A 128,537-nucleotide genomic window follows, 5' to 3' on the forward strand; every position below is an offset into this window, starting at 1 on the left:
TGAGGAGCTGGAGTGGAAGCAGAAGCAGCAGGAGTAAAAACTACGGGTGCAAGTGCTTGGCATCTAAGAGCTTCAGCCTCAGCTTCAAGTCGTTCTGTCTCTAATCTGGCTTGTTCAGCTTGAGCTGCTGCTTGACGTGCAGCTTGTTCTGCTTGTTCTTTCTTTCTTTTGGCTTCTTCAATAGCTTCAAGTAGCTTATGTCTCTGTTCTTGTTCATGAAGAGCCACCCTTCTAGCAAACCTTTGCTTTGCAGCCTCGATCCTCTGACTTCCCTCTGCATGCAGGAGCTGCATCATAACTGGAACTTGAGCCACTAGCCAAGTGCTCAGATTGTTCCACTCTTCAGCCACATGTTCAGCATTCTCGCTTAGGTCAGTCTGACCTTGCACATTGCGTAGCATCAATGAGGCTTCATGATAGAAAATATTGATGCACTCAGAGAGAGATGTGGGTCGGAGGTGAGTGTAAGGAATTATAGAGAGGTTGGTTTCAGGAGAGGCTGGGTGATTGCTGCTGTGAGCTTCAGAGGCACCTTGTGGAGAGCCAACGTTAAACATTTGAGCATTTGGTTCAGAGGTTCCAAGGTGAGGTTCTGAAGTTTCAACCAGAGGATGGGGTGATCTAACTGAGGATTGGTTAGACACAGATTGTTCTGGTTCAGGTTCTGGTTGAACAGGCTCTTGTTGGTCAGGGGCAGGGTGAGCTTGTTGAGCCAAAGGGTCTGCCTCATGTAAAGGATTGGCCAAGATAGGTTCATCTGGGTCAACTAGACGTTCAAGTCTAGGGCCAGGATATCTCCTAGGGCTTGGACAAGTGAGATAATATTCTTCTAAGGTAGACACCTTTTCTTTTCTAACTTCCATGAATTTTCGAAGGGATTCAGAGTTGTTGGAAGGAGAAGAATCAGCAACATTTGTTGGGAAGGATACAGGTGTAAGGGCTGTGGAAGAGTCTGTATCCGTGGTTCTGGGAGCCAGACGTTCTGATGCTCTTGGGACAGAGTGATCAGAGGTTCTGGGTCCAGGTTCTGTTTGGTTAGGCTCTGGTTGCTCATGGATGATGGGTTCAGAAGTTAATGGGTTGTACGGGATGGTAATGGGAGAGGTTGGTTCATCTGGCCTAGAGGGTTGGTTCTGGAGCAAATTCCAGAGAGGTGCTTCAGTAGGAGAAGGTTGAAAAAATGAAGACCTTGGGGAATGTGGTGGAGAGGTGGTTTGTGCAGCTGTTTGGGACTCAGGAATCGGAGTGAGTGGATTTGAAGATTGTTTGAGCATGGCTGATATGGGGAGTGCATCAAATAAATTCAAATCATCATCAGAAGCAACTGCAGACTTACTTGATTGTGCTGATGATCTTGTCACTCTGGCAGGAGTTTCAATCCTTCTGATCACTTCAGCAGCTGGTTCCACCCGAGTAGGCTTCACCACAATTCTGACCTGCTTCTTCTTCTTCTTCTTAGGAGAAGGAGGACCATCCTCATTATCACCATCATCACCATCATCGGGCTTGCTGGTTTCATCATGTTTTCTCTTGGATTGACCAGTTTTCTTCCCTTTGGTCAGAGGGACATCTGATTCCTCAGAAGATTCTTCTAGGATCATCTTCCTCTGAACTTTCTTCTTGATAGGAGAAGGAAACTCTGGAGCTGGCGGTAGTCTGCTGAAGAATTCATCGAGATCAATTTCATAGCCTTGAGCCCTTAGGTCTTCAACATAGCACCTAATGGCTTCAGGATTGTCTGCCTGTGTCCACAGAGGGTAGTCATTCAGAGGCACCCTTCTACTTCTGATTTCAGAAGATGTGTCTTCATGGGCAGAAGCAATCTTCTTCTTGACTAGGCCCATTTTCTTTAGAGAATTCGCAGTGAAGACATCACTGACAATGGTGGTCAGATCCTCTGTGCATCCAGCATTTACCAGATCTTGAATGAGGCCACTCTCAATGAAGAGATCAGACAACAGTCTCCCAAAGGGAATATACTTGATTGCTGACTTGATGGAGGCAGTGGTACGAGACTTCCGGATACACTCCTTCAAGTAGGAGAACAGAAAGTAGGGAAGGCAGATCTTCTTCTTGTCTTGGATGAAGAACAACATCGCCTTCTGGTTGAAGTTGATGTAGTCTGGGGAACTGCCCTTTGGTCTCTGGTTTATGCAGTGGAGCAAAATCTTGTGCCAGATCCTGAGCTTGGGATGAAGGTCCATCACTTTGTAATTAGTCTTGCCCGGTTTGTAATTAGTGTACAGGGCCTTTGTAAGATCAAGTTTTGATCTAGTAGTACAACTCTATGTTTTGATGATTACAAGTTAACCTTTTGATATGAACAATTGTGGTACTCTAACGTGTTTTTCTGAGTGTGCTATTTACAGGCTCTGACCTCAACTCAATCTCACACAAATCAGAAGCACTGTGTATAAAGAGCAACCCAAGCAACGCTTTCGCATTCACCATGTTCAGTATGAACAGTGGAAAAGCTTCAGCAGTTCTGAAGTTATACAAACTCTGATGTGGACTCAGTCACTAGAAGCTCTGAAGATCCAGAAAGTCTGATAACCAAGAAACACTGAAGGCTCAGATATTCTGATGGTGTAGAAGACTCTGAAGATCCAGAAGCTGATTAGTGAAATTCTGTTGTCCAGAAGCAAGATACTCTGAAGACCATGTTCTTCCCTCTGAGTTCAGAATCAGAAGAAACAATGGTCAGAGGATCTGGGCTTTCCCTCTGACTCTGATCAACCGGCTTCACAAGTTCCAATATGAAGCATTCCCCTGATCAGAAGTCTCCTAGGTTTAAAGGTCAAGTCGCTATCCAAGTACAAAAGCAACTGTACCTTCCTGAAGACCTACCTAACAGTGTCAGACATAGCAGAAGCTGGATTTTCCAGAATTGCCCTCCAACGGTAGCATTTTCCATGCAACGCTCAACCCTAATCCTTGGAGTATATAAAGAGGCTGAAGACTGAAAGAAGCGGCTAGAAGCATTCACATACGCGCAAGACATATTCAAATTCTTCTAAGCTTTCTTTCATCTGAAATTCATTGAGTTTACTATTAGCTTTTTAGAAGCAAATCTCTTGTAAACAATTCTTTGATAAACAGTTTGTTTAGTTCCTTTAGGAGATCAAGGCTGATCGGATCCTAGAGAAGACTAAGAGAGTGAATCTTCGTGTGAGCTAAGTCAGTGTAATTGTTAGTCACTTGTAGGTTTCAAGTGCAGTTGTAACTCTTACCTGATTAGTGGATTGCCTTCATTCTAAGAAGGAAGAAATCACCTTAACGGGTGGACTGGAGTAGCTTGAGTGATTTATCAAGTGAACCAGGATAAAATCCTTGTGTGCTTTTCTATCTCTTATCTTTAGCACTTAAGTTCTCGAAAGATTTGTCAAAATCTTTAAGGTGGAAGTTTTATACTGAAAACGTTATTCAAACCCCCCCTTTCTACCGTTTTTCATACCTTCAATTGGTATCAGAGCGCAAGTTCTGATTACCACACCTAACAGTGTTCAGTGATCCGGGCCGGTGTGAAAAACAATGGCTGCCACCACCAGTGAAACTCAAAGAGATGGTTACAATGCAAAGCCTCCTATGTTCGACGGTCAAAGGTTCGAATATTGGAAAGATAGACTGGAAAGTTTCTTTCTGGGTTTCGATGCAGATCTCTGGGATATTATTGTGGATGGCTACGAGCGTCCAGTTGATGCAGATGGCAAGAAGATCCCAAGGTCAGAGATGACTGCAGATCAAAAGAAGCTGTACTCACAACATCACAAAGCAAGAGCAATTCTTCTAAGTGCTATTTCCTATGAAGAGTACCAGAAGATTACAGATCGTGAGTTTGCAAAAGGCATTTTCGAATCTCTGAAGATGTCTCATGAAGGAAACAAGAAAGTCAAAGAATCAAAGGCATTGTCTTTGATCCAAAAGTATGAATCCTTCATCATGGAGCCAAATGAGTCCATTGAAGAAATGTTCTCCAGATTTCAGTTGCTTGTAGCTGGCATACGACCTCTCAACAAGAGCTACACAACAAAAGATCATGTCATAAGGGTCATGAGGTGTCTTCCTGAAAGTTGGATGCCTTTGGTGACTTCAATAGAGCTCACGAGAGACGTTGAGAATATGAGTTTAGAAGAACTCATCAGCATTTTGAAATGCCATGAGCTGAAGCGCTCGGAGATGCAAGATCTGAGGAAAAAATCCATAGCCTTGAAATCTAAATCTGAAAAGGCTAAGGTTGAGAAGTCAAAAGCTCTTCAAGATGAAGAAGAGGAATCTGAAGAAGCATCAGAAGATTCTGATGAAGATGAGCTGACTCTGATCTCCAAGAGACTCAATCGCATCTGGAAGCACAGGCAGAGCAAATACAAATGCTCTGGAAAGGCAAAAGGAAAGTCTGAATCCTCAGGTCAGAAGAAGTCCTCACTTAAGGAAGTCACATGCTTTGAGTGCAAAGAATCAGGGCACTACAAAAGTGACTGTCCAAAGTTGAAGAAGGACAAGAAGCCAAAGAAACACTTCAAGACAAAGAAGAGTCTGATGGTGACATTTGATGAATCAGAGTCAGAGGATGTTGATTCTGATGGTGAAGTCCAAGGACTCATGGCTATTGTCAAAGACAAGGAAGCAGAGTCAAAGGGAGCTGTTGACTCTGACTCAGAATCAGAAGGAAATCCTAACTCAGACGATGAAAATGAGGTATTTGCTTCTTTCTCTACCTCTGAACTGAAACATGCATTGTCTGATATTATGGATAAGTATAACTCCTTATTGTCTAAGCATAAGAAGCTGAAAAAGAACTTATCTGCTGTTTCCAAGACTCCTTCTGAACATGAGAAAATTATTTCTGATTTGAAAAATGATAATCATGCCTTGATCAATTCTAACTCTGTGCTTAAGAACCAGATTGCTAAGTTAGAAGAAATTGTTGCCTGTGATGCCTCTGATTGTAGAAATGAATCTAAGTATGAAAAGTCTTTTCAAAGATTCCTAGCTAAAAGCGTGGATAGAAGCTTAATGGCTTCAATGATCTATGGCGTAAGCAGAAATGGAATGCATGGCATTGGCTATTCTAAACCAATTAGAAATGAGCCCTCTTTGTTCCCTCTGGTACCATATTGCCTGATCCTGTACCTGCTAAAGTTGCTAAAAACCTTCTTAAAAAGGGATCCTTCTCTATGACTAAATATCATGCAAATATTCCTTTAAAATATCATGTTGAGACACCCAAGGTGATCAGAACCTCTAGGGTAACTAACAAGAGAGGACCCAGAAAGTGGGTACCTAAGGACAAGATTATCTATGTTGCAGATATCCTTGATAGCTCCACTGAAACACCAATCATGGTATCTGGACAGTGGATGCTCGCGTCACATGACGGGAGAAAGGCGTATATTCCGAGAGCTGAAACTTAAGCCTGGAGGCGAAGTTGGCTTTGGAGGAAATGAAAAGGGTAAAATTGTTGGTACTGGTACTATTTGTGTAGATAGTAGTCCATGCATTGATAATGTGTTATTGGTAGACGGCTTAACACATAACTTATTGTCTATAAGTCAATTAGCTGACAAGGGTTATGATGTTATATTCAATCAAAAGTCCTGCCGGGCTGTAAGTCGAATCGATGGCTCTGTTCTGTTTAACAGCAAGAGGAAGAACAACATTTATAAGATCAGATTATCTGAGTTGGAGGCTCAGAATGTGAAGTGCCTTCTGTCTGTTAATGAAGAGCAGTGGGTATGGCATAGACGGTTAGGGCATGCCAGTATGAGAAAGATTTCTCAGCTGAGCAAGCTAAACCTTGTCAGGGGCTTACCCAATCTGAAGTTCGCTTCAGACGCTCTTTGTGAAGCATGTCAGAAAGGCAAATTCACAAAAGTCCCTTTCAAGGCAAAGAATGTTGTCTCAACCTCAAGGCCGTTGGAACTCTTGCATATCGACCTTTTTGGACCAGTGAAAACTTAGTCTATAGGTGGCAAGAGATATGGGATGGTTATCGTTGATGACTATAGCCGCTGGACATGGGTAAAGTTTCTAACCCGCAAGGATGAGTCTCATGTTGTGTTCTCTACCTTCATTGCTCAAGTGCAAAACGAGAAGGCTTGTAGGATTGTGCGTGTCAGAAGTGACCACGGTGGAGAGTTTGAGAATGACAAATTTGAGAGTCTGTTTGATACCTATGGAATTGCACATGATTTCTCTTGTCCCAGAACTCCTCAACAAAATGGTGTTGTTGAGAGGAAGAACAGAACTCTTCAGGAGATGGCTAGAACCATGCTCCAAGAAACTGGCATGGCTAAGCACTTTTGGGCAGAGGCAGTAAATACAGCATGTTACATTCAGAACAGAATCTCTGTGAGACCAATTCTGAATAAGACTCCTTATGAATTGTGGAAGAACATAAAACCCAACATTTCTTATTTTCATCCTTTTGGCTGTGTTTGTTATGTTCTCAATACTAAGGATAGATTGCATAAATTTGATGCTAAGTCTTCTAAGTGTCTATTACTCGGTTACTCTGAGAGATCTAAAGGTTTTAGATTTTATAATACTGATGCTAAGACTATTGAAGAATCTATTCATGTTAGATTTGACGATAAGCTTGACTCTGACCAGTCAAAGCTAGTTGAAAAGTTTGCAGATTTAAGCATTAATGTTTCTGACAAAGGCAAAGCTCCAGAGGAAGTTGAGCCGGAGGAAGATGAACCAGAGGAAGAAGCTGGTCCCTCTAACTCACAAACTCTGAAGAAGAGCAGAATCACTGCAGCTCACCCTAAGGAATTGATTTTGGGCAACAAAGACGAACCAGTCAGAACCAGATCTGCCTTCAGACCCTCTGAAGAGACCTTGCTCAGTCTGAAAGGATTGGTGTCCTTAATTGAACCCAAGTCCATAGATGAAGCTCTTCAGGACAAGGATTGGATTCTGGCTATGGAAGAAGAATTGAATCAATTCTCCAAGAACGATGTTTGGAGCTTAGTGAAGAAGCCTGAGAGTGTCCATGTAATTGGAACAAAATGGGTATTCAGAAACAAGCTGAATGAGAAAGGAGATGTAGTCAGAAACAAGGCAAGGCTAGTTGCTCAAGGCTACAGCCAGCAGGAAGGAATAGACTACACTGAAACATTTGCTCCAGTAGCAAGACTGGAGGCAATCAGACTGTTGATCTCCTTCTCAGTAAATCACAACATAGTTCTACATCAGATGGACGTGAAGAGTGCCTTCCTAAATGGTTATATCTCAGAGGAAGTCTATGTTCATCAACCCCCAGGTTTTGAAGATGAGAAGAAACCAGACCATGTGTTCAAATTGAAGAAATCACTCTACGGTCTGAAGCAAGCTCCCAGAGCATGGTATGAGAGACTCAGCTCATTCCTTCTGGAGAATGAGTTTGTAAGGGGTAAAGTAGATACAACTCTTTTTTGCAAGACTTATAAAGATGATATCTTAATTGTGCAAATTTATGTTGATGATATTATATTTGGTTCTGCTAATCAATCTCTATGCAAAGAATTTTCTGAGATGATGCAGGCTGAATTTGAGATGAGTATGATGGGAGAATTAAAGTACTTTCTGGGAATACAAGTTGATCAGACACCAGAAGGAACATATATCCATCAGAGCAAGTACACTAAAGAACTTCTGAAGAAGTTCAATATGCTGGAATCTACAGTGGCCAAGACTCCAATGCATCCTACATGCATTCTGGAGAAAGAAGATAAAAGTGGCAAAGTATGTCAGAAGCTCTATCGTGGCATGATAGGTTCACTTCTATACTTAACTGCATCTAGGCCAGACATACTATTTAGTGTTCATTTATGTGCTCGTTTCCAATCAGATCCAAGGGAAACCCACTTAACTGCTGTTAAGAGGATCCTAAGGTATCTGAAAGGCACCACTAACCTTGGCTTGATGTATAAGAAAACATCAGAGTATAAGCTTTCAGGTTATTGTGATGCTGATTATGCTGGAGATAGAACAGAGAGAAAAAGTACTTCTGGAAATTGTCAATTTCTGGGAAGCAATCTAGTCTCATGGGCAAGCAAGAGGCAATCAACCATTGCACTATCAACTGCAGAGGCAGAATATATCTCAGCAGCAATATGCAGCACTCAGATGCTCTGGATGAAGCATCAGCTGGAGGATTATCAGATCCTTGAGAGCAATATCCCAATCTATTGTGATAACACTGCTTCAATCTCATTGAGTAAGAATCCTATCTTGCATTCAAGGGCAAAGCACATTGAGGTAAAGTATCACTTTATTAGAGATTATGTACAGAAGGGCGTACTTCTTCTGAAGTTTGTTGATACTGACCATCAATGGGCAGATATCTTTACAAAGCCCTTAGCAGAGGATAGATTTAATTTTATTCTGAAAAATCTGAACATGGACTTTTGTCCAGAGTGAAGATGGATCAGAACCTCTGACTATGATACTTCTTGATCAGAAGATGTCTAGTCCAGAAGGTAACTCAATCAGAGTGTGTGTACCCACTGGTACTGACTCTGAAGCTGAGACAGCAACACGTGTGTCAGTATTTCTGATGCATAGTTCCTTGTGCCCGTGTGACAGTCTGTTATGATTGCGTGTAGATGTGCTTCTCTCCTGTGTGTGACTTGTGTATTTACTGTTACTGTCTATCTTTAATTTTCAACCGTTGATCTTAAATTGCTTTTTGAATCAACAACGGTTATTTGTCAAAACCCACTATACACACACGATCTCTTTCACTTCCGGTTTTTACTCTCTCTCTCTGCTATTTCAAAACCGCTTATCCTCGTTTTCTCTCTCGATCTCTCTTCATCTTTCAACCTTCATCTTCTACCTCAAACCTTCAACCGCTTCAAAAAATGGTGAGTCAAACCAGAAGAGCTACTGCAGATGCAACCCAGTTCCCTCACATGGTAGTTGGTCTAGCAACGGGTCAAAGGGGCCCTGAGAATCCGACACAAGATCAAGGTCAAGCTCAAGAGCAGATTATTCCAATTGCAGAACGGGGCTGTGCCGTTCATTGCGTTTATGCTCCTGAGGAACTTCAAGTCCTGGCAGAATGGAGATTCGACCTCGACAACCTGGCTACAAATGGGTATGATCTTCGTCCTGAAGTCCAAGTTCAAGGTTGGGGAAATTACTTCAATAGACTTCGAGGACCGGTGTATGGTAAACTGATCAAGGAATTCTGGAAGCACGCCGACTGCGATGATACTCAGGTGGTATCTCACATTCTTGGAAGAAAGATCACCATCACAGAGAAGTCTTTCGTGAATTTGCTGGGTGCAGACACTGCTTTTGGGTATCGTTTCCAATTCACGGAATCGAAGCTGAAACCCAAGACGAAGGATGAGATCAACAAGGCCCTGTACACCAATTACAAACCGGGCAAGACGAATTACAAGGTGATGGACCTTCATCCCAAGCTCAGGATCTGGCACAAAATTTTGCTCCACTGCAGTTCCCCAGACTACATCAACTTCAACCAGAAGGTGATGTTGTTCTTCATCCAAGACCAGAAGAAGATCTGCCTTCCCTACTTCCTGTTCTCCTACTTGAAGGAATGTATCCGGAAGTCTCGTACCACTGCCTCCATCAAGTCAGCGATCAAGTATATTCCCTTCGGGAGACTTTTGTCTGATCTCTTCATTGAGAGTGGCCTCATTCAAGATCTGATAAATGCTGGATGCACAGAGGATCTGACCACCATTGTCAGTGATGTCTTCACTGCAAATTCTCTAAAGAAGATGGGCCTAATCAAGAAGAAGATTGCTCCTTCCCATGAAGACACATCTTCTGAGATCAGAAGTAGAAGGATGCCTCTGACTGACTACCCTCTGTAGACACAGGCTGACAATCCTGACGCCATTAGGTGCTATGTTGAAGACCTAAGGGCTCAAGGATTCGAAATTGATCTCGATGATTTCTTCAGCAGACTGCCGCCAGCTCCAGAGTTTCCTTCTCCTCCCAAGAAGAAAGTTCAGAGGAAGATGATCCTAGAAGAATCTTCTGAGGAATCAGATGTCCCTCTGATCAAAAAGAAGAAGGCTGGTCAATCCAAGAGAAAGCACGATGAAACCAGCAAGCCCGATGTTGGTGATGATGATGATGATGGTGATAATGAGGATGGTCCTCCTAAGAAGAAGAAGAAGCAGGTCAGAATCGTGGTGAAGCCCACTCGGGTGGAACCAGCTGCTGAAGTGGTCAGAAGGATTGAAACTCCTGCCAGAGTGACAAGATCATCAGCACATTCAAGTAAGTCTGCCATTGCTTCTGATGATGATTTGAATTTATTTGATGCACTCCCCATATCTGCCATGCTCAAACACTCTTCAAATCCCCTCACTCCTATTCCTGAGTCCCAACCAGCTGCACAAACCACCTCTCCACCACATTCCCCAAGGTCTTCGTTCTTTCAACCTTCCCCTACTGAAGCACCTCTCTGGAATTTGCTCCAGAACCAACCCTCTAGGTCAGAAGAACCAACCTCTCCCATTACCATTCCGTACAACCCATTAACATCTGAACCCATCATTCATGAACAACCAGAGCCTACCCACACAGAACCTGGACCCAGAACCTCTGATCACTCTGTCCCAAGAGCATCAGAACGTCTGGCTCTCAGACCCACGGATACAGACTCTTCCACAGCCCTTACACCTGTATCCTTCCCTATCATTGTTGCTGACTCTTCTCCCTCCAATAACTCTGAATCCATTAGAAAATTCATGGAGGTCAGAAAAGAAAAAGTGTCTGCCTTAGAAGAGTATTATCTCACTTGTCCAAGCCCTAGGAGATATCCTGGCCCTAGACCTGAACGTCTAGTTGACCCAGATGAACCTATCTTGGCCAATCCTTTACATGAGGCAGACCCTTTGGCTCAACAAGCTCACCCTGCCCCAGACCAACAAGAGCCTATTCAATCAGAACCTGAACCATAACAATCTGTGTCTAACCAATCCTCGGTTAGATCACCCCATCCTCTGGTTGAAACTTCAGAACCTCACCTTGGAACCTCTGAACCCAATGCTCAAATGTTTAACATTGGCTCTCCACAAGGTGCCTCTGAAGCTCACAGCAGCAATCACCCAGCCTCTCCTGAAACCAACCTCTCCATAATTCCTTACACTCACCTCCGACCCACATCTCTCTCTGAGTGCATCAATATTTTCTATCATGAAGCCTCTTTGATGCTACGCAATGTGCACGGTCAGACTGACCTAAGTGAGAATGCTGAACATGTGGCTGATGAGTGGAACAATCTGGGCACTTGGCTAGTGGCTCAAGTTCCAATTATGATGCAGCTCCTGCATGCAGAAGGAAGTCAGAGGATCGAGGCTGCAAAGCAAAGGTTTGCTCGAAGGGTGGCTCTTCATGAACAAGAACAGAGACATAAGCTTCTTGAAGCTATTGAAGAAACTAAGAGAAAGAAAGCTCAAGCAGAAGAAGCTGCACGTCAAGCAGCAGCTCAAGCTGAACAAGCCCGATTAGAGGCAGAACGAATTGAAGCTGAGGCTGAAGCTCTTAGATGCCAAGCACTTGCACCAGTAGTGTTTACTTCTGCTGCTTCTGCTTCCATTCCAGCTCCTCAATCTGCTCAGAATGTTCCTTCCAGTTCTACTCAGTCAAGCTCGTCCAGACTCGACATCATGGAACAGCGTCTTGACACTCATGAATCCATGCTAATTGAAATGAAGCACATGATGATGGAACTTCTGCGTCGAACTGATAAACCCTAGTTTTAGGATCTCTTCGCTTTTCTTTTTCTTTAACGTTGTTTTATTTTGTTAACTTCTGTTTCTTTTTATTTAATTATTCTACTTTGTTTGTTTGTGCTTATCTATGCATATCTATATATATTTTTGTCACATGTGTTTGCAAAAATCTTTTTATTCATAATCTCTTTATGTTTACATCATACATTCTTTCCCTAAAGTCTAGAATGGAGGATCCCTCCTCATTCTTCTGCACTCCTGGCGCTGCTCTGACCTATCCTTCTCCAGACGCTCCAGTACATGCTGGATGTTGTTGAGCCTGTCTTTTAGCTCATCCCTCTCCAGAATCTCTTCTGCAGTCTTGAGCTTCTCTTCCAAGATCTCTTTTTCTTCCAGCAGCTTGAGTTCAAGCCGGCTAAGTTCTTGCACCTCCTCCACGAAGGCAAGAAATTCCCTCAGGTCTCTCTTCAATTCTGGACGCAGGTCCTCCTCCAGCAGTGTCCGTGTCAGCTCCGAGATGGTCGTTGTACCCTCTGGATGCCTGATGTTCAGGAACAAGTCCTCCTCGAAGGCCTTCTTCCTCAGCTCTTCTAGTGCTAAGATGTATGATGCCATTTTTTCCTTACTGAAAATTGTTCGAGTTGTGAAGCTTACCTCTCTCTCCCACTCTTTATATAGGCTTCACTTTCTCTCTGAAAGTTAATGCTCCTACAGTTTCTCGAGATTAAATTCTTGGTAACTGACCCTTCTCTTTACTCCCTTGACCGGTGGTAAACGTTCTTCTCTTGCATTAACTCTTCTATTCATTTCACCTAACTCTGATTCTTGCATCGTTTTCATTTTCTTTAAACTTAGACCTTCTCTAAGGGGGAGTACCTTGTACTTCAAGCTAAGTTTTTCACACCCCAAGCTTTTTGCTTATGACAAAAAGGGGGAGTAAACCCAGTTTTTGATGTGTAAGATGTGTTAGTGTGATTTATTTTTCTTTTGGAGAATTTAAGAGTTCCACCTTCATGACCATAGATGTGTCACTGGGCAAATACAAGGAATACATTTCACTTCTTCTGAAGTGATTCCAAGTTGACTCTGATACCCAAGACTCTGATACCTTGTCCATGACTCTGATTACTTATGCGCTCTGATTACTCGATTTTCATCTATGTCATAAATTTTTCACTCTGAACTCTTATATCATTTAGCTCAGAATCTAGACTTTACTAACGTTTTCATCAAGTATTAGATTCAGGGGGAGCTAAGCTCAGAATCAAGCAGTGACTTGAATTCAGAATGAGCAAGATAAACTATTCACATCAGGATAAGTCTTATTCTATATCTCTAAACTCTGAGTGAATTCAGTTTAATGTTTAAGAATTGTTCATCAAAAATCTTAGTTTTGTCATCATCAAAAAGGGGGAGATTGTAAGATCAAGTTTTGATCTAGTAGTACAACTCTATGTTTTGATGATTACAAGTTAACCTTTTGATATGAACAATTGTGGTACTCTAACGTGTTTTTCTGAGTGTGCTATTTACAGGCTCTGACCTCAACTCAATCTCACACAAATCAGAAGCACTGTGTATAAAGAGCAACCCAAGCAACGCTTTCGCATTCACCATGTTCAGTATGAACAGTGGAAAAGCTTCAGCAGTTCTGAAGTTATACAAACTTTGATGTGGACTCAGTCACTAGAAGCTCTGAAGATCCAGAAAGTCTGATAACCAAGAAACACTGAAGGCTCAGATATTCTGATTGTGTAGAAGACTCTGAAGATCCAGAAGCTGATTAGTGAAATTCTGTTGTCCAGAAGCAAGATACTCTGAAGACCATGTTCTTCCCTCTGAGTTCAGAATCAGAAGAAACATGTAACACCCCGATTTCGGTGGCGTCACTTTAGTAACCAAAATAAACTTAATGCGGAAAAACGTGAATATTTTTTTTTTATAATAATAACTAAGACAAGACTGAATTAAATAAAACCCAAAAGCGAAAAGCAATAGAGCTAATATACAATATATAAACAGCCTCCGCTGTAAGTAACCTCGTCACGAGTAAACCTCCAGTGACGGAAAGAAAAGTGTAACGCCCGAAGGCAAAATGTACAAACCAAATCTAAAGGTAAGTGTCCGCAACCCTATCCCTCAAAACTGAGAATAAGCTGGCCCATCGGCCTGAAGCAAGACCTCCTAAGTCCAACCAACTCTCTGTGATTCTCGTAAAGAACCACACAAAAAGCTATAGGTGGGAAACTACCCTGTCCCCAAAGAAAACAAATGATGTTCAGAGCTAAGACTCTACTCCTACACTAATCCCATCTCGAGGAGCTCACACCAGCACTAAAACCTACATGCTAGCATGATCGTCGCCCGAATCTGAATCCAGAACGACCTAGTCTATGTACACCATCCGTCCTCCTCTCGCTACCGCGATACGCTCCAGTTCCCGCATCTCAACCCTAGTTCCTCCCGAAGGATGATTTATCATGAATCAGCCCGCCAAAGACATCTGACAAAGGGCGTTTGTTCGCCAAAGCACACACAGAAGACGCGAGGGTCAACTCCAAAGAATTATGTAAATAATAGCACCAATAAATATAAATAAGATAATAGCCACTTAGGCTTATAACTAGGGATAACGTCCTAGGGTTGCATATTTCCACAAAGAATATAACGACTGTAAATCACAGTTAACATGCATCAAGTAGAACTAACAAGTATCAAACACACTCATCAACTATGTCAGTATGCATGTTGCATGAAATGATATGCAGGTTAACCCAGTCAACCAATATGCAATCCGGAACGGATGGACATCATCGGATCAGCCCTTCACCAGCCACGGTGGTGCCATTTCGGCCCGTGATGCCTCTTACTCCAACATCATCATGTAGTCAGATCAGCATAAAACCCGAAGGCCTGCCATTTCGGTCTGCTACTAAGAGTCGCCTAATAGCGCTCTTACGCGGAAATCCGGGTCTTATGACCATTTTGGAATCCACCGAGGTCCGGTATCACGCCGTGTATTAACCTCCAATCCACCGAGGTCCGGTATCACGCCGTGTATTAACCTCCAATTTCCCGAGGTCCGGTATCACGCCGTGTATTAACCTCCTATGTATGCATGAGTGCAATGTGATTTGCCAAACAACGTCTCCGACCTCACTCGACACGTCGCCACGTGTTCTAGGTAAATTAAAGTTTCTAAAAGCTTACCCTAAGGTAAAAGTCGATTCTGCGACAAAGTACATTAATCATAAAATGAGTGCAACCACTCACGATAACTCTTCGAGTCATCAATGCTCACACGAAGTCTCACGCTTCAGTGGAGTCTCACACATTCACAAAGTCTCACGCTTCAGTGAAGTTTTATGCTTTCACAAGGTCTCACGCCTCAGTGAATTTACACACTTGCACGAAGTCTCACGCTTCAGTGAAGTTTCATGCTCTCACAAGGTCTCACGCCTCAGTGGAGTTCCATGCTTTCCACAAGGTCTCACGCCTTAGTGGAGTATCATGCATTCACAAGGTCTCACGCCTCAGTGAAGCTTCTCGGCTCATCCCTTGGATGGCTAACAAACTGCTCAACGAGCGAAGGAGTACCAACATACTCAGAACTCACCAAACTCCTCAACACTTGGGACGACACTCCTCGCTTTTCCAAAACTATGATTTGACTTCCAATGCCTTCCTTCGAGGTTGTTATCATTACTTAAAGATTTTGAGGTTATTTAAGGTCTTATGAATTTTCTTTATAAAATAGATTCCCTTTTGTCTTATCGCAAGTCTTATACATTTGCAGGATCTCCCAATCCCAAGCCGCTTCCAGAGGATGTCTCGATCCACTAAACAGATTAAGGCCCGAACCTCGTTCGTCCTATCAAACTTTCTAAAAACTCTCAAAATAAAATCGGCATGACCTGCCCGCTATTCTCACCATTCAGAATCTCAGATTTCCAGTGTAAAGCATATTTAAATCATCACAATCAACAACATGTCATATATCAAGAAATCTCAACATAAACACTTAGCACTTAGCATATAAAGCATGCACCACACATCCTAGATTACCCACATAGCACATAGCATGTAAGTCAATCTTCAAAAACATTCAGTAGATGAATCATCTACATTGTCAGCCGAAGCCTCAGAAAACATTTTCAATCACACACAATCTCAGTGCATAAACAGTAAACAATGTCGAAACATCGACCCTAAGCATTAACTAGAGATTCAGTGAGAAGCCCTCACCTGAAGGTTCTCCAGTATGATCGTCAAGCGCTTCCTCGCACTCAAAGTGTTGTTCCTCAGAGAAATCCTCAAAAGCACCTTTACAATGAAACCACAGAATACTATCAGAATCTATCGGAAACTAAGCTATCGATACTTACTAAGGTTACTTGAAGTAATCTATACTCTAAGGTACGATAATCTAGCGCGAAAATACAAGTTTTCGGAAAAGGAAATTTCCTTCTCCCCCCTCTAATAGGCTCGGCCACTTTTCACAATTAAGGGGCTCGATTTTTCTTCGATCAAACTTGGTTCCTATGCTTTCATAAGCCGTAACTAAGGGTATTCTGAACTCGGAAAAATTATCGGATCAAAAACTGTCGCAGGGGTATTTTGGTCATGATTTTTAACTTAGGATTTTCAAAACTGAAATCCCAAAAATAAAATTTTGCAGGGACGTCACCAACGACGTTTATGACAACTAATCCTACTAGCACTAAGCTAAGGCGATAGTTTTCAGCCTAAAGGTTGGAACTTTACTCAAAAACTACATAAATGGGTATTTTAGGCTAGAATTGATTCCGGCGGAATTCCGGCGACATAACGGAAAATATAATCCGGCAGAAGTGATCTTGGGCACATATAGAAGAGGTTTAGAATCAGAAATGAAAGATTCAGGATAGTTTTGCAAAAACCCATAAACTATCCGCTCAGAAAACTCTACAGAAAAGCTATGGAAAAAGCGATCAGAGGTAAGGATTAGCGACTATACCTCGAAACCTTGAAGCAGCAACTAATTAATCAACGATCAAGCAAGGATTGAACAAAATCTCTTCTCCTCCTCTCCTTAGCAAACTCGCGGCCTTTGGGTGGGTTTTGGGTAGTTTGTTTTGATTTTTCTTCCTTTCTTTGCTATATATAAAGGTTGGAAATTCGCGGGAAAATGAAAGTTTCGCGAATCTGATTTTTCCGGCATCATTCTCCATGAATTCTAAGATAGGTTTTGGCAAAGGAATTCCTAAGCTAAGAAGATGTCTCCTTGTATTTTTGGCAACTAATGCAAAGTCGGTGCAAAGTCGGTGTAAAACTATTTTACCCGATAAGTTGCTTTTTGCATCGAATGTCGGAATGGAAAACTTCCTTCTGAAGAAAGATTGAAATCATCAAGAGAAATGGGTGTACGCGTGTAGAATATCCATTTGAAGCTCTGAATAGATAAAGTCTTCATTGTCGAGAAGTTCTAGGGTTTTGAAATACCAGGGATTCGGTTTCGGCAAACTTCCGATGATTGGAATCGGACGTTCGTAGATCCTAGAGTTTCGCCTCGAAACGATTTTGATATATGGAAAAAGAGAAGTTCTAACATTTCTCTGAAGATTTTTGGAATTAACTTCCGTCGTGCCTAAAAGTGAAAATTAGCTATATACTAGGGTTTCTGACCTAGGTTTAAGCGTAAAACGTTCGTGCTATAACTTTTATCGATCATAATGCAATCCTTGAACTTTTCCTGTACTTTCCCCTTCATAAATATATTTCATTTAATAAATTTTCGTTCAGGTTTCCCTTCACATTACATCAACCCTAATCGTAAATGGAAATCTCTTCCACTTATTCTAAGCTTAAAATCTTGGGTCTTACAAAACAATGGTCAGAGGATCTGGGCTTTCCCTCTGACTCTGATCAACCGGCTTCACAAGTTCCAATATGAAGCATTCCCCTGATCAGAAGTCTCCTAGGTTTAAAGGTCAAGTCGCTATCCAAGTACAAAAGCAACTGTACCTTCCTGAAGACCTACCTAACAGTCTCAGACATAGCAGAAGCTGGATTTTCCAGAATTGCCCTCCAACGGTAGCATTTTCCATGCAACGCTCAACCCTAATCCTTGGAGTATATAAAGAGGCTGAAGACTGAAAGAAGCGGCTAGAAGCATTCACATACGCGCAAGACATATTCAAATTCTTCTAAGCTTTCTTTCATCTGAAATTCATTGAGTTTACTATTAGCTTTTTAGAAGCAAATCTCTTGTAAACAATTCTTTGATAAACAGTTTGTTTAGTTCCTTTAGGAGATCAAGGCTGATCGGATCCTAGAGAAGACTAAGAGAGTGAATCTTAGTGTGAGCTAAGTCAGTGTAATTGTTAGTCACTTGTAGGTTTCAAGTGCAGTTGTAACTCTTACCTGATTAGTGGATTGCCTTCATTCTAAGAAGGAAGAAATCACCTTAACGGGTGGACTGGAGTAGCTTGAGTGATTTATCAAGTGAACCAGGATAAAATCCTTGTGTGCTTTTCTATTTCTTATCTTTAGCACTTAAGTTCTCGAAAGATTTGTCAAAATCTTTAAGGTGGAAGTTTTATACTGAAAACGTTATTCAAACCCCCCCTTTCTACCGTTTTTCATACCTTCAGCCTTGTTGGTCTCATCCTTCGTCTTGGGTTTCAACTTCGATTCAGTGAATTGGAAACGATACCCAAGAGCAGTTTCTGCACCCAGCAGATTCACGAAAGACTTCTCTGAAATGATGATCTTCCTTCCAAGAATGTGAGATACCACCTGAGTATCATCGCAGTCGGCGTGCTTCCAGAATTCCTTGATCAGTTTGTCATACACCGGTCCTCGAAGCCTGTTGAAGTAATTTCCCCAACCTTGAACTTGGACTTCAGGACGAAGATCATACCCATTTGTAGCAAGGTTGTCGAGGTCGAATCTCCATTCTGCCAGTACTTGAAGTTCCTCAGGAGCATATACGCAGTGAACGGCACAGCCCCGTTCTGCAATCGGAATAATCTGCTCTTGAGCTTGACCTTGATCTTGATTCGGATTCTCAGGACCCCTTTGACCTGTTGCTAGACCAACTACCATATGAGGGAACTGGGTTGCATCTGCAGTAGCTCTTCTGGTTTGACTCACCATTTTTGAAGCGGTTGAAGGTTTAGGTAGAAGATGAAGGTTGAAAGATGAAGAGAGATCGAGAGAGAAATCGAGGATAAGCGGTTTTGAAATAGCAAGAGAGAGAGAGAGTAAAAACCGAAAGTGAAGGAGATCGTGTGTGTATAGTGGGTTTTGACAAATAACCGTTGTTGATTCAAAAAGCAATTTAAAATCAACGGTTGAAAATTAAAGATAGATAGTAACAGTAAATACACATATCACACACAGGAGAGAAGCACATCTACACGCAACATGATAGACTGTCACACGGGCACAAGGAACTATGCATCAGAAATACTGACACACGTGTTGCTGTCTCAGCTTCAGAGTCAGTACCAATGGGTACACACACTCTGATTGAGTTACCTTCTGGACTAGACATCTTCTGATCAAGAAGTATCATAGTCAGAGGTTCTGATCCATCTTCACTCTGGACAAAAGTCCATGTTTAGATTTTTCAGAATAAAATTAAATCTATCCTCTGCTAAGGGCTTTGTAAAGATATCTGCCCATTGATGGTCAGTATCAACAAACTTCAGAAGAAGTACGCCCTTCTGTACATAATCTCTAATAAAGTGATACTTTACCTCAATGTGCTTTGCCCTTGAATGCAAGATAGGATTCTTACTCAATGAGATTGCAGCAGTGTTATCACAATAGATTGGGATATTGCTCTCAAGGATCTGATAATCCTCCAGCTGATGTTTCATCCAGAGCATCTGAGTGCTGCATATTGCTGCTGAGATATATTCTGCCTCTGCAGTTGATAGTGCAATGGTTGATTGCCTCTTGCTTGCCCATGAGACTAGATTGCTTCCCAGAAATTGACAATTTCCAGAAGTACTTTTTCTCTCTGTTCTATCTCCAGCATAATCAGCATCACAATAACCTGAAATCTTATACTCTGATGTTTTCTTATACATCAAGCCAAGGTTAGTGGTGCCTTTCAGATACCTTAGGATCCTCTTAACAGCAGTTAAGTGGGTTTCCCTTGGATCTGATTGGAAACGAGCACATAAATGAACACTAAATAGTATGTCTGGCCTAGATGCAGTTAAGTATAGAAGTGAACCTATCATGCCACAATAGAGCTTCTGACATACTTTACCACTTTTATCTTCTTTCTCCAGAATGCATGTAGGATGCATTGGAGTCTTGGCCACTGTAGATTCCAGCATATTGAACTTCTTCAGAAGTTCTTTAGTGTACTTGCTCTGATGGATATATGTTCCTTCTGGTGTTTGATTAACTTGTATTCCCAGAAAGTACTTTAATTCTCCCATCATACTCATCTCAAATTCAGCCTGCATCATCTCAGAAAATTCTTTGCATAGAGATTGATTAGCAGAACCAAATATAATATCATCAACATAAATTTGCACAATTAAGATATCATCTTTATAAGTCTTGCAAAAAAGAGTTGTATCTACTTTACCCCTTACAAACTCATTTTCCAGAAGGAATGAGCCGAGTCTCTCATACTATGCTCTGGGAGCTTGCTTCAGACCATAGAGTGACTTCTTCAATTTGAACACATGGTCTGGCTTCTTCTCATCTTCAAAACCTGGGGGTTGATGAACATAGACTTCCTCTGAAATATAACCATTTAGGAAGGCACTCTTCACGTCCATCTGATGTAGAACTATGTTGTGATTCACTGAGAAAGAGATCAACAGTCTGATTGCCTCCAGTCTTGCTACTGGAGCAAATGTTTCAGTGTAGTCTATTCCTTCCTGCTGGCTGTAGCCTTGAGCAACTAGCCTTGCCTTGTTTCTGACTACATCTCCTTTCTCATTCAGCTTGTTTCTGAATACCCATTTTGTTCCAATTACATGGACACTCTCAGGCTTCTTCACTAAGCTCCAAACATCGTTCTTGGAGAATTGATTCAATTCTTCTTCCATAGCCAGAATCCAATCCTTGTCCTGAAGAGCTTCATCTATGGACTTGGGTTCAATTAAGGACACCAATCCTTTCAGACTGAGCAAGGTCTCTTCAGAGGGTCTGAAGGCAGATCTGGTTCTGACTGGTTCGTCTTTGATGCCCAAAATCAATTCCTTAGGGTGAGCTGCAGTGATTCTGCTCTTCTTCAGAGTTTGTGAGTTAGAGGGACCAGCTTCTTCCTCTGGTTCATCTTCCTCTGGCTCAACTTCCTCTGGAGCTTTGCCTTTGTCAGAAACATTTATGCTTAAATCTGCAAACTTCTCAACTAGCTTTGACTGGTCAGAGTCAAGCTTATCGTCAAATCTAACATGAATAGATTCTTCAATAGTCTTAGCATCAATATTATAAAATCTAAAACCTTTAGATCTCTCAGAATAACCAAGTAATAGACACTTAGAAGACTTAGCATCAAATTTATGCAATCTATCCTTAGTATTGAGAACATAACAAACATAGCCAAAAGGATGAAAATAAGAAATGTTGGGTTTTATGTTCTTCCACAATTCATAGGGAGTCTTATTCAGAATTGGTCTCACAGAGATTCTGTTCTGAATGTAACATGCTGTATTTACTGCCTCTGCCCAAAAGTGCTTAGCCATGCCAGTTTCTTGGAGCATGGTTCTAGCCATCTCCTGAAGAGTTCTGTTCTTCCTCTCAACAACACCATTTTGTTGAGGAGTTCTGGGACAAGAGAAATCATGTGCAATTCCATAGGAATCAAACAGACTCTCAAACTTGTCATTCTCAAACTCTCCACCATGGTAACTTCTGACACGCACAATCCTACAAGCCTTCTCGTTTTGCACTTGGGCAATGAAGGTAGAGAACACAGCATGAGACTCATCCTTGCGGGTTAGAAACTTTACCCATGTCCAGCGGCTATAGTCATCAACGATAACCATCCCATATCTCTTGCCACCTATAGACTCAGTTTTCACTGGTCCAAAAAGGTCGATATGCAGAAGTTCCAACGGCCTTGAGGTTGAGACAACATTCTTTGCCTTGAAAGGGACTTTTGTGAATTTGCCTTTCTGACATGCTTCACAAAGAGCGTCTGAAGCGAACTTCAGATTGGGTAAGCCCCTGACAAGGTTTAGCTTGCTCAGCTGAGAAATCTTTCTCATACTGGCATGCCCTAACCGTCTATGCCATACCCACTGCTCTTCGTTAACAGATAGAAGGCACTTCACATTCTGAGCCTCCAACTCAGATAATCTGATCTTATAAATGTTGTTCTTCCTCTTGCTGTTAAACAGAACAGAGCCATCGATTTGACTTACAGCCCGGCAGGACTTTTGATTGAATATAACATCATAACCCTTGTCAGCTAATTGACTTATAGACAATAAGTTATGTGTTAAGCCGTCTACCAATAACACATTATCAATGCATGGACTACTATCTACACAAATAGTACCAGTACCAACAATTTTACCCTTTTCATTTCCTCCAAAGCCAACTTCGCCTCCAGGCTTAAGTTTTAGCTCTCGGAACATACGCCTTTCTCCCGTCATGTGACGCGAGCATCCACTGTCCAGATACCATGATTGGTGTTTCAGTGGAGCTATCAAGGATATCTGCAACATAGATAATCTTGTCCTTAGGTACCCACTTTCTGGGTCCTTTCTTGTTAGTTACCCCAGAGGTTCTGATCACCTTGGGTGTCTCAACATGATATTTTAAAGGAATATTTGCATGATATTTAGACATAGAGAAGGATCCCTTTTTAAGAGGATTTTTAGCAACTTTAGCAGGTAAAGGATCAGGCAATATGGTACCAGAGGGAACAAAGCATTCATACAAGGATTTAGCTTTAGACACAGAGGGCTCATTTCTAATTGGTTTAGAATAGCCAATGCCATGCATTCCATTTCTGCTTACGCCATAGATCATTGAAGCCATTAAGCTTCTATCCACGCTTTTAGCTAGGAATCTTTGAAAAGACTTTTCATACTTAGACTCATTTCTACAATCAGAGGCATCACAAGCAACAATTTCTTCTAACTTAGCAATCTGGTTCTTAAGCACAGAGTTAGAATTGATCAAAGCATGATTATCATTTTTCAAATCAGAAATAATTTTCTCATGTTCAGAAGGAGTCTTGGAAACAGCAGATAAGTCCTTTTTCAGCTTCTTATGCTTAGACAATAAGGAGTTATACTTATCCATGATATCAGACAATGCATGTTTCAGTTCAGAGGTAGAGAAAGAAGCGAATACCTCATTTTCATCGTCTGAGTTAGGATCTCCTTCTGATTCTGAGTCAGAGTCAACAGCTCCCTTTGACTCTGCTTCTTTGTCTTTGACAATAGCCATGAGTCCTTGGACTTCACCATCAGAGTCAACATCCTCTGACTCTGATTCATCAAATGTTACCATCAGACTCTTCTTTGTCTTGAAGTGCTTCTTTGGCTTCTTGTCCTTCTTCAACTTTGGACAGTCACTTTTGTAGTGCCCTGATTCTTTGCACTCAAAGCATGTGACTTCCTTAAGTGAGGACTTCTTCTGACCTGAGGATTCAGACTTTCCTTTTGCCTTTCCAGAGCCTTTGTATTTGCTCTGCCTGTGCTTCCAGATGCGGTTGAGTCTCTTGGAGATCAGAGTCAGCTCATCTTCATCAGAATCTTCTGATGCTTCTTCAGATTCCTCTTCTTCAGCTTGAAGAGCTTTTGACTTCTCAGCCTTAGCCTTTTCAGATTTAGATTTCAAGGCTATGGACTTTTTCCTCAGATCTTGCATCTCTGAGCGCTTCAGCTCATGGCATTTCAAAATGCTGATGAGTTCTTCTAAACTCATATTCTCAACATCTCTCGTGAGCTCTATTGAAGTCACTAAAGGCATCCAACTTTCAGGAAGACACCTGATGACCCTTATGACATGATCTTTTGTTGTGTAGCTCTTGTTGAGAGGTCGTATGCCAGCTACAAGCAACTGAAATCTGGAGAACATTTCTTCAATGGACTCATTTGGCTCCATGATGAAGGATTCATACTTTTGGATCTAAGACAATGCCTTTGATTCTTTGACTTTCTTGTTTCCTTCATGAGACATCTTCAGAGATTCGAAAATGCCTTTCGCAAACTCACGATCTGTAATCTTCTGGTACTCTTCATAGGAAATAGCACTTAGAAGAATTGCTCTTGCTTTGTGATGTTGTGAGTACAGCTTCTTTTGATCTGCAGTCATCTCTGACCTTGGGATCTTCTTGCCATCTGCATCAACTGGACGCTTGTAGCCATCCACAATAATATCCCAGAGATCTGCATCGAAACCCAGAAAGAAACTTTCCAGTCTATCTTTCCAATATTCGAACCTTTGACCGTCGAACATAGGAGGCTTTGCATTGTAACCATCTCTTTGAGTTTCACTGGTGGTGGCAGCCATTGTTTTTCACACCGGCCCGGATCACTGAACACTGTTAGGTGTGGTAATCAGAACTTGCGCTCTGATACCAATTGAAGGTATGAAAAATGGTAGAAAGGGGGGGGGGGTTTGAATAACGTTTTCAAGATAAAGCTTCCACCTTAAAGATTTTGACAAATCTTTCGAGAACTTAAGTGCTAAAGATAAGAGATAGAAAAGCACACAAGGATTTTATCCTGGTTCACTTGATAAATCACTCAAGCTACTCCAGTCCACCCGTTAAGGTGATTTCTTCCTTCTTAGAATGAAGGCAATCCACTAATCACGTAAGAGTTACAACTGCACTTGAAACCTACAAGTGACTAACAATTACACTGGCTTAGCTCACACTAAGATTCACTCTCTTAGTCTTCTCTAGGATCCGATCAACCTTGATCTCCTAAAGGAACTAAACAAACTGTTTATCAAAGAATTGTTTACAAGAGATTTGCTTCTAAAAAGCTAATAGTAAACTCAATGAATTTCAGATGAAAGAAAGCTCAGAAGAATTTGAATTTGTCTTGCGCGTATGTGAATGCTTCTAGCCGCTTCTTTCAGTCTTCAGCCTCTTTATATACTCCAAGGATTAGGGTTGAGCGTTGCATGGGAAATGCTACCGTTGGAGGGCAGTTCTGGAAAATCCAGCTTCTGCTGTGTCTGAGACTGTTAGGTAGGTCGTCAGGAAGGTACAATTGCTTTTGTACTTGGATAGTGACTTGACCTTTAAACCTAGGAGACTTCTGATCAGGGGAATGCTTCATATTGGAACTTGTGAAGCCGGTTGATCAGAGTCAGAGGGAAAGCCCAGATCCTCTGACCATTGTTTCTTCTGATTCTGAACTCAGAGGGAAGTACATGGTCTTCAGAGTATCTTGCTTCTGGACATCAGAATTTCACTAATTAGCTTCTGGATCTTCAGAGTCTTCTACACCATCAGAATATCTGAGCCTTCAGTGTTTCTTGGTTATCAGACTTTCTGGATCTTCAGAACTTCTAGTGACTGAGTCCACATCAGAGTTTGTATAACTTCAGAACTTCTGAAGCTTTTCCACTGTTCATACAGAACATGGTGAATGCGAAAGCGTTGCTTGGGTCGCTCTTTATACACAGTGCTTCTGATTTGTGTGAGATTGAGTTGAGGTCAGAGCCTGTAAATAGCACACTCAGAAAAACACGTTAGAGTACCACAATTGTTCATATCAAAAGGTTAACTTGTAATCATCAAAACATAGAGTTGTACTACTAGATCAAAACTTGATCTTACATACGTCTCGAGAACAAGGTTCTTCATGTTGTCCAGGATGGCCACTTCCCTCACCGCCGCTGAGAACGGCTCGAACTCCGCAACAGCCTCTGCTTCCCGCTCTCCTTCGTCTTATTGATCGAGGCGATAGTACTCTAACTGTTCCTGCAAGTAATCGTTCTGCTGCCGTATGTCATCAACATTGCGGATCAGGCGTCTCCAAATATCGGTCAGTGATCAGAGCTTGAGGTAGCGGTGTTCCATCTCCAGAGGCCTCCGGGGATTCCTGTCGCTCAGGTGAGGACGGTGGAGAAGGTAGCGGAGGCGTCGGAGAAGGAGGAAGAGGCGGCGGAGGTGGAGGAGGAGTCGGTTGCTCAGGCTGCTCGCGACGGACCTCTTCCCTGCGCGGCCTTCCTCTTACACGACATGGTGGTGAACCGCGCCTCTGCTCCAGCTCTCCGTCGCGTCGACGACGACGAGTTTCCATCGGATTTCGATCGCAAACCAGAATTTCAAACCGAAACTCCAAAATTAGAGAAAATAGCACAAGATTTCAAACTTCTCTCAACCAAAATCACAATCCACGTAGTCTGGGAATCGAAATCTACCGATCCCCACAAATAGCGCCAAATGTTCTATCCAAGAACATAGAGGTGAGGTATGGTACCAAGAGTGGAGGGATTGCAATGTGAAAATTCAGAGAGAAAGAGCGTGTAACCGCTTAGAGAGAGAATGTAACTGAATTTCAAGTTTGTTATTTCTCAAATGAGCTAAGAGTCCCCTACAATTAGTAACCGCCCCTATTTATAGGCTTGGGCCTAGCGCTCCTAATCGTCCTTAATGGGCTAGTTGGGCCCCTCGGGGGAGGCCCAAACTTCCTGGTTCACCCACCGTCCTGAGGCAAGCGCCCCTGGGCGAGGGCCCCCGGGGTCTCGCCCAGTCCAGGGATCGATCCGGTAAGGGACGAATCGTTCGCGACCGGGGCGGGGCGTCAGCAAAACCCAGCCATAGGGGCGCAGGGATTGGGGATCCACTTCAAAGAAAAAGAAGAAGAGGGCGGTTGAAGGAACTATATCAACACTATCGTAGAGGACTTCAAAACACCTTAAGTAAGCCCAGGCATGGGGATGCAAATTGGCAAGGGGAAACGTTGATGTCGCACAACACCTGGCTAAGGAACGGGGAGAAGGGGAGTTTGATTCCAAGGTCAAGGAACAGGTACTCATATATAAAAAAAGAAATGGGAAGGATCTCTTGGTCAGGAGCGTCCAGTGTTGGGGAAGGAAGGGTGGCAATCGAAAGACTTGGGTCTTGTGTCGCATATTCTAAAGCTTAATGTGCTTGTTCTGTCTCTGCCAAAAGCATTTGGTTTTGCCTTAACTACTACTAGTTCAAACAAGCTAGCAGACTCAAAATCCAAGACACTTCACTCACTTTAATGTTTCTTGATTCTAACTTTAGTTGAGCTTGTCTTTGTTTTAACATATACTGACTGAGGTTGAGCAGACGGAACATCTTGATCAGAGGGAGGAACTTGAGCAGATGTGGAGGCAACATCAGTAAATGGAATGATTCCAAGTGCCTGATTTCTAAGTGCCTCAGCTTCAACTTGTAATTTAGCTGCTTGTTCCTGAGCTTGCAACCTTGCAGCTTCACGTTGTTCTGCTTCAAGCCTTGCAGCTTCTTCTTCTTGTTCTTTCTTCTTTCTAGCTTCTTCAATAGCAGCATGAAGTTCATTTCTCAACCTTTGTTCATTCATTGCTTCTCTTCTTCTGAAACGCTGACTAACAACTTCAATTCTTTGATCCCTTTCAGCAGTAAGGAAACCTATCATCACTGCCGCTTGGTCAAGCATCCAAGTGCAAAGACGATCCCAGTCTTCAGCAACCAAGTCTGGTTTCTCACTGAGGTCAGTGCGTCCTTGCCCATTGCGAACCCTTTAAGATGTTTCATGATTAAATAAGTTGATGCAATCAAGCAGGGTAAAATAGCACAAGATTTCAAACTTCTCTCAACAAAAATCATAATCCACGTAGTCCGGGAATCGAAATCTACCGATCCCCACAAACGACGCCAAATGTTCTATCCAAGAATATAGAGGTGAGGTATGGTACCAAGAGTGGAGGGATTGCAATGTGAGAATTCAGAGAGAGAGAGCGTGTAACCGCTTAGAGAGAGAATGTAACTGAATTTCAAGTTTGTTATTTCTCAAATGAGCTAAGAGTCCCCTACAATTAGTAACCGCCCCTATTTATAGGCTTGGGCCTAGCGCTCCTAATCGTCCTTAATGGGCTAGTTGGGCCACTCGGGGGAGGCCCAAACTTCCTGGTTCACCCACCGCCCTGAGGCAAGCGCCCCTGGGCGAGGGCCCCCGGGGTCTCGCCCAGTCCAGGGATCGATCCGGTAAGGGACGAATCGTTCGCGACCGGGGCGGGGCGTCAGCAAAACCCAGCCATGGGGGCGCAGGGATTGGGGATCCACTTCAAAGAAAAAGAAGAAGAGGGCGGTTGAAGGAACTATATCAACACTGTCGTAGAGGACTTCAAAACACCTTAAGTAAGCCCAGGCATGGGGATGCAAATTGGCAAGGGGAAACGTTGATGTCGCACAACACGTGGCTAAGGAACGGGGAGAAGGGGAGTTTGATTCCGAGGTCAAGGAACAGGTACTCATATATAAAAAAAGAAATGGGAAGGATCTCTTGGTCAGGAGCGTCTAGTGTTGGGGAAGGAAGGGTGGCAAAGGTTTTAAGGCGGTGAGCCTTTATTTCCTCCACAGAAGAAAGGGCTCCCGTTGAAGAGATTATGGGGCAACACTTTGAAGGCATCATGAGAGAAGAGGGGACGGGAAAACACAAAAGAAAGGAAAGAAGAAGAAAGAGGAGAGAACAAGGAAGGGATGAGGAAACTAACCGGGGAGAAGTTGTGCAGGGAAGATTAGGAAGGTCAGAGATTTCAGGGCAGTCGTGAGAAGCCGACACTGAAGTAGGAGGGTGTAAAAGCCAGGGAAGAATGTGAAGGTAGTTGGTAGTAGAGGATGGGTTAATGAGGCAGGGAGAGAAGGGACATGTGTAAAGTTAAGTGGGGGATCGTGCCCTGTAATAACAAGGTGAAATGATTACTTTTGGAAAGCGACGCGGATTTTGGGGAGTGGAAACGACACATTAAATGAGAAGTCGCAAGGGCTGATACTGATTGGTCTGAATTCAAATTGGCAGGCTTTATCATGATTTGAGGGGACATTTCGAGGGCAGCGGTTGAGATTCTGCAGATTCGCTGACCTTTGCATTTCCTCAGCATATTACATGTGTCCTACAAGCGTCAAGCCTCCATGATTCACGGCGATCACAGCTGTAGCTGGGCAAGCGAGCCAAACGCTGTCGCCACAAGCCTACTTGTGGACTCGTGAGCTCAAAGGGGCCCGTTAAGTAAATCAAAGTTTAGCTTTACCTACTATGCCATGTAGGCAATTATTCTTGATCACTAGGCCTTGACATTAGTTAGTTTTTCTCATGCTTGTCGCCCCTGTTATTAAAGACACTCTTAGCTGTCATGCTTCGAGCTCGGTGTCTTGTGGACTAGGCGAGCCCCCTGGGGCCCTCGCCAAGGGATGCTTGTCTCAAGGCGACGCGCGAGCCAGGGAATTGAGCCTCTTCCGAGAGGCCCAACCGGCCCACTAAGGATAGTTAGGGACGCCAGGCCCAACCCCTAGCAATAAATAGGGGGCGGTTACCAATTGTAAGGGACTCTTAGCCCATTTGATAAATAACAAACTTGGAATTCAGTTACACTCTCTCTCTGAGCGGTTACACGCTCTCTCTCTCTAGATTCTCTCATTGCAATCCTTTCACTCTAGGTACTATACCTTCTTTCTATGTTCTTTGTGAGACCCAAGTTTTTAAGCTTAGAATAAATCGAATAAAATTCCTATTCACGATTAGTTTGATGTAACGTGAAGGAAAACCTGAACAAGTTTATCGAATGGATTTAATTTATGAAGGAGAAAGTTCAGGAAAAGGCTAAGGATAGTATTAAAGTCGATATAAGCTATAGCGCAAGTAGTAGTCACTTATACCTAGGACGAGAGCGATAGTAAACGATTAATTTACACTTAAAGACACGATGGAAACTAATTCCAAAAATCTTCAGAGAAATGTTAGAACTTCTCTTAAACTTCTATAAACAAGCGTTTCAATACGAAACCCTGAAACGTACGAACATCCGATTCTAATTCTCGGAGGTTTGCCGAAACTAAATCCCTGATAGTTCAAGAACCCTAAAATCAACGAACGATGAAGACTTTTTCTATTCGGAGCTTCAAACGAAGATTCCACACGCTTACCCCTATTTCTCTCGATGTTTCTAATCTTTCTTCAGAACGAAGTTTTCTCATCCGACATCAACTGCAAAAAGTAGTTTTTCGGGTAAAATCGATTTACACCGACTTTGGATCGTTTGCCTTAATTTCAAGAAACCTGTTTTGAGTTCTGGAATTCTGTCGCCAGAACCTATCTTAGAATTCACAGAGGAATGCGCAGGAAAAATCGGAATCGCGAAATTTTCATTTTTCCGCATTTTCCAAAACCTATAAATAGCAAGAAAATGAAAAATTTTCAAAAACCTTCCCCATTTCAAACCCAAACCCGCGAGCACCAAGGAGGAGGAGGAAGAAAAGGATTTTCGCCGTTTCTTGCCCGATCGCTGCACCGTTCGTTGCTACTCGAAGACATCGAGGTATAGATGCTATCTCTCACTTCTGATCGTCAATTCTGTCGTTTTTCTCTATGTCTTTCTGTGCTCAAAGTTTTGAGCTTTTTGTAAAACTGTCCAAATAACTCGATTTCTCTGTCTAAACTTATTCTCTGCATGCCCAAGAGCATGTTTAGCGGATTACATTTTGCCGAATGTCGCCGAAATGCCGCCGAATTCCAATTCTGCTTGAAAAACCCATTTTGAGCCAAAGTTTCATCCTTTAGGCTGAAAACTCCCAACTTAGCTTAGCGCTAGTAGGATTAGTTGTCGTAAACGTTGTTGGTAACGTCCCCATCCAATTTGTTTTTCGAAATTCCAATTTTGAAATTCTGAGCTAAAAATATTGACCAAAATACTCTTGCGACAGTTTTCGATCCGATAATTTTTCCGAGCTTTAATTCGCCTTAGTTACCACTAATGATAGCCTAGGAACCAAGTTTGATCGAAGAAAAATCGGCGCACAGAATTAGTGTGTGTGGCTGAGAGCACCTCCATAGGGGGAGGAAAATTTTGTTTTTCGAAAACTTGTCTTAACGCGTTAGATTATCGTACTTCGGAGTTTATAATGCTTCTTGTAACCTTAGTACTTATTGTTTGCTGAGTTTCTGACTCATTGTGATTGAATTCTGTGATTTTGCTCTAAGGTTCGTTTGAGGAATTCTGTGGAGCCGAGGAGGAAGGTTGTGAAGGAAAGTTTAAGGAACACGCTGGAGGAGTTACAGGTGAGGGCTACTCACTGAATACTAGCTAATGCTTTAGGTGTCGACGAATTCGACTTGATTTACTGTTTATGCACTTGATTGTGTTTGACTGGGAAAAATGTTTTCTGAGGCTACGGCTGACAATTGATAATCATTTATCGCTTGAATTGTTTTTGATATTGATTCACATGCTATGTGCTAAATGGTTAATCTAGGATGTGTTGATATATGTACCATGACTGTTGGATTGTGTTACTTTGATTATGCAAATACACATATATCTGTTATACGTCAGAGTGAGGATAACGGGTAGTTATGCCACACTCATCATGAGATTTTGGGAAAGTTTGACGGGACGAACGGGGGTTCGGGCCTTGTTATTGTTTTAATGGATCGAGACCTTCTCTGGGAATTACTTGGGATTATGGGATCTTTTAAAACTCATAAGATTAGAGACAAAACTAAATGGAAACTATTTTACAAGGAAAATTCATAAGACACTAAACAACCTCTGAACCTTTAAATAATGATCACAATCTCAAATAAGAGCTTAGGACTTGAATATTAGTTTTGGAAAATGAGAAGTGTCGCCGAGTCCAATTTTTGGGGAACTAATAAGTTTCCGAGTATGTTGATACTCTTTTGCTCGATGAGCAGTTTTGTTGTTTGGTTGTCTAAGGGATAAGCCGGGAAATGGATAGTTTCCAAGTACATTGGTACTCTTTGCTCGCTGAGCAGTTTTTGACCATCGGATGGAGATGAGTCGGATAACTCGAGAAGTTATCACGAGTGATTGCACTTTTTTCATAATTAATTGTCTTTTGTCGCAGAATCGACATTTACCTTAGGGTATTCTTTTTAGAGACAATAAGTTAGCTAGAACACGTGACGACGTGACGAGTGAGGTCGGAGACGTTGTTTGGCTAATCACTTTGCATTCATGCACACATTTTGAGGTTAATACACGGTGGGATGCCGGACCTCGGTGGATTCCAAAAATGGTCATAAGACCCGGATTTCCACATAAGAACACTGCGGTGATTCTTAGTAGCAGACGGAAATGGCAGGCCCTCGGGGTTTACTGCTGATCTGACTACATTTTGTTTGGTATAAGAGACGCCCGAGCAGAAATGGTCCCACCGTGGCTGGTGTTAGGGCTGACTCGATGGTGCCCATCCTTCCGGATTGCATCTTGTTCCTCGTCATTGCATTCATGCACCATTCATACTGATTTAGTTGCCGAGTGTGTTTGATACTTGTTAATCTTGTTTGAGATATGTTAATTGCCAGTAAACGTTATTTATTTTCATTTGGTAAGATATACAATTCATAGTGCTATCATCTATATCTAAGCCTATGTAATTACTTCTTAAACTTTACATATTGGATGTACTATTATGTAATTCTTTGAGTTGACCCTCGCGCGTGCTACCTGTGTTTGGGGGGCTATGTATGCCCTTATTGTCAGATGTCGATGGCAGATTGGTTCGAGATGGTCGTCCCTTCGGGGGGGGACTAGGTTCGAGATGTTGGATCAGGACACCCCGGGCTCATGGGTGGTCGACCCCGCCGGTCACCGAGCCATCTATTCGGGGCGAATAATGGAGGATCGCGTCGACAGGATGGGAAACTTGACGCACGGAGTTTTGAGACGCTACACCGTCAGCTTCAACCTACCACCAGGTGTGCACTATGGACCTGGAGTTGTAGTACCACCACCACCGTCGCCTTCGGACGACGAGGACCCCTCGGAGGAGGTGCCTGTGGGAGGGACTTCATCAGACTCTAGCTCACCCTCTGTAGCGGCTGCTGTTGATTTGGGATCGGGTTCAGTACCCGCAGGACCAGCTGTGGAGGCAGATGCAGTCATAGACCTAGTCGTCTTGGATTCAGATTCAGACGACGACCTTGATGATGCGTAGTTGGGAGTGCTGTGGTGTGCTCCTCTAGTCAGGATTAGGGTAGGAGTAGCGTTGTGGCTCTGGTCTTCAGTTTCTCATTTTGGGGCAGGGTAGGTCCCCGACCTTTAGCTTTTTGTGTGGTTCTCTTTACGGGAATCACAGAGAGTTGGTCGGACTAGGAGGTCTTCGGGCTGTTTTTGGGCTGACCTACTTTCGTTGGAGGACTGTATTCAGAATACTTGACCTTTTATTTTGGTTTGTACATATTTTGCCCACGGGCACTACTTTTCCGTCACTGGAGGTTACTCGTGACGTGACATGCTACTTAAAGCGGGTGCTGTACATATACCTGTACATTAGTCGTTTTTATTTTTCGTCGATAAGTTTTATTTTGTCAGGTCTTTATTTACTTAGAACAAATATCGAAAAAAAAATATTCACGTTTTTCCGCTTTGTTTTCTTTTTGGTTACTAAAGTGACGCCACCGAAATCGGGGTGTTACATTGTGGTATCAGAGCTTGTCGAGTCTTTCGGGAGTCTTTGGGGAATAGGTCTTCTGTGCTAGGTTGTGTGACTCTGCAAAGAGTGAAAATTGATTGTCTGCCAAGCGATTTTTCGCTTAGAATTGATTGAAGTTATTGCTTAATCATATTGTATAGTTATGTTAGATGCTATCTTATGATGAGTACTAACTGTTTGTTTGACTTAACAGAACATGGTGAACACTAATCAACTAGCTGAGATGATGGCCACTATGGCCCAAGTTGTAACTGCACAGGGAAATGATAATGTTATGAGGCGTGCTACTGAGGAAGCACGTGATCAACATCAGCGTCAGAGAGAAGTGACTCTGGATCAGAATAAGGGATTGAATGACTTTAGGAGACAAGATCCTCCTAAGTTCACTGGTGGAACCGACCCTGACAAAGCAGACCTTTGGATCCAAGAGATTGAGAAGATTTTTGGTGTACTGCAGACTGCTGAAGGTGCCAAGGTTGGCATGGCTACTTATTTGCTACTTGGTGATGCTGAGTACTGGTGGAGAGGCACTAGGGGAATCATGGAAGCCAATAATGAGGAGATCAACTGGAATTCTTTCCGAACTGCATTTCTGGAAAAGTACTTTCCAACTAGTGCTCGGGATGAGCGAGAGGCACAGTTTCTGACACTCCGTCAAGGGGGCATGTCTGTACCTGAATTCGCTTCTAAGTTGGAGTCTTTGGCCAAGCATTTTCAATTCTTCAATGATCATGTGGATGAGCGCTACATGTGTAAGCGTTTTGTCAATGGACTGAGGCCAGACATTGAGGATTCTGTGAGGCCATTGGGAATCATGCGTTTTCAGTCGCTAGTTGAGAAAGCCACAGAGGTTGAACTGATGAAGAATAAGAGGTTGAACCGTGCTGGAGTTGGAGGACCAGTGAGATCAGGTTCTCAAAACTATCAAGGTAGAGGTAAATTTCAGAACAAGAGGCCGTATCAACGTCCTGCTGGGAAGGGGTTTACCCCAGGATCTTACAGACCTATGGCTGGTACTGCTGGTGGTTCTAGAAATCAGACTTTGAACAGAGATGTGAATTGCTTCAAGTGTGGAAAGTTGGGACACACTGCCAGTCAGTGTAGGGCACCCAAGACTGAACCGTCTGTCAACACTGCTCGAGGAAAGCGCTCTGCTGCCAAAGCAAGAGTTTACACCATGGATGGTGAAGAGGCTGAAGGAGTTGATGGTCTGATCAGGGGAAATTGCGAGATTGACGGTAATCTCCTAACTGTACTTTTCGATTCCGGTGCAACGCATTCGTTTATTTCTAGGGAGTGCGTGACCAGACTGAAACTGCCTGTTACTGCTTTGAGCTTTGATCTTATTGTCACTACACCTGCTAAAACCCTACTTGCTAATGCTGCATGCATGTACTGTTCGATGACATATAGAGATAGAACCTTTCATGCTAACCTAGTATGCATAACTCTCAAGAACTTAGATGTTATCCTAGGAATGGATTGGTTATCCCATTATCATTGTCTTTTGGACTGCAACCGAAAGAGAGTGGTATTTCCTGACTCGGATCTATTCGAGTATCTATCTACTAATCATATTAGTGTCTCTTTGAACGAAGGATCTCAAGAGTATTCTTTATTGCTGAACCTAGAGGGTAAAGGGAACCCGAATGTGAATGGTATTCCAATTGTGAGAGACTTCACTGATGTTTTTCCTGATGATGTACCTGGATTGCCGCCTGTACGCGACATCGAGTTTGCTATCGATATTGTACCAGGAACAGGGCCGATTTCGATTGCACCATATCGTATGGCACCTGCGGAGTTAGTGGAATTGAAGTCTCAGATAGAGGATCTTCTATCGAAAGGATTTATCCGTCCAAGCGTTTCGCCTTGGGGAGCGCCAGTTTTATTGGTAAAGAAGAAGGATGGAAGGTCTAGATTGTGTGTCGACTACCGACAACTTAACAAAGCAACCGTCAAGAATAGGTATCCGTTGCCTAGAATTGATGATTTGATGGACCAACTTCGAGGAGTTGCGGTATTCTCAAAGATAGACCTGAAGTCGGGTTATCATCAGATTAGAGTGAAGACTGAGGATATTCAGAAGACTGCATTTAGAACTCGCTATGGACACTATGAGTATTTGGTGATGCCATTTGGAGTGACCAATGCACCTGCTATTTTCATGGACTACATGAACATGACCTTTCATGCATTCTTAGATCGATTTGTCGTGGTATTTATTGACGACATTCTGATTTACTCAAAGGATGCTAAGGACCATGAGGAGCACCTGCGCCAGGTTTTGCAAATGCTGAGGGAGAAGGAGTTGTACGCTAATCCTTCCAAGTGTGAATTTTGGCTTGAAGAAGTTAAATTCTTGGGTCATGTAATCTCTAAGGAAGGTATAGCTGTGGACCCAGCAAAGGTAGAGACTGTATTAGCATGGGAATAGCCAAGAACGGTGACATAAATCAGAAGTTTTGTTGGTTTAGCTGGATATTATCGTCGTTTCATCGAGAACTTCGCCAAGATTGTTGGACCTTTGACTCAACTTACGAGGAAGGATCAACCTTTTGCATGGACCGAAGCTTGTGAAACAAGTTTTCAGACGATGAAGGAGCGTTTGACGACGTCACCTGTACTAGTTCTGCCACAACCAGAGGAACCGTATGAGGTCTACTGTGATGCTTCGCATCAAGGTTTGGGATGTGTGCTGATGCAACATCGGAAAGTTGTAGCTTATGCTTCACGACAACTAAAGATTCACGAGAAGAACTATCCAACTCATGATTTAGAGCTAGCTGCCATCGTATTTTCACTGAAGATCTGGAGACATTACTTATATGGATGCACTTTTACCATATTCAGTGATCATAAGAGTTTGAAATACTTGTTTGACCAGAAGGAGCTGAACATGAGACAACGACGATGGATGGAATTCATCAAGGATTATGATTTTACCTTGCAATATCATCCTGGAAAGGCTAATGTTGTTGCTGATGCCTTGAGCAGGAAGATGCATATCTCGTCAATGATGATTAAAGAGCTGCAATTGCTGGAACAATTTCGAGATTTGAGCTTAGACGTGAGATCGTCAGAAGGGGAACTGAAGTTCGGTATGATCAAGATCGCCAATGGATTGATGGAAGAAATCCGAGATCAACAATTACAAGATGAATTTCTACTTGGGAAAAAGAACTTGGTAATTCAGGGTAAGGACCCAGAATTCAAGGTAGGAAGTGACAATATCCTGCGGTATAAGGATAGAGTTTGTGTACCTAACAACCCTGATTTGAGGAGTTGATTATGGACGAAGGTCACAAGAGCAAGTTGAGCATTCATCCTGGAATGAAAAAGATGTACCAAGACTTGAAGATGAATTTTTGGTGGCCAGGAATGAAGAGACAAGTGGCTGAGTATGTAGCTGTGTGTTTAACATGTCCGAAAGCTAAAGTGGAACATCAGAAACCTTCGGGTATGTTACAAAGTTTGGATGTACCAGAATGGAAATGGGACAGCATATCGATGGATTTTGTCGTAGCTTTGCCAAGAACTCAGAAGGGATATGATTCGATTTGGGTAATAGTGGATCGATTGACCAAGTCGGCTCACTTTATACCTGTGAGAACTACCTACAACGTGGAGAAACTGTCGGAGATTTACATAGCTGAGATTGTACGCCTTCATGGGGTACCGACTAGTATTGTTTCCGATCGAGACCCAAAGTTTACTTCACATTTTTGGGGAGCTCTTCAGGAGGCATTGGGGTCGAGGTTGAGATTAAGTTCTGCATATCATCCACAGACTGATGGACAGACTGAGAGGACTATCCAATCATTGGAAGACTTACTACGAGCTTGCGTATTGGACAACAAGGGCAGTTGGGATAATCTATTGCCATTGATTGAGTTCACTTACAACAACAGTTTTCATACGAGCATAGGTATGGCACCGTATGAAGCTTTGTATGGTCACAAGTGTCGAACACCTTTGTGTTGGTATCAAGATGGAGAGAATTTGTTAGTTGGACCAGAACTTCTGCAACAGACAACCGAGAAGATCAAACAGATCAGAGAGAAAATGAAGACTTCTCAAAGTAGACAAAAAAGTTATGCCGATCAGAGGCGCAGAACTCTAGAATTTGAAGAAGGAGATCATGTATTTCTGCGAGTTACACAGACTACGGGAGTTGGACGAGCGATTAAGTCGAGGAAGCTTACGCCAAAGTTTATTGGACCCTACCAGATTACTCGTCGTGTAGGACCAGTTGCTTATCAGATTGCACTACCACCATTTCTATCCAACATTCACGATGTGTTTCATGTGTCGCAACTGAGGAAGTATATTGTGGATCCGACGCATGTTATCGAACTTGATGACATCGAGTTGAAGGATGATTTGTCTTTCGAGACGCCGCCAATTAGCATTGGAGACACAAGGATAAAACAGTTGAGGGGAAAAGAGATTGTGTTGGTAAAAGTCATGTGGAACAAGAACACTGGTGATGCGACATGGGAGCTGAAGGAAAAGATCAAGGAACAGTATCCGGAACTTTTTGCTGAACCTTAAGTTTCGAGGTCGAAACTTTCTTTTTGGAGGGTAGTAATGTGAGACCCAAGTTTTTAAGCTTAGAATAAATCGAATAAAATTCCTATTCACGATTAGTTTGATGTAACGTGAAGGAAAACCTGAACAAGTTTATCGAATGGAATTAATTTATGAAGGAGAAAGTTCAGGAAAAGGCTAAGGATAGTATTAAAGTCGATATAAGCTATAGCGCAAGTAGTATTCACTTATACCTAGGACGAGAGCGATAGTAAACGATTAATTTACACTTAAAGACACGATGGAAACTAATTCTAAAAATCTTCAGAGAAATGTTAGAACTTCTCTTAAACTTCTATAAACAAGCGTTTCGATACGAAACCCTGAAACGTACGAACATCCGATTCTAATTCTCGGAGGTTTGCCGAAACTAAATCCCTGATAGTTCAAGAACCCTAAAATCAACGGACGATGAAGACTTTTTCTATTCGGAGCTTCAAACGAAGATTCCACACGCTTACCCCTATTTCTCTCGATGTTTCTAATCTTTCTTCAGAACGAAGTTTTCTCATCCGACATCAACTGCAAAAAGTAGTTTTTCGGGTAAAATCGATTTACACCGACTTTGGATCGTTTGCCTTTATTCCAAGAAACCTGTTTTGAGTTCTGGAATTCTGTCGCCAGAACCTATCTTAGAATTCACAGAGGAATGCGCAGGAAAAATCGGAATCGTGAAATTTTCATTTTTCCGCATTTTCCAAAACCTATAAATAGCAAGAAAATGAAAAATTTTTAAAAACCTTCCCCATTTCAAACCCAAACCCGCGAGCACCAAGGAGGAGGAGGAAGAAAAGGATTTTCGCCGTTTCTTGCCCGATCGCTGCACCGTTCGTTGCTACTCGAAGACATCGAGGTATAGATGCTATCTCTCACTTCTGATCGTCAATTCTGTCGTTTTTCTCTATGTCTTTCTGTGCTCAAAGTTTTGAGCTTTTTGTAAAACTGTCCAAATAACTCGATTTCTCTGTCTAAACTTATTCCCTGCATGCCCAAGAGCATGTTTAGCGGATTACATTTTGCCGAATGTCGCCGAAATGCCGCCGAATTCCAATTCTGCTTGAAAAACCCATTTTGAGCCAAAGTTTCATCCTTTAGGCTGAAAACTCCCGACTTAGCTTAGCGCTAGTAGGATTAGTTGTCGTAAACGTTGTTGGTAACGTCCCCATCCAATTTGTTTTTTGAAATTCCAATTTTGAAATTCTGAGCTAAAAATATTGACCAAAATACCCCTGCGACAGTTTTCGATCCGATAATTTTTCCGAGCTTTAATTCGCCTTAGTTACCACTAATGATAGCCTAGGAACCAAGTTTGATCAAAGAAAAATAGGCGCACAGAATTAGTGTGTGTGGCCGAGAGCACCTCCATAGGGGGAGGAAAATTTTGTTTTTCGAAAACTTGTCTTAACGCGTTAGATTATCGTACTTCGGAGTTTATAATGCTTCTTGTAACCTTAGTACTTATTGTTTGCTGAGTTTCTGACTCATTGTGATTGAATTCTGTGATTTTGCTCTAAGGTTCGTTTGAGGAATTCTGTGGAGCCGAGGAGGAAGGTTGTGAAGGAAAGTTTAAGGAACACGCTGGAGGAGTTACAGGTGAGGGCTACTCACTGAATACTAGCTAATGCTTTAGGTGTCGACGAATTCGACTTGATTTACTGTTTATGCACTTGATTGTGTTTGACTGGGAAAAATGTTTTCTGAGGCTACGGCTGACAATTGATAATCATTTATCGCTTGAATTGTTTTTGATATTGATTCACATGCTATGTGCTAAATGGTTAATCTAGGATGTGTTGATATATGTACCATGACTGTTGGATTGTGTTACTTTGATTATGCAAATACACATATATCTGTTATACGTCAGAGTGAGGATAACGGGTAGTTATGCCACACTCATCATGAGATTTTGGGAAAGTTTGACGGGACGAACGGGGGTTCGGGCCTTGTTATTGTTTTAATGGATCGAGACCTTCTCTGGGAATTACTTGGGATTATGGGATCTTTTAAAACTCATAAGATTAGAGACAAAACTAAATGGAAACTATTTTACAAGGAAAATTCATAAGACACTAAACAACCTCTGAACCTTTAAATAATGATCACAATCTCAAATAAGAGCTTAGGACTTGAATATTAGTTTTGGAAAATGAGAAGTGTCGCCGAGTCCAATTTTTGGGGAACTAATAAGTTTCCGAGTATGTTGATACTCTTTTGCTCGATGAGCAGTTTTGTTGTTTGGCTGTCTAAGGGATAAGCCGGGAAACGGATAGTTTCCAAGTACATTGTTACTCTTTGCTCGCTGAGCAGTTTTTGACCATCGGATGGAGATGAGTCGGATAACTCGAGAAGTTATCACGAGTGATTGCACTCTTTTCATAATTAATTTTCTTTTGTCGCAGAATCGACATTTACCTTAGGGTATTCTTTTTAGAGACAATAACTTAGCTAGAACACGTGACGACGTGACGAGTGAGGTCGGAGACGTTGTTTGGCTAATCACTTTGTATTCATGCACACATTTTGAGGTTAATACACGTTGGGATGCCGGACCTCGGTGGATTCCAAAAATGGTCATAAGACCCGGATTTCCACATAAGAACACTGCGGTGATTCTTAGTAGCAGACGGAAATGGCAGGTCTTCGGGGTTTACTGCTGATCTGACTACATTTTGTTTTGTATAAGAGACGCCCGAGCAGAAATGGTCCCACCGTGGCTGGTGTTAGGGCTGACTCGATGGTGCCCATCCTTCCGGATTGCATCTTGTTCCTCGTCATTGCATTCATGCACCATTCATACTGATTTAGTTGCCGAGTGTGTTTGATACTTGTTAATCTTGTTTGAGATATGTTAATTGCCATTAAACGTTATTTATTTTCATTTGGTAAGATATACAATTCATAGTGCTATCATCTATATCTAAGCCTATGTAACTACTACTTAAACTTTACCTATTGGATGTACTATTATGTAATTCTTTGAGTTGACCCTCGCGCGTGCTAACTGTGTTTGGGGGGCTATGTATGCCCTTATTGTCAGATGTCGATGGCAGATTGGTTCGAGATGGTCGTCCCTTCGGGGGGCACTAGGTTTGAGATGTTGGATCAAGACACCCCGGGCTCATGGGTGGTCGACCCCGCCGTTCACCGAGCCATCTATTCGGGGCGAATAATGGAGGATCGCGTCGACAGGATGGGAAACTTGACGCACGGAGTTTTGAGACGCTACACCGTCAGCTTCAACCTACCACCAGGTGTGCACTGTGGACCTGGAGTTGTAGTACCACCACCACCGTCGCCTTCGGACGACGAGGACCCCTCGGAGGAGGTGCCTGTGGGAGGGACTTCATCAGACTCTAGCTCACCCACTGTAGCGGCTGCTGTTGATTTGGGATCGGGTTCAGTACCCGCAGGACCAGCTGCGGAGGCAGATGCAGTAATAGACCTAGTCGTCTTGGATTCAGATTCAGACGACGACCTTGATGATGCGTAGTTGGGAGTGCTGTGGTGTGCTCCTCTAGTCAGGATTAGGGTAGGAGTAGTGTTGTGGCTCTGGTCTTCAGTTTCTCATTTTGGGGCAGGGTAGGTCCCCGACCTTTAGATTTTTGTGAGGTTCTCTTTACGGGAATCACAGAGAGTGTAACACCCCGATTTCCGGGTGCCACTTTAGTAACCAAAAATAACTCTACGCGGAGAACAGGTAATTTTTTTTTTCGTTTGATTCCTTTTAAATCAAGCTATAGAAAATAAAGACATGGCCCAACCACTAAACTAACCAATATACATCAAATATAAACATGTACAGCCTCAGCTGCACTTCCACGTCACGCGCACTAGCAGTGACTCCAAAGTAGTGTGCCCGTAGGCAAATATTTACAGATCCAGAAGTGTGAGTGAGAAAGTTATAAGTAAAATCCACTAAGAGAGAGTCGGCCTCAAAATGGCCTAAGCAAAGACCCCTATGGTCCGACTGACTCACTGTGATTCCTCGGTAAGAGAACCACACAAAAAGTCATGCGTCGGGAACCTACCCTGTCCCAAAAGCAAAACGAATCAGAGCTCTACACAAAATATGACGCCTGCCTAAACCTACCCTTCCAGTACCGAGTCCACAGCGAACTGAAGTCGGCAAGTTGAAGCTCAGCTCCATGCGTCATAGAACTCCCTTCGTCAGACGTCCACGCTCGTCAGTCCAGTCCTCCATGACCCTTCCCCGGTACGTCGCCCGATGACCCACAAGATAGATCACCCAAGCGGTGGGGCATGTCAGTCAACCAGCTCAAACCTGATCCCCCCCGAGGGAGAGACCATCGAAACCCAATCCAGCGTCGACGTCTGGCAGCAGGCCGACCGCCCAAACACAAACATGAAGCCAAAGCCAAGGCGCTAGGGTCAACTCACGGAAATAAGTAGATATACACTCAACATGTGATATGGGGTATAGATATATATGTTGATATATATATATAAACAATCCTAGCATGTTATTGGCTCTAACAATGCTTCAATAAATCAACCAGCACACAATTCCAGTCAGAGTGAATGTATGCGTGAAATGCAATCAATATGATCCGGATATATGTGATGCGTTCCCGTTCGCCACAAGTGAAGCATTCCCGTTCTTCACTATGGATGAACCATTCCCGTTATTCATCCTCGACAAAGCATTCCCGTTCCTTGTCGAATATGCATCGGTGAACCATTCCCGTTATTCACCAAATGATGCATTGGTGAACCATTCCCGTTATTCACCAGGTGAACCATTCCCGTTATTCACCAAAAGATGCAATGGTGAACCATTCCCGTTATTCACCATATGATGCATGATGCAATATGGTTAGCCAAACATCGAATCATCCTCACAACACAAGTGTTTAGCCCAAAACCCAATATCAAAAACCCAAGAGTTAGTGTCGGTCAATACAACACAACTCGGAGTTAGTGTCGGTCAATACAACACAACTCCAATAACAAAACCCAAAATCAAAGCCAGAGTCAGTGTCGGTCAATACAACACGACTCGGAGTTAGTGTCGGTCAATACAACACAACCCCAACACCCAAAACCCAGAGTTAGTGTCGGTCAATACAACACAACTCGAACAACAAAACCCAAGAGTTAGTGTCGTTCAATACAACACAACTCGAATAACAAGAGTACTAGAGTACTCGGTGACTTTCAATCATCACCGTAGCTCACCTCAGTGGCTTTCCCCAATTCCAAAACCCACAACAAAAGTCGACTTTTCCCCGTCTTTCGCAATTATTTTCCCCCTTTCGTTCTCCTATGCTTATTTGTTAATAAAAAATGTTTCGAATTGAATTAGTCAAGTTATGAGTTTATTTCTCAAAGTCTAAGTTTCCCAAAGTCTCTATTTTTCGAAAGTCTAATCATTCTAAGTTTCCAAAGACCAACCACCCAAAAGAAATTTCCCGGGGAAAGTCTAAGAATACGAACAAATGGCTAAGTCTCAAACCCCAAGTTTGAACTTGCCTAGGGTTGTTCATCCAACCCGAAACATCAAAGATCACCAGAACAATGAATCCCCACTCCGAAGTCGCGTCAAAACGCTCAATTCAACAATATCTCAACAACACAAGTTATAGAAAACATCATAACATCAGTTCATCAACATAATCAACATCAAAGTAAAGCATAAGTCGAATTCATCGACGCCTATCATGCAGTCATAGCTATTAGTAAGTTGCCCTAACCTCGAGCTGCTCCAGTCTCGTGGTTAAAGTTCCCTTCACACGGTTGCTCTGCAAAACCCAAAGTTCCTTCAACTGAACCTCGGAGAAAAACAAAGCAGGATCCAAACAAAATCGATTAGTTCGATCGCAATACCACTCAAAAACGATAGACAAAGCATTAAAGCTTCAGAATATAACAATCGAGTACGAAAAGACAAGTTTTCGAAAACGAAAACTCCCCCCATCACTACAAGCTCTCGGCCAAAAAGGAAAAAGAGCTCCGGCTCTTTTTCTTCGATCAAATCTGTTTACAAGGTAGTTTTAGGGTAAAACCTCAAAGAAACTGTCGGAACAATTTTCGGACGATCGGATCAAAATACGGCTGTTCAGGGGCGTTTTGCTCCAAAATAAAAGCTCAAAACCTCAAAGTTATCAGTTCGGAAAACAAATTTGACAGCAATGATCCTAACGACATCCGTGACAACGAATCCTAAAGGTACGAAGTCAGATTACGACTTTTCGACAGTAAAGTTTCGAAATGTGCGCCAAAAAGGGTTTTGAAACAGTTTTTCAGATCTTGGACAACTCGATCACAATCGGCGAATACTGACGGAGGTTTTAGCCTCTTGGGCACGTAGAGAACAAACCCCAAGCGAAAAATCAAGAAAAACGGACAGTTTTACGAAAAGCTCGAAACTTTGAGCACAGAAACGACTAAAGAAACGCAGTAGAAACAGTGATCAGAGGTAAGAATCAAGCTAGTTACCTCGGTACCTTGAAGTAGGAACGAACTGCGCGAAGATCGGTCGAGTTTCGGTGAAAAAATCTTCTCCCTCTCTTCTCCCCAACTCGCGGCCCTCTTTGGAAAGAAAATGAGATATTTTGAATTTTTGAGCTATTTATAGGCAGGTGAAATCGCGGGAAAATGAAAATTTCGCGATTCCGATTTTTGCAGCACATTCACCGATGAATTCTAAGAGAGATTCTGGCGACAGAATTCCAGAACTCAAAACAAATCTCTACATTTGGGAAAAACGATATCTAAAATCCCAAAAGCGGTGTAAGTTAATCTGTCCCGAAAAACTACTTTTTGCTGTGAATGTCGGACGACAAAACTTTGTTCTGAAGAAAGATTGGAAACGTCGAAACAAATCTGGCAACACAGACGGAAACTTCGTTAGAAGTCCCAAATAGAAAAAGTCTTCATCCAGCGCTTGAATTTAGGGTTTCGAAGCAAAGAAATTAGCGTCGTCAGACTTCCGAAAAGTGAATACTATCGTGCGTACAGTCCAGGGTTCCGAAATGAAACGCTGGTCGAAGGAAATATAAAGAGAACCTTTAAATTTTCCAAGGATTTGAAATCTTACTTAATACGTTGCTCTAAAAGCGAAATTAGCCTATTCTGGACACGCTCGCCATAAGGCAGGTGTGCAGACGACTCGTACTAATTCCTACAGCGACTATGCAACATTCCTCAAGCAATTCCTGAACTTCCTTCTTCATTAATCTTTCACAAACAGCAAACTCCTGTCACGCTTACACTGATTCTACGCGTGATTCGGAAATTAACTTGTTCTGCAAATCCAGGTCTTACAATACTCCCCTCCAAAAAGAAAGTTTCGTCCTCGAAACTCAGAGTTCTGCAAAAAGTCCGGGATACAGTTTCTTGATCTGGTCTTCCAATTCCCATGTAGTATTGCTCGTGTCATTGTTCCTCATAACCTTTACTTACGCAATCTGTTTTCCCCTTAATTGTTTCACTCTTCTATCCCCACAAAACAACAACGAGTCCAAGCTCGTGTGCCCAAAACCCTTAGTGCTCTGGTTTCTCAACCGGAGCTCTGATACAATGTAACGCCCTGATTTCTCGAGTGTCACACAGTAACTAAACACGTGGATTTTCGTAAAGAATTTTCGTCGTTTAATTTATTAATCATCATTAGTGACAAAGATTCATTTTAAACTAAAACCCTTAACTTCGGATGTAAAACATTAACAATCGAAACGGCGGAATAAATCGAACAACCGAAATAACCAAAATAAACATCGTAATTAAAACATAAGTACGGTGGCCACACCCATGTGTGAAAACCCACATCTGAAAATCCTCCACTGTATTACAACCGAAAGAAAAGTATTAAACTCATAAAAGAAAGGTTCAACAAAATGAAGGTAAATAAATAAGTTCTATATCTCATTCCCGGAAAAACCCAAGTGCATCACTCTCCGACTCAGTCATCCTCATGTATGGTTCCTTTAGTTTTATTTACAAATCAAGTTATGGTTCCTTTAGTTTTAACATTCTATAAGTCGAAAGATCCCAATAAACCCAAGTAATTCCCCGAGAAGGTCTCGATCCCCTAAAATATCAGAGGCTCGGACCTAGGTCCGGCTGTAAAATATTCTCCCAAAACTCTGTCACTAGCATGACATAACTTCACGTTTTCCCACACTCCGACGTTTCAGATATATATATATATATATATATATATATATATATATGCATAGTTCAAGCACAGTCCAACAAAGCATATGCACAAATATCAACAACTTAACATGAATGTGACATGTGATTCAGCACAACATCAATCATAGCAATAGGCCAAACCTCAACAGTAAGTAATGGCCAAAGCCACAGAATACGGAGACACAAGTCTCAAGGTTTAACAAAGGCTGAAGTCTCAGACAACATTTTCCAATTCAGCTCAATAATCATCACTATAAGCAATAAACAAGTCGAAGTTATCGACGCCTAAATATTGTCTAGTAAGTAAGTTGCCCTCACCTATATTTCGTCCAGCTCCGTAGTGTGCAAGTTGCTCTCGTTCCAGTTCGATCACCTTAGAGCTTTCCAAGTCCAAACCTTAAGCAAAAATACATTGCTTAGTCACAACAAGTCAATTTAGTCTAAACAAGACTAACTAACGTCAGAGAAGTTGTATAAGCTTCAGAGTACGAAAACCTAACACGAAGGAAGGAGTTTCCCTAAATGGGTGAGTTTTGACTCGATTTAGGTTTTGTACAAAACACTTTGTTTAAAGAACTTAAAACTGTGTAGCCTCTTGAGCGAATTTTGACACGTGAAACCAACCCAAAAAATTCTAATATTTTTACTACATGATCAAAAACAAGCCTCTGAAAACCCTAGTGAAAATTCAAGTCCAAATTCCAAGTAAAGAATTCAGAACAAATCATACAATGACTGAAGGTCACGCCCATGGGCTACAGAACCTTTGCTCGCTAAAACACGCATAACTCGAGCTACAGAACTCGGAATGACACAAAACCAAACCCAAAATTTTGCCTACTTAAAGGGCTAAAGTAAGCTTAAGGCCAAACTTTCCCAGATTTGATTTTTCTCCCAGTCCTAATTGATACAAGTCTCGTCCACTACCCAAAACAGGGTTTGCCGAACTTTTTCTTCGATCTAATTTAATTCCTACGTAATCTCAGGTCATATCTAGGTAAACAAACTCTGGGAAAAATTATAGGAATTGAAATGCAATTAGGGGCAATTTGGTCAAGATTTTAGGCTCAAAAACTCAAAGTTGAAATTTTGAAAAAGTAAACTGATAGAGTTGTAAACAATTCCTTTTATAGCAACTAATCCTAAAGGAACTAAGTTGGATCGGAACGTTTTGATCCAAAAAGTAAACTCGGTGTGAAATGAGTTTTTGAGTCAGATTTTCAGATCTACGGCGACTTGGTGAGAATCCAAGCGCGCACTGGCGGTGAATATGGAACATATGGAAGGTGTAGATGATGATTGAAAGAAGAAATCAAATTAAAATGACATTTTTACAAAAACCTGAAAACTTAGAGCACTGAAAGACATAGAGAAAAACATCATAAAGAAGAAACGAAGGTAAGAAGTAATCCAACACAATAGAAATCGGGACAATATGGAGAAAAATCTCTCCTCTTGGAGCATCTGTTGCAACATTTGCCCCTGCGTAGCTGCTAAGTGTTGCGTGTTTATTCTAGAAGCTTTGGATTGATTGGCGTGATCAACAAGTTAGGGTTGTTGAAGAAGCTTCCGCGTGTATATCTGGAAATAAATCAAGTGTACTCAAATCTGCTGAAGAAGATTTGATTTGGTTTAAAGTGTAGAAGATTATACCTTTTTGTGTTCAAATCTTATTTGATAAGATTTTTTACTTGTTCAAAAGATTTGTTCCAGATTTAGTATGAGGTGATTGTTTTATTATGTGACCAAATCTTCCAAAGGAAGATTTGCTTCTAGTTTTAGTTTGTGGAGAAAATATGTATGTGATCAAATATTTGACAAAAGATTTGTTCCACATCTGTTTTATGGACTCTATTTTCGTGCAAGCTCATTGAAGATCAAGGCCTGCAGAAGAACGACTATTTAAGAAGTGAAATTCTGGTTCTCGCACAGGACAGATTGGACAACAGTAAACTACAAAATCATAAAAGAAATAAAATACAACAGTTGTTAACCCTGTTCGGTGCAACATCACCTACATCTGGAGGGTTTTCACCCAAAGAAAGGAAATCCACTATCTCAAGATTTAGGAATTACAGACACTCATGAACACCTCATGTAACGCCCCGATTTCTCGAGTGTCACACAGTAACTAAACACGTGGATTTTCGTAAAGAATTTGCGTCGTTTAATTTATTAATCATCATTAGTGACAAAGATTCATTTTAAACGAAAACCCTTAACTTCGGATGTAAAACATTAATAATCGAAACGGCGGAATAAATCGAACAACCGAAATAACCAAAATAAACATCGTAATTAAAACATAAGTACAGTGGCCACACCCATGTGTGAAAAACCACATCTGAAAATCCTCCACTGTATTACAACCGAAAGAAAAGTATTAAACTCATAAAATAAAAGGTTCAACAAAATGAAGGTAAATAAATAAGTTCGATATCTCATTCCCGGAAAAACCCAAGTGCATCACTCTCCGACTCAGTCATCCTCATCGCTAGAGATCTCCACAATCTCAACCTTCAAGAGATCCTCGTTCATACGCCGCTTCTTTCAAGGTGACACAGGTACAAGCAGAGGCTCCAACGGAAAGTCATAGAGACCCATAATGCAACAGGCATCGTGGTCTTCCCACATGTTTGGCACTACAGGAATCTGGTCGTTCTCTACTTTGTTGTCTTCTAGTCTTGGTTCCTCCACTAGCGTCTGCACTGGAACCGCAGCTGGCTCCACTAGCATCTGAACCTCAGCATATACCTCTTCGGATGGATCAGACTCGGCCGAAGCGACTTGAGAACCAACGTCCTCGGGGTAGTAAAACCTCGGCGGAGGATACGACATCCTGATCTTCCCTGTTATCCTTTGAACTTCCGCTATCTTGCCCTGTTGGTCTTTTTCGGTTAGTTTGATATCGCCGACATACACACGGCGAACCCCGGACATGTCGGACGTCCAGGCCCGGTCCCGCTCCTCATCATAGAGCTTCATCTCCCAATTGAGGGTCGTCGCTGATACCCTCGTGGTCATCTACCCCCCCCCCCCCACAAAAACAAATAAACAAGTAGTGCAAGGGTCAGGTCACTCAAACAACATAATTATAATACATATTAATCATCCGTTTATGGGATTTTTTTTTTATAACAGTTAGTTAGTTAGACTAACGTTTCCTCACATCACACAACCCACCAAAACTCCTTGGCCAATCACATACATCCGCAGATGTATAAATCACGTGGAGCCGCAATGATCCACAAAAGTCTCACGGTGACCGCAGTCAACCAAATCACGTGGAGCCGCAATGATCCACAAAATCTCCCTCGCGTGCAAGTTACCGTTTGTCTCTAACGGCACCATCGTTCTCATGGTACATAGTCTCACCTAGACCTATGTTCCATTATTACGCTTTCACTTGCAAGCGATTAATCTCATTCTCTTTGTTTAGGCTCTAACATCATCAAGCGATTAATCACATCCCTCCTCTTCTCTCCCACTCGATCACTCTCTTTCTCTCTCGCTATCTCTCACTCTTCTCTCGTTTCCTCTCCTTCTCTCTCGGTTTCTCTCTTTCTTTCTCTCTTCCTTCTTCTCTTTTCTTTTCTTCTGAAGTTCAAGGATGGCAGAAGAAGTTTCTTTCTCTGTTGATCACGTTGTGAAAAGAATTATGATTTCCCCCCCTTTTCCCTCTTGCACTCGACGGCCACAACAACACATGGGCAAGGTTTTTTTTGTTTTGCTTCTCCTTTTCCTCACAAGCTAGCCCAAGCCCACAAACAAGCAATTAATCCCATTAATCACTCATTAACAACTAATTAACTCTCATTGACTACTAACCATTCAGATTTAAAAAAAAAAACAACCAACCCTCCCAACACGAAGTGTGGCCGGCGGCCACTAGGAGTATTAGGGTTTTCAAACCCTAATTTCCTTCCTTCCTCAAGCCCATGCCAAACCTAGGCCCAGATAGGATCTTCTCCCATTGATCCTAAGCCCACAACCTCTGACTGGATCACTAACCCACAATCAAACACTAACCAAAAGGATTTTTAACCCAAGAATACAATTTTTGATTTTTGTAAAATTCGTAGGTACTGTACAGCTGGACCTTTCGTCACTAAAACATGAATATCTCCGGTTACAGAGGTCGGAATGACCTGAAACCAACGAGAGAATTTAGCAAACTCAGAGAGCTAAACCTCTCATGAAGGAAGCTTCTCTAGATAAGGTCGTTAAGACCTCTCAAACATTCACACAAGATCACGGGAAGAATAGCAAATAAATCAAACTTCACAAAAACTTCACTTTTCTTCAATAAATCACTTAAGCAATACATAATTAAGGTCAGGGTCTTACACCTCAACTCATAGTTCTTATCCGAATCTACCCAGTGTATTTCTACTTAGTGTATCGACCTAAGTATGAGAGCCCCTCTCACTTTCTCTCAATCACTGCCACAGTGATTGGACTTACAATAAGCAACACAGGTTTGAAGAGATTACAACTCAACTAAAACAAACCAACTCTATGCCATATGATGATCAATGGAGGCAGTAGAGTGATGTACAAAATAACAGAACAAGGACTCACAAAACACAACCCTAAAACCCAATCCTTGGGTTCCCAACGCACGCTTAGCAACTAGGGTTAACACTCCTTAAATAGTCATTCTTCAGCAGACCTTGATCTTCAATGGGCTTGCACAAAAATAGAGTCCACAAACAGATCTGGAACAAATCTTTTTAAACCAGTAAAAAATCTTATCAAATAAGATTTGAACAAAAGATAACAACTTTCACAATTTAAACCATATCAAATCCTCTTCAGCAGATTTGATTCCACTATAATATATTCCAGATATCACACAGAAGCTTCTTTAACAACCCTACCTTGAATACCACGTAATCAAAGCACAGCTTCACAGAACAAACATGCAACACATAGCAGCCCCGCAGGGACAAATGTCACAGGCACGATGTTACAATATCTGCTTCGACATCAGGTTGTTTTTGACAAAAAGCAGACGACCAAAAGTAACAACAATCTCCCCCTATGTCAAATTTTGTCTAAAACAACTTGAGATTCAGGGAAGATAAACATAACTCCCCCTCAGCAATGGAACTCCCCCTCAAACGGTGCAGCCCACTTACAACAACAACCTGACAGCTTCCAGATGCACATGTCACAGCAACAAACACAATACTTCTGAAAATCAGAAACCACAACCAAAATCACATTTCTCCTCCTTATTAGCAGAATTTTTGCTAAAAACAACTTGTGAGCACAGTGGTGGAGAAAGTCTTCATCAACAACTATCAGTTGCACATCATTGGAATAACATAAACAGCAGCGGATACATGAGATCACAAGATCAGATCTATTGATTGATCTTTCTTTCTTGGCGTTGTCCATGAAACCAAAATATATTCCCTGGAACTCACCGAAACATAATAGGGTGCCTGCTCTGATGCCAATTGAAATTCTGGTTCTCGCACAGGACAGATGTTCTACGCGATGCTGGGACAACCGGTTCGACAATTGAACAACAGTAAACTAAAAAATCATAAAAGAAACAAAACACAAGAGTTGTTAACCCAGTTCGGTGCAACATCACCTACATCTAGAGGGTTTTTACCAAAAGAAAGGAAATCCACTATCTCAAGATTTAGGAATTACAGACACTCATGAACACCTCAGCTAATAGTTCTTATCCTAATCTACCCAGTGTATTTCTACTTAGTGTATCGACCTAAGTATGAGAGTCTCTCTCACTTTCTCTCAATCACTGCCACAATGATTGGACTTACAATAAGCAACACAGGTTTGAAGATATTACAACTCAACTAAAACAAACCAACTCTATGTCATATGATGATCAATGGAGGCAGTAGAGTGGTGTACAAAATAACAGAACAAGGACTCACAAAACACAACCCTAAAACCCAATCCTTGGGTGCCCAACGCACACTTAGCAACTAGGGTTAACACTCCTTAAATAGTCGTTCTTCAGCAGGCCTTGATCTTCAATGGGCTTGCACAAAAATAGAGTCCACAAACAGATCTGGAACAAATCTTTTTAAACCAATAACAAATCTTATCAAATAAGATTTGAACAAAAGATAACAACTTTCACAATTTAAACAAAATCAAATCCTCTTCAGCAGATTTGATTCCACTATAATATATTCCAGATATCACACAGAAGCTTCTTCAAAAACCCTAGCTTGAATACCACGTAATCAAAGCACAGCTTCACAGAACAAACATGCAACACATAGCAGCCCCGCAGGGACAAATGTCACAGGCACGATGTTACAACATCTGCTTCGACATCAGGTTGTTTTTGAAAAAAAGCAGACAACCAAAAGTAACAACAAGAAGTGTTAACCCTAGTTGCTGGGTGTGCGTTGGACACCCAATTATGGTGTTTTTAGGGTTGTGTTTTTGTGAGTCCTTGTTGTTATTTTATACACCACTCTACTGCCATCATTAATCATTATAAGGCTTATAGTTGGTTTGTTTAGTTGTGTTGTAATCTCTTCAAACCTATATTATTTTTGTAAGGCTAATCACTATGGCAGTGATTGTGAGAAAGTGAGAGGGGTCTCATACTTAGGGGGAGGGACTAAGTATAAATTCTTAGATGTACGTGATGTTGCACCAAACTGGGTTACCATTTCTCTGTGTTAATCTTTACAGTTTTGTTGTTGTTTGTAAGACTCTGTTAGATTAAGCGTTTAATTAACTAGTTATCCATCGGCCTAAAGGCGATAAACGCTATTAAGCTTAAGTCGATGTGTTTATTGTGTCTTGCGTGTTTAAATTAAAATGATTGTGTTTTTATAATTATATTTTACTAAATAAAATAAAATAAAAATGATGAAAGAATAGGGTCACGTAAGTGACCAAATCTGTTTGTGTGGTGAGAAAAATAGAAAATGATATTAAAAAGAAAGAAGAAGAAGAATGCTACGAGGAAAGAACATGTATATATATTTATATATAATTTTTTTTTGATCTTGACCAAGGTATCCCCACAGCCGACAGCTGTGAGACTAATCCCTCGCCCCACGGTCTGCGCACTACGCGGTAGGGGGTTGGCCAAGGAGTTTTTTCTATTCGCAAGAGTTGGGATTCGAACCCTCAACCACTTGCTTAAAGGATGAAGTGCTGAACCACTACACCAACCCACTTGGTTATATTTATTTATAATTTGTTAACACTTCTACACTTGATCACTTTAACTTGCCCAAAGTGATCTTAAATTATGTCATAGAGTCCTTATAATTTTTAGGATGATGATTCATGTTTCTAATATTTTTCTATAACTTTATGAGCTAAAACCTACACTACCAAAAACCTAGCCTATTTCAATATATATACATTAGGTTTAATTGCAACTTTAGTCCTTGACGTTTACATAAACCACGATTTTAGTCTCTCACCTAATTTAATTACAAGACTAGTCTCTCACGTTCCCTCCTGTTTGCAACGTTAGTCCTTCCGTCTAATTATTAACGGAGATGGCTTATGTGGCAACGCACATGCCTCTCATGTGACCAAGAAAAATGGTTTAACTGCACTTTTGGTCCCCTATTTTTGGTCCTCTACTTATACACATTATGCAGTTTTGGTCCTTAAAGTTCAAAAATTACATTCAAAATCTTTGGCCAGTGACGTAAGGAAACACAAAATATAAAGAAAGAAAGAAGAAAAGGGGCGTGAAATGTCGAGTCCTGCACGGTGAAGGAACTCCACCTGTAGCTTGCCTTTAAATCACTGTCTACAAGTACATCACGATAGATCAGGCACAAGATAAGAAGTGGCAGTAAAAAAGAAATTATTTAGATAGTCTTTGTCATCACTACCATGACTAAGCTGCTATTGTAAGTTCCAATTTTGCCACCTCCTCCTTGCTGCATGATTCTTCATCAAGTTAGTAAGCATGACAAGGCAAGCTTTATCTCCTAGCATTCCACCTCCTCCTTTTTTTAAGTTGGACGTGCCACTTGCTGATTGTCTTCCTTTACTCTTAAGTTTTGGATGGAGGCCTATATAAGGCAGCAACGTGAGTGGCATGATGGTAACACACATAGAAACTATTGATTCACAAACAAAAATTCACAATATATAGCATTAATTAGCTATTTGAATGAGTAGTTTTTGGTGAAAATTCTTGAGCTTTTGTCTTGAGTGTGAGGAAATTCTTGGACTATGGAGCTGAAATTAGGATCTTAAAGCTTAGTATTTACGAAAGCGATTAATATTTTAAGGTAAGGGCACTTCAGCTATGGCCTAGAAATCTTGATTGTGTTTGCTACGTATGACTGTGAAATGCTATGGATTGTTTGAATGAACATGATGGTAGGATTATCAATGATTGTTTATGCTAGGGATAATATATGAATATTGATGTGTTAAATGCTAGCTCGTTATTATGAACATGCTTATATGATTATGGTGCATGCTCTATTTACCACATGCATGTAAGTTATATTTCTATTATGAGAACATGAGGACTTGTGGTGAACATGATGAATGATAACATGCCTAAATGCCTTAGTGTTTGAGAACATGAATACTTGTTGAGAACATGAATACTTGATGATCATGATTTGATAAACTCTTAAAATATCTATGATGAGTATATGCCTTGTTTATGTTCACATGATGCATGATGAAGTATGCTTTGATATTTATCAATGAGTATGCGATGTATGAGTGGTGTTGTTCGATCGTGATCGAAGGTGGAACCTAAAATGGCTGGGCTACCGTGGCGACGGATAGTTGGTGGCTTCTATCAGTTGGTGATCCCAACCACTCACGTTGAAGTATGGTGAAGTCGTCATCGAACGACATGGTGATTATAACTTTTTTGCTTGAAAAATTCATGGATCATATCATTGCATAGTAGAAAATCCATAATTGGTCGTGATGGAGGGGTCAAGCTCCCTGGTGGATCGAGGATTCCGCGCGTTTCCGGTATTTGGTCCCTAATAAATCATTCAGAGTTCATTAGAAGTGGCACTTGGCTGGAGTGGGTCATTTGTCCTGCCTACCTAGTATGGATGCTGACGTATGATATCCGGATCATGGTAGAATTGCATTGAGCATATTGCATACGCTAAGAATATAGAGACCACGTAGGTTCCCTTGAACGTCGTCGACGTTGGAGCATTGGTTGAGTCTCATGACTTGTGTTAGATGGATGAATACCCTATGAGGTACGATGTGTGTAACACCCCATTTTCTTTTTCCGTTATTAGGTAATTTACAATTTTATTTTAATTATTATTATGCTATATGGTAATTTGATAATTTATGTGATTTAATTAGATGATAAGGTGATTAAGTGATTTTATTAGATAATTAAGTGATTATGTGATATAGATAACTCAGGGTTTTAGGTTTTATAGTGAATAGTTGGGAGTGGGGCCCATTGTATGACTATTTAAGGGTTAGGACTGAAATAGAAAGAGAGAAATCAGAATTTGAGAATTGGAGAAATTTGCAGAGCAGAAGAAAATAAGCGTGAAAGAGAGAAGGGGAGAAAAGAGAAGAAAAACCTAGAATTTGATCTTCAAGAGGTAAGGGTTTGGATTCATGTTCTATGGATTAGTATGATAGTGGGTAATGATAGTAAGCTTGATTTAGGAACCCTAGGATGCATAAATTCCCAAATTGAAATAGTTAGGGTTTGATTTTAAGATGAATTTTGGGGGTAGAAGATAGGCGCTCATGATGCGCGAGTTGCGCGCGGGAAATTTACGAGCTCTTGAAACCTTTTTCGAGTTGTCTTAATGACCGAATTTTAAGAAGTAGTCTTCATAAAAGTTGTAGCCCCTTCTGTTATGAAACTCTTGCCGCCGGTTTCACGTCATTCCGACGTCTGTAGCTCGAGTTATAAACGTTTTAGTGAGGACAGTTTAAGCTGTCTTGTTTCTCACGAACTTCTGTTAGTGCTAGATTTTTCCTGACTTTTGTACTTCGAATTTCGACTTGCAAATTTACAGGGATTTACAAAACGTGTATAGGGAATCATAATAAAAATATTGGATTTTTTTTAGTGTATTTGAGGTATTTAAAAATTCGCCTAAGTTGTTGTACAGTTTATAACCGTTTTGAATAAAATGAGTCATTTTAGGTGCAAATGTTGTTTTCGAAAAACGATGTGGTGCGCGCGCGTGGTGATGCGCAAGGTGCGGTGGGGCGCGACCATGGCGAGGGTTGCGTGTGAGGGAGGTGGCACATGTAAGTAGTGGTGTGCGCGGTAGCGCGCCCATGAGGGGATGGTGTAGGGAGATGACGAGTTTTTGGGGAAAATTAGGAAGAATCCAGTTTTTGTATAATAGTTGCAGGACCTGTTATATATGAATTATATTTAATTTATATATGTTTAATAGTTCATTATATGATGTTGTTTCTGAATTGATGTTAAGTGTTAAGTTGCTAAGTCACTGTGATTGCAAGTTGTGTGATTGATAACATGTGAGTGGGTGTTTTGTGAAATTGGAGATGATGTGAATTTTTGAACTGGTGATGAATATGCTAAAATAATTAAGAATTGGAGATGGTCTGAATATGCATATGTTAGTTGAGTTTTGCACAATACACTGCATAGTTGTCAAGAGGCAATGTTTGCTAGTTCTCGTGGAGGCTATTGACTTGTCCCAAAACTGGAGTGGTTTTGAAGTCTAGAGCGAGGGCTTTATTGGTGGTTATCTGTCTGGAGTTGACGCGGTGATAACGCTAAGGACAACAACTTTGGTACCAAAGACATTTGCACGGGTCTCATTTGAGTCATATGTGTTAGGGAGTTGTTCATGCTAATTAATGATAATTGTGATATTTTTTGAGATTTGATGTTGTGGTAATTGGAGACAATAATATTTTCTTACTTGATGCTATGAATTATGGAGTATTGTCATAACTGTGAGATTGATTGATTATATTAAATTGCATAATTTATTATTTGTTAGTGAAGTGTGAAGAATTTATGTGGAATAGATAAGCTTTTACATTATTTATTATTATGCTTATCCATATGATATGAGTTCTCACCCTTCTGTTGAAATGATGTTCTATGCGACATCGCTCAGGTATCGAGGATAGTAGAGCTTCTCGCGAGGGTTAGTTTGAGGAGCTAGTCTTTCATTTATGGTTTAGTTAGTGGAGTCATGCTCTGTTATGTAACACGTGGAAACGCTAAGTTTTGTACATTGATGTTAAGAGTTATTTTATGAACTCTCTTTATTAACTTTTGGATTATGTTTTATCTAGGAGTTGAAATAAATCCGTTGTTGATTTATGCATATGATGTTAGACATTAAATTTGGAAATTTATATAATTATTATGAGCATGACGGGTTTTATTGATTTATGTTTCTGTTGAATAAATGTGACACCCTCTGTGTTATGCATTTTACTCTGATTTAAGCTATAATATTTATGCGGGGTTTAGAGGGTGTTACAATGTGTGTTTGAAGGGCCTTGGGCGGGATACTTAACGCGTTAGCTACATCATTGCACGGGTCGATACACACAGCACCTAGTATCCATCATTTACGGCTAGGAATACCTCGCTTGTTGGAGTGTTTGCCTTATCTTTTGCTACCCTAGAGTTCCTTAGGAACATATGACTATGTCATGGTGTGAGAATCTTGCTAGGTGATTATAATTGTGAATATGCATGATTTTACTTGCTTGTATGTGTGCACGTCCTACATATGGCCTTGTGGTATAAGAAGTTGACCCTTGCACTGTTTCTCTCTTATGAATGTTCGACGACACCGCTCTAAAGGATGAGCAAGTGACCGATGGATGCAAGAGAGGAGATGTCGCCGGGATGTGATGTGACTATGGGCCACTGCTTCAAAGACTAGTCGTGTGGACATTGCGGGGAGCTCGACGGACATAGGAGACCCTCTTATATATTTTTGGAGTCTTGTTGTAATCATATTCGTTGATGTAAGGGTATCTATTATTGGGTTATTAGTATAAATTTGTTAGAGCATGTTTTGGAAAGTAGTAAAAGGTATCATGTTTCAAAAAAAAATACACTTGCACCTTATGTTTTTCGAAAGTTCATTGGCATGTTTAATTTACTTTTGGATCACTAAGTAACCCTTGAAAATCGGGGCGTTACAAACGCCAACTCCATGCCAGGAAGGCGGGACAAAGAGCCATTCCAACATTTAATTACCACTTCTAATGAACCGTGTATGATTCATTAATGATTGATTCTTGTGACCCATTCCAGCAGTACCCTTGATCTTCCAGCGTTGAACCTTTAGTTCAGCTCCTCCTAGTACAACTATGCAATGATATGCTTCATGGTTAGTCACACAACGTAGTTATAGTCTCTTGGTCGTTCGATGACGACTTCACCACACCTTGACATGAGAGGTCGAGATCACCAACTCAAAGGTGTCACCAACTACTTGTCGCAACGACACTTCACCATCCTTTCGGTCCCGTACATCAATCGTAATCGATAGATATAATCCACAAGCATAAAACTTGAGTCTGCGTCATGTTCATCACATAAACAACATTCATCACCCGACAATCATTTTGTTATTCATATTACGAGAGTAAGCGATCAACCAACATCTCATAAGACTTAAGCATGTCGCACTTCATCAAGTATCATGTTATTCATAACCTTAAGGCATATAATCAAATCATAAATCATCACAACCCATATATTTCATGTATATCATGCATAACACTCAATGTCACAACCCATAACAATAAGCGCCTACAAAACAATTTTGAAATTCTGGTTCTCGCACGGGACGGATGTTCTACGCAATGCTGAGACAACCGGTTCGACAACTGACTAACAGTAACAACAGAAACTTTAAAAGCATAAGTAAATAAGAGCCTACAGTTCATAGTTCACTTCCACTATCTCAAGATTCAGGAACTACAGACACTCATGAACACCACAGTTCATAGTTCACTTCCTAATCTACCCAGTGTATTTCTACTTAGTATCTCAACCTAAGTATAAGAGCCCCTCTCACTTTCTCTCAATCATTGCCACAGTGATTGGTAACAAATAATCAACAATCAGAGTTTGAAGAATCAAACAACATAGAACACAACTTTGCTTTATCGAATCAGGGAGCAAAGTCTGTTCACAAGTAACAAGGACAAAGAACAATGAACAATCCTAAACACTTGATCTCTCTCTATTAGCTTCGATAGTCTTCATGTTTTAGGTCTTTATCCTTTTATATACTTCAGCAGCAGCAGCATAGGCACTAGGGTTTGCTTGGGCTAAAGAACAGATTACAGCAACAATAAAATCAAATGCAATCTTTAAAAGATATGATTATGTTATACACAAGTAATCATAGAAACAAATCTTCAATCAAAGATTGTTTCAACAAATAACAACCCACAGTTAAATCTCTTCTGGTAAAGCTACTTGAACCTCAAGTAACCACAAATCATATCTTCATAAGATCTTCAAGGGCCCACAATCACGTTCCTGATGGTATGAAAAACACTAGAAAGGGGGGGGGGGTTGAATAGGGTGTTGAAGCTTTAAGACTTTCCCTCTAAGATTTTGATAATCTTTTCGGTGTAAAGAACACAAGGTGCAAGAGAAGAAGGATAAAGAAAAGCACACAATGATTTTATCCTGGTTCACTTGATGAATCACTCAAGCTAGTTCAATCCACCCATTAAGGTGATTTCTTCCTTCTTAGAATGAAGGCAATCCACTATTCAAAGATTGTTACAACTGACTAGCACATCTTGCTTAGTGACTAACAGATCTAAGAACTAGCAACACCAAGACAACCTTGTCTTAGTCTTCTCAAGAATACTGACCTCACCGGTCTCTCAAGGAAATACAAACAAAGTTTGTGAAAGGTTTGGTTTACAAAGAGATGATCCTAAAACAAGCAGAAGTAAACACTATGAGAACAATGAAGAAATATTGCTAATGTATTCGCTTGTAGGTTTTCACTTGTATTGCACAATAGTTTCTTTGCTAACTTCTTCTATCTTCAGCCTTTAAATACTCCAAGGTTTAGGGTTTGTATCCGTTTGAAAGAATCCATCTGTTGGAGGGCAATTCTGGAATTTTCAGAACCAGCTGTGGTTGAACGTCGTAGGTAAGGCGGTCAGAATGGTACACTTGCCTTAATTCAATGCAAATACGTCAAAGCAGACTATATGAAGTGCTCATTTTGAATGAGCGTTGCTGCTAATTTATATAGTTGTAGTACCGGTTAGTGGAAAATTTATTTTTTGGAGTGATATCGTATTTAGTATTAAAATCACCACCTTTAATTTTTATGTTCTAATTTTAATATTAATATTAATTAAAAACTACTTAATAATTCTCTAGATCAAAATATATTAATTGTGACCTATGGAATTCCCTAAATTATATGAACTAAATAGTAATGAGCTAAATAATAATAAACTCATTTACAAAAAATTCAAGGTAAATAATTATTTAATATAATTAAAAACCATTAATTTAATATTTATATAGTTTCATGGAAAATGCATAATGGGAAGGTTATTTTCTACATTGATATGATATTAAACTCACTATATTTATCTTTTATGGATTAATATTAATATTAATTTTTATTTAACTAATAATTCAATAAACCAAAACTAACTTTGTGTGCTCTATGAAATTTCCTAACTCATATGAACCAAATACTAATAAACACTTTTTATATATTTTAAGGTAAATATAAGAAGGATATATTTTCTAACTTATATATCACCCCTATAGTATATTAATGTGTTTTCTTCAATAAAAAAAATCAGTTTATTCTATTTTTATTTGTATATATAAGAATTTGACCCTGAAAAGAAAATAGGACCAATATCCTTCAATTTTTGGTCTAGAAAATATCATTCATAAAAAAATTGAAAATAATAAATCACTTATTATGAAAATCTAACTTGAAGGTTAGAAATTCTTTTGTCATATAATGATTCAAAGAAAAATGCCTTTATGCTAGATCTAAGTGAACTTTTTTTCAAAAGCATAAACTTTTATTCATTAAGAAAATAAAAATCGAGAAAAAATCTTTCTCAATTTGACAAAGAGTCAAAATATGACATAAAATATATCTAATATACTCAACGAAAGATACCTTCACAATTGACAAAGAAAGTCAAATAAATAGATTGTCAGCCTACAAAACAATCTTTAAAAAATTATTCAATGATAATTTAGATGTTAAATGATATGAATGAATAATTGGGCCACTGGAAAGCAATTTTTCAAGTGTTTCGAGTCCCTTGAGGATGTTCACAAAAACTTCTTAATGCCATACACCAAATTTTTCAAGGATGACAAATAGGCAATGGAAAGATTGAATCAAACTAAGAAGAATGATATAAAGAAACTATATATAAGATGAGAGTTCATAAAGTTTAGTTAGTTGGCTACCTTGAGATGTACAACTTTTTAATGGCTAACACCATGCCTAGCATGAGAAACTTAACATCGGTTGCATTATAACTTAGAGAGTAGATCAACCGCAACAATTGACCTCAGATAAGAAGATATTGACTTCAAATCTTGGATTGGTTTTCGAACCAAGAAGAATGCATATTGGAAACATACTGAAACAAAAATAGAAAAATAAATCACACAAAAATGAAATCGATAAACATGAAGTCATTGTTCAGGAAATCCTGATCTTACATCATTATAGAAAAATCTACATAAAAAATAAAGAACAAAACATAACATGTACACTGTCTAAAATCCGCATTGATTTTTGATGCAGGATTTACAAAACTTGAAATCTAAAACATAAGCTAGTAGCTCACCAATTTCACAGCAGCAAAGAAACCCTGCATAGAGTTATGATTTGTAGTCACTGACAACTCTGGAGCCCAAAAATGTAGATGAGGTTAATGGAAACATGTAGACAAATCAAACAAATGAAGAGTATTTATACCTAAAGACTCAACCATGAAGGATATGAAAAGCCCCAACTCTTCCCTATTCCATTCATTGAATAATATTCATTTTAGAATCAATTAAAATTGGAGGAGAAGTTTTGGATAATGAAAAGTCATGAATCATTAATTTAAAAAAGTTGAAACAATTAGAATATTGAAAGATCAAGAATTCTTTTAAAGTATTAAAATTATTAAATTGATCTCAAATTTTAAAATCAATTTCATAAGAGATGAATTAAAAAAATATTTTTTCTTATAAAATGTATAAAAAAATATAAATATTTGATTGGAAAAATGGCGAAATTAAAAGAGAAATAAAACTACATAAATTCTAAAAATTTAGAATAAATAAAAAACTAAAAAACTATGTGCTAACAAAATAACATATTTGTATATCACTCAAAAAGTCACATAATAAATAAAAATATTTTTAAAACAGGTTGCATGATTGTTAAAGAATTGTTGATTAACCTAATGGAATATGAAAATCAATGTTATTAAAAACCACACATTAATTAATGTTTAAATTTAAAACGTTAAATTTTATATTACTTTTTTATGTGAATATGATTGTAGAATTTGAAAGGTTCTTGTGACATTATTTGACACTTTGAAGTTGGATCAATTGTTCATTTTAAGGTTACATGGAATGAACGGCTGAGATTCAATCTAAGCAAAATAAAATGCATTTTTACTAAAATATCAATGCTTATCTTTCACAGTTTGTAGAATTAATTGTTGAATGACAGATTTTCCCTCAAAGTTGCATAACTCTCCCTTTACAAGTATAGAAGATAGATATATATTTATTTATTTATTTATTTCAAAATAATACTCCCTCCGTCCCTAATTATAAGCTAAAGTTGTAAAAATCACACTTATTAAGAAAGCCTTAATTGATGCATTGGTTTTCAAAAAAAATGTACAACTTTCTATGTTTACCCCTATTTATGATAACACTTTTTCATCATTGTACTACTAATGGTGGTGCTCCACTACCAATAAATGCAAGGGTGAATATGGAAAGAAATATTAACTTTTGCAAGGTTAGCTTATATTTAGTGACACAAAAAAAGTCTCAATGTTAGCTTATAATTAGGGACGGAGGGAATATTATTTAATTATAGCGGTAAAACCGGTTGAACGACGGTTCAACTACGGCTGAACCAATGAACCTTGAACACGTGTCATAACTGGTTTGATCACCGGTCCGGTTCTCAAGTTCTTACCCACATCACAACCACATGTCAAGAATTCAATGGAGAAATTGTTGGAATTAACATGCTACCGAAGTGAGAGGAGGGCACGGAAATAAAATAAGAAGAGTGAGGAAAGAAACCGGGGTAACGCCATTTATAAAATATGGAATTTGATATGTATATTTTAAATGATGTGTTGTATGTTCCCAAATGATAGCTTTTTGTTTTTTGACAAAGATTGAATTTGTATTAATTCAAATAGGTTGAGTCCAGAGTACAAGCCAAAAGCGACACTGTAGAAACAAAGCATAAACTAATAACGCATAGTTCTCCTCGCTAGAAAGGATAGAACCGGAAATTAATGAAACAAAGGAAATCTAGGAGAGATTTGTCCATGTCCCCCGTGACATGCTTAGTCACACCAATGGAGTGTTCAAGTCTGGTCAGCTGGTGGGGGAACCATTCAATTTATGTGGTAAGTGGGCATATATTGGCAAGTGTGAAGGCTGATTAAAGCACATTTACCACTCACCAACCCGCATATCAATTCCAGGACAAGGCATTACCCGGCTTCAAGAGTGGAGGGTACCGTTGGCTAAGAGCTTGGTAGTTGTGATTGGCTTAAATCTCTTTGCAAAGCTTCTTGTAACTCTCGTGGATGGTGAAAAGCCCAGTTGTCCAGAAGCTTCCCTGCAATACTTAGCTTGGCCAAGATGTGTGCATTGTTGTTCTCGTCTCTTCCCACCCAATTGAAGCTCCAGTTGGGTTTTGCTCTCCTTCAAGTGAGTGAAGTGTGACTATATCTTTGACTAAGTGTTGGACCTCTCCTAATTGGATTTCATTCTTGCATGCTCTGATCAGAAGCAAGCTATCTAATTCAAAGATTACTTTTTCTATGCCCAGATTAGAAGCAGTCAGGACAGCTTCTCTCAAGGTAACAGCCTGAAACATCAAGGGAGAGAGAGCTGCAAAGCGTTTTGTAGTGGAGATGAGGGGTGTGCCACTGTCATCCCTGAAGAGAATGCCTTCCGCTGTCTTCTTCTGGTCCTTGTTAAAAGCTGCGTCCAGGTTGCATTTCAGGAAGCCCTGAGGTGGGAGACGCCAGCGATGGGTCGATCAGATAGCTTGCTTTTGATCAGAGCATGCAACACTTAGTCAAAGATATATAAGGAGTGCATTAGCAACACACACCTTTTTCTTTGGACAAAAAACCCAGCTTTCACTTTTTAAATTAAGTCCTTCATAAGGATACTTAAGTAATTTTACAATCTATACTCTCTCTCCAATTCAGAATTTGTGCAGAAGCTTCATCACTTTCTCTCTCTCACACAACTGCACTCTTTCTCTCTTTTACCCGTTTGAAAAATTTGGACATTTGATATTGGGTATGGGTATTTACTACTGAAACTACAGGAAGCTTCATCACTCTCTAACTCTATGTAATTTCGCAGCCAAGCATTTTGCTTCATCATCAAGAGCTTCATCCTTGCTTCTAATTTATATAGAAACACATTGAAATCTGATTTCTGATATTGGGTATGGGTTTGCTTCGTTCTTTTTTATGGGTTTACTTCCAATTAATGGGTATGACATCTAATTTCTAATTTCCTAAGTTGTATGGGTTTGCTTCTTTCCTTTTTTAATATTAAAAAAAATCAGATTGAAGGTAAAACGAGAATGACATCTGAAGATAACGATTGGACCTTAGAGCAACCTAAAGATTGTGCTTCTACATTTGAAGATGATGAAAATTTAATATCTTTAACCTTTCAAGAGAAACAGATTGGGCCTATTCTAACAGACACTAAGTACAGATTTTAGAAAGCAAAATACCAGTCTCATTATGGTCGCATTTAACTTTTAGAGGAGAGGGATTGATAGAGATGAAGACTTGATGGAGGTTGTGGTGCTGCAATGGAAGGAATTAGAGGCTAAGAGAGAGAAAGAGTGCATATCACAAAAGGTTGAGTGAGAGAGAGAGTGATGAAGCTTCTGGACAAAGTCTGAATTGGAGAGAGTGTAGATTGCAAAATTACTGAAGTATCCTTATGAAGTGACTTAATTTAAAAAGTGAAAGATGGGGTTTTTGTCCAAAGAAAAAGGTGTGCGTTGCTAATGCACTCCTTCTAAAAAAAGAGTGGGTGTGCATTAGCATTCCCCATATATATATATATATATATGATAGCTCAAATGGTAAGAGTCAAGTAAAATATGGGTTGAGTGAGGGAGGTCTAGAGATTAATCACTGAAGGGTTCACTTTATCTTTCCAGTGTAAACAAAAAATGATGTGTTGTGTTTTTTAATTGGAGGGACAGCAACCAAGACTGAGAAATTATACAAATGATTTCTATCCCTAATTCAATTAGTTTTTTTTTTGACGGGCTAATTCAATTAGTTAAAAACGAACGGGTTTTAAAAAAAAAATCCATGAATTTGTATATAAAGATTCGTAACGGTCTTTGTCTGACACTTAAATACAAGATTATAGAAAAAATAATTTACCCTAATGCCTAACTTAGGTTTTTTTTTTTTTTTGAAATAATATAAAAATATACTATATACCAAAATGAAATGGTTTATAAACAATTTATGAACATGGAGTAGTTTTTGCCACATAGAAGAAAGTAACTGATTATTTGCAACGAAAAAATAATGTTGTGCCGTTGTTGAATATAATCCTTGTCAGCGATTTAGAATTAACAATGAAATTTTAGAGAGAAATTCCTTTTGTAGCAAACTTGTTACATAATCCATTATTAAGTGAAATGGGTTGTCTAAAAATTTGCGGCGAAATTTAACAGAAAACTTCTCTCCAAAAAATTCGCTTTGTATCCATTATTCAGCGAATTAAGGATTTTTGTCAGATAAAGATTCCTTTGAAAACGAACAGTTTCTCCCCTCTACATGTTAGCAACTAAATTGATTTATTTTTTATATTATTTTGTAAAAAATAAATAGCTATTACCAGCTTGGAGAAATAAAGCACCTCTCAAAATGATGACATTCATATATATTGTTTTTTTTTAAGTTCATATATATTGTTACATCAATGTGAAAGTTACCTATAGCATGTGCCGCGAAGAGATATTGATCTGGTTTTATCTCTCATACCGAAGGGAAAAATTTGTTTAGATTGAAAGGTAGAGAGTAAAATTCTTCGCTCCTTGTATCTGTCTTGAATGAACGGAATTTGTCCCACCACTGCAGCCCTCTGTCTTGACGAGTTTGTTTGTCTTTTTTCTTATGCAATGTAACATCCAAGAACAGTGCCAATGTACCAGCAACAAATGCTTCAGATGCAAATGGGACATTGATCATATCATTGAACTGGAAACAGGTGAAAATTATTGTTAATGGTTAACTTTCCTAAACCCTTAAACTATAAGTTCAAATTAAGCTCGTGATTTGTTATTCTACTTTGAGCACCGCATTCACAAAAGAATGTAATTTAGCAATATGCTTACAAGTCCAACATTTATTAGAGGTATGTCAAAATAAGTCTACATAAAGGGTATAATTTTTAGTTAAATTTGTCTTTTCAGGTAGAATTAGAAATAAACCAAATTCTAAGATAAGATATTTAATTCTTAGAGTTTCATGTGTATGCAGTGTGATTGTAAAATAATCTTACACTGACAATCAATCACGGTACGCCACGAAGGATGAAAAACTACTTTTGTTTGAAATTGTAATTAAAATAAAAATATATTTTCTGATTTGACGGAATTCAATTGGATAATTGTGTATGTAAAGTTTACACTGAAGGTGGACACACCTTGAATCTTTTATTTAATTTAATTGTACTATGCTTCAACATAAATGCAAATATGTAATAATTGGACTAAATATGTTAAGACGGTGCATACCACAAGATGAGGGCAGATTTTTTATTGAAATTAAATGAGAGAAAGAATGAGAAAATAATTGTACCCATCTTGCACGAGTGTGCACAGGACCATAGCCTTTGAACGCTGTATACTCGTTGAAGTATTGTGGTATTGAGAAGCCCATAAAAACAGAGAAGCCTAAGATGAATTTAGTTCTAAAGCTATTCAAATTGCAAAATTGAAGGAAACTGAGACCTGCAGAGCCTGTAATATTGTGGGAACATAAGAGAGGATTAAACAAATCAAGCTTGATTAAAATTTTTATGATAATAGTCCAGCTTCTTTTAAGTTGATAATACATACCCACATAGGCAAAGAAAAGGCAATACAAAGCTGCAATTATAGGAGCTGGAATTGAAGCAAAAACAGCTCCAAATTTTCCTACATATGGTAGGTTATAACAAGTGTTTAGGTTCATATTCAACAAGGAAACAGAATCAAATCAGAATTGCCAATAACCTTACCAAGAATTGAGAAAAAAATCATGAATCCAGCTGATATTTGAACAACCCTTCGGCTACCCACGCGTGTCAAAGCTAAGAGTCCTGCATTCTCACTGGTAAAAGGCCAGTGATGTTATGCTACACTGGAAAATAGTCCAACAACATGGAAGTATTGAATTAGAATCTTACACAGAAACTGATGATCCATTCCCGGTCCCGAAGATCCCAGACAACAAAATTCCCACTCCCTGATATATCAGAAAAAAACAATGTATGACAGTTATCTAAAGCAAGCAGAAAATGCATGATCAGTAAAGATAAGACCAAAAAACTAGGTGGATCAAAACAGCGACAACAACGACAATAACAACATATAATTTTGTGTTCACCTGCCAACCAACACCTCGGCTAAGCACTGAAGGTGGAATCGGTGTTGCACTCGCGTACCTTGACACAGCAATGAAAGCACCAGTTGACTGTGGAGCAAGCAAATTCATTAAGTATACTACATGCCACAATTTGATTTGGGAGACATGAAAGGGGACACCAAATGGGGACAGAGAATTTGGAATTTCGATCCCTCACGTAGATGCTCTAAGGGTCAGGTAAAAATATGTGCCCGCCAAAAATTAGCAGGATAATGATCAAAAACCATCATTCTGGCTGAATAAAGCATATCAAGCTCATCGAGATAAAATCAAACAAACCTCTACTAGAGCAACAAATGAAGCAGCCATCATGGCAAAAGTTTCTCCAGCATCAAATGTAGGAGCTCCCCATTGAAAAGGATATGGGATTCTTATCCTGCATGATGTATTTTGTCAACAACTGTACTAAGGTAATAAATATATTGAAATCCTTGATTCCTTGTAACTTAAGATTTCTTTAAACAGGTACAAAATTGTCAAGATTCATCAACTAGCTTGTAGGTAGAAAGTCATAATGATATTAAAAGAAGAAATTACATTTATATGGTTAAAAAATCAACATGAAGATCCTTACCAAGGAGCACCACCTATAATTCCCGCTCGATCTGTTCTGCATGTGATTTGGGTTTTAGGAGCCGAATTTTTATAAGCTCCGCCAACAGTAAGAAGATGAGCATAAATCCACACAATCGCCACTGAGAATATAACTGCAAAGCGATCAAAAATAGGCTTGTCTCCTTTCATCATGCGAGGAATGTACTGCAAAAACATGTCAGTACTTAAATATGAGTAAAACACAAAACAAAGAAAGAGCATTAAGAAGGTTACAATTTTATGAATCACCTGTGAAAATACTAGCAGGATAATGATTTCTGGCAGGCCAATCTCCACACATTTTGCAAGCTTAATTTACAAAACCACAATCAACAAAGTGTGAATTTTTACATTATAATTTTAAAACAAATATGGACTAGTTCTTGTTTCAAATATATGTACCATAGGGAATCCCAGTTCATATAGCCCAAAGCCTGAAAGAGCAACTAGAGGAACAGCAGAGAGAGGACTTAAGAACCTGAACAAAAAGAAAGCAATTTGAACAAAAAGAAAGCAATTTCTAATGAGTATGATTTAGAGACGCTAAAACAAGCTAATAACAATATCAGGAAGGATAAATTAGTGTCCATGAGTATAATTGAAACTGGGATTAGCTATAGTTTTGAGTAAATTAAAAGAAAAAATGTTGATATATACTGATGAAACCCTGATATTATTCAACAGAAAAATGTACAAGAAACAGATGAGTATTCGAGAGACTCATCACTCTCCTAATTCCCAATTCCCAAATGATCCCAAAGATACCTAAACCCTCTTCACACTCCCTTATTTATAGGCTAAGCCATAACTAACTAACTAACTCTAAATGCTAACCCTTAACTAACTAACTAACTCCAAGTACTCATCAATACTCCCCCCTAAACATCCACCTTGTCCTCAAGGTGGGGTAAAACACAAGCTTCTTTAAACAAACAAAAAACAAATACTCCAACAGTTGGGCCTGGCCCATTAGAGTAAGGGAATGAACTGGTCTGTAGATGATTGAGAAAGAAAAGTTCCTCTTGGGCCCGTTCCTTCTGTTTAGCATTATGGGCTTTGGCCTTGTGGTCAAACTTTGACCCAATTCTGAAAAATCTAGCTGAGCCAGCCTTGCTCTGCTTCGTGTGAACGCGTGTGCGTGTGAAGACAACGGAAAGACCACACCCAACCAGCGACGACGGAAACGAACGTCCCCCGCCATAACTGCAAAGTCCGGTGGCTTCGCCGGCGGCCGTGAAACGGTTACCGACTTGCGAATGAGCGAGCGCCCTTTACTCTCCTCCGTGCGAACTAACTCGAGGCCACAGTATCCCACCACCGCTGTCTCAGCCAAATCCGGTGACATAGCTGGAGGACGGTTGGCCACCAAGTCCGATCTGCAAGAATCGCCAAGGATGAAGTGTGAGCTGCCACCACTGCGGTCTGGTGGCTTAGTCTCCAGTTGAATGGCAACCATCGAAGAGCAAAGAACAGAGGTCTGAATGAACGTGTCCGGCAGTCGATTGGCGGTTACCGCCGTGCAGAGACATGAATCCGGCGGTTTCCGCGGCGGCCGTCTCTCCCAATCGAATCCTAAATCACTGATTTGGGGCAAAACGATTGGTTGCACCTTCTTCCTCCCATGAATGCTGCAAATCTGCCATTTCTCCATTGAAGAACCTTCCTGTAACCGCTTGATTTTGATTTCCCCTTCGGCGTCGATCTTCTCCCCTTTCGCCGTCAACGTGCAATCGATGTAATCAACCACGGTGACCGGTTGACACCGTGACACCTCCGCTGTTTGCTCCGCCGCCATTGCAAACTCCGAGTCTTTCCGCGACGCTTCCATCTCAGAATTCTCCGGCGAATATGGCTTGATCTCTGATTTCGCCAACAGCACTGAATTGGCCTCAGGTTTGGCTTCCACCACAACAGTTCTTCGTTCTGCCTCCAAGACTTCTTGCTTCCCAGGGATTTCTTCCTCCTCTGAATCTTGGACTGGTTCTGGCATGTACGGTTCCAATTCTGGTTCGAATTTCCTCAACAGAGCCTCCACAAATTCCCACCATGTTGCCTTCTGATTGCGTCTTCTCCAGCAAAACCACCACATGAAAGCTTCACCAGTCAAAGCCTTCTCTGCCCCTGAGAATTTCTCCTCTTCGGATACTCCCTTGGCCTCACAGTGTTGCTCCACCATAATGAGCCATCCGTAGGCCTCTCTTCCATCAAATTCTGGAAACATCTTCACGAATTGATGGCAATCACAGCACCTAGATCGGTGCTCTGATACCAATTGATGAAACCCTGATATTATTCAACAGAAAAATGTACAAGAAACAGATGTGTATTCGAGAGACTCATCACTCTCCTAATTCCCAATTCCCAAATGATCCCAAAGATACCTAAACCCTCTTCACACTCTCTTATTTATAGGCTAAGCCATAACTAACTAACTAACTCTAAATGCTAACCCTTAACTAACTAACTAACTCCAAGTACTCATCATATACCCATTAACATAAGGATTATTATCTACAATTGAGAATATATTACAGCGGTATAAGATCCATCCCAAAAAATTAAATCGCAATCATCTCTTAAAAACTTAATTTGAAAAAATTGTAACGAGAACATGGAGCAAAAAGTGTAAGTAGTTTAGGCAGAACCTCACTACATTGCGCCAAAGGCCACTGAAGCCAAGAACAATTTGGAGGGTTGAAGCCACAATAAGAGCACCCTGTGTTCCGCGCATTATCCTCTCAAATTTCTGCACAATTTTTACACATGAGGTAACCAAGGATGACGAAACAACAAAAGCAGAAAAAAATGGTGAAGATCAACAAGGTTTGTGATAAACAAACCAACCTCATGAGGATTCACAATGTCACTGTAGCGACCAGCCAAAATGATTGAAATGGTTGTTGGCACAAAGGTGTAGGATCCCCCAATAACTGCAGGTAGACGAGTCCCGAATAATGCTTGGAAAAACGTGTTTATGCCGGCCACAAACAACAGAGTCTGAATCACTTTTGCTTTCTCTTCCTATTTAACCAAAATTGTTACAGTTTTATTAGATTTATGGACAACACCACAATGTTTAAAAAAACCATTTGCCTCAAGACTTACATTTCCTCCTCCCATCTGGGGAACTAGAGAGCTTGGTATCAGAACAGTTGTGCCAAGCATCACCAGGTAATGTTGAAAACCAAGTAGGATTGCCTCCGCTTCATTAACATAAAAAATCAAATGCAGCAAAGGAAGAAGCATCATTCATCAAATTGTTAAATAACTATTGAACCTATATGCCAAAAGATTTTAGATAGAATCTTAGAATTTAAGTTAGGCTTAACTCTACCCGAGCCCAATAAACGGAATTAGGATAAGATATGATACTATCTTATAATTCGGGTTAGGCCTAACTCCACCCCAAAAGTTAGCTCACGGGTGAGAGTTTCTTTATACCCTTTATAAGAAAATGTTTGGTTATATCTCTAGTTAATGTGAGACTTCTGATCAGAAAGAGAATAGAAAATAAAAATGTTCAAATGAATTGGTAGTTCACTTACGCCATGGAGGAGGACTAGTAATGCAGTAAGAAACATTTGGTAGTTGATCTTTGACTGGATGTGGCTGAAGCTCATCTTGCTTGGGTTGAGGTGCAGCTCCCCCTCCTGCCATTCTTCGCGTATCTAACCCCAATGAACTTTAACAACAACTCAAATGCTCAACAACAACCAAAACTCAAACTTTCTCATAACCCAATAGAACAAAAAGCAAAGCTTTAGGAGATTAACGTTTCCCAAGAACAATTTCTCAACCTAAAGAAAATGTCATGCAACAGTGACACAGTAACCAACAAAACCCGTTGGAAGAAATCAAAATTCCACTACGAAGAGATGATCAAGCTGAGGACACCCTCAAAGAAAGAGAGAAAAATGTACACTTTCTTCACTCTTGGGAAATTCAAACAATGACAATGAATACTTTCTTTCGCTCTTGCAATGCAGCTAGTATTGGAGGATTTAATTTCTTAGCCCAAGATCCACATGCAGGCTAAGAAAACAGTTAAAAGTGAGTGTGAAGATATGAAAGAAAAGAAAAAGAAGGAAGCCAGCTCTTCCTAAAGCAAGAAAGAAGTAAAAAAATCAAAAGGATGTCCAAGTTCTACACTGCTTTACATTATTATAATCAATATTTTAAATTGAACAAGGGTATATTTCTTTTCATTCAACACGTAAAGATAAAGTTTGTATAAAAGAATCTTCACCTTCACCTTTATTAACCTCAGATTTAGCATTTAACTAAAATATTTGTTTAAAATCATGTTCAGATCCATTATTTTATCTCGCAAAATGTCTTCTTCCCCTCCCAAAAGCTATTCTAAATAGCTTCTACCAAAATCACTTCTCCATTTAACGAGAAAAGCTAAGTTTTTGTGATGGACTAGTTTTATGGTCCATTGTGCATTGTCCCAATCCATACCAAGCACAAAGAAAGTCGGTCTAACCCGACTTGACCTAACTTGTTTAGGCCAACCGAGCAGCCTCACGAGTAACATTTAACGGCCTCGCCCGTCACTCAAATCAGGCTTAGAGGAGAAGTCATTTTGTTCATTTTGCTTCGCATTTCAGACTCTTCTATTTCATCTCTTGTTCAATATATTTAAAAAATCAACGTATTGATTGACGTATCAAATACGACAGACATATTCTCCGTGCAATGCAAGAGTAAAAAAACACTAATTTTGATTAAAAAAAAGTGATTTTTTGATTTTAAAAGTGATTTTTTTGATTAAAAAGTGATTTTTCCAAAATAAATTGAATCAAACGCACTCTAATTGGCTCGTTTATCATTGCTTACAAAAAGTGATTTTACTTTTGAAAAAATAATTGATTTTATTTCAAGTGATTTTTTGAAAAAGTAAATTTTCATTTAACTTTGTCTACAAATATAATAAGTGCTTTCAATTTTAGAAGTGATTTTAAATTGTTTAGATACATAAAATTTCAAATATAAATTAGGGATATTTTTTATCTTGCAAAAGTTTTAAGAGAGTGTTCTATTCCGTTCCCTTTCGTTCCACCTTTTTCCTGAGAACCAAAGTGTCTGTTGGGATTGTCTCATTATCTTATCAGTTATTTGAATTTGATTTAAGAGGATTGTGATATTGGGTTAGAGGGATTCTATCTTATGGGTTTAGATAAGACTCTATCTTATCTTATGGGTTAAGATAAGATAGAGTCTTATCTAATGAGTTTAGATAAGATGTTTAGATTATCTTATCTTGTAATACTAGAGTTAGTAGTGTCCTATAAATAGATAAGACCTCAAACAATAAAAGTGTGTCGTGTGCTAGTGTGCACCAAGTGTGTGCGGAGTGCGCCACAATTGGGTGGTGTGCAAGTGAGCCGCAATTTGGCGGTGTGCGAGGACACATAGCAATATAAACTGCTATTGTAAACACAATTGATTATTGAGAATCAATAAAGGGAGCTATAGCTACTCTATAGCCGCAGAGGTAGGCATAATTGGCCGAACTGCGTGAACAAAGATTTTGTGTGGTTTATTCGTGCTTTCTCGCTCTATCGTACTGTCTGAATCAAGTTGTGCCTTTCTATTCCACAACAATGTCTCGTTCCTGGAGCATTTTGTCCCATTCCGTTCCATCTTAAAAACTTGACAAACACAGAACGGAACCCATGTGTCATGTTCCGTTCCCTTCCCACCTGTCTACCAAACGCTACCTTAGTGTTCTCTATTGCTCCCCTTCAAGTGGGACACCATTTTTTTTCTCCTTGCCTTGGCTTGTACTCGTTCGTCCGAGTCTCAGAGATTGTGCAATGTCTACCTCTAATCTAATCTAATATGATAATAATACAAATGAAACACAATCTTACTTTTTGCATGGCTTGCGACTTTTGCCAATGTTGCTTTACGTTCCTTTCGGCAATTCATTGTTTTGAAAATAGCAATATTTGCTTGACCTATGATTACAAAAATTACTCTATATTGCTGTTAAAGTGAAAGCGCCATTTTAGATTGAGAATTACAAATCCTAGAGAAGCGAGCGTTAAAAGTAGTAAAATAAGTGCGCTATGGAAGAGATATTCCACCATTGTTCTGTGGGCTAAAGAAAAACATCATTGTGGATTCCCTAGCCATTCAGTCAAGGAAATGATCTTTCGAAGTACAAAAAAGAGTCAAGGAAATGATCTTCTATATCTCCCAATGCAGCCAAATTCTATCTTAAAACCAATCCTAAGAGGATTAAAACTAAAACAATTAGCTTCATCTCTAAAACTCTCTTTCCGACACAATGCTTTATAGATAAAATTCATGTGAGTCCAACCAAATAAGAAAAAAGACGCATGTGATTTAGTAGGTCACGTCGAAAAACAAAGTAATAAAGAGAGTTGCTACATTTCTCATGAAACAAATAAATCATACCACAAATTTGTTCTAGAAATAATGAATAAACAAAATTAGAAATCTGTGGTAGAAATATTAGCTTGATTAATCCAAAGCATTTGATTTTTAATATAAGGAATGAATTAAACTCAATTGGAGTCATGTTAGCTCATTGTAATTGGTTAATCTTATCAAAGGCAAACCCATAAATTATAAAAACCAGACACCTATTTGGGTTCCAAGTCTAACACAACAACATAAATTTATATGCTTCAGATTCATTCACTCTTGGAAAGAATCTGGAGGAACTACCTCAAATGAACTCCAAAACCATGACAGAACTTGACAGCTCAAGACAGCAGATAATCAAAAGATATCTGAAAGAATGTCTTGAAAAAACCCTCTTGTATAGGGTTTTCTTAATAGCAACATATCCATCATGTTTCATCCTTTTCCTGATAATAATAGGATGCAAATGTCTAATTTTACAGACCACCAGAACCGCGAAGTTGCAACCTCTTCCTCTCGAACTCGAGCTACAAATAAGAAAAATGAAAATCATCATCAAAATACCAGTTCACAAAAACTCTTGCAGGAGAGGAAAGGTTTTAAGGGTGAAATTATCCACAGAGACATCAGGTGTATCATTTTCCTCAAAGTATCAAATGAAATCAACAAAATAGATCTTAGCTGATAGAGTCTGCCAAAGTAATGCATCTTTTTTTTTATGCAATGAAGGACGGGCATTTGAACTACCCAAAATCCTCTCACTAGCCCAGTTCAAATTAACGGATGTAATAATAATAAAAGAGCTTCTTTTAGAAAAATCAAATGTAATTACCATGAAAACATAGTTTTCCGGCTTATGTTTCATTTTGCTTCTGCTAATAGTAAATCAGTAATAAATCATAAGGTTACAAGGACAAGCAACCCTAGTTCACATGATGTTGATATGCCATTGTTACAAACATTTGAACACATCACAGCATATTTAAGACTAAATAAATGGACATAGAGAGGTATTTACCACTTTCTTCACTCGGTCATTTGCAGCAGGAGTACCTCCAATCACAGAATCCGAGTTATAAGGACTGCCAACACGCACCTCATTCATAACAACTATGACCGTCTTGTCCCAGCGGACTGGAAGCCTGGTTAGATGCTAATATCATCAGCTAAAAGAAAAACTAAGTAGCACTAGACTAGTAGTTCACAAATCATATCTATCAAGAATAATATACAAAAGCTAGAAACTCAAGGGAAAACTCCCTTAAAGGGGGTGTTGGGGGACTGGGGATTTTAATGTTCCATGGAAAGATGCACCAAAATGTGCATGCCTTAAGAAAGAGGATAATATCAGAACACTAAGAAAAAAGAAATTATTGAATAGCTGTCTTAAATTTCCTTAAAAATTTACAAAACAATGATAAAATTCATTGTAAAATTATATGAATAACATGTTGTAAATAACAAAATCCTAGGCTCCTTGTTGCTAGGTTTAATATCTTGGACATTGGATTATCAAATAATCAATAAAGCATTAAGGAATGTCTCCCGAGACGATCAGAACCAAGAAGGCTTGTCTAAGGCAGCATAACCACTTTTCTGTACCTTTGACTACACCGAAAAAACTATATAGAATAAAGTAATAGACACTTAGCAGAATCCAAAGAGCCTCCAGAAGGTAGAACTAAGTACAACGACAGGAATTATGGCTGCCATAGCCCGCCATATATAAACATATCTAACTAAAGCCAGATATTCAACACCTAATATATCGAACTAAAGTCAAACATATCTTACTAAAGTCAGATATTCAAAAACTATCTTGTCCAGTACAGTCGCCAATCACCATCCAAGTATTCATTAACATTCCATTATCAAGTAATAGCAGCGGAGGATATCAGCATACATTATCATAGGATATCTAGCTAAAATTGTGAAACAACTGCAAGATAGACCAAAATTCATTTAGATATTTTACGACAATACGTAATATCATTATATTACTGGTGTTGGTAAAATGTTATAGTAGTCTTACTCAATGTTACCAAATATCCGCCATGGCAGTTTTTTGGCTCTCCATCATGGCCAATATCCCTCCATATGGTTGCCATTATTTGTCATGTATGGCAGGATTTCGGCTTTCCGCCGTGACCCGCCATCCGCAATTAACAACACTGGTCTTACTATAAGTTAAAGTACTCAAATAATTAATCTCCAACACTCACAGATAATAATTAGGCAATTCACATGTGACATTCACACTATTCAATCTATAGGGAAACTTGGAATATCTAGTCTAACATAACAAATGGGTGAGCCAAGTTTCATGAATAAGATTTTCTACAATCAAACGATATTACTACTCAGCACTTACGTTTTAGACAAAGCATCAAAGATGCTCTGCGCCTCACTGGTAACACCAACCCCAATCCTCTCAGCATCTGCCTCGGCTTGTCTGCAAACCCAAAATCACATGAAATCACACATCAAGAGAATCAAAACGAAGAAGAAAGAACAAAGTTATGAAATTGCAAGAGAATGAATGAAAACCTGATGGCAACAACTTCCCTAGCTTGGAGAGCGGTGAGATCAAGGAAACAGTTGGTTGGATCAAGTGGGTCTTCGGCTTGACCTAGAAAAGTGAAATCTTTGATGTAATTGGCCTTCAACAACCTGAAATTTCGATGAGGGCCATGTTTGGAACCTTGTTGAAGTATGAGGATGTTGGAGGGGCGATCGAAGGTGACAACTTGGCCTTCGAATTCGTCACCCAATGTTGTCCTGATCGAGAGTATGCACCCAATCGCTAACTCCTCTACGCTGTTGCTAACCTCCATCATTGCCGTTTTCCTTTTCCCTGATGATGCAAAACTATTTGTTGTTTCCTACTACTACTATTGTTGTTCCTAGTTTACCCTTCGCAAAGTTTCAACCTTCACATTTTGCTTGCGATTCTCATCCGTTTGTATCTGCTTTTTGGGTCCCTATAATACCTAAGTTTTATTATTTTTTTTTAATTTCTTAAAAACATTGATTTTCCACGAATTTCTATTGTATTAATGAGTTCTTAAACTTATAAACTATTACTCTTAGCACCCCATGTTACTCGCCGTCAACATTCTTGATTCTTTATTTGCTCAATTTCTAACATTTTTTTACTGATGTGACACATTTTAAATGACGTGGAAGCTTATTAGAGAGAGAGACAGAACCAGCTTAAAAGAACTTTTAGTTCATCATGAATTCTTATTGTGCAAACGGTGTCCTTAGACTTAAAAATACTAGGAACTTCATCATCTTCATCTCTTTCTTCAAATATTTTTCATCATATTTTTCATTACTACCCCGAAAAACCCATAATATAGTTCCAATAAGGAATATTGAAAGAAAACTCTCTAATTTATGAGTCATGAGCAAAATCAGAGTTTAAGAATCATGAGCAAAACTCTCCAATTGTCGAAGCAGATGTCGCAGCATCTGATTCTGTGAAGCTAGGGCATCAGTCCTCAGCTTGAGTTTCTGTTGTGGGCCCTTTGAAGATTATTTGAAGATATGTTTTCTGTGTTACTTGAGGGTCAAGTAGTTATTCCATAAGGGTTTTATTTATGGGTTGTTATTTGTTGAAACAATCTTTGTTAAAAGATTGGTTTCTATCTTTTCTTGTGCAATAAGTAACAAGATCTATCAAGATTGTGTTTTGAATTGCTGTTGCTGCAATCTGTTACTTCAGCCCATGCTAACCCTAGAGCTCATGCTGCCGCTGCTGAAGTCTATAAAAGGATGAAGACCTAAAACTTGAAGACCATCGAAGCTATAGAGAGAGATCAAGTGTTTTAGGATTTGTGATGTGCTTTGTCATTTGTTAGTTGCGAATCCTCTTTGCTCACTGATTCTATAAAGCAAAGAAGGGTTATGTGTGTTTGATTACTTTCAAACTCTGATTGTGGATTGTGTTCACCAATCACTGTGGTAGTGATTAAGAGAAAGTGAGAGGGGCTCTCATACTTAGGTTGAGATTCTAAGTAGAAATACACTGGGTAGATTAGGAAGTGAACTATGAACTATGGTGTTCATGAGTGTCTGTAATTCCTGAATCTTGAGATAGTGGATTTCCTTTATTTGGGTGCAAACCCTCCAGACGTAGGTGAAAGTTGAAGGTATGAAAAACGATAGAAAGGGGAGGGGTTTGAATAGCGTTTTCAAACTAAAACTTTTCCCACTTGAGATTTTAACAAATCTCTTCAAACACAGAATATAAAAGTGCAAAGATAAGAGTTGAGAAAAGCACACAATGATTTTATCCTGGTTCACTTGATAAATCCCTCAAGCTAATCCAGTCCACTCGTTAAGGTGATTTCTTCCTTCTTAGAATGAAGGCAATCCACTAATCAGAGTTTGTTACAACTGCACTTGCAACCTGCAATGTAACTAACAATACAATGACTTAGCTATCACTAAGATTCACTCTCTTAGTCTTCTCAAGAATCTAACCAACCTTGGTCTCCTTAAGGAAAATCAAACAACTGTTTGAGAGTTTGGGTTTACAAAGAATTGCTTCTCAGAAAGCTACAGTAAACACAATAAGAACGATTTGAAGAAAGATTTCTAAGAGAATATTTGAATATTGCTTGAGCTTGAAACAAGTTTCTTTCTTAGGCGGCATCTTTCATCTTCAGCCTCTTTATATACTCCAAGGATTAGGGTTTAGACGTTGCATGGAATGCTACCATTGGAGGGCAGATCTGGGATTTCCGGTTTCTGTTGTGGCTGAATACGTTAGGTAAGGTCGTCAGGAATAGTACAGTTGCTTTTGTACTTGGATAGCAACTTGACCTTTAACCTAGATGACTTCTGATCAGAGCGACGCTTCATGTTGGAACTTGTGAAGCTTGGTGATCAGAGTCAGAGGGAAGCTTGGATCCTCTGACCTTTGTAACTTCTGCTTCTGGACTCAGAGGAGAAGTACTTGGTCTTCAGAGCCAGCTTACTCTTGGACTTCAGAGTCTTCACTTCTCAGCTTCTGGACCTTCAGAACTTCTGGACCTTCAGAGCCTCTGGACCATCAGAGCTTCTACACCTTTAGAGCTTCTGGACCTTCAGAGCTTCTGGTTTTCAGAACTTCTGGTCTTCAGAACTTCAAGTGATCTGAATCCATATCAGAGCTTAACTATCTTCAGATTTTCTGAAGCATATTCTACTGTTCAGATTGAACATAGTGAGTGTGAAAGTGTTGCGTAGGTTGCTCTTTGAGCATAGTGCTTCTGATTTATGTGTAATTGGACCAGAGTCTGAGACTGTCATTAAAACACTCAGAAAACAACGTTAGAGTACCATAATTATTCATACATAATAGTTAACATGTAATCATCAAAACCTAGAGTTGTACTACATGATCAAAACTTGATCTTACAAAAGTTTTGTAAGATCAAGTTTTGATCTAGTAGTACAACTCTATGTTTTGATGATTACAAGTTAACCTTTTGATATGAACAATTGTGGTACTCTAACGTGTTTTTCTGAGTGTGCTATTTACAGGCTCTGACCTCTATTCAATCTCACACAAATCAGAAGCACTGTGCTTAAAGAGTGACCCAAGCATCGCTTTCGCATTCACCATGTTCAGTATGAACAGTGGAAAAGCTTCAGAAGTTCTGAAGTTATACAAACTCTGATGTGGACTCAGTCACCAGAAGTTCTGAAGATCCAGAAGTTCTGACAACCAAGAAACACTGAAGGTTCAGATGTTCTGATGGTGTAGAAGACTCTGAAGATCCAGAAGCTGAATAATGGAAACTCTGATTTCCAGAAGCAAGAAACTCTGAAGACCATGTACTTCCCTCTGAGTTCAGAATCAGAAGATACAACGGTCAGAGGATCTGTGCTTTCCCTCTGACTCTGATCAACCCGCTTCACAAGTTCCAACATGAAGCATTCCCCTGATCAGAAGTCTCCTAGGTTTAAAGGTCAAGTCACTATCCAAGTACAAAAGCAACTGTACCATCCTGACGACCTACCTAACGTTCTCAGCCACAGCAGAAGCTGGAATTTCCCGAACTGCCCTCCAACGGTAGCATTTCCATGCAGCGTTCAAACCATAATCCTTGGAGTATAAATAGAGGCTGAAGATTGAAAGATGCGGTTGGAAGAATTTACACAAGCATAAGCCATATTCAAAAACCTTCAAGCATTCTTTCATCTGAAATTCATTGTGTTTACTATTAGCTTTTCAGAAGCAAATCTCTTGTAAACATTCTTTGATAAACAGTTTGTTTAGTTCCTTTAGGAGATCAAGGTTGATCGGATCCTAGAGAAGACTAAGAGAGTGAATCTTAGTGTGAGCTAAGTCAGTGTAATTGTTAGTCACTTGTAGGTCTCAAGTGCAGTTGTAACACTTTACCTGATTAGTGGATTGCCTTCATTCTAAGAAGGAAGAAATCACCTTGACGGGTGGACTGGATTAGCTTGAGGGATTTATCAAGTGAACCAGGATAAAAATCCTTGTGTGCTTCTCTATCTCTTATCTTTAGCACTTAAGTTCTCGAAAGATTTGATAGAATCTTTAAGGTGGAAGTTTTTACTTGAAAACGTTATTCAAACCCCCCTTTCTACCGTTTTTCATACCTTCAATTGGTATCAGAGCGCAAGTTCTGATTACCACACCTAACAGTGTTCAGTGATCCGGGCCGGTGTGAAAAACAATGGCTACCACCAGTGAAACACAGAAAGATGGATACAACGCAAAGCCTCCTATGTTCGACGGTCAAAGGTTCAAGTATTGGAAAGATAGACTCGAAAGTTTCTTTCTGGGTTTTGATGCAGATCTCTGGGATATTATTGTGGATGGCTATGAGCGTCCAGTCGATGCAGATGGCAAGAAGATTCCAAGGTCAGAGATGACTGCAGATCAAAAGAAGCGGTACTCACAACATCACAAAGCAAGAGCAATTCTTCTAAGTGCTATTTCTTATGAAGAGTACCAGAAGATTACAGATCGTGAGTTTGCAAAAGACATTTTTGAATCTCTGAAGATGTCTCATGAAGGAAACAAGAAAGTTAAAGAATCAAAGGCATTGTCTTTGATCCAAAAGTATGAATCCTTCGTCATGGAGCCAAACGAGTCCATTGAAGAAATGTTTTCCAGATTTCAGTTGCTTGTAGCTGGAATTCGACCTCTCAACAAGAGCTACACAACAAAAGATCACGTCATAAGGGTCATTAGATGTCTTCCTGAAAGTTGGATGCCCCTGGTGACTTCAATAGAGCTCACAAGAGATGTTGAGTGTTGGTCAATACGCAAGTGCACGAATACCTCCGGGTTTTAAATTATCGAACCACAGGGATTGTGAGTGAGAATTATTGATTTAAGCTTAAAGTTTGCAAGTTCTTTAAAACAGTAAAATTCAGAGGTTGGTTTTGGGTGATTGTGACTAAAGTTTTGCAAGAGAGCAATGTTGATAAAGATATAGATAACAAATGATGGGAAATTGCCTTGGGTGTTTGATCATCTAATCCATTTTAGTCCACCTATCCTATGCATGTGAATCCTTGATTTATATCTTGTTGTTATAGCCTATGTACTTACTAGTTGATTCCTCACAAAAGTAATTCTCTCAAATTGAAAGATAAGCCCAATTCCTTGTGGACTTAAACATTCATAAGAGGTATGATAGCATAATTATTCAGGCCAACAAGACCCTACCCTCACTCTATTCCTAGAAGCAAGTATAGAAGGATCTATTCCAATTCATGTCCCTAAATCATAACAAATTTCCATTCTATTATAATCTAGCCTATAGCAAAGGTGCACCAAAGCTAAACATGCAATAAGGAATTGAAATACAAGAATGGATCAAGACTCATGCATAGAGATAGGAATTATAAACTAAAGTTTCATAGAATCTCTTAACCCAAAGCACAAAGTAAACTAGCCACTCATGGCTAGTGGATTCATGAAGAAAATGTAAATAAAACCTGAGGAAAAGTACAAGTTGGAAGCCTCCCTTGGCCCCAAAGTTCTCCTCAGCTCTCAAAACTTGATCAAAAATGAGTGGAATGACAAAATGTATCTAAGAAATTGGCCTAAGCCTTATTTATAGGCTGAAAATAACGAAACTGGGCGCTCAGGCGCCAATTCAGAGCGCCTGAGCGCCAATTGCATGTCAAAAGACATGCTCTCTGACCCTATTGGCGCCTAGGCGCCCACTCCCAGCGCCTAGGCGCTCTAGCTCGCCTGAAAGTGACTTTTTGGCTTCTGAAACTCCTCTTTTCAATTCCCTTTATGTTCTTCATCAATTCCATGCTCCTTGGCCTTCCTTTTCCTTCAGTTTCTGCACTCCCAACCTAACCAACAAGACAAGGAAGATTCTAGAAGCTCCAAGAGCTCATTAGCACAAGAAGTCCCTCATAAAACACAACAAACCCATGCAAGTCCTAAACTTTACTTAAAATGCAAGAAAACTACCTATAAAACTACCAAATTACCAAAACGAAATAAAACTAAAGAAAAGAATAAAAATGCATGAGAATGCATGAAACACTACATGAGACTCAACAAAAAGACTCAAAACAACCAAAGAAATGACTAAAAACACTACTAAAATAGGGTCATCACACCACTATACCCAACGACAGCTCGCCCTCGAGCGTAAAAAACACTCGCTTGCCCTCAAGCGCAAGAAATGCTCCCACATAAGTGCTCAAAACAAGGAATACTTCACAACAACAGGGGGACAAAGTAATCACAACTAGTTTCAAGAGAAAGACCCAACAACCTACTTCATGCATCTTTTGAAGAGAGAAGAGTGTAGAGTCCATTCATGAGAAGCATTTAGAACTAAAAACCCTAGGATGAGATGTTCATTTAGTGCACTGAGCACACAAGCAAGTTCATAGGTCCTGAATGTCATTCACTCAATAGCAACAAAGATCAAGCATGCAAGTATTCAAAGAAACTTCCATAAGGGTTGAAACATTGGCTAGGTAAAACATGATGGTGGTTGGTCCCTAAAGGAAAACTAGGCTTTCAAGCACATTGAGTGTGGTCCTCAATAACCCCGGAGCTTACAACACTTTTTCCTTTGCACAAGTCTCTTGCACCCACCTTTTCAAACCCTTTTTTTTTTCAACTCCAACTTTTGGTTAGGAGTTCTTTTTCTTTCTTTTTTTCACTGTTTTTTTCTTTTTTTTCTTTTGGGGCAAGAGGCTATTTCTCATTTTTCAGCTCCATACAAAACAACAAGGACCATCACTCCCCTAATATTCCAACCAAACAACCATCCCCACTTTTGGCTACAAAAAGATTCTCCAATTAAGCTCAAATGGGACAACTAAGGGCAATGTTTAACCGCAAACTCAGAATCTCAAGAAATCCTACAAGTCTCAAGAATAAAGCATGAATCACTAAGCATACTATAAGTGAAATCAACGCAGAACCAAGAATTGCAAATGAGTCAGGATCCTCCAGAGAATTTTTATGGTGAAGGGTCAAAGATAGACCCTTAATGGACTCACCTCGACTTCTTTCTCAAGACACACTCGGAAGACCGAAGTCTCCTCCTCTCTTCCCCAACATGCAATCACTCATCCCCGAAACAACAACAAGAATTCACCAAAGCATTTTCAAAAACAGCACTAGTAGGGAAGCAAAACCATAGCTAAAAGCATGTGAGTATAGGGAAGTGAAAGACCCAAAAACAAAAACAAAACCAGCTAAAACAATGCATGATCAAAAAGAAAACAAAATCTACAAATTGAAAATATGCTAAAAATGCATGACCTAAACTAAGAGTAGAGTTACCTCAGCAAAATCACTCCATGGGGTCATGGTCACCCCTTCCATCGCCATAATCCGGATGAACTCCGGCATCATGCATCAAGCTCAAGTCTATCATCCCCTGCTCCAAGGTATTAAAATCCAAGGGCCCATTGTACCTGGGGTCTGATGTGCTACCTCCCCTCCAATGGAGGTCAAGATCCCTGTGTAGACGATCTTGCCTCAAAAACATCCGCCCGAAAGCGGCCTCCATCCAAGCAGGAGAAGGGTCAGCACGCGGTGGAGTAACCACCTCATTCACCACCTCAACATCTTCTGCCTCCTCTTCTTCTTCCTCTTCTTCCTCTTCTTCCGCTGGCTCCTCAGGATCCTCTTCCTCCTCATCCTCTTGAGGCATCCTTGCTGTCCACTCCTTATAAAGTTGAGTGATCCTCTCCTTACTGAGCAGAGGTGCCACAGGCAACCTCTTCTCGATAACATGGACTGGCCTCTTAGCTCTGTCCCTCACCGCATGAATCAAAGAGCAAATCAAGTGAGGAAAGATGGGCCGATGCTTGTCTTTACTCCTGTTGTAGAGGGAATAAATCCGACCAGCAATGATGGTGGCCACGTCCATAGGATGACCTCTCACGATGCAATAGATAGCGACCAATGTAACCTCTCTAACTTCAGATTTGTTAGAGCTAGGAATGAGGGAATCCTGCAAAAATTCAGCCCAAACTCTAGCCAGCGGTGTCATATCCTTCCTCCTCACAAAAATAATCTCATCTTCAACTGCTTCCCAGTTCCGCCCAGGCCTAACAATCACTGCCTTCATGTCTTCCAAGATCTCCGGTGACTTCTCCTTTAAGAGCTCATGATAAGTGTCCTTCTCGGGGAAAAGCTCCTTCTCTTGGTCCTCCGTGAGGAGACCAAGATGCCTGCGAATGACTGCTGGGTTGTAGTCAATCACATCTCCCCTGAACCAAGATGAATTCACCGGTGGCCTGGACCTGTCCTCTTGATTGTCACAGTAGGTGTTCGCGTAGAACTCCCTAACCATGACTTCACAAGCAAACGGAATGGGGTTGACCCAATTCTTCCACCTCCTAATCTCCATGGCTTCTTGCATGCCCAAGAGGTCTCTCCTTCCCTCCCGGTACAAAACTCCCCGCTCCTTCACACACTCCTTGTGTGCTAGGTGAGCTCGGTAAAACTCCTCCTTAACCGCTGATAGGAAGCGGGAGCGATCGAAACTCCGGGAGGTGGAGGAAGAAGCTGCAGCTCTTGTGTTGGTTCTTGCTCTTTTCACAGGCATCTGCAAATTTGTTAGCCCAAACACATGCCACAAACTTTAGAAACGTTAGTTAAAAAATAAAAAGAAAAGAAAGAAGAAACTTTGTACAAAAATAAAAATAAAGAACAACCTAAGAGCACCCAACAAGTTTCTTAGTGATTTTGGCAAAGAGAGAAAAACTACCACAAGAACTTGCCAAAAATCGACTAAGAGAACCCATTGAAGCATTCTATCAAACACCTTGTAAGCAAAAGCTAAACTAAGCTAATCCACAAAATCCTAACTACCCATTCCTAACAAATCTACAACCCCTTTCTATTTAAGCACAAAATCAACCACCAATGAGTATATACAACCCAAACCCAACTTGCATTAACACAAATCACTCACCCAAACCCCCCTTGTAAACATGCATTGCAAATCCCATGAACAAAAATGAAGGAAAGTGAAAGTTGGAACTTACCTTGACTTGAGAGTGAGTGGGTGCAAGTGAAAGGAACTTGAAACAATGCAGAACTTGGAAGCAAATGGGAGAGCTAAAGTGTGTGCAAGTGAAAAATGAGAAGTGGAAATGGGGTTTGGAGAGAATGGGGTGCGTTTCTTATGAAGGAATGGGAGTAAAGAGTGGGAAAATGAAAAGGTTGGGGTTTTAAAACCCAAAACATAAGCAAAAACACGAGCAGGAGCGCTCGAGCGCTCGAGGGGAACGCTCAGACGCTCAAGCCAGTTCCAGAGGCAGTGCCTCTGCCACTATTGGCGCCTAGGCGCTCCTGAATTGGCGCCTAGGCGCTCAACCCAGTTTTTTCACAAAAATTTTCCCTTTTTTTTCTTTTTTTTTTGAAATTAAACACCTAAAATACTACAAAATTAAAAGATAATAAATAACAAAATGAAAAGAATGGGTTGTCTCCCATTTAGCCCTAGGTTATAGTCCTAGGTGGACTCTCCTTCCGATGGTGTTAGGAAGGAAATTCCTTTCCATTGATTAACTTACCACAAGTGCAAGGAAGAAACCTTGCACAAAACCTCTGGAGTAAATCCTCCCATGAGGCAATGTCCTCTTGCTCATCAAACCAAGCTCTAGCCTCCCTTGTCAAAGAATGAGGGAAGAGTTTAATCTTCACTTCATCACTTGAAACGCCCTCAATCTTAGCAAGGGTGCTAGCTTGGGTAAACTTCACCATATGAGCATGTAGGTTCTCATACTTGGACCCCCCATACTTGTTACCATTAACAAGCTTGATGAGAGCCGGATGGAACTCATCAATTTGGGCATTAACTTTGGGGATCTCTTCCGAAACTTTTGACCTGCTTCTAATCACATCACAGACAAAGTCATTGTCATGGTTAGTCTCAATCATAGGATTAAAAACAGAAAACCGTACCTTTTCCTTACCAACTCGGAGAATGAGGTGACCCTTGTCAACATCAATCTTAGCTCTACCAGTAGCTAAGAAAGGTCGACCAAGAATGAGAGGAATCTTCTCATCCTCCTCCATATCAAGCACAACAAAGTCCACGGGGAACACATACTTGTCCACCCGCACCATTACATCCTCCACAATCCCATATGGAGTCTTGAGGGATCGATCCGCCATTTGCAAGGAAAGCATGGTTGGAGTAACCTCTCCTAGGTTAAGCCTCTCAAACATGGTGAGCGGCATCAAATTGATGCTCGCTCCAAGATCACACAAGGCTTCCACATCCGCCATGCCTTCAATTTCCACCGGAATAGTGAAACTTCCGGGGTCCCTTCTTTTCTTAGGCATCTTCCGCTGCAAAATGGCACTACATTCCTCCGTCATCAACACCGTCTCATCTACTCCCTTCAATCTTCTTCTCTTATGCAAAATATCCTTCATAAACTTAGCATATATAGGCATTTGTTCCAAAGCATCGGCAAACGGAATACTAATGTGGAGCTTTTTGAAAACATCAACAAATTTTGAAAACTTTTTATCTAAGCTCTTCTTAGCCAATGCTTTAGGGAACGGAACCTTGCTAATTTCAGGAGTAAGATCAACTTCCTCTCTCACCTTAATAGGTACAACTACTTCTCCTCCCACTATCTCCTCTCTCTTTTCTCCATCTGTTTTTTTCTTCAATTCACTCATCACTCTCCCACTTCTAGTGGCTACCACAGAGGCATTTTCTTGCTTAGGATTGGGGATAGTGTCGGAAGGAAATTTACCTTGAGGTCTCTCGGCTATTTGCTTGGCCAGCTGGCCAAATTGATTCTCAAGATTCTTGATAGCCGCCTCTTGATTCTTGTAATTGTTCTCCGTCCGGTTGATGAAAGTTTCCACCAACTCTTCTAAGCTCTTCTTGGAACCACTACCTTCACCTTCTCCTCGCTCTTGAGGTTGTCTTGAGCTTTGGCCTTGAAATCCTTGGCTAGGAAATTGTCTTTGAAAGCCATTTCCTTGCCCATTATTACCTTGCCTCCAAGAAAAATTAGGGTGATTCCTCCATCCTGGATTGTACGTATTTGAAAATGGGTCATTCCGAGCTTGACCCATGGCCTTGACTTCCTCCTCCGGTCTAGTCTCTGTGCATTCTTCGCTGTCATGTGGCCCTCCACAAGTCACACACTCCACCTTGGCAACTCGACTACCAATTTTGGTAGTCTTCATTTGATTTTGAATCTCATTCATTTACTTGGAGAGTTGCTTGTTGGAGGCCATAAGTTGATCATAAGCTTCAACCTCAAGGACTCCTCTTCGGGCTTGGCGATCATTACTAGAGTTCATGGCTCTTATAGCCATCTTTTCAATCAACTCATACCCCACTTGTGGAAGTAAGGCATCGAACTCTCCACTTGAAGCCGCATCCAAACCAAACCTCGAAGAATATTGGAGACCATCATAGAACTTTGCTACTTGCTCAGCTTGAGTAAGGTTATGTTGAGGATACCTCCTCAAGAGCTTCTTGAACCTCTCCCAAGCTTCATAGAGATTCTCATCGGTGGATTGAGTAAAAGTCATGATGTCATTCTTGAGCTTCCTCAAGAGGGCTCTTGGAACAAACCTTGTGGTGAACTTCTCAGCCAAGTCTTCCCAAGATGTAATGCTACCTTGGGGCTGTGAATTCAACCACTCTTCAGCAGTATCCCTCAATGAAAAAGGGAACAAACTCAAACGGATTGTGTCCGCTGAAACATTCTGAACTCTGTAGGTGTTGCAATTGCGGATAAACCGCTCCATGTGTGCATGAGGATCTTCAAGAGCACCTCCACCATACTGATTTTGGCTCACCAAGTTGATGAATGCCGGCCTCAGCTCAAAGTTTCCCGTGCCATCGGGGGAAACTATGCTGCCCGGATAATCGTAGCTCATGGCAGCCGAGGTGAGGTCTCTGAGAGAACGATTGGCATTCTCCAATTCTTGCTCTTGAAGTCTTTGAGCAAGAGCCTCATTCACTCTTTCTTCAATGTGGGCTTGCATCTCCTCTTCCGTCATTTGAGCAGCCATGGCTTCAAGCCTTTGTTGGGCTCGACGACGGCGAAGAGTACGTTCAGGCTCCGGATCAAACAACAATGGATCCGTGCCAAGCCTACTGTGCATAAACTGAAATCACAAAACAGAGAAAAGGTTAGTAACACCTATTCAATGCAATGCTTAGTAAAACAAACAAACAAACTCTTTAACTTAAACCGAAAACCACAAACAATCCCCGGCAACGGCGCCAAAAACTTGTTGGTCAATTCGCAAGTGCACGAATACCTCCGGGTTTTAAATTATCGAACCACAGGGATTGTGAGTGAGAATTATTGATTTAAGCTTAAAGTTTGCAAGTTCTTTAAAACAGTAAAATTCAGAGGTTGGTTTTGGGTGATTGTGACAAAAGTTTTGCAAGAGAGCAATGTTGATAAAGATATAGATAACAAATGATGGGAAATTGCCTTGGGTGTTTGATCATCTAATCCATTTTAGTCCACCTATCCTATGCATGTGAATCCTTGATTTATATCTTGTTGTTATAGCCTATGTACTTACTAGTTGATTCCTCACAAAAGTAATTCTCTCAAATTGAAAGATAAGCCCAATTCCTTGTGGACTTAAACATTCATAAGAGGTATGATAGCATAAGTATTCAGGCCAACAAGACCCTACCCTCACTCTATTCCTAGAAGCAAGTATAGAAGGATCTATTCCAATTCATGTCCCTAAATCATAACAAATTTCCATTCTATTATAATCTAGCCTATAACAAAGGTGCACCAAAGCTAAACATGCAATAAGGAATTGAAATACAAGAATGGATCAAGACTCATGCATAGAGATAGGAATTATAAACTAAAGTTTCATAGAATCTCTTAACCCAAAGCACAAAGTAAACTAGCCACTCATGGCTAGTGGATTCATGAAGAAAATGTAAATAAAACCTGAGGAAAAGTACAAGTTGGAAGCCTCCCTTGGCCCCAAAGTTCTCCTCAGCTCTCAAAACTTGATAAAAAATGAGTGGAATGACAAAATGTATCTAAGAAATTGGCCTAAGCCTTATTTATAGGCTGAAAATAACGAAACTGGGCGCTCAGGCGCCAATTCAGAGCGCCTGAGCGCCAATTGCATGTCAAAAGACATGCTCTCTGACCCTATTGGCGCCTAGGAGCCCACTCCCAGTGCCTAGGCGCTCTAGCTCGCCTGAAAGTGACTTTTTGGCTTCTGAAACTCCTCTTTTCAATTCCCTTTATGTTCTTCATCAATTCCATGCTCCTTGGCCTTCCTTTTCCTTCAGTTTCTGCACTCCCAACCTAACCAACAAGACAAGGAAGATTCTAGAAGCTCCAAGAGCTCATTAGCACAAGAAGTCCCTCATAAAACACAAAAAACCCATGCAAGTCCTAAACTTTACTTAAAATGCAAGAAAACTACCTATAAAACTACCAAATTACCAAAACGAAATAAAACTAAAGAAAAGAATAAAAATGCATGAGAATGCATGAAACACTACATGAGACTCAACAAAAAGACTCAAAACAACCAAAGAAATGACCCTAAAAACACTACTAAAATAGGGTCATCATTGAGCATATGAGTTTAGAAGAACTCATCAGCATACTAAAGTGCCATGAGCTGAAGCGCTCAGAGATGCAAGATCTGAGGAAGAAGTCAATAGCCTTAAAATCCAAATCTGAGAAGGCTAAAGCAGAAAAGTCAAAAGCTCTCCAAGCTGAAGAAAAAGAATCTGAAGAAGCATCAGAAGATTCTGATGAAGATGAGCTGACTCTGATCTCTAAGAGACTCAACCGAATATGGAAGCACAGACAGAGCAAGTACAAAGGCTCTGGAAAGGCCAAAGGAAAGTCTGAATCCTCAGGTCAGAAGAAGTCCTCACTTAAGGAAGTCACATGCTTTGAGTGCAAAGAATCTGGGCACTACAAAAGTGACTGTCCAAAATTGAAGAAGGACAAGAAGCCAAAGAAGCACTTCAAGACCAAGAAAAGTCTGATGGTGACCTTTGATGAATCAGAGTCAGAGGATGTTGACTCTGAGGGTGAAGTCCAAGGACTCATGGCTATTGTAAAAGACAAAGGAGCAGAGTCAAAGGAAGTTGTTGACTCTGACTCAGAATCAGAAGGAGATCGTAATTCAGATGATGAAAATGAGGTATTCGCTTCTTTCTCTACCTCTGAACTGAAACATGCTTTGTCTGATATTATGGATAAGTATAACTCTTTATTGTCTAAGCACAAGAAGCTGAAAAAGAACTTATCTGCTGTTTCTAAAACTCCTTCTGAACATGAGAAAATTATTTCTGAGTTGAAAAATGATAATCATGCTTTGATCAATTCTAACTCTGTGCTTAAGAACCAGATTGCTAAGTTAGAAGAAATAGTTGCTTGTGATGCCTCTGATTGTAGAAATGAATCTAAGTATGAAAAGTCTTTTCAAAGATTCCTGGCTAAGAGCGTAGATAGAAGCTTAATGGCTTCAATGATCTATGGCGTAAACAGAAATGGAATGCATGGCATTGGCTATTCTAAACCAATTAGAAATGAGCCCTCTGTGCCTAAAGCTAAATCCTTGTATGAATGCTTTGTTCCCTCTGGTACCATATTGCCTGATCCTTTACCTGCTAAAGTTGCTAAAATCCCTCTTAAAAAGGGATCCCTCTCCATGTCTAAATATCATGCAAAAATTCCTTTACATTATCATGTTGGGAAACCCAAGGTGACCAGAACCTCTGGGTAACTAACAAGAGAGGACCCAGAAAATGGGGGTACCTAAGGATAAGATTATCTATGTTGCAGATATCCTTGATAGCTCCACTGAAACACCAGTCATGGTATCTGGACAGTGGATGCTCGCGTCACATGACGGGAGAAAGGCGTATGTTCCAAGAGCTAAAACTTAAGCCTGGAGGCGAAGTTGGCTTTGGAGGAAATGAAAAGGGTAAAATTGTTGGTACTGGTACTATTTGTGTAGATAGTAGTCCATGCATTGATAATGTGTTATTGGTAGACGGCTTAACTCATAGCTTATTGTCTATAAGTCAATTAGCTGACAAGGGTTATGATGTTATCTTTAATCAAAAGTCTTGCAGGGCTGTAAGTCAGATCGATGGCTCTGTTCTCTTTAACAGCAAGAGGAAGAACAACATTTATAAGATCAGATTATCTGAGTTGGAGGCTCAGAATATGAAGTGTCTTCTTTCTGTTAATGAAGAGCAGTGGGTATGGCATAGACGGTTAGGGCATGCCAGTATGAGAAAGATTTCTCAGCTGAGCAAGCTAAACCTTGTCAGGGGCTTACCCAATCTGAAGTTCGCTTCAGACGCTCTTTGTGAAGCATGTCAGAAAGGCAAATTCACTAAAGTCCCCTTCAAGGCTAAGAATGTTGTCTCAACCTCAAGGCCGTTGGAACTTCTGCATATCGACCTTTTTGGACCAGTGAAAACTGAGTCTATAGGTGGCAAGAGATATGGGATGGTCATCGTTGACGACTATAGCCGCTGGACATGGGTAAAGTTTCTAACCCGCAAGGATGAGTCTCATGCTGTGTTCTCTACCTTAATAGCCCAAGTGCAAAACGAGAAGGCTTGTAGGATTGTGCGTGTCAGAAGTGACCATGGTGGAGAGTTTGAGAATGACAAGTTTGAGAGTCTGTTTGATTCCTATGGAATTGCACATGATTTCTCTTGTCCCAGAACTCCTCAACAAAATGGTGTTGTTGAGAGGAAGAACATAACTCTTCAGGAGATGGCTAGAACCATGCTCCAAGAAACTGGCATGGCTAAGCACTTTTGGGCAGAGGCAGTAAATACAGCATGTTACATTCAGAACAGAATCTCTGTGAGACCAATTCTGAATAAGACTCCCTATGAATTGTGGAAGAACATAAAACCCAACATTTCTTACTTTCATCATTTTGGTTGTGTTTGTTATGTTCTTAATACTAAGGATAGATTGCATAAATTTGATGCTAAGTCTTCTAAATGTCTATTACTTGGTTATTCTGAGAGATCTAAAGGTTTTAGATTTTATAATACTGATGCTAAGACTATTGAAGAATCTATTCATGTCAGATTTGATGATAAGCTTGACTCTGACCAGTCAAAGCTAGTTGAGAAATTTGCAGATTTAAGTTTAAATGTTTCTGACAAAGGCAAAGCTCCAGAGGAAGCTGAGCCAGAGGAAGATGAACCAGAAGAAGAAGCCGGTCCCTCTGATTCACAAACTCTGAAGAAGAGCAGAATCACTGCAGCTCATCCTAAGGAATTGATTCTGGGCAACAAAGACGAACATGTCAGAACCAGATCAGCCTTCAGACCCTCTGAAGAGACCCTGCTAAGTCTGAAAGGATTGGTGTCCTTAATTGAACCCAAGTCCATAGATGAAGCTTTTCAGGACAAGGACTGGATTCTGGCCATGGAAGAAGAATTGAATCAATTCTCCAAGAACGATGTTTGGAGCTTAGTGAAGAAGCCTAAGAGTGTCCATGTAATTGGAACAAAATGGGTGTTCAAAAACAAGTTGAATGAGAAAGGAGATGTAGTCATAAACAAGGCAAGGCTAGTTGCACAAGGCTACAGTCAGCAGCAAGGAATAGACTACACAGAAACATTTGCTCCAGTAGCAAGACTAGAAGCAATCAGACTGTTGATCTCTTTCTCAGTGAATCACAACATAGTTCTTCATCAGATGGATGTGAAGAGTGCTTTTCTAAATGGTTATATTTCAGAGGAAGTCTATGTTCATCAACCCCCAGGTTTTGAAGATGAGAAGAATCCAGACCATGTGTTCAAATTGAAGAAATCACTCTATGGTCTGAAGCAAGCTCCCAGAGCATGGTATGAGAGACTCAGCTCATTCCTTCTGGAGAATGAGTTTGTAAGGGGTAAAGTAGATACAACTCTCTTTTGCAAAACTTATAAAGATGATATCTTAATTGTGCAAATCTATGTTGATGATATTATATTTGGTTCTGCTAATCAATCTCTATGCAAAGAATTTTCTGAGATGATGCAGGCTGAATTTGAGATGAGTATGATGGGAGAACTAAAGTACTTTCTGGGAATACAAGTTGATCAAACACCAGAAGGAACATATATCCATCAGAGCAAGTACACTAAAGAACTTCTGAAGAAGTTCAATATGCTGGAATCTACAGTGGCCAAGACTCCAATGCATCCTACATGCATTCTGGAGAAAGAAGATGCTAGTGGTAAAGTATGTCAGAAGCTCTATCGTGGTATGATAGGTTCACTTCTATACTTAACTGCATCTAGGCCAGATATTTTGTTTAGTGTTCACTTATGTGCTCGTTTCCAATCAGATCCAAGGGAAACCCACTTAACTGTTGTTAAGAGGATCCTAAGGTATCTGAAAGGCACCACTAACCTTGGCTTGATGTATAAGAAAACATCAGAGTATAAGCTTTCAGGTTATTGTGATGCTGATTATGCTGGAGATAGAACAGAGAGAAAAAGTACTTCTGGAAATTGTCAATTTCTGGGAAGTAATCTAGTCTCATGGGCAAGCAAGAGGCAATCAACCATTGCACTATCCACTGCAGAGGCAGAATATATCTCAGCAGCAATATGCAGCACTCAGATGCTCTGGATGAAACATCAGCTGGAGGACTATCAGATCCTTGAGAGCAATATCCCAATCTATTGTGATAACACTGCTGCAATTTCATTGAGTAAGAATCCTATCTTACATTCAAGGGCAAAGCACATTGAGGTAAAGTATCATTTTATTAGAGATTATGTACAGAAGGGCGTACTTCTTCTGAAGTTTGTTGATACTGATCATCAATGGGCAGATATCTTTACAAAGCCCTTAGCAGAGGATAGATTTAATTTTATTATGAAAAATCTGAATATGGACTTTTGTCCAGAGTGAAGATGGATCAGAACCTCTGACTATGATACTTCTTGATCAGAAGATGTCTAGTCCAGAAGGTAACTCCATCAGAGTGTATGTACCCATTGGTGCTGACTCTGAAGCTGAGACAGTAACACGTGTGTCAGTATCTCTGATGCATATTTCCTTATGCCCGTGTGACAGTCTGTCATAATGTGTGTAGATGTGCTTCTCTCCTGTGTGTGATACGTGTATTTACTGTTACTATGATGGCTTTAATTTTTAACCGTTGATTTTAATTTTCTTTTTGAATCAACAACGGTTATTTGTCAAAACCCACTATACACACACGATCTCCTACACTCTCGGTTTTACTCTCTCTCTCTCTTCTGTATTTTCAAAAACTGCTTACCCACGATCTCTCTCTCTCTCTATTCATCATCTTCATCTTCTACCCAAAACCTTCAACCGCTCAACAATGGTGAGACAAACAAGAACTGAAGCTACGGATGCAACCAGGTTCCCTCACATGGTAGTGGGTCAAGCTACAGGCCAATTGGGTCTTGAAGCTCCTGATCAAGGTCAAAGTCAAGAGCAGATAATTCCGATTGCAGAACGGGGTTGTGCCGTTCACTGTGTGTACGCTCCTGAAGAACTTCAAGTACTGGAAGAATGGAGATTCGACATCGACAATCTTGCTTAAAATGGGTATGATCTTCGTCCTGAAGTCCGTGTTCAAGGTTGGGAAAATTACTTCAACAGGCTTCGAGGACCGGTGTATGACAAATTGGTCAAGGAATTCTGGAAACACGCTGACTGCGATGACACTCAGGTGGTCTCCCACATTGCTGGAAGGAGGATCATAGTTACTGAGAAGTCATTCGTGAACTTGCTGGGTGCAGACACTGCACATGGGTATCGATTCCAACTCACTGAATCGAAGCTGAAACCCAAAACGAAGGATGAGACTAACAAGGCCCTGTACACCACATACAAACCGGGCAAGACTGATTACAAGGTGGTGGATCTTCATCCCAAGCTCAGAATCTGGCACAAGATTCTGCTGCACTGTATCAACCAGAGGCCAAAGGGCAGTTCCCCAGATTACATCAACTTCAGTCAGAAGGCGATGTTGTTTTTCATTCAAGACAAGCAGAAGATCTGCCTTCCTTTCTTCCTGTTCTCATACCTGAAGGAATGCATCAGGAAATCAATAACAACTGCCTCCATCAAGTCTGCCATCAAGTATATCCCTTTTGGGAGATTGCTATCAGATCTCTTCATCGAGAGCAACCTTGTGCAAGATCTGGTCAATGCTGGATGCATAGAGGATCTGACCACCATTGTCAGTGATGTCTTCACTGCCAATTCTCTGAAGAAGATGGGTTTGGTCCAGAAGAAAATTTCCCCAACTCATGAAGATACATCTACTGAAATCAGACAGAGAAGGGTGCCTCTAAACGACTACCTCTGTGGACACAGGCAGACAACCCTGAAGCTATTAGGTGCTATGTTGAAGACCTAAGGGCTCAAGGCTTTGAAATTGATTTAGATGAATTCTTCAGAAGACTGCCGCCAGCTCAAGAGTTTGACTCTCCTCCCAAGAGGAAAGCTCAGAGGAAGATGATTTTAGAAGAATCCTCTGAGGAATCTGATGTCCCTCTGACGAAGAGGAAGAAGGCTGATCAGCCAAAGAGGAAACATGATGAAACCATCAAGCCTGATACTGGTGGTGATGGTAATGATGGTCCTAATGAAGATGGTCCTTCTCCTCCCAAGAAGAAGAAGAAACAAGTCAGACTTGTGGTGAAGCCTACCAGGGTGGAACCAGCTGCTCAAATGGTCAGAAGGATTGAAACTCCTTCCAGAGTGACTCGGTCATCAGTGCGATCATCAAGTAAGTCTGTTGTTCAAACGATCTCTAAACCCACTCACTCCCATTCCTGAATCCCAACCAGCTGCACCTCCACCTAATTCACCAAGGTCTTCATTTTTCCAACCTTCTCCAAATGAAGCACCTCTCTGGAACATGCTTCAGAACCAACCATCTAGACAAGATGAACCAACCTCTCCCATTACCATCCAATACAACTCATTAACTTCTGAACCCATCATTCCTGAACAACCAGAGCTTAACCAGACAGAACCACAACCCAGAACGTCTGATCACTCTGTTCCCAGAGCATCAGCACGTAAAACTGCCAGAACCACTGATACAGACTCCTCCACAGCCTATACCCCTGTATCATTTCCAACCAATGTTGTTGATTCCTCTCCCTCCAATAACTCTGAATCAATTAGAAAATTTATGGAGGTCAGAAAAGAAAAGGTGTCTACCTTAGAAGAGTATTACCTCACTTGTCCAAGCCCTAGGAGATACCCTGGCCCTAGACCTGAACGTCTAGTTGACCCAGATGAACCTATCTTGTCCAATCCCTTACATGAGGCAGACCCTTTGGCTCACCAAGCTCAATCTGAACCTGTCCATCAAGAGCCAATTCAACCAGAACCAGAACAATCTGTATCTAACCACTCCTCGGTTAGGTCACCACATCCTCTGGTTGAAACCTCTGAACCTCAGCTCGGAACCTCTGAACCAAATGCTCAAATGTTTAACATTGGTTCTCCTCAAGGTGTCTCTGAGGCAAACAGCAGCAACCACCCAACCTCTCCTGAAACCAACCTATCCATTATTCCCTACACTCACCTAAGACCAACCTCTCTTTCTGAGTGCATCTGTGTGTTTAATCATGAAGCTTCACTGATGATTCGCAACGTCAAAGGGCATACTGATCTGAGTGAGAGTCCTGACTCTGTTGCTGAGGAATGGGATAATCTGAGTACTTGGTTAGTTGCTCAGGTTCCTGCTATGATGAGTCATCTCGTTGCTGAAAGGGATCAGAGGATCAAGGCTGCTAAGCAGAGGTTTGCAAGAAGGGTGGCTCTTCATGAACAACAACAAAGACATAAGCTTCTTGAAGTTGTTGAAGAGGCCAGAAGAAAGCAAGAGCAAGCAGAAGAAGCTGCACGTCAAGCAGCAGCTCAAGCTGAACAAGCCAGATTAGAGGCAGAAAGACTTGAAGCTGAAGCTGAAACCCGTAGATGCCAAGCACTTGCACCAGTGGTTTTCACTCCTGTTGCTTCTGCTTCCATTCTAGCTCATCAAGCTGCTCAGAATGTTCCTTCCTGTTCTACACCGTCAAGCTCGTCCAGACTCGACATTATGGAACAACGTCTTGATACTCATGAGTCTATGCTGATTGACTTGAAGCAAATGATGATGGAACTTCTGCGTCGCACTGATAAACCCTAGTCTTAGGATCTCTTCGTTTTTTTTCCTCTTAACTTTGTTTTATTTTAACTTCCGTTTTTTTTTTGTTATTTTAGTTATTCTGCTTTGTTCGTTTGTGTTTATCTATGCATATATATATATATATATATATATATATATATATATATCTCTGTCACATTGAGTTTTTCAAAATTTTCTTGTTTATTCATAATCATTATGCTTTTACATCATACATTCTTTTTTTCTTTTCCTAAAGTCTAGAATGGAGGATCCTTCCTCATTCTTCAGCACTCTTGGCGCTGCTCTGACCTCTCTTTCTCCAGACGATCCAGTGAATACTGGATGTTGTTGAGATTGACGATCTGCTCATTCCTCTCTAGAACCTCTTCTGTTGTCTTGAGCTTCTTTTCTATGATTTCCTTCTCTTCCAGCAGCTTCAGTTCAAGCTGGCTGAGTTCTTGCACTTCCTCCACGAAGGCAAGGAATTCTTCTAAGTCACTCTTCAACTCTGGACGCAGGTCCTCTTCTAGTAGTGTCCTTGTCAGCTCTGATATGGTCTTTGTACCCTCTGGATGTCTTATGTCAAGGAACAAGTCCTCCTCAAAGGCCTTCCTTCTGAGCTCTTCTAGTGCAACTATGTATGCTGCCATTTTTGTTAATCGATCGAGTTGTGAAGCTTACCCTTTTTCTCCATCGCTTTATATAGGCTTCACTTTCTCTCTGAAAGTTAATGCTCCTACAGTTTCTCGAGGTTAAGTTCTTGGTAACTGACCCTCTTCTTTACTCCCTTGGTCGGTGGAAAACGTTCTTCTTTTGCATTAACTCTTCTCTTTAATTCGCCTAACTCTGATTCATGCATCGTTTTAATTTTCTTAAAACTTAGACCTTCTCTAAGGGGGAGTACCTTGTACTTCAAGCTAAGTTTTTCACACCCCAAGCTTTTTGCTTATGACAAAAAGGGGGAGTACAACCCAGTTTTTGATGTATAAGATGTGTTAGTGTGATTTATTTTTTCTTTTGGAGAATTTAAGAGTTCCACCTTTATGACCATAGATGTGTCACTGGACAAATACAAGGAATACATTTCACTTCTTCTGAAGTGATTTTAGTTTGACTCTGATACCCAAGACTCTGATACCTTGTCCGTTGACTCTGATTACTTATGCGCTCTGATTATTCCATTTCATCTATGTCATAAGTTTTTCACTCTGAACTCTTATATTATTTAGCTCAGAATCTAGACTTTTCTAACGTTTTCATCAAGTATTAGATTTAGGGGGAGCTAAGCTCAGAATCAAGCAGTGACTTGAATTCAGAATGAGCAAAATAAACTATTCACATCAGGATAAGTCTTTTTCTATATCCCTAAACTCTGAGTGAATTCAGTTTATTGTTTAAGAATTGTTCATCAAAAATCTTAGTTTTGTCATCATCAAAAAGGGGGAGATTGTAAGATCAAGTTTTGATCTAGTAGTACAACTCTATGTTTTGATGATTACAAGTTAACCTTTTGATATGAACAATTGTGGTACTCTAACGTGTTTTTCTGAGTGTGCTATTTACAGGCTCTGACCTCTATTCAATCTCACACAAATCAGAAGCACTGTGCTTAAAGAGTGACCCAAGCATCGCTTTCGCATTCACCATGTTCAGTATGAACAGTGGAAAAGCTTCAGAAGTTCTGAAGTTATACAAACTCTGATGTGGACTCAGTCACCAGAAGTTCTGACAACCAAGAAACACTGAAGGTTCAGATGTTCTGATGGTGTAGAAGACTCTGAAGATCCAGAAGCTGAATAGTGGAAACTCTGATGTCCAGAAGCAAGAAACTTTGAAGACCATGTACTTCCCTCTGAGTTCAGAATCAGAAGATACAACGGTCAGAGGATCTGTGCTTTCCCTCTGACTCTGATCAACCCGCTTCACAAGTTCCAACATGAAGCATTCCCCTGATCAGAAGTCTCCTAGGTTTAAAGGTCAAGTCACTATCCAAGTACAAAAGCAACCGTACCATCCTGACGACCTACCTAACGTTCTCAGCCACAACAGAAGCTGGAATTTCCAGAACTTCCCTCCAACGGTAGCATTTCCATGCAGCGTTCAAACCCTAATCCTTGGAGTATAAATAGAGGCTGAAGATTGAAAGATGCGGTTGGAAGAATTTACACAAGCATAAGCCATATTCAAAAACCTTCAAGCATTCTTTCATCTGAAATTCATTGTGTTTACTATTAGCTTTTCAGAAGCAAATCTCTTGTAAACATTCTTTGATAAACAGTTTGTTTAGTTCCTTTAGGAGATCAAGGTTGATCGGATCCTAGAGAAGACTAAGAGAGTGAATCTTAGTGTGAGCTAAGTCAGTGTAATTGTTAGTCACTTGTAGGTCTCAAGTGCAGTTGTAACACTTTACCTGATTAGTGGATTGCCTTCATTCTAAGAAGGAAGAAATCACCTTGACGGGTGGACTGGATTAGCTTGAGGGATTTATCAAGTGAACCAGGATAAAAATCCTTGTGTGCTTCTCTATCTCTTATCTTTAGCACTTAAGTTCTCGAAAGATTTGCTAGAATCTTTAAGGTGGAAGTTTTTACTTGAAAACGTTATTCAAACCCCCCTTTCTACCGTTTTTCATACCTTCAAGTTTTTCACTGAACTGGGTTAACAATTCATGTGTTTTGTTGTTTCTGTTTTGAGTTACTGTTTTACTGTTAAGCGATTATCGAACCCATTGTCCCAGCATCGTGCAGGACATTCGTACTACAAGGAACCTGAATTACAATTGGCATCAGAGCAGGCACCTTGTTCTGGTTGGGTGAGCTCCAGGGAATTTGATTCAAGTTCTCATGGATAACAAGGAGGGAGGATCAGTCAATAGGCCACCCATTCTAGATGGTACTAACTATGACTACTGGAAGGTTCGCATGACAGTCGTTCTCAAGTCAATTGACAACAAGACTTGGAAAGCTATTGTCAAGGCTTGGAAGCACCCCACTAAGCCTCAGGTTGGAGGCACCTCTACCACTGTTTTGGAGAAACCTGAAGAGGAATGGACCAGTGTTGAAGATGAAGCTGCTCTTGGAAACTCAAAGGCTCTAAATGCTATCTTTAATGGAGTTGACAAGAATATGTTTAGGCTGATCAATACGTATACTGTGGCAAAGGATGCTTGGGAAATTCTGAAGACTGCACATGAAGGAACTACTCGAGTAAGGATGTCAAGACTTTAGATGCTTACCACTCAATTTGAAAATTTGATGATAACTGAAGAAGAGACTATCTCAAAATTCCATATGTGTGTCTGTGACTTGTCTAATGCCTCATTTGCTTTGGGAGAACCTATGTCAGATGAGAAGTTTGTAAGGAAGATCTTGAAATCTTTTCCCCATAAATTTGTTATGAAAGTCACTACAATTGAGGAGGCTCAAGACATTGAGAACATGAAAGTTGATGAACTTATTGGTTCTTTGCAGACATTTGAGTTGAAACTGAGTGGGAAGTCTGAAAAGAAGAATAAGAGTATTGCTTTTGTGTCTAACACTGATGAAGGTGATGATGAAGACTGTGAGGGTGAAAACCCTTCTGAGGCTCTGGCTATGCTAGCAATAAAAATTCAACAGAGCATTGAGAAAGATTGACAAAAGAATCAGGCCGCCTAATGTCCAGGACATGAAGTTCGACAACAAACTCAAGTTTTCTAATTCACAGAGGAAGACCAAAGAAGAAGAAAGATCTGGTCAGAACAAAGGAGTGCAGTGTCATGAATATGAAGGATATGGCCACATTAGGTCTGAATGTGCCACCTATCTAAAGAAGCAAAAGAAAGGTATGATGGTAACTTGGTCAGATGAAGACACTGAAGATGAGGAGGAGATATCTTCAAACAAAGTTAATGCTTTTTCTGGAACCATTTATGAGTCTGAGAGAAGTGATGAGGACATCTCAAATGAGGAACTGGCTGAGACTTACAAGCTGCTACATAACAAGTGGGAAGAAGAATGTAAACTTGTGAGAGAAAAGCAAAGTGAGATAGAACAACTTGTTTCTCAGAATGAAAGACTGAAAGAGCTCAGCACAAAGCTGAAGGAAGATCTGGAGGAATGGCAAAGTAAGTTTAATAATGCTGACATTATGGAAAAAGCTAACCTAATGTTGATTAATGCAGGACTTTAAGAGCAAGTGGCAACTCTGACAAGAAAGCTCGGAGCTACTCACAAATCAGTTAGAATGCTGAACAGTGGTTCTGATATGCTTGATGAAATTCTGAAAGAAACTAGCAAGCAAGGAGGGAGTTTGAAGGGAATTGGTTTTGACTACAGAACAACAAACAAAGAAGATCAGGAAGGATCAAAGAAATTTGTTTCTGCAACAAAACAAACTGAATTCAAGAAGCCCAGGAATTATCAATTGTCAGATCCATTGCCCCGACATGTGCCTCAGCATGTGAACCCCCAGCTTAAGTTTGACAAAACTGTACCTTGGAAGTGTCACTGCTGTGGTAGGAATGGTCATATAAAGCCCTATTGTTTCAAGTTATATGGCTATCCTCAGATGCTCAATAATATCAAGTCTTCAAAGTCTATTCAGATGAGGAAGCAATGGAAGCCCAAGGGTGAAGTCAGATGTCAGGTAGCTTACACATCTTTCAGAGCATCATCAAAGGAAGATTGGTATTTTGATAGTGGCTGCTCAAAGCACATGACAGGGAACAAGAGCTTCTTACAAGACATCAGAAGTCACTCCACCAACTATGTTACTTTTGGAGATGGAGCTAAAGGAAAGATCAAGGGAGTAGGAAAGCTTGTTAGCACAAAATCTCCTAACTTGAATAATGTGTTACTTGTCAATGGTTTAACTGCAAATCTGATCAGCATAAGCCAACTTTGTGACCAAGGGTTTGATGTGAAGTTCAATAAAATAGAATGTGTCGTGACCACTGATGATGACAAAATTGTGATGAGAGGAGACAAATCAAAAGACAATTGTTGACATCAGAGGAAAGAGCTCATGTTTCTAGATGTTTGATAACCAAGGAAGATGAGGTGAATGTATGGCATCAAAGACTAGGACATCTCAACTACAAGAGCATGCAAAAGGTTATTGCTGATGAAGCAATAAGAGGTTTGCCCAAACTAAGCTTGGGAGAAGGAAAGCTTTGTGGAGAATGTTAGATTGGAAAATAAACCAAAGTGTCACACAAGATGCTCCAGCATCAGACCACGACAAGGGTTCTGGAATTGCTTCACATGGATCTTATGGGTCTCATGCAGGTTGAAATCTTAGGAGGAAAAAGGTATGTGTTTGTCTGTGTGGATGATTTTTCAAGGTATACATGGGTTGAATTTATGAGAGAAAAATCAGAGACTTTTAAAATATTCAAGAACCTATGTTGGAGACTTCAGAATGAGAAGAACTGTGTGATTGTGAGAATCAGAAGTGATCATGGAAGGGAGTTTGAGAACTCAAATTTTTTGGAGTTCTATGGAACAGAAGGTATCAGTCATGAGTTTTCTGCCCCCATCACTCCACAGCAGAATGGAATTTTTGAAAAAAAAAAATAGAACTCTCCAGGTATTAGCAAGAGTAATGTTACATGCTAAGAAGATTCCACGCCAGTTCTTGGCTGAAGCTATGAGTACTGCATTTTACATACATAATAGGGTCACCATTAGGGCAGGGACATCCTCTACACAGTATGAGCTATGGAAAGGTAGAAAGCCTTCTGTAAAATACTTTCACATCTTTGGAAGTAAATGCTATATTCTTGCAAATTGTGATCCTAAGAGGAAGCTTGATCCAAGGAGTGATGAAGGGATTTTCATGGGGTATTCTATGAACAGCAAAGCTTATAGAGTGTATAATTCTCGCACAAGGACCATGATGGAATCTGTGAATGTGACTGTGGATGATGAACCAAGTAAGAAGGAAGAAACAAATTTGAATAAAGATGATGATTGTGCAGATGTTCCAGCCGATGCTCCAACAACCAGAGATCAGAAAAATCATCCTCAAGAAAACATCATTGGTAATCTTCAAGAAGGGGTGACTACCAGATCCATTCATTCCATTTCTGCTAACGCCATAGATCATTGAAGCCATTAAACTTCTATCTACGCTTTTAGCTAGGAACCTCTGAAAAGATTTTTCATATTTGGTTTCATTTTTATCATCAGAAGTAGTGGATAAAATAACTTCTTCCAACTTGGAAATTTGATTTTTGAGGACAGAGTTGGAATTGTCTAAAGAGAAATTATTTTCTTTTAACTCAGAAATTGTTTTCACATGTTTAGAAGATGTATCAGAAGCATCAAGAAAATCCTTTTTCAGCCTTTTATGCTTAGTCAGAAGTAAATCATGTTTGTTCATAATTTCAGCTAAGGCAGATTTTAGTTGAGACAATGAGAAAGATGTGAATACCTCACTTTCATCTTCAGAGTCTGACCCTCTGATGCTGGATCTGATTCAGCCTTTGACTCTGCTTCTTTGTCTTTGACAATAGCCATGAGTCCTTCAATGACCTCGCCATCAAAGTCCACTCCTTCTGAGTCTGAATCATCAAGAGTTACCATAAGACTTTTCTTAGCCTTGACATACTTCTTAGGCTTCTTGTCTTTCTTCAGCTTAGGACAATCACTCTTGTAATGTCCTGGCTCATTGCATTCAAAGCATGTAACTTCTTTTGATGATGACTTGCGTTGACCAGATGAAGACTCTTGCTTTCCTTTAGCTCTGGATGAACCTTTGTATTTGTTTTGCCTGTGCTTCCAAAGGTGATTGATTCTCTTTGAAAGAAGTGAGAGCTCATCTTCATCAGAGTTCTCAGACGATTCTTCTGACACTTGTTCAGCTTGAAGCGCCTTGGTCTTCTTAGACTTCACCTTTAGAGCTATGGACTTTTGGTTCCTCTGAGCAACATGATCAGCACGATCTATCTCATGACTTCTCAGGATACCGATGAGTTCTTCTAAGGTCATCTTTTTAATGTCTTTAGATAGCTTCAAGGAAGTCATCAAAGGCATCCACTTCTCAGGAAGACCTCTGAGAATTCTCTTTACATGGTCAGCATTGGTGTAGCCTTTGTCAAGTATTCTGATTCCAGAAATGATCATCTGAAATCTGGAGAACATAGCATCAACTGTTTCATCAGGTTCCATCATGAAGGCTTCATACTTTTTGATCAAGGAGAACGCCTTTGTCTCCTTGACCTCTTCATTTCCTTCATGAGACATCTTCAAGGAATCAAAGATCGCCTTGGCAGAATCACGGTCTGTGATCTTCTCATATTCTTCATATGGGATAGCACTCAGCAAGATAGTTCTTTCTCTGTGATGATCTTTGTACATTTTCTTTTGAGCTTCAGTCATCTTGTCTCTTGGGATCTTCACTCCATCATCATTAACAAGGCGAGTGTAGCCATCAGTAATGTGATCCCAGAGATCAGCATCGAATCCAAGAAAGAAACTTTCGATTCTATCTTTCTAGTATTCAAACTTTTCTCCATCAAACATAGGTGGTTTAGCATTGTAGTGCTCTCTTTGAGCATCGCTGGTGGTGGCAGCCATTTGAGTTTTTCACACCGGTCCGGATCTCTGAACACTGTTAAGTGTGGTAATCAGAACTTACGCTCTGATACCAATTGAAGGTATGAAAAACACTAGAAAGGGGGGGGGGGGTTTTAATAGGGTTTTAGGCTTTTTGAAATTTCCCTCTAAGATTAAGGATAATCTTTTCGGATTAAAGAACACAAGATGTAAGAGTTAAGGGAAGGAGAAAAGCACACGATGATTTTATCCTGGTTCACTTGATAAATCCCTCAAGCTAATCCAGTCCACCCGTTAAGGTGATTTCTTCCTTCTTAGAATGAAGGCAATTCACTATTCAATGATTGTTACAACTGCACTAGCAACCTGCTCAGTGACTAACACTACGATGAACTAGCAGCACTAAGACAACCTTGCCTTAGTCTTCTCAAGAATTCTGACCTCACTGGTCTCTCAAGGAATCTACAAACAAAGTTTGTGAAATAGTTCAGTTTACAAAGAGATGCTTCTTAATAAGCAGAAGTAAACACAAATAGGAACAATGTGAAGAAAATATTGCTAAGATATTCGCTGAGAGTATTTCACTTGTTTGTGCAAAGTTTCTTGGTTCATTTCTTCAGTCTTCAGCCTTTAAATACTCCAAGGTTTAGAGTGTGTATCCGTTGGATGAATCTGTCCGTTGGAGGGCAGTTTTGGAATTTCCAGAGCCTGCTATGGTTGAACGTCGTAGGTAAGGCAGTCAGAATAGTACGATAGCTTTTGTATGAATGATAGTGACAATACCTCAGCCTAGTTGACTCTTGTTGGTCAATCTGCAAGTGCACAGATATCTCCGGGTTTTAAATATCGAATCCACAAGGACCGTGAGTGAGAATTATGGTTTAAGCTTGAAGCTTGTGAGTTTTGAAAGCAAGTAAAATTCAGATTTTGGTTTGATTGTTTGTAACAAAGAGTTTGCAAAAATAGCAATAGTAAAGAGATGAAAATATCAATTGATAAAGATGCTCTGGGTTAATGTTCATCCAATCCTCCTTAATCAACCTACCCTATGCAATTGAAACCTTGAATCAAACCCTTGTTGTTATAGCCTAGATACTCACTCATTGATTCCTCACATGAGCAATTCTCCCATACTAAAAGCTAAGCCCAATTCCTTGTGTACTTAGTCATTTATATCAGGCCAACAAAACCAATCCCCCACTCTATTCCTAGAAGCAAGCATAGAAAGATCAATTTCAACCTAAGTCCCTAAACCACAACAATCTTCCGATATGATTGTAATTCAGCATTTAGCAAGAGTGCACCCAAGCTAATCATGCATTATAGAATTGAAATACAAGGTAGATTCAGGAACAAGAGCATAAGGGTAGGAATTACAACTAGCAATTCATGGAATCACATTAAACCAAAAGCATAAAGAGTACTAGTCACTCATGGCTAGTGAATCCATACAAGAAATGTAAAGAAAACCTGGAAAATACAAGGTGGCAGCTTCTCACAAGCCCCAAAAGCACTTCCTAAGCTTCAATACTTTGTAAAATTCTAAGAAAAAGTCATAAGTTCTGAACAAAATGGCCTAAGGCCTTATTTATAGGCAAAATGGTCGAGCAGGGGCGCTCAAGCGCTGAGCTGGGGCGCTTGAGCGCCCATGAAGCAGAAGCTTCAATTCTCCTTCTGGCTAGCTGGCACTCAGGCGCCAGGCTAGAGCGCTTGGGCGCCAGACACTCGTTTCTGGTGACTTTTTGGCTTTTGTAAGGGGCCCCCCTTTGAATGATTCCATCAATTCTTCAAGCATTTGGCCTTCCCTCTTCATGAGTTACCTGCTGCAGCACTTAAGGACCAAGACAAGGAAAAATATCAAGAAATTCAAAGGGTTTTTAATCACCTTAGTCCTCACAAAACCATGGCAAAACTAATGCAAGTCCTAAACTCTATAAAAATGCAAGAAAGGCCTTATAAAACTATAAAATTACTAAAACCAAACCAAAACTCAAATAAACATAAAAGTGCATGAGAATGCATGAAACACTACATGAGACAAAGAAAAAGACTCAAAACTCTCAAGGAAATGACCATAAAAACACTACTAAAATAGGGTCATCAACTCTTGATCTTGGGCGCCACTTCGTGTTGGAACTTGTGAAGCTTGTTAGATCAGAGTCAGAGTGAAACTTGGATCTTCAGATCATCAGAACTTCTGCTTTTGGACCGTTCATCAGAACATCTGGCCTTCTGAGCATGAAGTGCTTCTGGTCTTGAGAGCCAGCTTACTCTTGGACTTCAGAGCTTCCGAGTCTTCAGCTTCTGGACCATTCCTCAGAACATCTGGTCTTCAGAACTTCAGAGCTTGGAGTGTTCAGAGTCCACATCAGAGCTTATAATCTTCAGAGTGTCTGAAGCATTTGCTACCGTTCAGAAGAACGTAGTTAAGTGCAGAAGAGTTGTGCTGGTTACTCTTGGTCTTCAAGTTCTGAATAATATATTGTTTTTGAATCAGAGCCAGAGCCTGTTTGTCACAACTTAAAGAGACAAACGTTAGAGTACCATAATTGTTCATACATAATAATAAAAAATTTATCATCAAAACATAGAGTTGTACCACCTGACCAAATCTTGGTCTTACACCAATGGTGCACTGGGCTCTGCTACTGGCTTTTCAGAAGCGATCTCCATATCCCCGGAAGGATCCAGCTCCTCCTCAGATACTTGCACAGATGATATCCTGGAACCCATGTCCATAGAGAATAGGAAACGAGGGGGTGCATATGGCATCTTCACCCTCCCGTTCTCCGGCTCCTGGACCTCGATGACTCGTCCTCTATTGTCACGACGTAGCACCGCCGACATAGATGCGACGTACTTGGCGTGAGTCAGACACCCAGGACTCGTCGTTCTCCTCGTCACGGAGCGTCAGCGTCCAAGAATGAACCGAACTCGTATTCAGCACCATCTGCTCCCCCCCCAGAACAAAACAAATAACAGATAATAGAGGGTCAGATCTCATGCCAAACGTATAAGTAAATCAAATAAGTCACATATTATCACATGAATAAATAAGAGTGTATATATTCATATCTCAGTTAGCAACTTAATAGTTCAGTTAGGCTAACGTCCTCACCAACACACAACCACCACATCACCTTGGCCAATCACGATCATCCGCAGATGAACAATCTCGAGGGGACCACACAGTCAACCCACATTTCTCGGGGAGACCACACAGTCAATCCCTAACCCTTGACTCAGTCAGGGTCTTCACATGGAGACCACACAGTCAATCCATAAATTTCTCCCTCGCGTGCAAGTAACCGTTTGTCTCTAACGGCACCATCGTTCTCATGGTCCATAGCCTACTCTAGCACTATAGCCATGCAATACTACTTGCAAGCGAAATCTCATTCTCTAGGCTTTACTACTAAGGTCAATTTATAGAAGTAAACTATTAAGGCATTATGAATTACATAATACTAAGAGGTCTAGGTTTCGATCCCCTTCCTCTCACAAAAGCATCAAATCGGCATACATCTCTCATCAAGTAAGCAAGACAAACGCCTCATCCCTAGAGAGCATAGGGTTCGGCCAATCAACAACACTTACCACATGTTCATGTTCTCATAATCATAATACTAAATTCAGTACCAAATAATCAGGCAAATACATAGGCAAAAGAATATAAGAAAAATCCGCCGAAACCCCAAAAAGAGGGTTCGGCCGTAGCCCATATTGAGCGTAGGGTTTCCAAAAATTTGATCTCATTAAATCAAGTTTCTCAAGCCAAAATCCAGCAATGTTTCATCATGAATTATCATCAAAATTTCCAGATTCATAGCATGTTATACAACACAAGTCAGACCCATGCAACATAGTGAAAAATAGCAACTTTTGACATGTATTCATCAAGCAACATGGCATCACGTAAGATCATGGCCAAAAACAGAAACATTGCACAATATTCATGCATAAAGAAAGTCTCCCATCATGCAATAAATCCCCCATAGCATAACTCACCCAAAATTGTATCTTTTTCACATAAAATCATGGATTTTCATCAATATAATCGCCTAAACTCTACACGGACTAGATCTGCCCTCACCTTTAGTTTTTGGTATGAAAGGAGGATGAAAGATGAAGTGTGAAGAAGACAATTCCTTGCTGTTCCTCTGCCCTTGCTCGATCTCTGCCCCTTGGTCTCTCCTTCTCTTTCTCTCTCGCGCTCCTTCTCTTCTTCTCCTCTCTCTCGCGTTCTCTTTCTCTCTTTCTCCCAAACCCTTTCTTTCTTTTCTCCTCTAAATGTTTCATGTGGAAGTGTGTATGGGAAACCTTATGATTCAGTTCTGTGAAAAAAAAAAGAATTCCCCTCCCAAACCCTTGTAGCAACCGGCGGCACACACACACACTAGGCCTAGGGTTTTTTTTTCTCTTATTCTCTAGCCCAAGCCCAAAACCAACTAATTAATTTTATTAATTACTAATTAAAGGAAATAAAATCAAAACAAAAACCCCCCCATTCCCTCTAGGTGACCGGTGGCCACAACAACAACTAGGGTTTCAAAAACCCTTTTTCTTCCCTTCACATGCTTAATTGAAATTAATTAAATTATTCAATTTTTATTAAATAAAAACTGAATTAAATAAATAAATAAACATAATCCTCTTCTCTTATAATAAAACTCAACCTTTTCCAAATAAATCAAAGATAAATCTAAAACAAACATTCTCTTCTCTTTTCCCTTCACCATACGGCCAAAACCCTATGGTATTTCCCTTCACCTTGGCCCTCAAGTAACCTTCATCACATCATATTGAGGTTCAAACCTCCTCAAAATTATAATTTTCTAACATGGAAACATTATTATTTCCTCATAATAGTATTTCCCTACCCTTCATACAATTCACACACACATAATCAATCAAACAAAAAGCTCATCATCCTTCACTAAACTTCACATTTATTATTTATTTCAAATAATAATAATACTTAATAAAATCAGGGTCTTACAGTAGTGATCGTTTAAAACTTATGCGTAGGGTGGGAATAGGACAGACCGTGTCAAATTTAAAAGTCTATTTAATTAAAAATGTCAAGTTCACGTCATTCAAAAAGTTTTATAAGCCTAACAAACTAGTCTATTTAAATAAATGTGATTAATGTTAATATATTTTATCGTTGATATGATTTATACGTTACAAATGTATTATAATAACTTGATATTATATACTAGTTTATAGTTTTATATATTTAAGCAAGTTAATTTATGATATATTTAAATACTCTAGTATAAAGTATGATTTTAAAAGGCTACAAGACCCTAAAAACTAGAACATTGACTTATTTTCATTTCTAGCTAGTAGTTTATATTTTTTATTTTGTTTATAGAAAAACTTATGTGAGTATAATTTAACTCTGAGCTTATGAGTTAGATAGTCTATCTCTTTAAATATAAGTTTGCTACTAAACGAAAAAAAATCTTTTTACGAGATATGTGTTTAAATGGGTTATTACGAGAAGTTAGACTTTTAGGTAGGTCAGGTTTGGCCTGAAAAAATAAGCCTATGACAAAAAATAAGTCAGAGTAAGACCTTAAGATTTTTAACTAGGTCAAACCTTTGGCCTATCCTATTCCCATCTCTACTTACACCACTTAGTTATAGTACTTACTACAAGTTACAAAATAATGTGAATCTTGTGTATATTTTTGTCTTTTATAATTGGGATGGTTGGAGTTATTGAGGAAGGCGGAGAACATAATCCTCCATCTGTCCTCATTTATATGTTATTTTTAAAGACTTTATTTCCTCTTAATATAAGTCATTTTATAATAAACGAAGAATTTAATATATTTTTAAATGTTACTCTCATCTATCTATCTATCTATCTATAAATCTATAAACTATATAAAAGGAGATATTTTGAACTCTTGGGGGTAAATTTGTCAATCAACAAATAATTTCAAAGACTATGAAGCTTGACCATGGATATTTTGGTAAAGATGTCTTTTATTTCACTTGGATTGAATCTCAGTCGTTCATTTCATAGCAATCTCATTGTCTTTCTGCATTCCCAAATGCATTCACTAAACTTAATTGTAAAATTCAATGCATTCATTCATATGGGGTCCTAAAAACCTTTGAAGAAACCTTCACTATTTTTCAGTTTTTTTAAACCTTTCATCTTCTTCAAAGCTTAAACTACATGTATAAATAGCCCTTTGCTCCATACTTTTTTTTGTCAGTTTTCTTACCTTTATCTTTGCTTTTTATTTGGTTTATAGTAGATTTGGTCATAGGCACTTCAAGCTTGATCAAACTCCCAAATGGTGAATGACTTTTCATTGTAATTTTTGTTTTTTCCTTCTATTATATCATTTCTTTGTCATTTGTCAATCTTTTAAAAAGTGAGTGTGTCTATCAACGTTTTAGCTTCTAATTTAGAATATCATAATTTGATTTTTGTTCATTTCAGGTTCAAACTGTGTGAGTGGAGAAGATGATAGATTAGATTGTTATGAGGGGAACAAGTAAACTAAGACACGTGTGTAAAGAAATCATGATTTGAAAGTTATCTAATAAATTTGTATTTCTTTCCTTTAAACTTTCATGCTTGAATTTATAAATTGTTATTTTATTGGATGAAGACTCAACTTGAATCATTTTTTGACGTGGCTTTGAAACACAAAAATAAGAATTTGTGTTTGGAATTTGGTTTAAATAATCAAGATGAAGGAACTCTTGCTTCCATAGTTGAACAACTTGGAAGATAAACTGAATTGCCTAGAAAAATGCACGCTATGAAGGGTAACTGTTGCAATATTTACGATACGAGTGATGAGGATGACCAAACTTCTAATTCATGATTTTTATCTTTACATGATGTGGTATCTATTCCTTAACTCTTCTTATAATTTTTTTATCCTTAAAAATTTAATATCATTGTCTCTCATCCATATATCGTGCTAATATGGGCAAGACTTTGTGTTAAGTATTTCAAGTGATTTGTTCTATTGGTAGCGAAAAAGAATGAGAGATATCCGACTGTAACAGAGACACATACATTTTTAGAAGTGTGGATTAAAGAAGAATGAAATAGACGGCGGCTGAAAACCCCAACATTGTTCATAAAGGTTTTATAAGTTTGTGGAAGAAGATTGAAAACTCTGGTGGCTCATAAAGTCTCCATAGTGCAAAGCCTGTTATGAAAACCATAAAAGTAAGGTAAACAATGAAACAAAATTGGTGGGGTAATAATGCAAAGAAATGTTAAAGCAACAAGTGCATCGATTTGAATTACTCCAAATAAATGTTAAATCTAGAAATTTTACGTAAATCTGATAGAAGAATGTTCAAGTTCATTGGTATATTGTTTCTTTTTATTTATATTATTAGTAATTATAATAGTAAAAGTTGTACATATTAATATGTATTTATTAACATAATAGAAATTAAACTCTAAAATTGAAACACAATGAGTTGAAGAATATTATAGAGAAGTTGATTGAAACTAATGGGTTATCCATGTCCTTAAGTAAGGAAGCATATGTGAATTTGTTTAGGGTGTTCTTTGTTAATTGAAGTTTAGTTTTGTCTTTGAACCTCTTTGCATAATTTTTTTTGGATATTTTGGCTTAAAGAAGTTTAAAATTTATTATGATATGGGGTTGATACATTAAGGGACTAGATTATATATGTTTTGGGGATGTTATCTGTTGCTATACATTTTTCTCTTCGAACAAAGAAACTTAAATTGTTTAATATTTTTATTTGATTTAAGGCAATAATTTAGAGGTTAATTATTTTTTATCTACATTTCATGATTGTTAGTGGACAATGTTTATTTGTTTTTCTCATCTATTTTGTCGAGAGGCCAACGACCATGTGCATTGCACCACTACATTAGATTGTGTAACACCCCGATTTCCAGGTGTCACTTTAGTAACCAAAAATAAACTTTACGCGGAAAACAGGTAATTTTTTTTCGTTTGATTCCTTTTAAATAAAGCGATAAAAAATAAAGACATAACCCAACAAACTAAACTAACCGATGTACAAATATATACACATGTACAGCCTCAGCTGCACTCCCATGTCACGCGCACTCGCAGTGACTCCAAAGTAGTGTGCCCGTATGAAAATATATACAGACCCAGTAATGTAAGTAAAAGTATCAAATATACAGTCATCCAAGAGAAAGTCGGCACCCAAAAATGGCCTGAACAAAAGACTCCTATACTCCGACAGACTCTCTGTGATCCTCCTCAAAAGAACCACACAAAAAGCCACACATCGGGAACCTACCCTGTCCCAAAATAAGACGAATCAGAGCTCTACACAAAAAAAATGACGCTGCCTAACCTACCTCCTAGTCCAGCTCATAGCTCCTCCTCCTCCTCCTCGTCGCTGCTCAGCGAGTAGCTGTCGCCACTAAGAGAGTGAATCTTAGTGTTTACTAGTTCATTGTATTGTTAGTCACTGAGCAGGTTGCTAGTGCAGTTGTAACAAACTCTGAATAGTGGATTGCCTTCATTCTAAGAAGGAAGAAATCACCTTAACGGGTGGACTGGATTAGCTTGAGGGATTTATCAAGTGAACCAGGATAAAATACTTGTGTGCTTCTCTCTTCTCTCTATCTCTATCTGCAGCACCATCTATCTCAGATAAACCGAAAAGATTTACTTTAAATCTTAAGGGGAAAGTTTTTATATTGAAAACTCTATTCAACACCCCCTTCTAGTCGTTTTTCACACCTTCAATTGGTATCAGAGCGCAAGTTCTGATTACCACACTTAACGGTGTTCAGTATATCCGGGCCAGTGTGAAAAACTCATGGATTCCACCACTACTACAAGCAAATATCAATACAGTGCACGACCACCTATCTTTGATGGTCAAAGATTTGATTTATGGAAAGACATAATCAGAAACTTCTTTCTTAGCTTTGATCCTGATCTCTGGGATTTTGTTGTTGATGGCTACACCCCTCCTGTTGATGAACATGGTGTAAAGATCCCAAGGGAGAAGATGAGTGAAGATCAAAAGAAGGAGTTCAGAGATCATCACAGATCAAGAGCTATTCTGCAAAGTGTCATTTCATATGAAGAATATGAGAAAGTTACTGATCGTGATTCCGCTAAGTGTATCCTTGATTCCTTAAAGATGACACATGAAGGAAACAAAAAGGTGAAAGAGACAAAGACGTTGTCTCTGATCAGGCAGTATGAATCCTTCCAAATGGAACCTGACGAATCCATTGAGGATATGTTTTCCAGATTCCAGTTGTAACATCCTGACTTGACGACTGGCTTCACGGTAACAACACGAGTCTTTTCAGCGCACTTTGTCCTCACTCGCGCGCTTCCCGGGAAAACTTCCCAAGAGGTCACCCATCATAATATTGCTCCAAGGCTAGCACACTTAACCATGGAGTTCTTATGAGTTGGGCTCCCGAAAAGAAGTTGCAAATTGTTGTTATGGGTAGTACAATCAAATCATATATGCCTTCCTCAACTGTATAGTCCATCCCTACACAGTCTTGGAATACCTATTGTTCGGGTGTGGTGCGTCCCTCCACATAGAAGGCGATCAATCCTCGCCCTTCTCAGCTCAGGGCGTCACAGGCCCACCAACTTCCGCTTGGTTCGTCCTCGAACCACACCGTACTGTGAGAGGTCGGCTCTGATACCACAATGTAACACCCCGATTTCGGTGGCGTCACTTTAGTAACCAAAAAGAAACTTAATGCGGAAAAACGTGAATATATTTTTTTTTGTCGATAATATAAACAAGACTGAAATAAATAAAACGCAAATGTGAAAGACAACAGAACTAATACACAATATATATTACAGCCCCCGCTGTAAGTAGCAACCGCGTCACGAGTAACCTCCAGTGACGGAAAGAAGAAAAGTGTAACGCCCGTAGGCAATATGTACAGACCAAAGTAAAGGTGAAGTGTCCGCAACACAAACCTCAAAAACGAGAATAAGTTAGCCCAATCGGCCTGAAAACAAGACCTCCTAAGTCCAACCAACTCTCTGTGATTCCCGTAAAGAAACCACACAAAAAGCTATAGGTGGGAAACTACCCTGTCCCCAAATAAACAAATGACAGTCAGAGCTAAGACTCTACTCCTACACTAATCCTATCTCGAGGAGCTCACACCAGCACTAAAACCTACATGCTAGCATGACCGTCGTCTGAATCAGAATCCAGAACGACCAAGTCTATGTACACTACCCGTCCTCCTCTCGCAACCGCGATGCGCTCCGATGCTGGACTCACGGGCTTAGGGCCCGAGCCATGATCATCAATGATAGCAACGGTGGGTGTGCTGGACTCTGAAGAATGCACTCCCACAGGCTCCTCCTCTGAAGGGTCCTCATCATCAGAAGATGACGGTGGTGGCGGTGCTCCTAATCCTGGTCCGCAGTGTACTCCAGGCGGCAAGTTGAAACTGACAGTGCACCTCCTCAGCACTCCTTCCATCAAGTGTCCTACTCTGTCTACCCGATCCTCTATGATCCTTCCCGAGTACGTCGCGCGATGGTTAGCGGGGTCGACCACCCACGAACCGGGGTCATCCTGGTATATCATCTCGTATCTAATCCCCCCCGAAGGGTGGACCATCGTGAACCAGTCCGCTAAAGACATCTGACAATGGGCGTTGTCCGCCAAAACACACACAGAAGACGCGAGGGTCAACTCCAAAGAATTATGTAAATAATACCACCAATAGATACAGATAAGAGATTAGCCACTTAGGCTTATAGCTAGGGATAGCATCCTAGGGTTGCATATTCCACAATGAATATAAACGACAGTAATAACAATTAGCATGCATCAAATAGGATTAACAATTATCAATCACACTCAGCAACTAAGTTAGTATGCATGTTGCATGAAATGCAGATGCCAGTTAACCCAGTTAACCAATATGCATTCCGGAACGGATGGACATCAACGGATCAGCCCTAGCACCAGCCACGGTGGGACCATTTCGGCCCGCGTACCTCTTATACCAACAAAAACGGTAGTCAGATCAGCATAAAACCCGAAGACCTGCCATTTCGGTCTGCTACTAAGAATCACCTAACAGCGCTCTTACGCGGAAATCCGGGTCTTATGACCATTTTGGAATCCACCGTGGTCCGGCATCTCACCGTGTTTAAACCACTTAATGAGTGCATGCAATGCAGTGATTAGCCAAACAACGTCTCCGACCTCACTCGACACGTCGCCACGTGTTCTAGCTAAATTAATGTCTCTAAAAGCTTACCCTAAGGTAAAGTCGATTCTGCGACAAAAGATACTTCTTTACAACAACATAGTAACTCATGATGATCTCCAAATCATCCGACTCATCTCAATCCGATGGTCAAAACTGCTCAACGAGCAAAGAGTATCAACATACTCGGAAACTACCCGTTTCCTGGCTTATCCCTCGGATAGCCCAACAACACAACTGCTCCCAGAGCACAAGAGTATCAACATACTCGAAACTTCTTAACATTCTCAACACTTGGATCCGACGACACTTCTCGCTTTCCAAAACTAAGATTTGCATCCTAAGCTTCCTTTCGAGTTTATTATCATTATTTGAAGATTTAGAGGTTGTTTAATGTCTTATGAGTTTTCTTTACAAAATAATATCCTTTTAGTCTTATCGCAAATCTTATGAGTTTTCAACATCCCATAATCCCAATTAACTCCCCGAGAATGTCTCGATCCATTATAACCATAACAAGGCCTGAATCTCATTCGTCCTATCAAACTTTCCCCAAAATCTCAAAATAAAATCGGCATGACCTGCCCGCTATTCTCACTACTCAGAATCACAGATATCAGTGAAAAGACATAATTAAATCAGCACAGTCAACAAACATGTCATATATCAACACATCCTAGAATAATCACGTAGCACTTAGCATATAAAGCATGCATCACACATCCTAGATTACCCACTTAGCACGTACCATGTAATTCAATCTCAAAAGCAATTAGTAGATGAATCATCTACATTGTCAGCCGAAGCCTCAGAAAACATTTTTCCAATCAAACACAAACAAGTGCATAAACAGTAAATCAATGTCGAAAGCATCGACCCTAAGCATTAACTAAGGATTCAGTGAGTAGCCCTCACCTGTAGATTCTCCAGGGTTTCCGTCAAGCGTTCCTTCACAATCAATGCCTTGCTCTTCAGGAAAATCCTCAAAAGCACCTTTAGAGTAAAACCACAGAATTCCATCAAAAACTATCAGAAACTCAGTAATCAATACTCACTAAGGTTACACGAAGTAGTATATACTCCAAGGTACGATAATCTAGCGCGAAAGGACAAGTTTTTGAAAAAGAAATTTTCCTCCTCCTCCTTTATAGCTCTCGGCCACTATTGGTAATTAGGTGGGTCGAAAACTATCAGAAACTCAGTAATCAATACTCACTAAGGTTACACGAAGTAGTATATACTCCGAGGTACGATAATCTAGCGCGAAAGGACAAGTTTTTGAAAAAGAAATTTTCCTCTTCCTCCTTTATAGCTCTCGGCCACTATTGGTAATTAGGTGGGTCGATTTTTCTTCGATCAAACTTGGTTCCTAGGTTATTATTAGTCGTAACTAAGGGTATTCTAAACTCGGAAAAATTATCAGATCGAAAACTGTTGCAGGGGTATTTTGGTCAATATTTTTAGCTCAGAATTTCAAAACTGAAATTTCGAAAAGCAAATTGGATGGGGACGTCACCAACGACGTTTATGACAACTAATCCTACTAGCACTAAGCTAAGGCGATAGTTTTCAGCCCAAAGGACGAAGCTTTGCCCCAAAATGGGTATTTTAAGCAGAATTGAAACTCGACGGTAGTTTTTCGAGAATCGGCGCAGTATTATTAGCTAAACATGCTCTTGGGCACGTAGGGAAGATGTTTAGATAGAAAAATGAAGTTATCAGGATAGTTTTGCAAAAACCTCAAAACTATGAGCACAGAAAGACATAGAGAAAAGCTATGGAAAAGACGATCAGAGGTAAGGATTAGCGACTATACCTCGATACCTTGAAGTAGCAACTGTTTAATCAACGATCAAGCAAGAAATGAAGAAAATCTCTTCTTCCTTTTCCTTCAATGAAGCTCGCGGCCTTGGAGAGAAAATGGTGGAGTTTTTGTGATTTTTCTCACCTTTCTTGCTATATATAGAGGATGGAAAAACGCGGGAAAATGAAAGTTTCGCGATTCCGATTTTTCTGGCTTCATTCTCCGTGAATTCTAAGATAGGTTTTGGCGACATAATTCCAAAACTAAAAAGAGGTTTCCTTGTATTTTAGGCGACTAATGCAAAGTCGGTGTAAAACTATTTTACCCGATAAGTTACTTTTTGCATCGAATGTCGGAAGAGAAAACTTCCTTCTGAAGAAAGATTGAGATCATCAAGAGAAATGGGTATACGCGTGTAGAATCTTCATTTGAAGCTCCGAATAGAAAAGTTCTTCATTGTCGGTTGATTCGAGGGTTTTGAACTATCAGGGTTTTAGTTTCGGCAAACCTCCGATGATTGGAATCGGACGTTCGTACATCCTAGAGTTTCGCCTTGAAACGATTGTTATAAAAAGGAATAAGAGAAAGTCTTATGTTCGTCTTGAAGATTTTTGGAATTATTCCTATAGTGTTCCAAGGGTGGAACTTAGTCTTTTCCTAAGGTTCTTGTCCTAGGTTTAAGCGAATAATACTAATCTGTTATAACATTTTATCAACTTCGATACAATCCTTGGACTTTTCCTGAACTTTCTCCTTCATAAATTTATTTCATTTAGTAAACTCTTATTCAGGTTTCCCTTCACGATACATCAACCCTAATCGTGAATAAGAATTTTATTCACTTAGCATAAGCTTAAAAACTTGGGTCTTACATTACCAATTGTAACATCCTGACTTGACGACTGGCCTCACGGTAACAACACGAGTCTTTTCAGCGCACTTTGTCCTCACTCGCGCGCTTCCCGAGAAAACTTCCCTAGAGGTCACCCATCATAATATTGCTCCAAGGCTAGCACACTTAACCATGAAGTTCTTATGAGTTGGGCTCCCGAAAAGAAGTTGCAACTTGTTGTTATGGGTAGTACAATCAAATCATATATGCCTTCCTCAACTGTATAGTCCATCCCTACACAGTCTTGGAATACCTCTTGTTCGGGTGTGGTGCGTCCCTCCACATAGAAGGCGATCAATCCTCGCCCTTCTCAGCTCAGGGCGTCACAGGCAACTTCTTTTCGGGAGCCCAACTCATAAGAACTCCATGGTTAAGTGTGCTAGCCTTGGAGCAATATTATGATGGGTGACCTCTTGGGAAGTTTTCCCGGGAAGCGCGCGAGTGAGGACAAAGTGCGCTGAAAAGACTCGTGTTGTTACCGTGAAGCCAGTCGTCAAGTCAGGATGTTACAACTGGAATCTGGAAAACATATCCTCAATGGATTCGTCAGGTTCCATTTGGAAGGATTCATACTGCCTGATCAGAGACAACGTCTTTGTCTCTTTCACCTTTTTGTTTCCTTCATGTGTCATCTATAAGGAATCAAGGATACACTTAGCGGAATCACGATCAGTAATTTTCTCATATTCTTCATATGAAATGACACTTTGCAAAATAGCTCTTGATCTGTGATGATCTCTGAACTCCTTCTTTTGATCTTCACTCATCTTCTCCCTTGGGATCTTTACACCATGTTCATCAACAGGAGGGGTGTAGCCATCAACAACAAAATCCCAGAGATCAGGATCAAAGCTAAGAAAGAAGTTTTTGATTATGTCTTTCCATAAATCAAATCTTTGACCATCAAAGATAGGTGGTCGTGCACTGTATTGATATTTGCTTGTAGTAGTGGTGGAATCCATGAGTTTTTCACACTGGCCCGGATATACTGAACACCGTTAAGTGTGGTAATCAGAACTTGCGCTCTGATACCAATTGAAGGTGTGAAAAACGACTAGAAGGGGGGGTTGAATAGAGTTTTCAATATAAAAACTTTCCCCTTAAGATTTAAAGTAAATCTTTTCGGTTTATCTGAGATAGATGGTGCTGCGGATAGAGATAGAGAGAAGAGAGAAGCACACAAGTATTTTATCCTGGTTCACTTGATAAATCCCTCAAGCTAATCCAGTCCACCCGTTAAGGTGATTTCTTCCTTCTTAGAATGAAGGCAATCCACTATTCAGAGTTTGTTACAACTGCACTAGCAACCTGCTCAGTGACTAACAATACAATGAACTAGTAAACACTAAGATTCACTCTCTTAGTCTTCTCAAGGATACTGACCTAACTGGTCCCTTAAGGAATCACCACTAAGATACACAGATCCTAGTCTTCTTAAGGATACTGGCCTACCCTGTCCCTTAAGGAAAAACAAACAACTGTTTGAGGTTGGTGTTTACAAAGGTTTGCTTCTGAATAAGCTAAGTGTAAACTAAATAAGAACAGATGAAGAAAGTGGAGGCTTGAATCTTTTCTTGTATTGCAGCTCTTGGTTTCTCTCTCTTATCTTTCTTCTTTTCTTCAGCCTTAAATAGTCCAAGGTGCAAAGGATATTTCTGTTGAGAGAATGTGACCGTTGGAGGGCATTTCTGGAACTTCTAGAACCTGATGTGGCTGAACCTTGGTAGGTAGGCTTATCAGAATAGTACACTGATCTTGTACTACTTGATAGAGACATTTGCCTTTAACCATTGACTTCTGATCTGACGATGCTTCATGTTGGAACTTGTGAAGCTTAGTGATCAGAGTCAGAGGGAAGCTTGGATCCTCTGGCCTTCTGCTTCTGGACCTCAGAGTAGAAAGTACTTGGTCTTCAGAGCCAGCTTACTCTTGGACTTCAGAGTTTTCACTTCTTAGCTTCTGGACCTTCAGAGCTTCTGGACCTTCAGAGCCTCTGGACCTTCAGAGCCTCTGGTCCTTCAGAGCTTCTGGACCTTCAGAGCTACTGGACCTTCAGAGCCTCTGGTCTTCAGATCTTCTGATCCTCAGATCTTGATTTGGTCATGTGGTACAACTTTATGTTTTGATGATAACAAGTATTTATTTGTGGATGAACAATTATGGTACTCTAACGTCTGTCTTGAGTGTTTTAACAAACAGGTTCTGATTCTGATACCAGAAGATATATTCATCAGAAGATCTGAAGACCAGAGGCTCTGAAGGTCCAGAAGCTCTGAAGGTCCAGAAGCTCTGAAGGTCCAGAAGCTCTGAAGGACCAGAGGCTCTGTAGGTCCAGAGGCTCTAAAGGTCTAGAAGCTTTGAAGGTCCAGAAGCTAAGAAGTGAAAACTCTGAAGTCCAAGAGTAAGCTGGCTCTGAAGACCACGTACTTTCTACTCTGAGGTCCAGAAGCAGAAGGTCAGAGGATCCAAGCTTCACTCTGACTCTGATCACCAAGCTTCACAAGTTCCAACATGAAGCGTCGTCAGATCAGAAGTCAATGGTTAAAGGCAAATGTCTCTATCAAGTAGTACAAGATCAGTGTACTATTCTGACAAGCCTACCTACCAAGGTTCAGCCACAGCAGGTTCTGGAAGTTCCAGAAATGCCCTCCAACGGTCACATTCTCTCAACAGAAATATCCTTTGCACCTTGGACTATTTAAGGCTGAAGAAAAGAAGAAAGATAAGAGAGAGAAACCAAGAGCTGCAATACAAGAAAAGATTCAAGCCTCCACTTTCTTCATCTGTTCTTATTTAGTTTACACTTAGCTTATTCAGAAGCAAACCATTGTAAACACCAACCTCAAACAGTTGTTTGTTTTTCCTTAAGGGACAGGGTAGGCCAGTATCCTTAAGAAGACTAGGATCTGTGTATCTTAGTGGTGATTCCTTAAGGGACCAGTTATGTCAGTATCCTTGAGAAGACTAAGAGAGTGAATCTTAGTGTTTACTAGTTCATTGTATTGTTAGTCACAGAGCAGGTTGCTAGTGCAGTTGTAACAAACTCTGAATAGTGGATTGCCTTCATTCTAAGAAGGAAGAAATCACCTTAACGGGTGGACTGGATTAGCTTGAGGGATTTATCAAGTGAACCAGGATAAAATACTTGTGTGCTTCTCTCTTCTCTCTATCTCTATCCGCAGCACCATCTATCTCAGATAAACCGAAAAGATTTACTTTAAATCTTAAGGGGAAAGTTTTTATATTGAAAACTCTATTCAACCCCCCCCCCCTCTTCTAGTCGTTTTTGACACCTTCAATAATTGGTTGTCAATTTTACACTAATGGTGCATATCTATTAAATTTTTAATTCTTAGGTAAAAGTGACTGGGGACGGAGTAGTTGATCGATAAGAATGTACTAGTGACAAATCTTTGGGAATGATGAACGAGAGATTATGATTACATACTATACATGCGAAACAAAAAAGTAATTTGTATTTTGTGGGGTTTAGCACTTGCCTTTCTGCAACCAGACATTGTTTTTCTTCTCATTTTGAATAAGGCTTAATACATCAGAAGGCCCTTGAAATTGTAAAGGGAACCAATTCCAGGGCCTGGAAAATTTTTGCATCAAATTGGGTCCTTAAGAAATTTTTTTTAATTCAATTAAGGACAAAGTGTGTCTGATGCTTAAGTGCAGCCTACTCAGCTTTTCCACATGGCATTTTATTTTATTTTTATTTGAAAAATTCCAAAACTTGTTTATGTGGCTTTTATCTTTTTCTTTAATTAGAAACTAATGTTATTCATTTATTTTTAATTTCATCTCATTTCAATAAAAATAAAATCTATTGTAATTAAACCTTAAAACTAAACCTAACTAACCTAATATGAAAGGGGAAAAGGTTGCAAGAGAAGGAAGAAGAACGCAAAAGAGAAGGAAGAAGGGAAAGAGAGTGATCCCGCCACCACTGCCGCTGGCTTCTACCTCGACATCAACGCCTTCTCCTCCGATCTCCACCACCACTGCTGGCCTCTGCCTCGACCTCAACCTGGAGTAAGATTCTGGATTCTGGGTTTCGATTATGTTGTTCCAAACCCTTCTCCTCTTCTCTTTCTCCTTCTCTCTCCTACCCGTGTTCGCTTTCTCTCTCTAGGGCAAAGCTTCATCACCGTCGCAGCCATGAACATTCCTTCGACAATCAGAATTTATGAATAATTAGTGATGCTTTTGGTTTGATTCTGGGGTTGGTGGTTTTGTCTTAATTGTAGTTGAGATGAGTTAATTAGGGCTTTAATTAGGGCTGAGATGAGTTAATTAATGCTTAATTTGGGATGAGATAATATAATTAGGAATTAGTTATGAAAACAAGTTGTATAGTTTCTACTATTGCAGCTTGTTTATCTGGTTTTTTCAGGACTGTGCTTTGGCTTGCTCTGTTGTTGTCGGTTGGTTGGAGCAAGGGATAGGTTGTTATAGTCAAGGAAAGCTGAGGATGCATTATGAAGGCTCTAGGCTGTTCCGTCTTTGTTTTGATCTTAGTTAGATGCGTTTTTGCTAATTCCTTGTTTGTCTTTTTTCTTCTGTAGTTGTTGCGTTACTTCTTTCTAGTTATCACTTTTTGTAATTTGCTTTTTTGTTGTGTGAAGGAGAAAGATGAAGAAGGTAGAAGGGTTTGGTGAAGGAGAAGGATGAAGAACGTGTTTTGGATTTAGGGTTGAATGGTTTTTTGCTGCGTGAAGAAGGAGATGAACATTTAAAAGAAGAAGAAAATAAATTATGAATATTTTGCTTAATTGGAGATGAGATGATTAATTAGAGATTAGTATTAATTTACAATTAATTTAAATTAGGGATTTTATTAAGTTTTTTAATTTTTTCTGCTTAAATAAATGAGTTGGAATTAAAAAATAAAGTTTTATAATTTTTTAATTAAAAAAAGTCACGTGTAATTAATGACTAGGACAAAATTGAGGTCCGACAGTATTTGGCCTTAATTGAATTAAAAAAAAATTATTAGGGACCCAATTTGATGCGAAAATTTTTTAGACCCTGGAATTAATTCCCTTTACAATTTCAGGGGCCTTCTGATGTATTAAGCCTTTGAATAATGACAAATGTCTTCATTATTTTGAAAGTTTATACATGATATATCATCTTACGTTTCAATTTATGACATGATTTTTCTACACCATCATGTGTCTTAGGATTCATAAAAGAATTTGATTCACAATTTGGAAAATCCGTCATCTAATTCATGATTAAAATCTCTATTCTACATACTGACCTTATTTTCCGGCTTCTGAGCCATCTATAAGATCTCTGATTGTTTTACTAAATAGGGTTTTGGAGTTCATCCGAGACAGCTAGTACCTTCATATAAATTCCAAAATGTTTCAACTAGTTTGTCAACTATTACTGATAAAGAAAACCATGAGTCATGTTATGTATTTTTCATAATGAGCTTTGAACATGATGTTGGAAAGAAACAGTACCTAGCTCCCATAATGAGCACTTAAAAAACAAGGAGAAAAAATTTGCAATTGTGGGTTATGTCAAGAAGGTTCTTCTTGCGAAAGATAGAAAAAAATAATGGGGATGATTTGATCGGGGAGAATCTGACCAAACCTACCCAGGAAGGGGTAGCGGAGGATAGGGACGGTAGGTGCCTGGTGTAATGGAGTGGTAGGGGGCTGAGGAGGTTGCGTCACGAACGGAGGATGAGGCTCTCCAATAATCGTCGAGCCCAGAGGGGGATCCTGCAAAACACTTCGATGCCTAAGTCAGTTCAAAGGTTTCTATGATCTTTTGTGTTAAGTGTGGAATAGAATAGTTACCTTTGCCCCTTCTGGCCAGGAGTCCTTTTATACGGGTGAGGCCTGGAAACCTAGGACGTGGGGTGATTGTAACACCCCGATTTTCGGGTGTCACTTTAGTAACTCAAAAATAAAATATAGCGGAAAAGCAGGTATTTTTTTTTTTCGTTTTCTTTTTAAATAAAAAGACTTGTCGAAATAAAGACTCAACTCATTCGCGATTAACAGCGACTAATATACAATAAAAGCACAGCCCTCGCTGCAACCAAAATCATCGTCACGAGTGTCCTCAAGTGACGGGAAGTAACATCAAGTAACTAAAAGTATTGCCCACCGGCAAATAAGTGCGACCCATAGCCAGAGTCATAAGTTTTATAAATACAGTCCTCCAAGAAAGTAAGTCAGCCCAAAACGGCCTCCAAAGGACCTCCTACGTCCGACAAACTCTCTGTGATCCTCATGGAAGAGAACCACACAGAAAGCTAATAGTCGGGGACCTACCCTGCCCCAAAATAAGAAATGAAAATCAGAGCTATGACAACGAAACCCCATATACTACACCCCTAACATCGACCATCATCCGATCCTGCAAGAAGTCCGGGTCCACGTCGAAGGCTCAGTAGTAGTCATTTCGCTCCGGGTCCTCCCCGAACGTTGAACCATCACGAATCAGCTGTTGAACGTCTGGCAGCAGGCCGACCGCCCAAACACAAACATACACACAAAGCCAAGGCGCGATGGTCAACTCACAGAATATAATAGATAATACAAACAACATGTGAAAAATAAGGGGGTATATATATATGTTGTATATATACATATAAATTATGCATTGCCTACCCTAAGGTATATACATGGCATGTTATCGAATCTCTAGTAACAACACAATATTCAATACCTCAACAATTCAACAAATAACATAATGATGTTCACCAATATCAAATCATCAAAATCTCAACATATGAAGTTAGGTGATAAGGTTAGTCAAACAATGTATCGTCCTCCCAACGCACAAGTGTCTAACTAAACAAATGTTCCCTATCGTTTGCCCTAGGGTAAACGACGATGAAATATCACGCTTCCATGAAGTCCCACGCTTCAATGGAGTCTTCCGCTTTCACGAAGTCTCACGCTTCAGCGAAATATCACACATTCATGAAGTCTCACGCTTCAGTGAAGTTTCACGCATTCACGAAGTCTCACGCTTCAGTGAAGTTTCGCGCATTCACGAAGTCTCACGCTTCAGTGAAGTTTCGCGCCTTCATGAAGTCTCCCACTTCAATGAAGTTTCACACCTTCACGAAGTCTCACGCTTCAGTGAAGTTTCACGCCTCCGCAAAGTCTCCCGCTTCAGCGAAGGTTCCCGTCTCCACGAGGTCTCCCGCCTCAGTGAAGTTTCTGCTTTCACGAAGTCTCACGCTTCAGTGAATTTGCACACTTTCACGAAGTCTCACGCTTCAGTGAAGTTCCATGCTTTCACGAAGTCTCACGCCTCAGTGAAGCTTCTCGGCTCATCCTTTGGATGGCTAAATAAATTGCTCCAAGAGCGAAGGAGAACCAATGTACTTGGAAACTTATAGTTCCCCGGCTTATCCTTTAGATAGCCAAACAACAATCTGCTCATCGAGCGAAGAGTACCAACATACTCAGAAACTTATTAGTTTCCCCAAAACTTGGATTCGGCGACACTTCTCATTTTCCAAAACTAACATCCAAGCTCTAAGCTTTCATCTGACATTGTTATCATTATTTAAAGGGTTCAGAGGTTATTTAGTGTATTATGAATTTTCCTTGTAAAATAGTTTCCATTTAGGTTGATCTCTAATCTTATAAGTTTAAAAGATCTCATCATCCCAAGTAATTCCCAGAGAAGGTCTTGATCCATTAAAACAATAACAAGGCCCGAACCTCCGTTCATCCCGTCAAACTTTCCCAAAATCTCATGATAAATTTGGCATAACTGTCCGTTATCCTCATTCTGACGTACAACAGATATATGTGTAATTGCATAATCAAATTAGCACAATTCGAAAGTCATGACACATATATCAACACATCCTAGATTAACCATTTAGCACATAGCATGTGAATCAATATCAACACATCCCAGATTAACCATTTAGCACATAGCATGTGAATCAATAGCAAAACAAATCCAGCGATAAATATTCAACATTGTCAGCCGAAGCCTCAGAAAACGTTTCCCAGTCAATCACGATCAGGTGCATAAACAATAAATCAAGTCGAATTCATCGACGCCTAAAACATTAGCTAGCAAGGTAAGTTGCCCTCACCTCTAGTTCCTTCACAATCTCCTCCTTCCGCTCCTCGGAATTCCTCAAACGAACCTTAGAGCGAAAACCACAGAATTCAATTACAATCAGTCGGAAACTCAGCAGAAAACAATTACTAAAGTTACACGAAGCATCATAAACTCCGAAGTACGATAATCTAACGCGATAAGACAAGTTTTTGAAAAAAGAATTTTTCCTCCCCCCTTGGAGGTGCTCTCGGCCACACACACTAATTGTGTGCGCCGATTTTTCTTTGATCAAACTTGGTTCCTAGGTTATCATTAGTCGTAATTAAGGCGAATTAAAGCTCGGAAAAATCATCGGATCGAAAATTGTCGCAGGGGTATTTTGGTCAGTGTTTTTAGCTCGGAATTTCAAAATTGGA

The 128,537-nt window shown here is 40.0% G+C and overlaps 3 protein-coding genes, 1 long non-coding RNA gene and 1 other non-coding gene across 5 annotated transcripts; 2 read left to right on the forward strand and 3 right to left on the reverse strand.

Annotated features, from left to right (window-relative positions):
* Positions 1-54,164: 54,164 nt before the first annotated feature.
* LOC130713868 (uncharacterized) lies at positions 54,165-58,081 on the forward strand. The gene is made up of 3 exons (XR_009011056.1): positions 54,165-54,332; positions 54,807-55,283; positions 57,860-58,081. It is a non-coding gene; the product is annotated as an uncharacterized LOC130713868 (long non-coding RNA).
* Positions 58,082-66,200: 8,119 nt separating this feature from the next.
* On the reverse strand, positions 66,201-72,622 carry LOC130714166 (nucleobase-ascorbate transporter 6-like). Its single transcript, XM_057564060.1, has 14 exons — positions 72,111-72,622; positions 71,671-71,768; positions 71,410-71,586; positions 71,211-71,311; positions 68,968-69,043; positions 68,815-68,874; positions 68,546-68,730; positions 68,251-68,347; positions 67,933-68,019; positions 67,733-67,791; positions 67,565-67,656; positions 67,404-67,481; positions 67,144-67,304; positions 66,201-66,540 (listed from the first exon to the last, which is right to left on the reverse strand). The coding sequence occupies exons 1-14, from the start codon at positions 72,220-72,222 to the stop codon at positions 66,319-66,321; spliced, it is 1,605 nt and encodes a 534-aa protein (XP_057420043.1). The 5' UTR covers positions 72,223-72,622; the 3' UTR covers positions 66,201-66,318.
* LOC130714167 (uncharacterized) lies at positions 69,223-71,139 on the reverse strand. The gene has a single exon (XM_057564061.1). It carries the CDS (start codon positions 70,784-70,786, stop codon positions 69,431-69,433), a length of 1,356 nt encoding a protein of 451 aa, XP_057420044.1. The 5' UTR covers positions 70,787-71,139; the 3' UTR covers positions 69,223-69,430.
* A 2,435-nt stretch (positions 72,623-75,057) lies between the features above and the next one.
* LOC130715077 (uncharacterized) lies at positions 75,058-77,919 on the reverse strand. Its single transcript, XM_057565077.1, has 4 exons — positions 77,509-77,919; positions 77,333-77,413; positions 75,980-76,103; positions 75,058-75,488 (listed from the first exon to the last, which is right to left on the reverse strand). The coding sequence occupies exons 1-4, from the start codon at positions 77,796-77,798 to the stop codon at positions 75,438-75,440; spliced, it is 546 nt and encodes a 181-aa protein (XP_057421060.1). The 5' UTR covers positions 77,799-77,919; the 3' UTR covers positions 75,058-75,437.
* Positions 77,920-88,901: 10,982 nt separating this feature from the next.
* LOC130716333 (small nucleolar RNA R71) lies at positions 88,902-89,008 on the forward strand. Its single transcript, XR_009011951.1, has one exon. It is a non-coding gene; the product is annotated as a small nucleolar RNA R71 (small nucleolar RNA).
* The last annotated feature ends 39,529 nt before the right edge of the window (positions 89,009-128,537 follow it).

The sequence above is a fragment of the Lotus japonicus genome, chromosome 4 (genome assembly GCF_012489685.1).
Source record: "Lotus japonicus ecotype B-129 chromosome 4, LjGifu_v1.2".
Taxonomy (NCBI): domain Eukaryota; kingdom Viridiplantae; phylum Streptophyta; class Magnoliopsida; order Fabales; family Fabaceae; genus Lotus; species Lotus japonicus.

Bases quoted from the DNA above. Each gene is read 5' to 3' on its own strand.
- LOC130714166 (XM_057564060.1), bottom strand. From the start codon at position 72,222: ATGGCAGGAGGGGGAGCTGCACCTCAACCCAAGCAAGATGAGCTTCAG. The intron at 68,875-68,967 runs GTACATATATTT...TTGTAAATTAAG, and splicing joins ATGAACTGGGATTCCCTATG to CTTGCAAAATGTGTGGAGAT. The intron at 67,657-67,732 runs GTAAGATTCTAA...GCCTTTTACCAG, and splicing joins AATGGATCATCAGTTTCTGT to TGAGAATGCAGGACTCTTAG.
- LOC130715077 (XM_057565077.1), bottom strand. From the start codon at position 77,798: ATGATGGAGGTTAGCAACAGCGTAGAGGAGTTAGCGATTGGGTGCATA. The intron at 77,414-77,508 runs GTTTTCATTCAT...TTGGGTTTGCAG, and splicing joins AGGGAAGTTGTTGCCATCAG to ACAAGCCGAGGCAGATGCTG. The intron at 76,104-77,332 runs GTAAGTGCTGAG...GCATCTAACCAG, and splicing joins TTTGATGCTTTGTCTAAAAC to GCTTCCAGTCCGCTGGGACA.
- LOC130714167 (XM_057564061.1), bottom strand. From the start codon at position 70,786: ATGTTTCCAGAATTTGATGGAAGAGAGGCCTACGGATGGCTCATTATG.